General features: G+C 44.3%; 1 protein-coding gene across 2 annotated transcripts; it reads right to left on the bottom strand.

Annotated features, from left to right (window-relative positions):
• Positions 1-666: 666 nt before the first annotated feature.
• On the bottom strand, positions 667-94301 carry LOC133069653 (protein FAM163A). Of its 2 annotated transcripts, none has more exons than XM_061161258.1 (5): positions 94184-94301; positions 11807-11898; positions 5829-5849; positions 4736-4850; positions 667-3933 (listed from the first exon to the last, which is right to left on the bottom strand). In XM_061161258.1, the coding sequence occupies exons 4-5, from the start codon at positions 4826-4828 to the stop codon at positions 3523-3525; spliced, it is 504 nt and encodes a 167-aa protein (XP_061017241.1). In that variant the 5' UTR covers positions 4829-4850; positions 5829-5849; positions 11807-11898; positions 94184-94301; the 3' UTR covers positions 667-3522. The 2 variants fall into 2 exon arrangements, with proteins under 2 accessions (XP_061017241.1, XP_061017242.1); XM_061161259.1 differs by lacking the exon at positions 94184-94301 and adding an exon at positions 93629-93757.
• Positions 94302-121896: the final 27595 nt, after the last annotated feature.

Below are 121896 nucleotides of genomic sequence, written 5' to 3'. Positions count from 1 at the left end.
GTGCTGCGTGACTCGGGCCAGGCTGCCTGCTGCCCCGCGGGCTGTTTGGTCCTGAGACGAGGCATGGGTGTCTCTCTTTTTCTCTCTCACACACACTCACAGGCATATGCACAGATCCAGCTTCACTCTCGTCCTCCCCGACCACCCCCTTTCACCCAGAACCTCCGCCCTGGCTCTCTGGTCCTCACTGCTCGCCTCTCCTGATATCACCATCCCTGCTGAGCTCAGGAGCGGGTCCCCAGACTCTCTGGCCTTCCCCCCTCAGGTTGTCAGGGTCTCCTCAGGCCTCAGAGTTAGGGACTTAAGGCAAACTACAGGGGGGACACCAGGGGCCTGGACAGTGAGGCTTGGGGGGCAGGCTGCTCCCCAGGGAGGCTCCCCACCATTGGCCGAAGCCACCTTCCACCTCACGGGGCAGCAGCAGCCAGGCTTCAATCCCCTTTCCCAACACATGACACATCCCTCCTGGAAGTAAGCTCTGATCGAGGCAAGAAAAGGGATGGGGGTTGGTGGGGGGCATGGCAGAGGGAAGCCAGAAGGGAGAGGAAGCTGGCAGACCTCAGTGCAGAGAAAGGACACTCTGGGCGCTGAGAAGGGGGCATTCACTCTTCAATCTGTGCCCCGCTGCCCCTTCCCCCAGGTAAAGCACGGAGGACCCTGCGGGGGTTTCTATTTCAAATCCCTCCTTTATTTTGGACATTTGCTTGGTTGTGACTCCAAGTTATCAAAGATGCAGGAGAAGAACTCTGTAGCAGGAGCAGTGGAGAGAAACGTCAGCGAGAGCAGGGGGTCCCTGCCTCTCTGCTTCCTCTTTAGGGTGCAGCTTGAAAAGTGTCCGAACAGTGTCCCAGAGCACAGACTCAGCGGCTAAAAAGTACAGTGCGGTGGAGTGGGGTGAGCTTCCTCTTCCACAGGAAAGGTCCTCGCAGCTGCTGGGAGGCTGGCAGGCAACCTCGAGGCTGTGCCCGGAGCAGTGTGGGGCGGTCAGGGCAGGGGGAGCCGTAGCCACCATCTCTCCAATGCCCCAAACTCAGATGTTGACTTGTGGGTTGATTGAGGTTGGGGAAGCTCTGGGAGGAGAGAGGGACTGTACGGAGATGCTTTTCACTCTGGGATCTCAATAGATGAGGGCCAAGAAGCACGTGAGAGTTGACTGGGTCTTGACTTCTCTGAAGGTGGGAGGTACTGGAATTTTGGGGGTAAGGAGGGGCAGCCCCTGACGTGGTTGTGCAGCTGTAGAATCCCAGGGCAGCAAGGCACTGGGGCTGGTCATCAGGAGGCAGCTAGGGTGGCCAGGCCCAGCAGCTCACATCAACGGGTGTGCTTAGCCCAGGAAGGGCTGGCAGTGGGATGGGTGTGGGGATGTGAAAGCCACTGTCCCTAAGCTGGTCCCTCCGGGCTCTCGGAGACAGAGCTGCTTACCCCCACTGAGAGCTGCTTCCTAGTAGCAGAGAACTTGAAGTCACCCAGTAGGAGAGTCAAATATGTTGGCTTTTTTCTGATGTTAAAATTGTTTCACCAGCTAATCCTGCAATGTACTGTGGTCTTGGATCCATCAACATGCATCCGTGCACACAGGATCAGGCAATTGGAAAGTGTATCCAGTCCCTTGCCAGGACTGGGGCGAGAGAGAGAGTGGTCTGGTTGGCAGGACTTTTCAGGGAATCCTGGCTTCCTGGAGCACTAAAGGGCCCTCAGAGTCTATCTGGGCGAGTCCCATTTCCCTGGAGGAAATGGGGTCTCAGAGGAGATAAGGGACCGGTCCTCAGAGGACCCAGAGTAACCCAAGTGTGGCCAGACCCCAGGTCCTCTGGCTCTCAATGCAGTGAGCCTTGATTTCAGATTGAGATGCAAGGTGACAAGTGCCCAGAAGGATGCAAAGGTGTGGCAAATTCTCTTCCCCTTCACCCCTCTCTCAGCTGCACCCTCCCTTTCTCAGATGCAAAAATCAAAATTCAACAAAAACCAGGCAAGGGGCCTGCTCCCTTCTTGTTCCACACACTGCAATGACTCAAGAGAGGCTGGGGGTTACTAATGCCCTTAAAAGGGAGGTGGGCAGCCACCCCTTACGGCAACTGGGACACTCATCAGATGCAGCCACACAAACAGCATAAGGCCACAGCTGAGTTATATCTGGGATCTGGACTCGGGGCCAGAGCGACCCAGCAATAAACAGGCCCTCGTTCAGAGACTAGGGGTTGGGTCAGCAGAGGGATGGTGGCCAGCGTGGAATCTGCTTGCTGAGTCAAATCTGCCCCCATCCTTGGAGCCAGTGCTGCCTTCCCTGGTGGAAAGGCAGGGTGCTGGTCTGTGGCCTCACGGCTGGATGCCCAGGTAGGACACCGGGTCCCTGGAGGGGCTTCCACGCGGCAGCGCCGTTTGACGGAAGACTCCTCAGGTGCTTCCTGTAACCACCAGCTGGCTGCCGTGGCCGCCACCCTGATCACCTGTCACTCCCGCTGTCTGAAGGCAGACTTTTCTTTCTAGTCGGCACATCACTCTTCTGCTCTGCGGTTCCTGAAGGTGGCAGAGCCCTGGTATGCACTGGTGGTGATGGTGTGTGTGCACACACCTGGCGGTAACAGGCGTGTGTGTGTGTGTACACACTTGGTGGTGACAGATGTGTGTGTGAATACACCTGGGAATGCACAGGTCCTTGCAGGGCACCACACTCAGAGTGGCAGACCAGGGCCCCAGACACCATCGGCAGGCTCTCCTTCACTAAGCTACTCAGACTCTAGTAACAAAACTTGGAAAAGTTTCAACAGCTGGGACAGCTGGTTCCCAAGGCAGAGAAAGGATTTGTGGGGAGACAAGGCTAGACGTCCATGTTGGGTGCATTCCCTGCGAATAACTGTATGCTATGGCCTTTAAAGTCCAGTCGCTATGTTCCATGAGGATGGGGGCAAATACAAGCATGTTTGGGAAGTAACATCTGTGTTGGAACAGCTACAGGGACTGCAGTCTCTAGGAAGCTGAAGTACAAAACTAGATGGTGAACTAGCTCTTGGATTCATTGCGGCAAGCAAGTCCTGAAAAAGCCCTTCAATCCTTCCCCACCCTTCTCGAGTTCTGCCAAGGCCTCAGGTCTGGCCTCTCCCCTTGCCCTCGCCCCTCCCACTTTCTCCTTTCATCCCCCAAGGACCCGGGAGACCTCCGGAGCCTTTGCTTAGCTGCCCCTGATGCTCCTGCTCCTCTCCTCAGAGTCTGGCAAAGCCAGGGGACAGAGGGAAGTGCAAGGGCTGTGGCCATGCTGGCCTGGCCAGAGGAAAGTCCCAACAGAGAAACCGACAGGCGGCCAATACGACCTGTCAGGCCCCCTTCCTCTGGGCCATGGGGCCAGCCCCTGCCCTGGTACTCAATGCCCTCAACAGCCTGAATCCGGGTGAGCCTTCCACTGTGGGGCAAGGAGAGCCAGAAAAACAGAAGGTCCTTGCAGGCTGTGGGAGGGGACATCCGCTGTCCCCATTGATGATCCTGGTGGAGGGCAGCAGTGCTGGCGGGGATCGGAGGTGAAAGGGGTTACACGTCTGTACTAATAGCCCTTGGATTGGTGAAGGCCTCGCGCCCAGAGCCTGGCCACGTCACCGGGTAACTCTGGGGCGCTGCCACTTGGAGAGATGCGGGTCCCCCCTCCTTGTAGCAGGTGGGAGCAAAGGAGAGCCTCTCGCCTCCACCCCCATTGGGCACCATGTCAGCCGTCCGTATGTAGAAGGGGGAGCTGTATGGGGAGCAGGCAGTGCAGCGGCCGGCCGCCACCCTGCACGGCTGGCCGCAGGGCTCGCCGGGGACAGGCGCCAGGCTGCCTCGGCCGTCCAGGGCCTGGGAGCTGCAGGCATTGCAGGTGGGGCCTCTGGGGTGTGTGGGCAGGTCGTGCTCCTCCTCCTCTCCCTCATCTGCATCTTCCGCTCCACTCTTCTTGCAGCAGTAATACTGAGGAGAGAGAGAGGAGGGCTGCCTGAGGGCGGGTGCCCGGCTCTGGGTACGCGCAGACACCCGCGCCCCTGCTCCGCCGAGGACCCCGCACGGGGCCCTTGGTCAGCCCTGGAAACACAAGTCAACACCAGGCGCCCACAGTCCATAGCGAAGTCCTCCCGGCCCCGAAAGATCAGTTCTTCTCACTTCCTCCACCTGCTTCCTGTGTATTAACTCCAGGTGGCTGTTGAGAGGCTTCCCAGGTGGTGCTAGGGGTAAAGAAGCCACCTGCCAATGCAGGAGACTTAAGAGGTGCGGGTTCGATAGCTAGGTGGGAAAGATCTCCTGGAGAAGGAAATGGTACCCCACTCCAGTATTCTTGCCTGGAGAATCCCATGGACGGAGAAGCCTGGTGGGCTACAGTCCATGGGGTTGCAAAGAGTCAGACACGACTGAAGTGACTTAGCACGCACGTGGTTGAGAGAAGTGGGGAGGCGGAGAGGGAGGGACATGCAGATTCTACTGAGCCCAGGCTGGGGTGCTGGGAGCTGCTTTCAGTTTCCCCACAGCGGTGTCCTTCCCACTAATCCTGAAATCTCAGACCTGCGGGAGACACCACATAAGGACCTGGTGCTTTCCCAGCTCCCTCTCTCGGCTGCCCAGAGTGTGCAGGCTGTGAGGGAAAGCTCCCTTCTGACCACCCCGCAAGGTCCAGCCCCCTCGACTTAAGCCTCCCACTTTCTGGGCTTGGGGCTTTGTCGCCCCCACGGCGGGGAGGTGGTTTGCTGGCGGCCTGTGGCCCTGGGCCCCGGGCACTGACCTGGAGCCTACAGTAGCACAGGACGGCAATGATGCAGAGGAGGATGACCGTAGCTAGGATTCCGCCAGTGATCACAACCGTTCCCGCTGTCATCCGCCCGACGCCCCATCAAACTCTGCAAAGACGCGTGGGGAGAGGTGAGGGCAGCTGACCTTTCTCAGCTGGAGGCGTGGTGGGGAGGGGGGCACCTGAGACCAGGGAGGGCCCCGGGGACTGGGACGCCAGGAGCTTCCTGCAGACAGAGCCGCCAGGCCAGCCTAACCTGGGGGACTTACAGCTGTGGGAGGGAAGAGAGGCGGCAGAGAGCTGACTGGGGGTGTAATTCTGCTCCCTGTTTCCATCTACTTTCAAAGGTTCTTGCTGTCTTTCTGCTTTAATTCCCCTCTCCCCTCCCCCTACATCACGCTCAACCCCTGACCTTGGTCCTTCCCCCCACCACCCCATGGGACCAAGACACAGAGAATAAATAGCTTCTGTTTCTGAGGACTTAGCCTGGTGAGGCACTGTGCTGAGCACTCCCCTGGTTATCTCAGTGAACCTTCAAAATCACCTTTCGAGATAGTTGTTAATTATCCCTGCTTTACTCACAATGAGCTGAGGCTCCACTTGATCTGGCTGAGATTCCACCCAGCCTGGTTCACCCTCAATGGCCAGGCTCTTAACCATACCCTCTAGGGCACAAACACCCATGGTGCCCGAGCCCTTGACATAGGTGGAAGGCACGGGCTCTGAGCCTCAGAAGTTCCACTTGGTTCTGCCCTGGCTCCAAATAACCCACGTTTGGGTGGCATCTCTACTCTCCTTCCAACTCTTGTGGGAAACAAGGGCAAGGCGAGCTCAGAGGGAGCCGGCAGGCACATTCTGGCTCCTGGAAGGTTGGGGCGAGGCTGGGGAGACGGGTCCTGCTAAGGGGGGCTGGGTGGGGCAGAGGCATGCTCCGGATGTGAAGCTGTCTGAAGGCTGACTCCCCTTTCAGGTCACGAAGATTCTCGACCCCCCCAGGCACACAGGGGCCAAGGCTGGCTGTGCCAATGGAGCAGGAGGGTAGGAGGAGGCTTGGCATCTCGAGGACAGAATGACGGCAAGCACTTACGTTCATAAAGGGAACGGTGGCCTGCAAGACAGCAAAAGAGATGGAGATGATGTTAGAAGAGCGTCATCCTGGAAGAGGCCCCAAGGGGGAGATTAGTCCCTGGGCCCCATCTCACCTCACATGGCTCTCCCATCTTGTGCTCTGTCATCAGCAGGCCCACTGGTCCCAGATCTGAGTCTCCAGCTTGCAGCTTGAACCCAGTTATGACAGTCATTACCCTCTCTTCCAGTGGGCTCCCCTACCTCTGCCGACCTCTGAGTTACTGGTTCTACTGGAGTTGCCACAGAGGGTTTTATAGGTTGTCTCTCTCTCAAAGGGCAAGCAGGGACTGGAACACCAGCTGCTCAGGAAATCATGTGCCCCACTGTGTTCACCTAGGGAAGGGGCACCTTTCCTCACCCAGAGACACCATCTGCTCCTCACCACTGTGCTCCTAGAGCCCGGCAGGCACTCGACACTGCTTCCAACTCACTCAAAGATGCTCACAGTGTGGTCTGTGGACCAGTCCAGGCAGCACCTGGGAGCTGGTTAGATACGCAGCATCTCAGGCCTCTCCACCGGCCAAAGGAGTCAGAACATGTATTTTAACAAGGCCCCGGGTGATTATCTGCACATTGGAGTTTGACAAGGTTGTGGCGTATTCCCCTAGGTGCCCAGAGTTTCTTCTTTTAAAATGTTTATTTGTTGATAAATAAGCATTTATTTTTAATCTTTAAAATAAACGTTAAATGTTTATTTTAATAACAAATAAAAATAAATGTTTATTTTAAGCTGCGCTGGGTCTTCTTTGCTGCGCACGGGCTTTCTCTAGCTGCGGTGAGGGGTGCACAGGCTTCTCGCTGCCACGGCTTCTCTTACTGCAGAGCATGGGCTCCAGGCATGTGAGTTTCAGTTCAGTAGTTGTGGCACACAAGCTTAGCTGCTCCGTGGCATGTGGGATCTTCCTGGACCAGGGATGGAACCTGTGTCCCCTGCGTTGGATTCTTAACCACTGGACTACCAGGGAAGTCCCTGCCTAGACTTTCAAATCCTCCAATTGTGTGGTTTCTTCCAGTCTTCTATTCTTCACACCAGTTATGACTGTGTACCGCATACTTGCACTGGTGCAATGGGTTCCTAAAAGATTTCACTGGTTTTGTCTTCACATCACCTACAGTCAGCCCTTCACCCCTCTTATTCCAGAGCCTTCCTGGCACTGCGTTGCCTTCAGGACACATTTATCTGGGTGCAGACTTAATTTAGACTGAGCTTCAGTGACTTTTCCTTCCCCAACTTCCCTGCATGCTCACCACCAATTTATCTTTCCCTTCTCACTGCCCATTGTCCCCCCTTCCCCCCAGCTCTGCAGGAATCCTCTGCCCATCAGATAGTCCCAATTCTTAAGACACGTATTGCCTAGTGATAGAAAGATACTTGATATACTTTATGAATCAGAGATGCACAGACCAGGGGCTGTGAGAACACAGAGGAGGGGACAGCTACCTACTTGGGGAAAAGTTCCAGAGAACACGTTATGTCCCATGAACAGACTTCCAAATGCTGTGTGGGGGCTTGTCCTGCAGACAAGGTGCAGAGGGCAGAATGCCTAGTTCAGGAGTGTGAAAGAACACAGGGGTAACACACAGTTCTCAGGAACCATAAGGATCCAGGAAGGCTGGGGGTAGGCATGAAGCAGGAGAGGCTGGAAGGCAGGCAAGGACATGGGATTTAAGCCCCATGGAGACAATGGGGGCTCCTGAAGGGTGTCAGTAGGGGAGACCATGATCTCTCACTTTTTCCATCTGTTTCAATTCTGCCCATCCTTCAAGGCTCTGAGAAGCCTTCCCCAACTGCCTCATCGTGATGCAATCTCTCTTTCTGCACTTCTACTGTAATGCCTTTCCAGGTGCCACTTTTCAAATCCTATCTTGGTGCAATGCTTGTCAACTTTCGTGTGGGAACATCGTGACTCCTGCGCTAAATTATGAGTCCTCTGGGGTCAGGAGTTGCAACTTATACTCTATCCTATCCTGCAGCATTATACATAGTGCCTGGCACACAGCAGGCACTTAATAAAAGTAATCACTTCCCCATATGGGCTTTCCTGGTGGCTCAGATGGTAAAGAATGTGCCCGCAATGCAGGAGACCTGGGTTCGATCCCTGGGTTGGGGATGATCCCCTGGAGGAGGGCATGGCAACCCACTCCAGTATTCTTGCCTGGAAAAGTGCATGGACAGAGGAGCCTGGCGGGCTTCAGGCTATAGGATCGCAGAATCCGACACAACTGAGCGACGAACACATACATGTACATCCTTCCCCATATAGCGTTTCTTTTACAGGCCTGGCAGTAATGACCCTGATCGACCACCAGAGGGCAGTGTATCTCTCCACTCAAGTCTCATCTGCAGTCAGAGCATCCTTGTTGGAAACTGGTTTGACTGCTGAAATGTGTGGTGAGCCATGCTTCAGGGTTCACTGGGGCGTTTGTTGGGAGGTGGGGTGCAAAGGTGAACCTTAGCCTTGGGAGGACTTATACACCATCACAACAACATCACTCCTCCTTCTCCTGCTTCACTGGCCTGCTCACCCCTGAGATGGCTCAAGAGACAGAGAGGGAAACAGATCACCAGTCCAGGTTGGATGCATGAGACAAGTGCTCAGGGCTGGTGCACTGGGATGACCCAGAGGGATGGGATGGGGAGGGAGGTGGGAGGGGGGTTCAGGATGGGGAACACATGTAAATCCATGGCTGATTCATGTCAACGTATGGCAAAAACCACTACAATATTGTAAAGTAATTAGCCTCCAACGAATAAAAATAATTGGGAGAAAAAAAAAAAAAAACCAAAAGAGAGAGACAGAGAGGCCTAGCGAGCGACCTGAGGTTGGAGGAGGCAGCAGTGGCCCACTCTCCTGAAAGTCTTGGCCTGGTCCCCCGGGATATGCCCAGGCTGCTTTAGGAAGCAGGGAATTATGAAACCACACAGGAAGAGCGCCCTTCCTTCTCTGGCCTCCACGCCTGGCCTCCGTCTTTCAGCACCGTGAAGGCTGCAAAGCAGAAGTGGCCTGGAAAGGGGAGCCCGGCAGTGCAGGCGGAGCCATGGGGCTGAAGGCCCATTCAAAGCCCAAATGTGCCACTTAGCAGGCACCCCATCTTGGAAGCTGGCCTTCTTTTTCATTTGTAAAAGAGAGATTACGAAAAAATGCAGCTTACAAGTATGACTGTGAATAAAATGATTTACATATACTACGGCCCCTTGTAAACTCTAAGATACCCTTCACACATGGTTCTATGTGCAGAAAACGGAGACCCAGACATTCTGTGACCGCTTAAGTCTGGCCTCACAGTCGTAAACCAAGAAGGGACATGTAAAGTGCATGTAGTCAGCTAGCCAAGTCCCTGCCAGCCTCCTGGATGGTCCAGTCCTGGTGGTGCAGCTTAGTATTTCAATTCCCACCCCCACAGGCTCTTTATGATTTCAGCTGGGCTTATTTTCTCTTTGCAAATAGATGTAAATAATCACAACAACTCTGAACCTAAACAGCTTTCGTTCTACAGTTTACAGTAAGTCTGAAATGGCGACCCACTCCAGTACTCTTGCCTGGAAAATCCCATGGACAGAGGAACCTGGTAGGCTACAGTCCATGGAGTTGCAAAGAGTCAGACATGACTGAGCGACTTCACTTTCTTTCTTATTCTTTTCTCCTACACACGAATGCCTTCTGTTCTGAGAGCACAATCATTAAGTCCAATTTGTTCGTTAAGTCCAACAAAGTTAGCCTAGGTACCCAACTAACACAACTGGCTATACAGTGAGTGAGTGAGTGAAGTCGCTCAGTCGTGTCCGATTCTTTGCGACCCCATGGACCAGGATCCTCCGTCCATGGGATTTTCTAGGCGAGAGTACTGGAGCGGGTTGCCATTTCCTTCTCCAGGGAATCTTCCCAACCCAGGGATCGAACCCAGGTCTCCCCCGTTGTAGACAGACGCTTTACCGCCTGAGCCACAGTGTACTGCAATAGGTTTATAATACTTTTCACACAAACAATATGTAAAACCAACACAAAACATTTTTAATCTTACACTAGAGTACCTTGAAAAGTACAGTAGTACAACAACTGGCATTCAGGGGCTGGCATTCAGGGAACAGGCAAGAAGAGTTACTGACTGGAGAAGGAAGAGGAGATGGGAGACGGTAGAGCTGAAGGACTGTCAACAATAGGAGATGGAGGGCAAGCTACAATTTCACTCATGCCTGATGTTCATCACACAGGTTTTGGTTCCTTGCTGGATTCAATTCTATCTGTTGTTCAGTCACTAAGTTGTGTCTGACTCCTTACGACCCCACGGGCTGCAGCACACCAGGCTTCCCTGTCCTTCACTATCCCTTGGAGTTCACTCAAACTCATGTCCATTGAGTCAGTGAGGCCATCCAACCATCTCATTCTCTGTTGCCTCTTCTCCTCCTGCTCTCCGTCTTTCCCAGCATCAGGGTCTTTTCCAATGAGTTGCCTCTTTGCATCAGGTGGCCAAAGTATTAAAGCTTCAGCATCAGCCCTTTCAACGAGTATTCAGGGTTGATTTCCTTTAGGTTTGACTGGTTTGATCTCCTTGCTGTCCAAGGGACTATCAAGTCTTCTCCAGCATCACAATGTGAAAGCTTCAATTCTTCGGCACTCAGCCTTCTTTATGGTCTAACTCTCACATCTGAACATGACTACTAGAAAAACCATAGCTTTGACTGTATGGACCTTTGTTGGCAAAGTGATGTCTCTGCTTTCTAATATGCTGTCTAGGTTGGTCATAGCTTTTCTTATAAGGAGAGTCTTTTAATTTCATGGCTGCAGTTACTGTCCAAGGTCATTTTGGAACCTAAGAAAATAAAGTCTATCACTGTTCCCATTTTTCCCCTGTCTATTTGCTATGAAGTGATGGGACTGGATGCCATGATCCTTGTTTTTTGAATGTTGAGTTTTAAGCCAGATTTTTCACTCTCCTCTTTCACCTTCATCAAGAGGTTCTTTAGTTCCTCTTTGCTTTCTGCCATTAGGGTGGTGTCCTCTGCATATCTGAGGTTATTGATATTTCTCTTGGCAATCTTGATTCTAGCTTGTTCTTTATCCAACCTGGCATTTCTCATGATGTACTATGTGTATAAATTAAATAAGCAGGGTGACAATATACAGGCTTAATGTATTTCTTGACCAATTTTGGACCAGTCTATTGTTCCTTGTCTGGTTGTAACTGTTGCTTCTTGACCTGCAGACAGGTTTCTCAGGAGGCAGGTAAGGTGGTCTGGTAAGAATTTTCCACAGTTGGTTGTGATCCACACAGTCAAAGGCTTTAGTGTAGTCAATGAAGCAGATGTTTTTCTGGAATTCCCTGTTTTTCCTATGATCCAACAGATGTTGGCAATTTAACCTCCAGTTCCTCTGCCTTTTCTAAATCCAGCTTGTACATCTAGTTCTTAGTTCACATACAGTTGAAGCCTAGCTTGAAGGATTTTGAGCATAACAGTGTGTGAAATAAGCGAAATTGTATGGTAGTTTGAACATTCTTTGGCATTGCCCTTCTTTGGGACTGGAATGAAAACTGATGTTTTCCAGTCCTGTGGCCACTGCTGAGTTTTCCACATTTGCTGGCATATTGAGTGCGGCACTTTAACAGCATCATTATGATTTGCCTAAAGTCATATAATAGCAAATGTCTGAGTCAGGACTGAAGGGCCAGTGCTGTGGAGTTTCTGCCACATCTCTTGCCTGATTAATTTCCTGAGGGTCTGAGAAGAAGGTCCCTGTGTACCCTCGCAGGGCCTGGACAGAACGGATTCAGTGGGGACCAACTCAGGGGCTGAGGGCAGCCAAAGAGAACAAAAGCTGTTGCCAACTGCAGAGCCCCGGGCCCGCCCTCTGTGACCAGGACTTTCTGGAGCTCCCTTTCCACCAGCATCTCTCTCCACCCAGCATCCAGGCACCTTCTCCCGTGCCTCACACTTACGTGAACCAGCTGGACCAGTGACAGCCCAGTCACGCCGGCTGTGCCTGAGCAGACAGCAGCTGGGGGCGCATCATGGCCAAGGGCATCAGTTCCTGCCAGAGAAGGGAGGGGAAGAAGGTCAGTGAGAGCTGGAGGGGAGGCTGAGAGGACAGATGGGTACACGCTGGCACCTAGCTGTGACCCCAGGACTCTGGAGTGGACACCCCCAAGGAGGCTTGTTTCCTGACCTCCATGGCTGCCTGGGTCTGAGGTCTCCCCAGCCTGAGGACCTAGGCTCAGACCTCTACGGCCACATCCTTTCCTTCCTTCGTGTCACTGCCTGGAACCCTCTGCCCGACGCAGCATCAGGACAAGAGCAACCTCCTGCTCTGGGTAGCGAGGCTCAATGCGAGAAGGGAGTCCGGCTCCTCCTTCATGCTCCTGCTGGAGAATGATGCCCTGTCCCCTGGCGGACATGTCCCTTTTGGCTGCATAGCCGATCTCTCTCACTCTGGCCCCATATACTTCTTTCCCATCCCCTTACCCCATTCTTTCCTGGAACTGTCTGTATTCCTAGTGCCCAGAGCTGCTCACACCTTTCTCTTACTCCAATACTCCGACTCATCAGGCCAACATGCCAACCAGACACTTGGATGGATAAGTTCACACTGACATGCTGATGGAGGTGGAGGAGGTGAGACCCACTGAGGAATCCAGTGCAGGCAAATTATTGGGCATCCCTTCAAGCCAAAATTCTTTATCACTCAACCTTATTTAGAGGAGCATCTGGGCCCGACTTAGGGATGGGATGTGGGGGGCGGTGGGGAGAGGAAGGGCGCCCCCGATGGTGATGCTGGGCTGCTGCTCACTGTCCCGAGGAGAACCTGCTGCGCTGGGTGTGTGTTTTTATTAGGGAGGGAACCTAACCACGAATGGGGTGTGCTGAGCCACCTTCCGTGGGGACAGAGCTGACAACCTCCAGGATCTCTGGCTCAGCAGGAAGCTGAGGTCAAAGCACAGACATTTTCATGCCTCAATGACTGGCACCTATCTGAGTTCAGCAGGTCTCAGGAACAGAGCTCCCAGAGAAGTTGAGAAAGCAGCTGGTCACCTGCAGAGGTGCTCCATCCCTGCCTTCACTTCCTTCTAGAGCTAGGCCTTAACAATGTCTTCAGTGCCTGCCTTGGATGTTCTGGACACTCAGGCTTTCTCTTCTAAAAGATGTTTTCACTCATATGAAAATGTATGTTGTGTGTAGCTGGATGTCAGAGTGGGACTCTTCCCACCTAAGTGTTGACTGAGATGCCAATGGGTTGACATCAGAAGACTAAAGTGAGTTTGGAATAGGTCTCTCCTCCCTGGCCATGTGCAGGGAAACACACATGGGGATGCAAATCTGCTTCAGGATTCATGTTGTTGTTCGGTCGCTAAGTCATGCCAGCCTCTTTGTGACCCCATGGACTGCAGCACACCAGGCTTCCCTGTCCTTCACTGTCTCCTGGAGTTTGCTCAGATTCATGTTCATTAAGTCAGGATTCATGAGTGCTTTGTAAAAGAGAGATGGGTCAATAATCTGGTGAAGATTTGGTGAGGAAGATTTCCTTGGCAAGAGCTGTTGCTGAGCCATGAATCTCTCACTCCAACCAGCAAAAGAGACAGGAGGGCCATGGAGCTGGCAGGGCTCATTGTCTTGAGTCCTGCCCAGTAGTGCCACCTGGAGGCGTGAGAAGACCCCAGTTGAGGAGGCCACAGGTGGCCTCCAGATGCCCCAGGGCCTGAGCAAGGAGTTGCCAAGAAGGCCAGGAATAGAGATGGTGTGTTTGCCTGGGTTAAGCGCCCACCAGGGAACCTCAGAAAAGCCTCAGAAAGCATTCACAAAAGCAGGAACCAGTCTAAAGCTACTCTCTGCTGCTGCTGCTGCTGCTGCTAAGTCGCTTCAGTCGTGTCCGACTCTGTGCGACCCCATGGACTGCAGCCCAGCAGGCTCCTCTGTCCATGGGATTTTCCAGGCAAGAGGACTGGAGTGGGGTGCCATTGTCTTCTCCCTCTGCTCTCTAACCAGTAAGAAGTCTCCATTTCACAGCAGCTCTTGAGGATAGTGGGAGGGAGGGTAAGAGCAGGGGGAATGTAGACAGCAAGGGATTTTGCCCAATGCCCCAACTACAGCGGATCCAAACTGGAGGATAGGAGAAGAGTAATGCTGTTGGATGGGGAGTATTTTGATTATCACTCATGACTGACACTGTAATTTCTGAGTTGAAACTGTGTCTATAACTTAGAGTGACTATGAGACTATCACCTAGGAGGGAATGAAAAAGCAATGGGCCTGGCATAAGGGCAGGGGCAGATTTCTCCCACCGAATACATTTTAAACTAAAGGGATACTTGATCATATACCATGATCAAGTGGGATTTATCCCTAGCGTGTAAGGATTCATCAATATACATATATCAATCAGAGTGATACATGACATTAACAAACTGAAGAATAAAAACCATACAATCATCTCAGTATATGTAGAAAATTTTTTTACAAAATTCAACACCCATTTATGATAAAAATTCTCCAGAAAGTGGGCACAGAGGGAACATATCTCAACATAGTAAAAGCTATATACGACAGACCCATAGCTAACATCATTCTCAAGGGTGAAAAACTGAAAGCATTTCCTCTAAGATTAGGAACAAGACAAGGATATCCACTCTCACCACTTTTATTCAACATGGTTTTGAAAGTCCTAGACACAGCAGAGAAGAAAAAGAAATAAAAGAAATTCAAATTGGAAAAGAAGGAGTAAAACTGTCACTGTTTGCAGATGATGTGATATTGATATTATGTGTAGAAAATCCTAAAGATGCTACAAGAAAACTACTAGAGCTCATTTATGAATTCAGTAAAGTTTCAGGTTACAAACTTAATACACAGAAATCTATTGCATTTCTATACACTAAAAACGAAAGATCAGAAAGAGAAATTCAAGAAACAATTCCATTTACCAGGCATCAAAAAGAATAAAATACCTAGGAATAGAGCTACCTAAGGAGACAAAAGACCTGTACTCTGAAAACTATAAGACACTGATGAAAGAAATAAAAGATGACAAAAACAGATGTAGAAATACCATGTTCTGGGATTAGACAGATTAATACTGTGAAAATGACTATACTATACCAAAGCAATCAACAGATTCAATGCAATCCCTATCAAATTACCAATAGTATTTTTCACAGAATTAGAATAAGCAATTTTACAATTTGTATGGAAACAAAATAGAAGATCCTGAATACCCAAAATAATCTTAAGAAAGAAAAATGGAGCTGGAGGAATTGGCCTTCCAGATTTCAGGCTATACTACAAGCTACAGTAATCAACAGTATGATGCTGGCACACAAACAGAAATTAGATCAATGGGACAGAATAGAAAGTCCAGAGATAAACCCATGCACCTATGGTCACCTAATCTATGACAAAGGAATCAAGACTATACAATTGACAGAACAGTCTCTTCAACAAGTGGTCCTGGGAAAACTGGCCAGCTACAAATAAAAGAATGAAATTAGAATACTCTCTAATACCATACACAAAATAAACTCAAAATGTATTAAAGATCTAAATGTACGGCCAGAACTATAAAGCTCTTAGAGGGAAACATAGGCAGAACACTCTTTGACATAAATTGCAGCAAGATCTTTTTTGATCCACTTCCTAGAGTAATGAAAATAAAAGCAAAAATAAATAAATGGGACTAATCAAATTTAAAAGCTTTTGCACAGCAAAGGAAACCATAAACAAAATGAAAAGAATAGGAGAAAATATCTGCAAACGAATTGACCAACAGGGATTAATCTCCAAAATATACAAACAGCTCATGCAACTCAGTATCAAAAAAACAACACAATCAAGAAATGGGCAGCATTTATATATGGTAGAAACCAACACAAATGTTATAAAGCAATTATCCTCCAATTAAAAATAAATGAATTTTTGAAAAATGGGCAGAAGATCTAAACATACATTTCTCTAAAGAAGATATACAAGGAAGCTGAAAATCACATGAAAAGATGTTCAACATCCTAATTATTAGAGAAATGCAAATCAAAACTACAATTAAAACTATCATCTCACATAAATTAGAATGGCCATTAACAAAAAATCTACAAATGATAAATGCTGGAGAGGGTGTGGAAAAATGGGAACCCTCCTACACTGTTGGTAGGAATGTAAATTCATATAGCCATTAGGGAAAACAATATGGAGAGTATTAAAAATCTAAAAACAGAACTACCATATGACCCAGCAATCCCATTCCTGGGCATATACCCAGAGAAGAGACATAATTTAAAAAGATACATGCATTGCTATGTTCACAGCAGCAGTATTCACAAAAGCCAAGACATGGAGACAACCTAAGTGTCCATCAAGAGAGGAATGGATAAAGAAGATGTGGTACATATAGATAATGGAATATTACTCAGTCCTCTGTTGGTGTTATTTAGTCACTAAGTCGTGTCTGACTCTGTGAGACTCTATGGAGTCCACCAGGCTCCTCTGTCCATGGGGTTTCCTAGGCAAGAATACTGGAGTGAGTTGCCATTTCCTTCTCCAGGGGATCTTCCTGATTGAACCCATGTCTTCTGCTCAGCAGGCGGATTCTTTACCACTAAGTCACCTGGGAAGCCCTTACTCAGCCATAGAAAATAACAAAATAATGCCACTTGCAGCAACACAGATAGACCTAAAGATTGTCATAGAGTAGAGTAAGTTAGACACGGAAAGACAAATATCATACCATGTCGTTTATATATATAATTTTTTTTAAATTTAAACATACAAATGAATTTAATTACAAAACAGAATCACAAATGTAGAAAACAAATTTATGGTCACTAGGGGATGTGAGGGGAGGATAAACTGGAAATTGGGATTGGCATATACACACTCCTATATATAAAATAGATAGCTAATAAGAACATGCTATATACCATAGGGAACTCTACATAATACTCTATAATGAACTATATGGGAAAAGAATCTAAAGACCCTTTGCTGGAAAAGACTGAAGGCAAAAGAAGAGGGCGGCAGAAGATGAGATGGTTGGATAGTGTCATCAACTCAATGGACATGTTGCTGTTGTTATCAGTCACAAAATTGTGTCCAACTCTTTGCAAACTGCAGCACACCAGGCTTCCCCGTCCTTCACTATCCTGAGCAAACCCCGGGAGATAGTGGAGGACAGGGGAGTCTGGTAAGCTGCAGTCCAAGGTGTTGCAAAGAGTTGGACATGACTTAGTGACTGAACAATAATAACAACAAATAACCGATTCACTTTACAGTACAGTAGGAACTAACACAACACTGTAAACCAACAATATGCCAACAGAAATTTTTTAAAAAATAAAGTGATAGACCTCCAGTAGATTTTGATCAATGAAAGTGAGACAAAACACAAGTTACAGACTAGGAGAAATGAAAATGGAATATTACCACATATGCTGCAAACATAAGGAAATTAAAGGGTATTAAAAACAACTTTATGCCAATAATCTAAATATATAGATGAAATGAATACATCTATGGAATAATGTAACCTACCAATATTTCCTCAAGGAGAAGTAAACTACTTGAAAGATCTTATAACGTGAAGAAATCAAACCATCAGAAGTTGACTTTCAAAATAAAGAAGAAAAACAAAAACACGCAGGCCCAGAGAGCTTCACCAGAAACACCTACCAAACATTTAATAAAGAAATCATCCTATCTTACACAAAGCATTCCAAGAACAGAAAAAGAAGAAACACTCTAAGTCATCTTACTATCACTTTTCACTAGCAACAAACAGAAAACGTAATTTTAAAGACATCATATAAAATAATGATAAAATTATTAAGTCCTAGATGTATATGATCCCCTGGAGCAGAAAATGGCAACCCATTCCAGTATTCTTAACTGGGAACTTGCACGGACAGAAGAGCCTGGCAGGCTATAGTCCATGAGGGTCTCAAAGAGTCAAACACAACCGAGAACACACACACACATATAATACAAGCTATATAGGAGACGACAGAGGACAAGATGATTGGATGGCATCACTGACTCAATGGACATGACTTTGAGCAAGCTCCAGGAGATGATGAAACTGGTGTACTGCAGTCCACGGGGGTTGCAAAGAGTTGGACACAACTGAGCAACTGAACAACAACAATATAGGGATTTTTTAAAAAGAAATCTTTACAATTTTACTGAAAGACTTAAAGATGCCTAAATAAATGGAGTGGTATACTGAAAAGATAAAAATAAAATAAAAACTAAAGGGATATTTGAAGAAAAAAATCAAAGTTGCTTTTTGGGCCTCAATCATGCAACATGCCTGCTGAACCAGTTACCTTAGAGAAAAATGGTCCGTGGAAATGGAAGAACTCTAGAAGATTTGCCCCAGCATTTTTACTTCTCTAGAAGAAGAAATCAAGATCAGAGAGGACAAGTGACTTACTTAACCACACACAGCAAGATAGAGATGGAGCTGGAGAAGCACTGGGAGCAGAGCCTCCTGGCCCCTGCTGTCTCTCCTCCCAGCACATCTGCCCTTATCTCACCAGGAGCTAAGGTGTCCCTAAAGCTGCATTTCTCACATTGGTTTGATGGTAACAATCTACCTGAGCCACACCTTAAGGCAGAGACTCCAGACCTCCTGAGGCAGCATCTCCAGAGGAAGAACCCAGAATCTGCGTCTTTAACAGGTTTGAATCTTGCCACCTGGCCCTTTCAGGAAAAGATGTAGGAACGAAGGTCTTTGGGAGGATTTCAGGCTGGAGGCAGCAGGGGACCTCCGCAAGGGTGACCTTGCGGAGCCTGTGGCATCATCTGCTGCCCATAACAAGGCTGGATCTGGGTTCTGTGTCCTCCGGGCAAACAGGCCAGGAGGAGGATGAAGGGAGTGCGTGGAGAACCAAAGGTAACACAGTGTCTCTGGGTGGGGAGGAGCCAATAGAGGTCAGGATGGGGAACCTTAAGCCCATTCTTCTAGTGAAAGCTGGGGGAACATAAAAACCACCCTGATCCGATCTCATTTACAAAGCAGAAATAGAGACGCAGACGTAGAGAACTAACATATGGATACCAAGGGGAAAAGGAGGGGTGGGATGAATTGGGAGATTAGGATGGACACATACACACTACCATGTATAAAAAAGATAACTCATGGGAACCTACTGTATACAGCACAGGGAACTCGACTCAGTGCTCTGTGGTGACTTAAGTGGGAAGGAAATCCAAAAAAGAGGGGATATATGTATACATATGGCTGATTCACTTGGCTGAAGAGTAGAAATTAACACAACATTGTAAAGCAACTCTAATTAAAAAAAAAAAAAAAGCCTCCCTGATAGAATGTGTTGGAAATGGGTTCCCCAGTCCCCATAAGGCCAGGGGTCTGTGCTCTCTCTGAAGGACCCCTGCCCTCAGGGACTTCAGCACCCAGAGGCGGGGTCATCTCCCTCACCGCCTGGACCAACAGTGACAGGAAACTCCTGCCGCAGCGGGCACCAGCACATGTAATTAACGATCAGCTGCCCCCTGCACCCGGCTTGGCCCCCTTTGGAGCACAAGTTAATTGAGCAGGGCCTAAGCACCGGCTGATCTCAATTTCTTCTGATGCAATTAAGCCTTCTCCAGTCATTTATTAACTCATGAAATTGACACAGCAGGTTAGCAGCTCCTAAGAAGAACAGTGTTTTTTCCCCTCGTTCCCTGTCTCCTCAGACATCAATGCTCTGGCATGGCTGGCGGAGGGAATCAGACAAAGGGGCCTCCTTTTACTCTGACTGTGCTTATGGCCATTGCCAAGGCCTGACTCCTGGGATGCGGGTGGGAAGACTTGGTCCCTTTGCCCCAGAGGAGGTACCACAGCAGCAGAGAGGTGTGTGTTGTTGAGTAGGTGCCTCTCGGAGAGATACAGGGAAACTCAGCAAATCATCACGGGAAAAGAGAACCTCAATGTAATAATGATAGTAAACAGGCAGTTTATAAAACAGAATCAAAAGGCTAACAAGAAAATGAAGAGATGCCCAAACTCAACATAATCTAGGAAATGCAAATGGAAACTATAGAAAGCTATTCCTCTACACTGGTAGACTAGCAAAAATTGGTGGGGATTTAGGGGCAATGCTGGTGGGGTATAGTTATGACGGCTGTTGAGGGAGAGACTTGCCACTACTTGGTCATATTAAGTTCAGACCCCATGAGACAGCAACTCTGCTCCTGGGTCTATGTCCCCCAGATTCCTCAATATATCCATATGTGGCCATGTGTGAAGATGTTCATCCCTGTGTTTTTTATGGTGGCAGAGAAATGGAAGCAAGATCAGTGATCATCACTGGAAAGTGGAGAGGTAAAGTCAGGTAGACATACACCTCAGAGGATAATGCAACTGCTGAGAGCAATGGACCAAGCGGACCAGAGTAACACAGAGCGACAGGGATAAATGTTAGCAGAAGGCTAGGTTAAAAACAACAACACAGACAGAATTAGATGTATAAGGATGTATAACACTGCTTATATAAATTTAAAATACAAGCACATAGACCAACAATTTACATTTTCAAGAACACATACTGGTACTTCCCAGGTGGTCTAGCAACCGGGTTAAGAATCCTCCTGCCAATGCAGGGGACACAAGTTCAACACCTGGTCCAGGAAGAACCCACATGTCGTGGGGCAACTAAGTCCATCTGCCACAACTACTGAAGCCCTCAGGCCCTAGAGCCTGCACCCCACAAGAGAAGCCACTACAATGAGAAGCCTGCTCACCGAAACTGCAGAGCCGCCCCTGCTCACCACAACTAGAGAAAAGCCTGAGCAGCAGTGAAGGCCCAGCATAGCCAAAAATAAACAAATCAAACAAACAAAAAAAAGATCCCACCATCACCAAACTATGCTTAAAAAAAAAAGAACACATACCAAAACAAAAACAACAACCGCCTCACCCAAGTTCATAGATACAGAGAATAGGTTGGTGGTTGCCAGAGGTAGGGAGTGGAGGTGGGAGAAATGGGTGAAGAGGGGCAAAAGATACAAACTTCTAGTTATAAAATAAATAAATAAGTCATGGAGAAATAATGTACAGAATGGTGACTATAAGGCAAAACCAATACAATGTTGTAAAGTAAAATAAATAATTAATTAAAACAAAACAGCAAATAATAATAATACTCTACATGTGAAAGTTGCCATGAGAGTAGACCTTAAAAGTTCTCATCACAAGAAAAACATTTTTTGGCCACTGGTCACGGGTGATAAGTAGACTTATTGTGGTGATCATTTTGCATTGTATACAAATGTGAAATTACTATATGGTATACCTGAAATCAATACACTGTTATCTGTCAATTTTACCTCAATAAAACAAAATTCAAAATACATACCCCAAAATGTATATGCATTAAACATGTTAGAATGGCTGACTGTGGAAGGAGGAGAATGAAAACAGGAATAAGAATAAAAGAGAAAAAAAATAATAGAGAAGAAGGGCCTTGCCCAGATCAGTGATGAATCATATTGTGGACTATCTGAGAAATAATACTGAGGAGTATAATTAACTTAACCTTCTACATCTGGGGTCCAACCCAAACAAAAAGGAAAGGGCTCTCTCACCACCCCCAGGAGGCCCTCCGTGCTGCACACTTCTATCTGACCTTCCTATCTGTTCTCAGGTAACTGTATTATTGCCACACTGGGGTCAAGTGGGTGTATTTTGTTTTCTTCTTAAATGATGGACCATTTAAGGGCACTGAAATCTTGTGTTTTCATAAGGCTCCACTCCAGTGTTCTGCACATTTTAGACCGTGGGATGGCAGATCTAATGGGGAAGCTGCTTTGCATGCAGCACGTGGACTGTTTTATGCAGATGACACTTGTCTCTGCGGCTCTTGGGGTCAGGATTCCCGATTATTATGGGCCTTTTTTCTCTGCTTCAGAGAGATGACTGTGGAGGTCAGCAAATGGGTTAAAGGCTTGGTTCACCTTGGGTTCAACTCTCCCTTTCTGCCTTTCAAAACAACATTCATTACTTCTGAAAGAGTTTTTGTGTGTGCATCTTGTTTGATGTTCAGACATGGCAGTTTTTTTATTTCTCTTATTTCACAGAAAACATAAAGCTTAGAAAAGAGAAGTGGCTCAGCCAAGGTCACACAGCTATTTTGGGGAGAGCCAGGACACCCTGCCCTCACCATTCTTCCATGCCCAGTGTAGCTCTTGCTCTGCAAGGAACACATGCCCTCTGCCATAGCCCCATCTCGGTGTCCCCCAGCTTTTCTGACTCCACGTTCTATTTCCTGACTCACCACGCGCAGGAGGGACAGGCGCACCATGGCCTGTGTGTTGGGAAGAGGCATTGGTCTATACGGTTCACTTGGATTTCTCTCCATCTGTATTTGATTTCTACTGGCATTTGGGAGGTGTTCCGAGATCCCTAGGCAGCAGGCCTCCAGCCCGCTGACTATGAACAGGCTTGTTAGGAGAGGCAGAAGCATCTGTGGGGTTTGTTTCTCCTTGCTGGAAAGATGTCAGCAGTCTGGAAGAGATCCAGGTGAGAACCCAGGCCATTGAAAGGAAGTAAAGCTTGAGGCCAGATGGCAATAAGGAGGGTCAAGGTGCTAGGCTAACAGGTGGATCAGAAGGAGCTAACCTGTGAGGGACGGATCTCAGGACCATAGAGCCATCTAACTCAGAGCAGCAGGAAGGGGGATGCTTGCTCAAGCTGTCCAAGGGGACGGATGTGAAGTAATGGGATAAAAGGAGACCAAGGAAATTAAGACCAAATTAAGGCAAATCTCACAGGACACAAACAAATGTAACAGTGAGATTTGAAATCTGTTAACCTACATTGCACAGGGAGGCCTGGGGAGCATTACGGAGCTGCTCCCTCTCCTGGCTCAAATCTAGAGACCTGGCCTATTCATGCTGCCAGTTGGGTTCGACTGGGCCAGGGTGAGGGTACAGCAAGGATGGGATGAGGCAGCTTCTGGGTTTGGGGGGCTTAACAATCGCACCAGGATTTATTCAGGATACTTAATCATTTTAATGAGAATATTCTAAAATGGGCAAAAGGGCCCTGAGGAGGACTTCCCTGGTGGCCCAGGTGTTAAGAGTCCACCTGCCAATGCAGGGGATACAGGTTCGATCCCTGGTCTGGGATGATCCCACATGCTGCAGAGCAACCAAAAACCATGTGCCACAGCTACTGATCCCGCGCTCTAGAGCCCCTGAGCCTTTGCTATGGAATCCTGTGTGCCTAGAGCCAGTGCTCCACAGCAGGAGAAGCCACTGCAATGAGAAGCCTGTGCACCGCAACTAAAGAGTAGCCCCTTTTCACTGTAACTATAGGAAGCCCAGACACAGCCACAAAGATCTAAAACAACTGAAAAAAAAGAAACCATATATATATATATATATACATATACATACACACACACACACACACTTATTTAAAGCCCATTTGCAAGTGATAAAGCAATGGAGGCAGCAGGCCTTTTGCTACCTCTGCAGGTGGGGCAACACTTCATGGAAACTATGGGACAGCTCCTGGTAGAATCCTGTGGGCTAAGTGAGCAGAATGTGAAATTAACACCCAAATATGCCTCCTATTCTTAATAGTTCACACACACTCACACACACTCAATATATATGGCTCCTGTTTCATATTCTGGGTTTGCTAATTCCCAAGTAATTCTTCGGGTGTCTTTGTGGAGTTCCGCTAAACGTTTCTAAAAATTGAACTACATGATTTGTCAATATCATCTTGTGCAGAGGGAGCTAAACTAAGGAAACAGTGTTTGTATCTTGATGAGTTGTATTTCTGTGTTACATGCACTGATTTCTCTGGCTGTGGGAGTGGCCTGGGATGGCTCTTCCAGCTGAATCTTTATCACTTTGTACCCTGTAGATGAGGTAGGGAGGCTTCCCCAAGAAACCTTGGGGCTTCCAGCTCCCCACAAGAAATGGAGATGGAGATAGGAGTTCCATTTCATCCACTGGTCCCTGAGGGCTGAAGAGGGTGAAAACTGCTTGTGGCCAGATTACTCATCAGGGAAACCTCCAGAATAGACTGGATACAGCCAAGCCATGCTCTCTCAGAAAACAGGTTACAAGAGAGCAACTTTACACTTCTTTGTGTGTGCAATAGGAAAACATATTGCATAATAGGAAAACATACACTATTTATAGCTTTTCCCCTTCTCTGCTTTCTGCTAACCTGTGTCTACCAGCTCATCTGGACTGGACAGAGTAAAAGGTAAGTCGGGAGACACCATTCTATTTGAATAGATATGACCTGACCTGAATACACTTAGACAATGAAAGGAGAAGAGGAGAAATTCAAGAGCTGGCATGGAAGGTACTTGAAAAGCATTCTGGAGAGACTGCAAAGAGGAGGAGACTGGAGGTGGCTGCCATGTGCATGAGACACTGGGAGAGGTGGAAATGGGAAAGAGGTTGTTGTTCAGTTACTCAGTTGTGTCCGACTCTTTGCGACCCCATGGACTGCAGCACGCCAGGCCTCCCCGTCCATCACCATTTTTTGGAGCTTGCTCAAACTCACGTCCATTGAGTCAGTAATGCCATCCAACCATCTTGTCCTCTGCATCCCGCTTCTCCTCCTGCCTTCAATCTTTCCCAGTATAAGGGCCTTTTCTAATGAGTCAGTTCTTCGCATCAGGTGGACAAAGTATTGGAGCTTCAGCTTCTCCATCAGTCCTTCCAATGAATACTCAGGATTGATTTCCTTTAGGATTGACTGCTTTGATCTCCTTCAAGTCCAAGGGACTCTCAAGGTAAAGAGGATTTTTGAGTATTTTATATATTATGAATGAAATTTATTCCCTTGAGATTTCCCAAAATCTTCAGTAAAGGTTTACATTGTTTTCCACATAGGTTTTGCATATTGGATTGAGTTTAAATAAGACACCTTGAGAAGACTGAGCCCACAGGGCAACTTTTACTTTTCTTTCACAGGTTGTCATCATAAAGGGGGATGACTTGTCCAAAGAAAGATAATTGGTGGAGAAGACTTTTGAGAGTCTCTTGGACTGCAAGGAGATCCAACCAGTCCTTCCTAAAGATCAGTCCTGAGTGTTTATTGGAAGGACTGATGTTGAAGCTGAAACTCCAATACTTTGGCCACCTGATGAGAAGAACTGACTCATTTGAAAAGACCCTGATGCTGGGAAAGATTGAAGGCAGGAGGAGAAGGGGACGACAGAGGATGAGATGGTTGGATGGCATCAGTGACTCAATGGACACGGGTTTGGGTAGGCTCCGGGAGTTGGTGATGGACAGGGAGGTCTGGCATGCTGTAGTCCATGGGGTCACAAAGAGTTGGACACGACTGAGCAACTGAACTGAACTGAACCAGTAACTCTTGGGCTTCCCTTGTGATTCAACTGATAAAGACTCTGCCTACAATGTGGGAGACCTGAGTTTGATCCCTGGGTTGGGAAGATTCTCTGCAGAAGGGAAAGCCTACCCACTCCAGTATTCTGGCCTGGAGAATTCCATGGACTGTAGTCCATGAGGTCACATACAGTCGGACATGACTGAGTGACTTTCACTTTCACCAGTAACTCTCAGAGATGGGAGGATGCCAGTTTAGGTTAAGTTGGAAAGACATATAGAGATTAATGTTTATGAACTTCCTAAATAGAAAGACAGAGAAGATAGGGAATTGGTAGGAAATACAAATGATAAACAATTCCTCAAAATGTTCCTAGTAAGAAGTCGCTCTGGGACCAGCCAACATCAGCTCCAGCCTATGGCCAAGCCTGCATCTGGGTCTCTGACCCAGGGCGGCCATGGTGATGTTTTTGAAAAAGATCTCCTCTTGTTTGAATGACCACTCCTTAATTTTATACACTGTTCGTACTTGCTACTTTGTGCTTTTCTTATCAATCTCTTTGAATATTACCAGTTAGGCATATTAACACTTGTGGTGTCAAAACTACTGTAAATATTTTACCCAGTATGAATTCCTTTACAGTGTAAAACTTTTAAACTTTTAGGGAGCTAAATCTTTCATCACTTTTTCTTCCCTACTTGACTTAGGAAGTTTTGCACACAGGGTTATATAAGAAATGTTTCACTTTAAAAATTTAATTATTCATCTTGCAGGGATCTGTTTTTGTGCTCTTCAGTTCAGTTCAGTTCAGTTCAGTCGCTCAGTCGTGTCCGACTCTTTGCAACCCCATGAATCACAGCACGCCAGGCCTCCCTGTCCATCACAAACTCCCAGAATTTACTCAAACCCATGCCCATCGAGTCAGTGATGCCATCCAGCCATCTCATCCTCTGTCGTCCCCTTCTCCTCCTGCCCCCAATCCCTCCCAGCATCAGGGTCTTTCCAATGAGTCAACTCTTCGCATCAGGTGGCCAAAGTATTGGAGTTTCAGCTTCAGCGTCAGTTCTTCCAATGAACACCCGGGACTGATCTCCTTTAGGATGGACTGGTTGGATCTCCTTGCAGTCCAAGGGACTCTCAAGAGTCTTCTCCAACACCACAGTTCAAAAGCATCAATTCTTTGGTGCTCAGCTTTCTCCACAGTCCAACTCTCACATCCATACATGACCACTGGAAAAACCATAGTCTTGACCAGACAGATCTTTGTTGGCAAAGTAATGTCTCTGCTTTTTAATATGTTGTCTAGGTTGGTCATAACTTTCTTTCCAAGGAGTAAGCGTCTTTTAATTTCATTGCTGCAGTCACCATCTGCAGTGATTTTGGAGCCCCCCCAAAATAAAGTCTGACACTGTTTCCACTGTCTCCCCATCTATTTCCCATGAGGTGATGGGACCAGATGCCATGATCTTAGTTTTCTGAATGTTAAGCTTTAAGCCAACTTTTTCACTCTCCTCTTTCACTTTCTTTTTTTTTTTTTTTTTAATTTTTATTATTATTATTTTTTTTTCCAGTGGGTTTTGTCATACATTGATATGAATCAGCCATGGATTTACATGTATTCCCAATCCCGATCCCCCCTCCCACCTCCCTCTCCACCCACTTTCATCAAGAGGCTTTTTAGTTCCTCTTCACTTTCTGCCATAAGGGTGGTGTCATCTGCATATCTGAGGTTATTGATATTTCTCCTAGCAATCTTGATTCCAGCTTGTGCTTCTTCCAGCCCAGTGTTTCTCATGATGTACTCTGCATATAAGTTAAATAAACAGGGTGACAATATACAGCCTTGATGTACTCCTTTTCCTATTTGGAACCAGTCTGTTGTTCCATGTCCAGTTCTGACTGTTGCTTCCTGACCTGTATACAGGTTTCTCAAGAGGCAGGTCAGGTGGTCTGGTATTCCCATCTCTTTCAGAATTTTCCACAGTTTATTGTGATCCACACAATTGAAGGCTTTGGCGTAGTCAATAAAGCAGAAATAGATGTTTTTCTGGAACTCTCTTGCTTTTTCAATGATCCAGTGGATATTGGCAATTTGATCTCTGGTTCCTCTGCCTTTTCTAAAATCAGCTTGAACATCTGGAAGTTCTCGGTTCACATATTGCTGAAGCCTGGCTTGGAGAATTTTGAGCATTACTTTACTAGTGTGTGAGATGAGTGCAATTGTGCAGTGGTTTGAGCATTCTTTGGGATTGCCTTTCTTAGGGATTGGAATGAAAATGGACCTTTTCCAGTCCTGTGGCCACTGCTGAGTTTTCCAAATTTGCTGGCATATTGAGTGCAGCACTTTCACAGCATCATCTTTCAGGATTTGAAATAGCTCAACTGGAATTCCATCACATCCACTAGGTTTGTTTGTACTGACGCTTTCTAAGGCCCACATGACTTCACATTCCAGGATGTCTGGCTCTAGGTGAGTGATCACACCATTGTGATTATCTGGCTCGTGAAGATCTTTTTTGCACAGTTCTTCTGTGTATTCTTGCCACCTCTTCTTAATATCTTCTGCTTCTGTTAGGTCCATACCATTTCTGTCCTTTATTGAGCCCATTTTTGCATGAAATGTTCCCTTGGCTCTTAGGGTTTCAGTTTTAGTTTTTTTTTTTTTTTCTTAGATAGAAAGCCAGTTCTGCCAGGTGAGCTGAATTGTCTTAGACTAAATTATCATCTTTAGTACATATTAATTTCAGATCTATTTATGTGCAGATCTATTTCTAAATTCCCTATTCAATTCTATTTACCTACAATTATTCTTATGCCCCCCTGTTTTAATTAACTTGATTTATCATAAATTTTTAATGACTTGCAAGATTATATATACTCTTATTGAAGTATAGTTGATGTGCAATATTATATGTTTCAGGTGTACAATAGTGATTCACGATTTTTAACAGTTATATTCCAATCACAGTTACTATAAAATATTGGCTATATTCCCTGTGTTGTATTATATATTCTTGTAGTTTATTTATTTTATACACAGTAGTTTGTACTTCTTAATCCCCTACCCCTATCTTGCCCCTCCCCTCTGCCCTCTTCCCACTGGTAATCATTAGTTTGCTCTCTATATTTGTGAATCTCTTTTTTTTGTTAAAATCACTAGTTCGTCTTATTTTTTAGATTCTACATATAAGTGACATCATGCAGTATTTTTCTTTCTCCGACTTATTTCACTTAGCATAATACCCTCCAAATCCATCCATGTTGTTACAAATGGCAAACTTTATTTTTTTCAGCTGAGTAGTATTCCAACACACACACACACATGTGTGTATAGATATATATATGTATATGTATATACATCTTTATCTCTTCATCTGTAGATGTACACTTAGCTCGCTTCCATATGGTAAGACTACATTTTAACTTATTGCTGTGCAACAAATAGTGAAACTGTTAGTTGCTCAGTCTTGTCTTACTCTTTGCAACCCCATGGGTACCCACTAGGCTTCTCTGTCCATGGAATTCTCTAGACAAGAATACTGGAGTGAGCAGCCATTCCTTCTCCAGCGGATCTTTCTGACCCAGAGATCGAACCCAGGTCTCCTGCATTGCAGGCAGATTCTTTACCATCTGAGTCACTAAGGAAGTCTATATAACATATAGAAAAGGCACAAATCAAATTTTCTCACTGCGAACACATCCATGTAACTTGCCCCCTAGAAGTCTCCCTTAGGGTTCTGGCTTATGGGTCTGTTTTTAACTCCTGGGCAGAGCTCTGTTGATTGACACGTGAGTGTGGACTTTCTCATGACCACTAGCCCCTTTGCTGCTGGCTCTTGGGCCATAGTTTCTTACAGAGTGGCTCGGGGCCTTATAACCATAAGCCAAGGTGGAGAAGATTGCTGTGGCTGGACTATGATGAGGAGAGAGATGTGCACTTCTGCCCCAGAGCCTTCCCACCTGGAAAGGGCACTGAACCATGTCATCCGTCAACGAGCAAAACGGCAAAGCACCTGAAGCCTGAAGTCTCTGCTGCTTCTCACCAACAGCAGGAAGAGCTGGGCCATTCGCTTTCCAAACTCCACTGTCCAGGTGGTGGGGCCGGGAGGATCTGGGACACAGGCCCCTTGAGAGGGTGGGTGCAGGGGCTGCTACTCCTTTCTCTGTGCAGAGAACCCTCAGGGGAGGACATCCCACCCCAAGTCAAGGCCGCCCTGCGTAATACTGTCTAGTGAGTTCTCTTCTGTGGACAGGGAAACTTTTATGGGTGATGCTCTGTTAGGGAAAACTTTTCCTTAATTTGGATTCAGACTAAACTGTCTCAGAATTATTTGGCCTTGGGAGACATGTGGTATGAATGTGCGTGTGTGCACACACATGCTCGAACCAACACCCACCCTCTGGAGAACCACAGTAGGCAAACCCACACAGCACACTCCCTGCGAGAGACAGAGAGAGACAGACCGGGAGGGTCAAAGCCCAAACTGGACTGACCTGCGATGGTGAAGACTCTCCCTCCCCCTAAATGCCCCTAGGTAACTCTAGATCGGGCAGCTCAGACGCTGGGAAATGGACTGCTAGCATACCGTGTCCCCTGCATTGCCATGGAGAGACAAGGCCGGCAGATCCTAAGGAACAAAGCCTGTGGGTCATGGACCCAAGAATGGTCCCCTCTGAGAAAGCAAGGAAGAAAAAGAGGAAAAGGGAGATAACTCACTTGCTATCTTGCTTGATGCTATAGGACTGGCCAGGCTCAATATCCAGTTTAGAGTTTTCCTCCTGGCAGAATACACCCCTCTAATTATTCCTGACCTGCCAATCAAACCTGTTCCATGCACAAGTCTTGGCAGGGATGGGAGATTGGAGAACTGGGCCACTAAAGGCAAACGTGATTTCTCTATCCCACTGCTCATTGGAAGCTAATACAGAAAGGTCAGCACTCAACTAGAAGGTCAGGGACTCCCAGATGAAAAACAACCAAAGCGTTGCTGAGGGTGGCAGGGAGGGGAAGAGAAGGAGCATACTGTGTAGACACGCTGATCCCTGCAGCTGATTTATGATCAGATATGGCCTGCTTCCTTGCTTTGTTAAATTTTCTGGAGAAGGAGTGAGGGGTAACGGGGGAGAGGTAGAAAGATGACACTTGGGTAATAAATAATAAAGGAAGAGATGAGCGGAAAGCTGCCTCTGTGTAACTCTCACCTGTTTGAGCTGGTTTGCCTTCAAGGATCATTTATGATGGATCCCTCTCTCTGAAAGACAGTCTTCTCAACATCTCAAGACAGACAGCATGCCATATATCAATGCTCAGTTAGCTGCCGTAAAAGAGAAGTCCCCAAACCTGGGGCCTGGGTATTGGGCAGGGAGCCTTGCATGTGGGGGACCCAGGACCCTCCCATGTTGGGCCTCTTTGCCTCCAGCCATTAGGATGCATGGAGGATCATGGCAGGAAGGGTTTTGTGGGTCAGACCTGCAGGAGTGCTCATCACTTCTACTCCCACACCATTGGCCAGGCTCAGGCCACACCTAAGTGCAAGGGAGGCTGGGAGGCGTAAAGAGCTGAGTGCCCGGTAAGAAGGAGGACCAGGTTCTATAGAGCAGAGTCATCTCTGCCACAGCCCCGACCTTCTAGTCCAGCTTTAGTCCTTGGCATTCTCCCTTTGCACTTGTGCTCCAGTAATACTGAAATGCATGTCTTTCCCTAGTTAAGCCATCCTCTCTTACATCTCTTCATCCTTATATATACTGTTCCTTCATCCTAGGCCACCTTCTTTCCACCTGTATCTATTTGGCAAATTTTTATTACTCCTTTAGGAATCAGCTTGAGAAGACCTCCTGCCCCTTTAGGCATTCCATCACTCCTCTAGGCAGGCTTCACACTTCCTCACTCTGTACCTTATGGATCCCTCCTTTGTAGCACTTGCATAATTTATAATCCATAATTTATCATTGTTTTGCAATGAGCCTGTCTCCGTTGATAAACTGCAAGCCCAGTTCTGGCAGGAATGGCACCTGCTTAGCAGAATGCCTGGGACAAAAAGCACTCAGTAAACATTTACTGATTGAATGAACAGAAGACAGAGCATCTGCCCTGGTTTTCTTTTTTCCAAGCTAAATGTTCTCATTTCCTTTTACCTTTCCCCAAGTTGCATGGTTTTGAATCTCTTTATTATCCTTGTCCCTGCCTTCAGAATGAGCTCCAATTTATCGAATCTATCAAACTGGGAGCCCCACATCTGAATAGGGCTCTCTGGGTTTGAACTGACAGGTGCTGGCTTCACTGGGCTGGCTTTGCCCCCTTATTCAGTGACAAAATTCATGGCTGGCATGGGACAGGGCCTCAGCTATGGTCATAGTCGCTTCTTTCCTTTTGGAATACTTCCCTCCTCCCCAAGCCATGCACATCTAATATTCCATTCAAGAATCATCCCTTCTGATAGGACATTTTAAAGATCTAAGGGGAAGGGCATTAAGTTTAGATGTGTAAGTATTGCTGGGTTATGTGGGGTTTTCAAATTTATCCCAGATGTTTCTATGTCTTTAGATAGGGACAGTCACTGTTCCACAGACTTTCTTTCCTAGCAGGGGAATCACTTGTGTAGCCTCTTTTTGTCATGTAGTTATAAACAACTGGTATGGTGGGTTGGAGTGCAATATCTAATCCTTCCTCCTTTTGCCTGTCTTACTGCATTGCAGAGGCTCGAACTCTAAAAGTGACATTTTCCAGATTCCCTTTGCAGCCAGGGTTCTGGTCATGATTTAAGTGGGGCCAATCAGATGCATTGCTTCCCATGTGGCTCAGTGGTAAAGAATCTCCTGCCAATGTGGGACACGCAAGTTCACCTGGGTCTAGAAGATCCCCTGGAGGAGAGAAAGGCAGCCCACTCCAGTATTCTTGCCTGGGAAATCCCAAGGACAGAGGAGCCTGACCGACTAAGTCCATGGGGCTGCAAAAGAGTAGGACATGACTTAGTGACTAAACAAATCAGATGCATGAGATTCAGAATGTAGAAGAAAGGCAGAAGCTGCTTTTATGCTGGCAAATAGGGTTACTGAGATGTTGAACTTTCTGTAGTAGGGTTAGCAGAAGTCTCAGTGACTGTCAAGAGGCAGGGCTAGTGACATCTTTGTGTGTGTGTGTGTGTATGTGTGTGTGGTAGTGGATCTAGCAGGATCTGTGTGGCTCTGAGCCAGTCATTATGGTGGCAGCTTCCTGACCTCTAGATTACAGCTGAGGCCGTGTGTTCCTACGGCCAGTAGCCACAGTCTTAGCTTTGTGATCCCTCAGCTTCCTGATACAGTGCTGTTGTTTCAGGGGTCATTTGTAGGGGCTCAGCCTTGAGCCTACCCCTTAGATCTTCCAAAGGCTTGTAAGCGCCTAATCCCCTGTGTCAAATATACTTATTCTTAACATAGCTGAGAAGAAATAGAGCAAAAATAAAAACAACTAGAAAAAAATAATTTAAAAGATAGGTAGAGTAACTTTTAGTATCTGCAACCTGACCAACGAGAGCAGGCACCCACTGACCTCCAGCAAAGGTGATTCAAAGCTTTTGTGGCTTGATGAAAACTGTATTTCTCTTCTTGAGACCATTTGGTATGCAAAGAGCTGAAAAAGTAATGCATGAATTTGTATAAGGATCCCAAGATCCTTCTGAGAGGGCAGAGACCAAGACTTCCACTCCTTCCTAAGATCCCAACTTAGGGAATCCTGGGGAGTGGCCCTGACCAAGATCTGCTGGAAGTAAAGCACTCCAGGGGAGCAGAGGGTACCTGTGAAGGTGATGGCTGGTTCTGGCTTGTCACGTAACTTGAGTCAGAAGCCTCTTCTTTTAATTTCAGCATTATCATTATTATTTTGGAGTATAACTGCTTTACAATGTTCTGTTACTTTCTGTTGTACAGTAAAGTGAATCAGTTATATGTATACATATATCCCCACCCTCTTGCACCTCCCTCCCATCTCACCCATCTAGGTCATCACTGAACTCCAAGCTGAGCTTCCAGAAGTCTCTCTCTCTCTCTCTTTTTAAAAAATTTTTTAATTGGAGGAAAATTGCTTTAAAATATGTTGGTTTCTGCCATACAACAATGCAGATCAGTCATAATTATATATATATGTATATATACACACACATCCCCTTTATCATAAGCCTCCCTCCCCACTTCTATCCTGCCCCTCTAGATCATCACAGAGCACCAGACTGGCATAGCGTCGGGCTTTGGGGAGCAATGGCTGTGTGAGCACCAAGAGATATTTAACCTAGGACCATGGGCTGTTTGGGGACCATGTCAGCAGAGAGGATTTTGCTACAGCAGTGGACAAATGTGACAGGGCCATAGCTAACATTCAGTAGCACACCATGGAGACCAACCAAACACAAACAGACTGACCAGAATTTCTAAGTTTCTTTCTCAGTTTTGTACCTGGAAACAAGAGTAGCTTTCTCTGAGCTGAAGAAGATCCTTAAGGTTTGGAGGAAGAGGGTAAAGAGGTCTCAAGAGGGAGACACTGAACTTTTTGCTAATAGGAACCTCTGAGGAGTTTAAAAATTCATTGGAGAAATAAGAATTATGAACTTATTTATACCCCAAACTGGTGAAGTGGGTCACCCAAGTTATAGGCACAAAAGAAAAACCTAGCTACATTCAAAATTAAAATTCTATGTGTACAAGAACCCAGGACAAAAATTAGTTAAAAGGTAAATAATAGATTGGGGAAGTACCTGCAACAAATAGGAGAACTTACTTAGATGAAAAAGGAATGTATTAAGATCAAATAGGTAAATAAGCAAAAAACAGAAATGGATGATTTACCATTGGTAAATGGATGAATTGGATGAATTAATAAATGGATGAATTAATAAATATATGTAGAATTATCCAGCCACTAATAATCAAAGGAATGGAAACTGAGACATATTTCTTCTTTCTACTAAATTATAGGAAATTATTATATTAATACCTAGTGTTGATCAGGTTGGGGTTTACTACTCTGTTGCTAGGTGAAAATTGGTAAAACTCTTTGGGAAAATATTTGGCAATATTTATTTTAGAAATGTATATAGCAAAGGTTTCTGGTTTTAAATGGCTTATCAAAATCTGTATTTATCTTTCCTACCCCCACAACATCCTGTTGAAATAATAAGAAACAATAAACACAACTACAGCAGCTCTGAAAAATCAGAAAATTGTGCCTCCAACTGAAGCTTCTGTATGAGAAGAAGCTGTTGAGGGCAGATTCATGATGAACACGAAGAACCCATGGCCCCATAACAGACAGCAGAGAAGACATCCACAATGATAAGTTTTCCAACCAGAAATACACATATGCACAGAAACAAGTATTTTCTTAGTAGTATTACTTGTGATTGCAAAGATTGGCTACATATCCATCAACAGAGGAAATGTCAAGTGAATTACATCCACAGCAGTGGATGAATACATCCATTGGACAGTGCCAGAGCTTATATTCAATAGCACACTACGTGAAAATGAAAGTGAATGTCAATCAGTCATGTCTGACTCTTGGCGACCCCATGGACAATACAGTTCATGGAATTCTCCATGCCAGAATAATGGAGTGGGTAGCCAGTCCCTTCTCCAGGGGATCTTCCCAACCCAGGGGTCAAAGCCAGATCTCCCATGTTGCAAGCAGATTCCTTACCAGCTGAGCAAGTAGGGAATACCCAGCACACTATAGCACCAAACAAATGCAAGCAGACTGATCAGAATCTCTAAGTTTCCTTCTCACTGTTGTACCTGGAAACAGTAGTAGCTTCCTCTGGGCTGAATAAGATCCCTAACGTTTGGAGGGAGAGGGTAAAGAGGTCTCAAGAGGGTGATAATGAACTTTTTGCTAATACGAATATTTGAGGGGGGGTTGATTAATTAATTAGAGAAATAAGAGTTATGAACTTGTTTGGACCCCAAGCTGAATTACATGTTACATGAATTACAGTTCTTCCATGGAATACTATGAAGTTGTTAAAGAGAATGAGGTAGAGTAAGATTCCATTTATATTAAAAATTGTGTGTATGAAATTAACATCTGAAAATGTTCATTTGTTTAATGCAACATTCCTATTTCTGGTAATATAGTCAGAAGGAAATGAAACAGAATAAGGAAAAAGCTGGAATCAGAGAAATATTCACCATAGTGTTATTTATAACAGAAAAAATAGAAACAAGTCAATTGCTTATGATACAGGAATCATTACTTTACTCATAGTATAGGCACTCAATGACACATTGGATAACCATGATGGTGTGGTCGCTCACCTAGAGCTGGACATCCTGGAATGTGAAGTAAAGTGGGCCTAAGGAAGCATTACTACAAACAAAGCTAGTGGAGGTGATGGAATTTCAATTGAGCTATTTCAAATCCTAAAAGATGATGCTGTTAAAGTGCTGCACTCCATATACCAGCAAATTTAGAAAACTCAGCAGTGGCCACGGGATTGGGAAAGGTCAGTTTTCTTTCCAATCCCAAAGAAAGGGAATGTCAAAGAATGTTCAAACTACCAACAATTGGGCTCATTTCACATGCTAGCAAGGAAATGCTCAAAAATTCTTCAAGCAAGGCTTCAACAATACATGAACTGAGAACTTCCAGATGTTCAAAAAGGATTTAGAAAAGGCAGAGAAACCAGAGATCAAATTGTCAGCATCTGTTGGATCATAGAAAAAGCAAGAGAATTCCAGAAAAACGTCTACTTCATAGACTACGCTAAAACTTTTGACTATGTGGATCACAACAAATTGTGGAAAATTCATAAAGAGACAGGAATACCAGACCAGTTTACCTGCTTCCTGCAAAACCTGTATGCAGGTCAAGAAGCACCAGTTAGAACTGGACATGGAACAACATACTGGTTCCAAATTGGGAAAGGAGTACGTCAAGGCTGTATGTTGTAACCCTGATTATTTAACTTACATACAGAGTGAGTCATAGTCCCTCAGTAGTGTCTGACTCTTCACGTCCCCATGGACTGTAGCTCACCAGGTTCCTCTGTCCATGGAATTCTCCAGGCAAGAATACTGTAGTGGGTAGCCATTCCCTTCTCCAGGGGATCTTCCCAACCCAGGGATCAAACCCGTGTCTCTTGCATTGCAGGCAGATTCTTTACCATCTGAGCCACCACAAAAGCCCATATGCAGAGCACATCATGTGAAATTTCAGGCTGGATGAAGCTCAAGTTGGAATCAAGATTGCCAGGAGAAATATCAACAATCTCAGATATGCAGATGACACCACCCTAATGGCAGAAAGCGAAAAGAAACTAAAGAGCCTCTTGATGAGAGTGAAAGAGGAGAGTGAAAAAGCTGGCTTGAAATTCAACATTCAAAAAACTAAGATCATGGCATCCAGTTCCATCTTCAGGGCAAACAGATAGGGGAAACAGTGGAAACAGTGACAGACTTTATTTTCTTGGGCTCCAAAATCACTGCAAATGGTGACTGCAACCATGAAATTAAAAGACGCTTGCTCCTTGAAAGAAAAGCTATGACCAACCTATACAGCGTATTAAAAAGCAGAGACATCACTTTGCTGACAAAGGTCCATCTAGTCAAAGCTATAGTTTTTCTAGTAGTCAGGTACAGATGTGAGAGTTGGACCATAAAGAAGGCTGAGCCTATGGCTGATTCATGTTAATGTTTGACAGAAAACAACCAAATTCTCTAAAGCAATTATCCTTCAACTAAAAATAAATTAACTAAAAGATTTAAAAAAGGCTGAGCACTGAAGAATTGATGCTTTGGAACTGTGGTGCTAGAAAAAACTCTTGAGAGTCTTTTGGACAGCAAGGAGATCAAATTAGTCACTCCTAAAGGAAATCAATCTTGAATATTCATTGGAAGGACTGATGCTGAAGCTAGAGCTTCAATACTTTGGTCACCTGATGCAAAGAGCCAACTCATTGGAAAAGACCCTGATGCTGGGAAAGACTGAGGGCAGGAGGAGAACAGGTGACAGAGAATGAGATGGTTGGATGGCATCAACTCAATGGACATGAGTTTGAGCAAGCTCCAGGAGATGGTGAAGGACAGGGAAGCCTGGAGTGCTGCAGTCCATGGGGGTCAAAAAAGCTCAGACACAACTGAGTGAGTGAACAACAATGACACATTGTAAAATTACTGTTATAATTATGAAGACTTTATCTTATTATGGAAAAACATTTAAGTGGACAAACTTGGACATCAATTCATGTAAAATATGATAACAACCCGGCAAAAAATTGAATGTGCAAGAACAAAGAAATGGACTATACACAGTTCTGGACTGGGAGTGGAAGTGGTATTGAGGATTATAGATAATCTTCCCCTTTACTTTTATAACTTTCTGTAATTCTGTTTTATAGTACATTTTTAAATAAACTCCCCTTTGTTCTTTATCACAATAAACTGTGGAAAATTCTGAAAGAGATGGGAATACCAGACCACCTGACCTGCCTCTTGAGAAATCTGTATGCAGGTCAGGAAGCAACAGTTAGAACTGGACATGGGAAAAAAAAAAAAAAAAAGAACTGGACATGGAACAACAGACTGGTTCCAAATAGGAAAAGGAGTACGTCAAGGCTATATATTGTCACTATGCTTATTTAACTTATATGTGAAATACCAGGCCAGATGAAGCACAAGCTGGAAACAAAATTGCTGGAAGAAATATCAATAACCTCAGATATGCAGATGACACCACCCTTATGGCAGAAAGTGAAGAAGAAATAAAGAACTTCTTGATGAAAGTGAAAGAGGAGAATGAAAAAGTTGGCTTAAAGCTCAACATTCAGAAAACAAAGGTCATGGCATCTGGTCCCATCACTTCATGGCAAATAGATGGAGAAACAGTGGAAATAGTGGCAGACTTTATTTTCTTGGGCTCCAAAATTACAGCAGATGGTGACTGCAGCCGTGAAATTAAAAGACACTTACTCCTTGGAAGAAAAGCTATGACCAACCTAGACAGCATATTAAAAAGCAGAGACATTATTTTGCCAACAAAGGTCTGTCTAGTTAAGGCTATGGTTTTTCTAGTAGCCATGTATGGATGTGAGAGTTGGACTATAAAGAAAGCTGAGTGCTGAAGAATTGATGCTTTTGAACTGTGGTGTTGGAGAAGACTCTTGACAATCCCTTGGGCTGCGAGGAGATCCAACCAGTCCGTCCTAAAGGAAATCAGTCCTGAATGTTCATTGGAAGGACTGATGTTGAAGCTGAAACTCCAATACTTTGGCCACCTGATGTGAAGAGCTGACTCATTGGAAAAGACCCTGATGCTGGGAAAGATTGAGGACAGGAGGAGAAGGGGACGACAGAGGATGAGATGGTTGGATGCCATCACCAACTCAATGGACATGAGTTTCAGTAAACTCCAAGAGTTGGTGATGGACAGGGAGGCCCGGCGTGCTGCAGTCCATGGGGTCACAAAGAGTTGGACACAACTGAGAGACTGAACTGAACTGAACCGATTGTTCTATAAATCCTCTTTAGATTAATTCTTAGGTTTTTCAGTAATTCTAGTCACTCTGATAATCCTCTCCCATGACCCCTTCTTGCCACCTCACCAATTGTTTATCATGTGCAAGTTTCTTTTTGGGCTTGCAGGACGGTGTCCATGGTTACATGGGGACCATGTGGGGAAGGAGCCTAGGCCTGAGCTTGAGGGCCCAGGTGAGATTTCTGGTTTAATGAAACTTTAGATAAGTCACTTAGCCTCTTTGAAATTCCCATTTCCTTACAGTAAAGCCCTTCCTACTTTCACTGTTATGTAAATATTTCTCTTCAACATTTCCTTGTTACTTGGAGTTCACTTTATGTAATATCTGTCTGAATTTCTTTTCAAACTTAAATTCTTTTGATGGCTGTCCAAATAAATAAGGGAACCATCTTATTTATCTTGTATTTCCCACAGCATCTAGAAAGGTCTGTGTACATTGTGGGTACTCATATTTGTTAAATCAAAGTCACACATATAAAAGCACCATGCAAGCCTTTCATAAAAGCAAAGGATTACTGTTTATTTGCTTTTCAATTGTTTGTAGAATTTTAAGTTATAAATTATTCAATTTATTTAAATGAAAAAACAGAACAAAAGTTTACTCATTTCTCCCTGCCCCCAACCTCTGGCAACCACCAATTTGAGCTTGGTTTTGTTTGTTTGGGGCTTCCCTTGTGGCTCAGCTGGTAAAGAATCCACCTGCAATGTGGGAGACCTGGGATCAATCCCTGGGTTGGGAAGATCCCCTGGAGATGGAAATGGCAACCCACTCCAGTATTCTTGCTTGGAGAACCCCATGGACAGAGGAACCTGGCGGGCTACAGTCCATGGGGTCGCAGAGAGTCAGACACGACTGATGTGGCTTAGCACAGCACACAGCACAAAGTCCTTAAGGCTCATCCATGTTGTGGCAAATGGCAAGATTTCATTCTTTTTTATGGATGAATAATCTCTCTATCCATCTCTAAATCTACTTATCAGTCATAATTTATTTGTCCATTCGTCCATTGATGGACATGTTTCCCTGTCTTGGCTATTGAAAAAATGCTGTAATGAACATAGGCGTGCATATAGCTTTTCAAGTAGGTGTTTTTCTTTTGGGGATAAATACACAGAAATTAGAATTGCTGGATCATGCAGTAGTCCTATTTTAATATTTTGAAGAATCACCCTACTATATATTTTTCATAGTGGCTGCACCAATTTACATTCCCACCAACAGGTTACAAGGGATCCCTTTCTCTACATCCTCACCAGCATTTGTTATTTCTTGTCTTTTGATAATAGCCATTCTAACAGGTGTGAGGTGATATCTTCTTGTGGTTTCGATTTGCATTTCCCTGATGATTAATGATGCTGAGCATACTTCCATGTATTTGTTGGCCATCTGTAAGTTTTCTTGTAATAATGTCTATTCAGATCTTCTGTCCATCTTTTAATTGGATTGTTGTTGTTTTGCTACTGAGTTGTACAATTCTTTCTATATTTTGGATATCAGCTCCTTTTCTGATAAACGATTTCATAATATTTTCTCTCACTCAGATAGTTGTCTTTTCATTTGGTTAGTGATTTCCTTTGCTGTGCAGAAGTTTTTTAGTCTGAATTCATCCCTCGTGTTTATTTTTTGGTCTGATTTCATCCCACGTGTCTTTTTGGTCTGATTTCGTCCCACAGGTCTATTTTTTGGTCTGATTTCATCCAACTTTCTATTTTTTGGTCTGATTTCATCCCATGTGTTTATTTTTGGTTTTGTTGCCTTTGCTTTTAGGTGTCAGATTCCAAAAATCATCTCCGAGACTGTGTCAAGGAGCTTACTGCCTATTTTCTTTTAGGAGTTTTTGTGGCTTCAGGTCTTACATTTAAGTCTTTAATTCATTTTGAATTAACTTTTGCCTATGGTGTAAGATAGTGGTCCAGTTTCTTTTCTCTTTTTTGCATGTGTTCGTCCAGTTTTCCCAACCCTGGTGGAAATGAGGCATCTTGCCTTCTTTAATTCCCTAGTGGGCCACAATAAGGACAAGACCCTGAAGTGACAGGCTGAGCAGGTGGCTACACTACTTCCACTGTGCTAGGCAGAAGCAGAAGACAACTGAGAGTCTGAGAGCTAGGACAGCTGGTGTCCTAGGTGGGTCTTGACCCACAGTGCTCTCCTGCCACCTTAATAGCTGCTGGCTGTGGCCACCGTGAATGAAACTGCCAGTGTCCCCCTCCAGCTACCCTTCAAGGACCAGGCTCTTTTCACGCAGAGATGGGGCTTTAAAGGGGACTTCATTCATCCAAATAATGCCCCATATCCAAGAGTGAGAATGAACAGCAGTCAGCAGCCTGGGGCCAACAACAGCCACCTAGTGTGTGGTGAGGCTCTGCAGTCTTCCCGATGCCCAGTGTGGTATTTAAGCAGCAGCACCTCCAACTCCTGTGGCTGGGCTGTCGTTTCCTTCCAGGGGAGCTTTGCTTCTGTTCATTTCACTTTTGCTTTTAATTTACAATCACAGGAAAGCACTCGGTTCCATCAAAGTCAGTTCTGAGAACTTTGAGCCTAAGAGAGTTAAAAAATGATACCTGACCTAGTCTCTGACCTACCCACCAGGATCCCTTGAGATTTAATAAGACACCATTTAGAGTTGAGGTTTTCACTGTCTCCTAATAACATTAAACCAGCAGTGCACAGAATCTCTGCATGAGCATGAACATGTTCCTATGCCTTATACTCCCTTCACAGACATACTTTTTCCATGTCCATGATACAAGCCCATACATCACTACGTGAATGGATGATGAGACTTCATAAGTGTAGCTTACAGACTCCTGGAATTTTAGAAAGTATAAATGGCTTTAAAATAAGGTATTGATCATGCTACAGTTAATAAATTGGTTATAGAGATTATGTGACATATGTAGACTTGTAAGCCTAAATGGACCATGTACACAGCCAACCAAGTGAACAATGGTTGAAGACACTGGGCTTGTTGAGTTTGCCTAGGAGAAGATGTTGGAGAAAGGATGTGAGGACAAGCTATGGTAATTTTTTATCAAAATCTGAAGACCTGTCTTTTAAAGACCTGTTTTTGTGGTGTGTTTGTTCCATTAAATGACGTGATTCCACACTTTCTTTTTCATAATATTCCCCTCCCTACTGCCTTCATCTCTTTCAAGTGCCACTTCCGCCATGAAACCTTGCTGAGATAGAGCCAGTTGCCTCCTCCATCAGACTGCCAGAACTTATCACACTATATTGTTTTTTAAAAAATTATTATTATCTCTTTGTCTTGTTCACTAGAATGTGGGGTCCTTGAGGGCAGGAGTCGGGTCATACTTTCCTACTTCAGTACCTATTATACAGTAGATCATTCATGAATGGTCACAGAATGAATAAGTGAAAAATAATTTTTTGGTAGGAGTTTTTTTAATATAAGAGCTCTGTGAAATGACGGGGCCATCATCAACTCCATTTCATTGCTGAGGTAACCGAGGCTCAGAGAGAAGAGGTTACTCACCTAAGGCCACACCACTAGTAAGTGGTGTTACAGACAACGTCTCTGGTCTTCTAGGTTGAATGCCACCTTCTTACCTATGAGAAAAAGTATAATAATAACAAGCAAGCTGCGATTTATTGGCACTAATTATGTCCCTCCTCACTGGGACTGGGCCTTCGGTTAAGATAGTAAGACTGAATAATGTCCTGGTAGAAACTGAACAGATTGGTGGTTGCCAGAGGCATGCGTTGCAGAGTGGGAGAAAAGGCGGAAGGTGGTTAAAAGGCACAAACTTCCAGTTACAAAGTAAATAAGCTGTGGAGATGAATGTGTAGCACAGGTGACTATGGTTAATACTGTGTTGCAAAAGAGAACCCTCAGAATGGGAGAAAATAATAGCAAGTAAAACAATTGACAAAAGATTAATTTCCAAAATATACAAGCAGCTCATACAACTCAATACCAGAAAAACAAACAACCCAATCAAAACGTGGGAAAAAGACCTAAACAGACATTTTTCTAAAGAACACATACATATCAGATGGCTAATAAATACATGAAAAGATGCTCAACATCGCTCATTATTTGAGAAATGCAAATCAAAACCACAATGAGATATCACCTCACACTGGTCAGATGGCCATCATCAAAAAATCTACAAACAATAAATGATGGAGAGGGTGTGGAGAAAAGGGAACCCTCTTGCACTGTTCGTGGGAATGTAAATTGATACAGCCACTGTGGAAGACAGTATGGAAAATACTTAAAAACCTAGGAATAAAACCACCATATGACCCAGCAATCCCACTACTAGGCATATACCCTGAGAAAACAATAATTGAAAAAGACACATATACCCCATTGCATTGGGGTTCATTGCAGCACCATTTATGAAAGCTAAGACATGGAAGCAACCTAGATATCCATTGACAGATGAATGGAAAAAGAAACTGTGGTATATATATACAATGGAATATTACTCAGCCATAACAACAAATGCATTTGAGTCAGTTCTAGTGAAGTGGATGAACCCAGAACCCATTATACAGAGTGAAGTCAGAAAGAGAAAAACGAATATTGTATATTAACGCATATATATGGAATTTGAAAGTGGTACCAATGAACCTATTTGCAGGGCAGCGGTGGAGACACATGGGGCTTCACTGGTGGCTCAGACAGTAAAGAATCCATCTGCAATGCAGGAGACCTGGTTTCCATCCCTAGGTTGGGAAGATCCCCTGGAGAAGGGCATGGCAACCCACTCCAGTATTCCTGTCTGGAGAATCCCCACAGAGAGAGGAGCCTGGCGGGCTACAGTTCATGGGGTCTCAAAGAGTCGGACACGACTGAGCGACCCAGCAAAATGGAGACACAGACATAGAGAAAAGACTTATGGACACAGGGTCGGGGGGGGGGGGGGCGGAGAGGAGAGGGTGGGATGTACGGAGAGAAGCATGGAAGCATATACATTATCATATATAAAATAGACAGCCAGTGGGAATTTGCTGTGCGGCTCAGGGAACTCAAAGTGGGGCTCTGGAACAACCTAGAGGGGTGGGATGGGGAGGTGGGAGGGAGCCTAGAGCGGGAGGGGACATATGTATACCTACGGCTGGTTCATGCTGATGTTTGGCAGAAATGAACACGATATTGTAGAGCAATTATCCTTCAATTAAAAATAATTTAATTTTTAATTTAATTGTAGAAAAATAATACTGTGTATTCCAAAGTTGCTAAGAGAGAGTGGATCTTAAAAGGTCGCATCACAAGAAAAAAAACCATAACCGTGTGTAGTATCAGACGTGAACTACACTTCTTGTGTGATCATTTCACAATCTGTACAAACATGGAATCATCATGTTGTACCCCTGAAGCTAATATATCAGTTTTGACTTTGAAAAAAGGAATGGATAATGCTGATCATAGATATTCATTACCCATGACAATCCTTTGAAGTGGGAATTATTATTTCCATCTTACAAATAAGGAAACTGAAGGTTAGGGAGACTAACAAACTTGCCCAAAGCCACACATTTCCTAACGGGCAGAATTAGGGTTTGGACCCTGGTCTATATGGCCCCAAAGCTCATTAACCTCAGCACATAACTGCTTTGCAGAGTAAGCCTTTATTTAGGACAACTAAATGTTATTTCTGGAACAGGAAGATGGACTTTTGATGGAATTTTCACCCAGGGGCACTATTTGGAAGTGAGAAGCTGCTGAAACAGAGAGGTCTAGTGACTCAGGAGGCAGTGAGACCAATATTAGTCATGACTGGAGGTGTTTAAGCATTTGACGGGAACCCAAGCTTGGTGGCTGAAATAGATGACGTTTATGGTTTTTATCTTAGTTCCTCCTCCTAACATTTGTGGGGCCCAGGGCAAGATGACAAATGGAGGTCACAGACTATATGTCTAAATACCTCAAAGCTAAAAATCAGACTAGCACCTGTGAAATAAAGTTTCTATCCTCCTGTCTTGATAAATATACTTTGTAACACCTGGACATCCAGGCTCAAGTGGAGACTGCCAAGACCACTTGGACCGAGAAGGCAATGGCAACCCACTCCAGTCCTCTTGCCTGGAAAATCCCATGGACGGAGGAACCTGGTAGGCTGCAGTCCGTGGGGCCGCGAAGGAGTCAGACAGGACTGAGCGACTTCACTTTCACTTTTCACTTTCATGCACTGGAGAAGGAAATGGCAACCCACTCCAGTGTTCTTGCCTGGAGAATCCCAGGGACGGCGGAGCCTGGTGGGCTGCCGTCTATGGGGTCGCACAGAGTCGGACACGACTGAAGCGACTTAGCAGCAGCAGCAAGACTACTTGGAACTTCACACTGAAATGAGGCAGCCTGCAGAGAGCTGGCCCAGTAGCCAGTCTGCAGCCCAGTCCCCTCCTCTTTCTGCTGCAGACCTGCTCTGTACCCATGCGGGGCCTCATGTACATGGAGTGTGGACTCTCCAGACTGAAAGTCCAGGCTCCATTCACTGTCCCTGAAGAACTGCCTCTTGGTCACCTGCACAGAAGGATGCACACCTGTGGAAGAACAGACAAGGGAAAAGAGGCCTGAACAGGTCCCAGAAGCACCTCAGGGCTGTTTAGAAAGGGCAAAGGAATGGTTTAAAAGAGAAGGCACAGACCCGTCCGCTCATCAGAGATGGCATGGCCGAGGAAACCCAGCACCGGGGCCTCTCTTGCCTGGTCTAAGGGCTTCTTCCAACATGAGAGTTCCATGATGTTAAGTTCCTCAGGTCTTTCCTTTCTTTTGGATGTTTATATTATCTGAGTTTAAGACCAAATCCTCTGTCTGGGACAAAGATATCGAGGATGGATAACTCTGAGCTGGGGATTAGGGAAGCTTTGCTAATGCTGTTAGACTTTGAATGCAACAGCCTAAAAAGAAATATTGCTAGAGAAACCCAGACAAAATAACTGGTGGAAATAAATTCATGTCCTTTTGTTTTTGCTCTTTTCTCCCTGCCTGGCTGCCCATACAAAGTCCTTTACTTATCAGAATGTTTTGGGCTTTTGAATATTTTCCTCCTCTATCCTACAAGTTTCTCCCACTGATCTCTCTCCTTATTCTTTTTTTTTTTTCCAATTGAAATATAGTTGATTTATAACGTGTGCCCAGGTCTGCTGTACAGTGAAGTGACTCAGTTATACACATAAATAAATTCTCTTTTTATATTATTTTCCATTATGGTTTACCACAGGATGTTAAATATAGTTTCCTGTGCTATACAGTAAGTAAGACCTGGTTGTTTATCCATTCTAAATGTGATAGTTTGCATCTACCAACCCCAAACTCCCAGTCCATTCCTCTCCCTCCCCTCACCCCTTGGCAACCACAAATTTGTTCTCTAAGTCTATGAGTTCTGTTTTGTAGTTGGTGTCATATTTTAAATTCCACATATAAATTATATCATATGGTGATATGATATCATTCTTTCTCTTTCTGACTTATCTCACTTAGTATGATCATCTTGTTGTTGCATCCTTTCCTTATTCCGTAATGTTCCAAAGGCCACCACCTCCCCAGGTCTGTCCAGGATCTGAACTAGAGTTGCCTTCTCTACCTCCCACCCACCCTGCCTAGACCTTTACTATAATAATCATCTTAAACAGAAAACCCAATCTCCTTGAGGGATGACGGTCTGATCAGCAGAAGGGTAAACCTGCTCTCTTCATGGTGACAGCAGATAGAGTGGCCAGGTATGCCTGCTCACCTAACCAACTGTCCTTGTATCCCAATTTATATCTGCAGGTGGGTTGAAAGTGCTGTTCAATGCTGGGTTAGGAATGTGGATTCTAGAGACTGTGAGCTAAACTTGGGTTGAAATATTGGTCCATAGCTTATTAGCTTTGTAATCTTGGGCAAATCACACAATCACTTTGGGCTTCAGTTTTTCCATCTCTAAAATGGGGATGATAATTTAAACTATGTTACAGGGCCAGTAGGAGGACTTAATGAAAAAATTCACAAAAAAACAAACAAAAAAAATTTTTTTCAGTGGCTAGTAGATTCCAGCTTCTCAAAAAAAAAGTAAGCTGTTATTAATAATACTTCCTACTTTATTTTTATCATTTTATTTTTATCATTTATATTTATCATTATTCACAGTACTTGTTCTACCCCAAAGCTTGGAGCCTTGGTATTATTTCTGATATCCTTTAACTGTCTCTTGTATTTAATCTGTCTCTTTCTTTCTATGTCAACTACCACAATCTGAGTTCAGAGTCACATTTCAAATAGTTTGTCCCCATTTGCAGCAACATGGATAGACCTAGAGATTATCACAGTAAGTGAAGTCAAGTCAGAAAGAGAAAGACAAATACCATATGATATCACTTACATGTGGAATCTAAAATATGACACAAATTAATATATCTACAAAGCATAAACAGACTCACAGACTTAGAGAACAGACTTGTGGTAGCCAATGGGGAGGGAGGATAGGAAGAAGGATTAGCAGTTAGGGACTAGCAAATGCAAACTCATATGTAGGATGGATAAACAACAATAGTAGTTCCCTGCTGGATATACTGTACAGGGAACCGTATTCAATATCCTGTGATAAACCATAATGAAAAAAGAATATACATATATATCAATGTATAACTGAGTCATTTTTCTGTGCAGCAGAAACTAACATATTATAAATCAACTATGTGTATGTGTGTTAGTCGCTTAGTCGTGTCCGACTCTGCAACCCCATGGGACTGTAGCCCTACAGGCTCCTCTGTGTGTGGAACTCTCTGGGCAAGAATACTGGAGTGGGTAGCCATTCCCTTCTCCAGCGGATCTTCCCGACCCAGGAATTGAACCCAGGTCTCCCCCATTGCAGGTAGATTCTTTACTGTCCACCAGGAAAGCCCAAATCAACTATACTTCAAATTTTTTTTTTTTAAGAAAGAAATCAAATAGCTCGTCCCTTTCCTACCAATCTCTTCTTTCCATCAATTTTTGTGTGCTGCTACATTCACTTTCCTAAAGCATTCTTTGGTCATGTCTCTTCTCTCCTCTAAAGAATTCTGAGACTCACCATTGCCTGCTACATAAACACAACCTGCCTGTCCGGCCCTCTAGAATATAGTTCTAGTCCTCCTTTTCACCACTATTTCCCATCATCTAAAATATGAGTCTTCAGTTCAAGCCACATTGGTCTACTTGTGAATTCTGCTGGCAGATACCTTGGGTTTAAATCCGGTATGTGCCACTTATCAGTTGTGTGACCCTGGACAGGGCTCTTAATTGTTTTCAAGCCCAAGTTGTCATCTTGCAGAATGAGGGTAGTGATACATTTTTGTTACTGAATGACTTTACCTTCCTCCTAGGGCAGCTGTGTGGACCAACTACGATAATGTGACAGCACTTTGTAAATTTAAATCACTCTGCAAATATTAAATTTTTAGTCCATGCAGGTCTCGTCCAGGATACTCGTTGTCCTTCTTTTGTAAAGGACAACTCAAGGCAAACTTCCTCCCGGCTGCCTGGTCAAATTCAAGACTTAATAATGTTTTAAAATGAGAAAAAGGAGGAGGGAAAAAAAAAAAGAGGGTGGTAGAAGAAGAGGAGAGAGAAGAATCTGATCTCCTCTCCCAGGAATGCATTGGAAGATTTTTGAGATGAAGTAATGGGAAGTTTTCACATATTTTAAATTGATCTGATGACTGACCAGAGCCATCTTTTGGCTCATAGAGGGGGTTTTGGTGACATAAGAGTCCACAAGGAGGCCATGCTGTCAGGCTGAAGTGTCGGGCCTTGCTGGGAAAGCACTGGCAGAGCCAGACTGCTTTGTCTGCAGACTTGTTGAGCCTTTTCACTTATTGTGACATCTCTCTTCCCAAAAGCTGCAACTCTAATTCCGTATTCCTGCATATGACATGCATCACTTTATTCCATTCTCATATGATCCCTGGGATACAGGTCTTATTTCCCCCATTCTAGAGATGGTGGAATTGAGGTTCAGAAGTTTAAATTTACCCATTCAAATACATGCCAGTGGTAAGAGAAAGGACCTCATATACCACACCAAGTTTATCTGGACTCAGCCCATTAGAGAGCTTGTGAGCTTTGGCAAGTACAAGATAGTAATAGAGTCAGTGGAAGAGCAGGTCTTGGCCAGAGCAGGCTTTCCCTGTAAGGCTTAGGTCAAGGAAGTCCCTGGGGAGGAGGTAAATGGACTCTGAATGGTTAACAAGAGCAGTCTGAGAGTACAATAATAGTCTTGTTTAAAAGAGGAATATCATTTGAATTTCCCAAATACACGAACAGGTGAGTTGGTGGTGGGAAAGAGAGAGGATTATTCACTGTCAAAGTGCTTCCCTTTTTGTATCTCTTGGTTGAAGAAGAATTCTTTTTTTGCCTGGACTATTAGAGGCTGGAGGACCAGAAAAACAGATGCAGTGCCAGAGACTGAAAATCAAGCCTGCCCCTGATTATACACTAAGAGAAGTGAAATGGTGGTATTCGGTAAAATTACTTTTACACAGAAAATCCTGAGCAATGTATTGCTCATGTTTGCATGGCATTTTACAGCTTACAAAGCCTGCATGTTAACTTGTCTCCTGGAATCTCTGAGCTGGAGGACACATAGGCCAGTAGTTCCCAAGGTGGCACTAGCGTCACCTGGAGAGTTTTGGTCCCACCCAGGTCCCCAGATTCCATCCAGACCAAAGGACTCAGAACGCCTCAGGTGCATGGTTAAATGCAGCTACAAAGACTTTCCACGGGGAGGTGGGTTTGGGCGCTGCTGATCTCAGCCTAGCCACTGCTGCCCATGTCTCTCACCTGGGCCCGGCATTGCTGGGCTCCTGTCCCCAGTTCTTCTCCTCCCAGTCCCCTTTCCACTCTACCACCAGACTGAGTTCCCTAAAACCCATCTGATCAGGTCCCTCCCCTGCTTCCATTTCCAGCTCCCTCAGGCTACAGCCTGGCACTTTGGGGGAGCTACAGAGTGGGCATGTAGCCCCACTCTCACCCTCACCCCACTCTGCGTGCAAAGCTCCTCTGTGAAGTGTTTCCTGAGTTCCAGGCTTGCAGCAGGTGCTGTGCATCTTCTATTAGCCCTGCTCTCGGGGTTATGGAGTTATTTGATTACAGATACATTTAACTGCACAAGAATGTGGGGGAGGGAGCCTTTGGTACAAGGGCTGTGCCTGATCATTTCTGAATCCCTCATGCCTGGTTAGGGACTGGCACATGGCAAGGGCTCAATAAACACCAACTGAATGAATGAATAAACGTATAGATGCATGCAGATACCTTGAGCTGTCATTTATATTCATCTTAGATCAAGCAAGTTTCAAGAATAGATATGTTTATGAGTTCTCCTGGCTCAAAGACCTAATCACACAGCTAAATAGCTTACTGCATTTACTACAAATTAAGAGGAGCCTTGGGCTAAAGTGATTGCTTAGGAACTGGAAGACTCTGCTTTGGGTTTGATACCACTTGTTCCATGAGTACTTAATGTTTCTAAGATAATCTCATTTCAAACATTATTAATAATATTGCTTTGTAAGTCAAAGGATGTCAAGGTTCGCCTAATGGACTTTATCTAATTCATCCTCTCACAGCCCCGATGGTTACGGAGGCCTCTCTCTCTTTTCCTGGCAGCAGGCCTGACGTGGCTGGGGTGCAAGTTGAGCTGGTACGGGAGGGGGTTGCCAGTAACAGCTCAGGCACCCTGCTTTCCCAGCCAGACCTTCGAGAAAGAGTTCCTGGGTACTGAAATACAAACACATAAGAATAAGGGCAGTGATGCTGAGCTGAGAAATGTCAGGGGCCAGATATGTTATAGGTCACACTGGAAATGTTTAGTACTTTAAAGTCTAAATTTAAATCCTAGATCTCCTTTTGACCCCAGAAAAATTGCTCAATCTTTCTGAACCTTAATATTTTCTTTTTTTTTAAAAAAAGAGAACTATGTAATTATTTTCGGCTGCATTGGGTCTTAGCTGCAGCACGTGGGCTTAGTTGCTCCATGGCATGTGGGATCTTAGTTCCCTGACCAGAGATTGAACCTGAGTGCCCTGCATCGGAAGGTAGATTCTGGACCACCAGGGACGTCCCTGAACCTTGATGTTTTCATTTGTAAATGGGATAATTTTTGTATCTTCCTTCATGGGTTGTCTTGAGGATTAAATGACACAGTTATCAATATGTCAAAGGGCTTAGCAGATGGTTATATGCTGCACACACATGTGGCTGATGAGACTGAGCCCCAAGACCCATCTTGGCTGCCGAGCTGAAGGCTCTGCTGGGAAACAAAGGAGCCGACCATGGGCCTGAGCCCACAGCCTCGTACGTTCCCATTCAGATCTGTGCTTCACTGTGTCTGTGACTCTCAGGCCTGCAGCGCAGGTGGATGGCTGGCGCTGGAGCATCGTTTTTCTTTGAGATGATCAGGACTGGGACTCTTCAGCCATCCTGCTCGGGATCTGCCCAGGGGGAATCTGGGACCCGGGTGCTGTCACTGCCACCCTCCTGAGGGTGAGGACCTCTGAAGGCCTCCCCAAAGTGGCGGGGGAAGAAGCATCCACTCCAGGCTAAGTTCCTGGTGGTTCTGGGAGCATCTGTGAGGTGTTAGTAGGTGCTAATTGGCTTTTAGATTAAAACCACATGACATCTTTTTTCAACCATACAAAGTGGTCAAGATTTAAAAAGATATCTATCAATAGTCAGGATAAGGGGCAAGGGTATGGGGAAGTGGGCACAAGCATATGTGGGTGAAGTGGAAACAGGTTCAGTCTTTTTCCAGAAGGCAAATTGGTAACATGTACCAGTCTTAAAAATTACAGGTCAAGTAATTTCACTTTCCATATTTACCTAAAAGAAGTCATTAAGGCTCTATGCAAACTTTAAGTCAATGATGTTACCAGCAGCATTATATATGAGGGGTGATCTAGAAGCAATCTAAATGCTTAACAGCAGAAGAAAGTTAAATACATTCTGGTACAGAGAATACCAGGGCTTCCCAGGTGGTGCAGTGGTAAAGAATCCACCTGACAATTCAAGAGACACAAGAGACATGGGTTCTAGCCCTGGGTCAGGAAGATCCCCTGGAGTAGGAAATGGCAACCCACTCCAGTATTCTTGCCTTGGAAATTCCAAGGACAGGACAGAGGAGCCTGGCAGGCTACAGTCCATGGAGACTCAAAGAGTCAGACATAACTGAGCACATGCGCGCGCGCACACACACACACGCATACACACACACACACACACACACAGAATAGTAGCTTAGCAGGAAAGAATCCATCTGCAATGCAGGAAATGCAGGTTCAATCCCTGGGTTGGGAAGATCCTCTGGAGGAGGGCATGGCAACCTGGAGGATCCCATGGACTGAGGCGCCTGGAGGGTTATAGTCCATAGGGTCAGAAAGAGTGGGACACGACTGAATCGACTGAGCACACTCGCATGGAAAAATACCATTAACATAAATATTGCTGAGCATGCAGGCTCCAAAACAGTATCATTAAATGACACTCTTTAAACACATTTTTGTGAGGAAAAACAAATATGGAGATACATACACATATATCTCCTTATTTGTTATATATGTATAGTCAAGGGGGAAAAAGCATGGCATAATATATCCTAAAATGTTAGATTTGTTTTAAGGGGTGAAACCATGGGTTCTTATCTCCCCATTGTGCTTTTCAGTATTTTCCAAGTTTCTACCTTGAACTTATATACGTTTTATGCACTGTGAAGAAATGATTGTTATGAAGAAAAACAAAACTGGGAGTCTGGCTAAGGTGCCTGAGACCTACAGTCCCTCCAGAGCTCAGGTTCGTTCTAGCCGGCAAGCTGCAGAATGAAAACCCCAGGGGTGCCTTTCTGATCCTGGACATGCTCTCGGTTCATCAGAGGCAAGCTTCAGCTGGAAGACGTGGGTGTGGAGGAGAGAATGGGCTTCGGACTGGCTTGCACTCACAGGTTAGAAACGCCTGTATTTATAGCCTGTGCAGTGACCTTCCGAGTCAACCACAATTTATGGCTTCTTAATTGGTTTTCTTGAAACAAGCTGTAGTAACTTATATCCCAAGGCAAGGGAGGAGCGAATCTCATCCGAGGCAGGGGTGAGGGCTGAGGGGGTGGGGGGGAGGGGATGTGGCTGGGGGTGGGGGGAGGCAGGAGGGGTTGGATCTATTCTCTTCCCAGCCTCCCTGACATACCAAATTATGGCATCTTGAATTGATCTGGTGAATCACGGCAGGGCAATGTTGAAGGAACAGGGCTCTAAATGAATAACCCCTTCATGTTCTATATTTATTTGTCCTCCTGCAGTGACGTCCGTGGCCAATTTCTAAGGTTGGGCAGCTTTTTATTTCCCCACATTTGGGACCACCTGCCTGGTAGCCAAGCAACAGAAGAGTCCAGTTTGCTGGGCAGAATTGAAGGGACAGGGATGGGAGGATTCAAGTCACTTACGTCAATGAAATAAAATAATCACAAGGAAAGGAGACCAGAAGGGATGCCCTAAAGCCCCAGCATTGAGTCCCTATACCCCGTGAGTGTCTCAATTCTGGGCTATCTTCTACATCAAAGCACTGCAGTATCTTTTTTCTTTCTCTGCACATAACAAGAATTGTCTGCATATAACCTATTTTTCTTTCTAATTTTGTGTTTCATATGTGGAGGGTTTTTTTGCCTTCACAAGATGATAAGTCCTTCAAGAGACGATGCCACATCATGTTTTCTCGGGTTTGGGTATGCAGGTATTTGGGGCAATGCTGGACACAGACTATGCAGACGGTTACAGCAGAGGGATGGCTTTGATGTGCCGGGCACTGCGGTAACTGCAGATTTAGTTCATCCTCACAACAAATCCTGTGATGCACATTTGTCTTTATTTCCACACAAGCATTTCAGAAGGATTAAAGTAACTTTTCGCCCAGATCACTCCACTGGGAAGAGAGCTGGGATGTGAACTTGGCAGTGAGGCTTGGATCTCACACGTACTCCTCCACCACTGCTCTCAAAGAGGAGGCATGACCCGAGGGGAGGACAGGGACATGTAAGTGTAGCTGTGGCCAGGTCACTTTTGGAGAGAACAGGAGGTTCTGGAAGGCCCAGGGTTCTGGTGGGTATAGAGCGGTGCTGTGTGCTGTGCCGTCGCTTCAGTGGTGTCCACCCTTTCAGACCTATGACCTGTAGCCCACCAGGCTCCTCTGTGCATGGGACTCTCCGGGCAAGAATACTGCAGTGGATTGCTGTGCCCTCCTCCAGGGGATCTTCCCGACCCAGGAATCAAACCCATATCTCTGGCATCTCCTGCATTACAGGCAGGTTCACTGAGCCACCTGGGAAGCCTGGGAAATCTGCCCAGCCTTCCAGGAATCCTGCAACCTGGTCACTCCAGACCAGAGCCAACCTCTGGCTCCTCCATAGACGGACAGGCCTTAGTGAGCCCAGAGGAGGTGGGAAGCTCACTTGCACATCTCTCTTTAGGGACTTTCATTCTAAACGTGGCCTTGAGGGTAAAAATGGCCAATGTCTGAGCAAATTGCAGAGTCAGGAAATATAATCAGGGAGATGTTCTTTGCAGCCACCAAGCCTAGCCCATCAGAAAGCACAATTAGGTTTCTTCATATGCTTATTGTAGAAAATTTGGAAAGTACATAGCAGTCCCTCACCGTGGTTGAAGGTTCATATGGATTTAGGATCAGACTCTAGATTTGCTACTTAATATTAATACTTAATATCTATGTGAACTTGGGAAAATTTTAAAACCTTTCTGTGCCCTGTTTTTCTCATCTATAAAATAGGATAGATATCTTGGAGCAAAGTCAGGTGGGCCTTAGGAAGCATCACTATGAACAAAACTAGTAGAGGTGATGGAATTCCAACTGAACTTTTTCAAATCCTAGAAGATGACGCTGTTAAAGTGCTGCAGTCCATATGCCAGCAAATTTAGAAACTTCAGCAGTAGCGACAGAACTGGAAAAGGTCAGTTTTCTTTCCAATCCCAAAGAAAAGCAATGCCAAAGAATGTTCAAACTACTGACAACTGGGCTCATTTCACATGCTAGCAAAGTAATGCTCAAAATTCTCCAAGCAAGCCTTCAATAGTATGTGAACCAAAAACTTCCAGATGTTCAAGCTGGATTTAGAAAAGGCAGAGGAACCAGAGATCAAATTGCCAAAATCCACTGGGTCATAGAAAAAGCAAGAGAATTCCAGAAAAACATCTCCTTCTGCTTCACTGACTATGCCAGAGCCTTTGACTGTGTGTATCACAACAAACTGTGGAAAATTCATAAAGAGATGGGAATACCAGACCACCTTATCTGCCTCCTGAGAAATCTGTATGCAGGTCAGAAGCAACAGCACCAAACATGGCACAATGGACTGATTCCAAATTGGGAAAGGAGTATGTCAAGGCTGTACATTGTCACCCTGCTTATTCAACTTATATGCAGAGTACATCATGTGAAATGCCAGGCTGGATGAAGCACAAGCTGGAATCAAGATTTCAGGGAGAAATATCAATAACCTCAGATACGCAGATGACACCACTCTTATGGCAAAAAGTGAAGAGGAACTAAGGAGCCTCTTGATGAAGGTGAGAGAGGAGAGTGAAAACGCTGGCTTAAAACTCAACATTCAAAACACAAAGATCATCGCATCTGGTCCCATCACTTCAAAGCAAATAGATGGGGAAACAATGGAAACAATGACAGACTTTATTTTCTTGGGCTCCAAAATCACTGCAGATGGTGATGGTGACTGCAGCCATGAAATTAAAAGACGTTTGCTCCTTGGAAGAAAAGCTATGACCAACCTAGACAGCATATTAAAAAGCAGAGACATTACTTTGCCAACAAAGTTCTGTCTAGTCAAAGCTATGGTTTTTTCAGTAATCATGTATGGATGTGAGAGTTGGACCATAAAGAAGTCTGAGAGCTGAAGAATTGATGTTTTTGAACTGTGGTGTTCAAACTGATGTTCGAACTGTGGAGAAGACTCTTGAGAGTCCTTGGACTTCAAGGAGATCAAACCAGTCAATCCTGATGGAAATCAATCCTGGATATTAATTGGAAGGACTGATGCTGAAGCTGAAGCTCCAATACTTTGGCCACCAAAGTGAAGAACCAAATCATTAGAAAAGACCCTGATGCTGGGAAAGATTGAAGGCTGGAGTAGAAGGGGATGACAGAGGGCGAGATGATTGGGTGGCATCACGGACTCAATGGACATGAGTTTGAGCAAGCTCCTGGAGATGGTGAAGTACAGGGAAGCCTGGTGTGCTGCAGTCCACGGGGTCACAAAGAGTCAGACAAGACTGAGCGACTAAAAAACAAATAAATTATGATTATCTCTTCCCTTTTCTTCTATTATTTCAATGGAACGTTGGGGAATAGGAAAGATAGAAATAGGGAGGCCTGGACTACAACCCTTCACTGCCTCTATGAACTACATGGTCTCTCAGGCGACTTCCTAAACTTCTCTAGGAAACAATTTCCTCCTCTGTAAAAGGAGCATGTGCACCCCCACCCCAGGCAGCCCTATCTGTACCAGAGGTGGCTCTGTGCCCCACCCGCACGGCTGTTTGCACAGCTTTCTCGCCAAACGAGGACACATTGAAAGGCAGCCCCTTGACCGCATGGCCAGGCCTCACTGTGGGTCCCTGCCGACCTCCCCACTTCCGGCCCCCATCGCCCCTTCTCCATCCTTGCTCCAGCATCACTCACATCAGCGCCCTTTTCATCCCCCCTCCACTGGCTAATTCAATGAGTGCGGGTCTGTTCAATTAAGCCCACTGCTGCCCCTGCCAGAATCCTCTAACAGCCCTAATTGGAAAAACGCCTGGCCTCTGACCATCAAAGCTGATTATATCTGCGAGCAGAGGGGCCTGGTCCTTGTCCGCGATGTTCGCTCCACCCAGGCCCCTGAGCTCATCCCGCCAAGTTCCCTGGGGCTGTCTGCGGCTGGCAGGACTCAACCCAGGACAGGCGCCTTCTCCATGTCAAGGCGGCGCAGCAGCTGGCCTCCCAAGCCCTGTCTCTGACGGCATAAACAGATTTGTGCTCCCCACAGGGAACCGGAAACAACTTGGCTCTCAAAGCAATGTCATTTTTCTTTAACTTTTGTTCACTCCCCCCACCCCACCCCCACCCTCCCATGATAGCAGTGGAATCTCTGGAACTAGAGGTGAGGATTTACTCCAAGAAAGGGTACACTTGCCTCGGGGACCACAGCCCAACCACATTAATCCCCTGGTGCCTGCTCACCTGAACCCCTCTCTTAGAGGTCAGAGCAGTCAGTCAACTAACAGAGAGTTCTTTGAACATCTACTACGAGCCCCGCCTCAAACTGCAGCTGGATGTGGGAGAAGGGAAAATAAAAAAGAAGGATCCTTACTTCTCCACTCACACCACCAGTTTTTAAAACATATTTGGAAATAAAATTCACGTAACAAAATTCAAATTTTAACCATTTAAAAGTATATAATTCAGTGGTGTTTTAGCAAGGTCACAATATTATGCCATCATTAGAATTACTATCTAATTCTAGAATATTTTCATCACCCTCCAAAAGAAACCTCCTACCATCCTTTTCTCCAGGCCCTGGAAAATCACTAATCTATCAACACTTTCTGTTTCCATTAAATCACTGGCTTTAAGAGCCATCCTGCACACACCCTCCCCATCTCTACATTTTTCTTCATAACTGGATACCAAGAGACCTTTGCATGAGGCATATCGGTGCTTTTACTTCTGAGGTCTCAAGGCACTCACATGCTGCAGGGGCCTGGCCGCACACTGCAATTGACAAGTGCCCTCTGTCTTCACACCACGGCCCTCCTAGGTCTTTGGTGTAAGTCTGGGAATAAAGTTCTAGTCTAGGTGATATCCTTAGTGGTAGAAGTTTAACCATTGTGGAAAACCTCAGTTATTTTGACGTGAAGAATAAGGCATTTTAAGGAAACACAAGAAACCACAAAGATAATTAATGCCAACTGTTTGGGGGCTGGTACCTGTACAGGAATCACACAAACCTTAGCCAACATCAGAGTCCCCTGGAGAGCTTGTTACAATGCATGGCTGCCCCCAGCCCCCGAGTTTCTGATTCAGCGGGACTGGGGCGGGGCTTGAGATAGTGCATTTCTAATTAGTTCTCAAAGGGCTGCCCAGGTGGGTGAGCAGTAAAGAATCCACCTGCCAAGCAGGAGAGGCAGATTCGATTCCTGGGTCAGGAAGATTTCCCGGAGAAGGATATGGCAACCCATTTCAGTATTCTTGCCTGGGAAATCCCATGGACAGAGGAGCCTGGCAGGCTACAGGCCCTGGGGTTGCCGCAAAGAGTCGGACACGACTTAGGGACTAAACAACAAAAACAAAATGAGTTCCCAGTGATGCTGGGACATCTTGACCAGGACACACTTGGAGAACAGTTGACACAGTATGTGCACGGTTACCACCTCTATATCAAGTAACGGCCATAGCAAAGAAGAATCACCCATCTCATGCATTTGGCTTTGTTTATATGTCACTCCTTCAAGCTAATTAAGCTGACATCTTGTCTTGAATATAGCCATTGGTGAGTAACATTGTTCACATTTTCATAAGTATGTTTTATGGTCAGAGTTTTCCATTTCACACTAGGGAGCCAAGATTAGCCATTCCTTAATATGCTTGCAAAGGGCATAATCAAATAGCAAATAATTTCCTTTCTGAATAGAAGCATGACTGTGAATTTATAGATTATACTCTCCTACTACTTACCGTCACCTTTGAGATGTTTACCCATAACATAAATATATATTCGCATAATCCTGGCGGGCCCCTTTTGGCCTATTATCTCCAGGGCTCTCCTTTGAACATGTATGTCACGGCCTGTTTCATAACAGCCACGTGAACCTGCTCAGCCTCAGCCCCTCAGGTGTTTTACTTCAGAGATGGAGCCAATATGAGACTTTAGGTCATGACTAGGCACGTTTAGGGGCGTGTACTCTTTGTAAAAACAACTATATTCGGAGAAGAAACAGTAATATTCATAACAGTAACTACACACACATACACACAAATACATGCTTATATATGGCTCTTTATGCAGTATTTTCACATCATCTACTGTAAAGCTCAAGGGCTTCCCTGGTGGCTTAGCAGTAAAGAATCCGCCTGCAATGCAGGAGACGTGGGTTCAATTCCTGGGTCAGGAAGATCTCATGGAGTAGAAAATGGCAACCCACTCCAGTATTCTTGCCAGAAAAATCCCATGGACAGAGGAGCCTGGCAGGCTACAGTCCATGGCGTCACAAAGAGTCAGACACGACTGAGCAACTGAACACACACACTATAAAGCTCAAGCAACCTTCCAACATAAGGAATGACATTATTATTCTATTTAACACAAAAATAAACTGAAACTCCATCCCCCAGCCAGTGGTGAAGCCAGGGCTCTACACAAGGTCATGGCCACATATCATTGCTTTATCATTCATGTGGACTCCTAGAGTTAAAACTCCACCTGTCATTAAGAAGGCCTTGGGGTCTCCACTTGAAAACAATAAAATCTGTTTATCTACAGGAGGAGAGCAAAAACCAGTGGGGGCAGAGAAGCAGGAAATGCGAATGCATATTAGTACATGATTTTTAGTCTCAGATGCCCGGAATGCATGAGTATGTTCCCTGGAACATCTCAGTCTATTCATTTAGCTGAGACATCATCTCATCACTGCCCAGGCTTCTTCTCTGAGACCCAGTAACCAAGTCCCACTGGGGCTTTTAAGGCCTTTGGGAGGAAGCGGCTCTCTGGGCCAGCTAAGAGGCACCACAATCCCCAACCCCAGTAATTCTCATTAAAGTCCCGGGGAAGCAGAGACACCGGAGGGCCAGGGGGGCACCTGGACTCTCCAGGGGCTGCTTTTTCACAAAGGAAAGGCTGATCCTGTCTGCTCCAGCCCCTGTCCACTCATACTCTTTCTCTCTCTCAGCTAGGCTAACTCCCACTTCAAAAAAGGCTCACATCTACCTACTATTTTCTACTTCTGCTACCAGTGTCCTGGTGTTCAGAGCCTTGTGACCCCTCACAGATTATCATCCATAAAAATATTTTAGGGACTTCCCTGATGATCCAGTGGTTACCACTTCACCTTCCAGTGTAGGGGTGTGGGTTCAGTCCCTGGTTGTAGAACTAAGATCCCACATGCCTCAGAGCCAAAAAAAAAAAAAACAAAAAACCATAAAGCAGAAACAAATATTGTAACAAATGCAATAAAGACTTTAAATTTAAACGGTCCACATTAAAAAAATCTTAAAAATAAAATTTCTCTAAAAAAAAGTTTAAATGCTTAATTTTGCTATAACTTTTACTTACTCCTTTTCTAATAATATAAACATAAGATAAAAAAGTGTAAGGAAAATAAAAACACCCAGATTCTTAATATCTGGGATAATAATTGCTGCTAATATTCTTATATCATTTTCAACACATGAATGTATATTAAGAACATTGTTTTGTTACTTTCTAAAATACAACTATATTGCCCTCCTGCCTAAATCTTTTGAAGGCTCCTCCTGCTTCTAAGATAAAACCTAAACATCCCCTGCCTTCCTGGGTCCATCTTATCTCTCCTTATGAATCTCCTGCCTAAGCCCTGTGACCCTAGCCTGGAGCCTGAAACACACAGCCATCAGACGTGTGTCTTGCTGGTTGTTATGCCCCACAGTGTTTGAAAGGACAGTGTTATTAGGTGGAGTGGGTGGTACCTGGCTCTACTACAAGCCCCTCTGCACTTCCTACCACACACACACACACACACACACACACACACCCCTTATACATGCATGTTAACTGTACGTCCCTGCAGGCCTTTGAGTTTAGTCTGTGTGTCTAGTTACACTGATCTACATAGCTTCTCCCACATCTGCCTATAAGCCTCTGCTCAAGTATTCCCGCTGCTTAGAATGCTACTATCCTTCCGACCACCACTTGTCAGAAAACCCAGAACAAATTATCATTCTTTCAGATCCCATAGTCAAAAAACCCTCTTCCTCCCCTTGCTCCTGGGGCATATAATACTCCACTCCACTTCTAACTACTGACCACAGTCATTAATGCCCACTCTGTCTTGCCCTCTAGAATTCCTAGTGGCCTGAGATCATCCTTATGTTGTCTTTTATTCCATAAAGTGCTGCTCACAAGCAGCTGCCCAGGGGTGGCTGAACAGAAACTGATCATGTACAAGGCCTTGGGCCCACCTACCTTCACCTGATCTGTCCTGGGGTGGCTTCTCCTCCTTGGAGTCAGGGCCAGTGAGGTGCAAGGGAGCTGTTGTGACCTCCTCATGATCTAACCTTGTGATCTAATTGGGGTTCTAATGAGAGAAGGACATGTATACTCCTGACTACCAAGATGAAAAAATGAATATGTCCTAACCTCAACCCCCAAATGATTTTAAGTGCTTCAGAAATGCATACCATCCAGTAGAATAAATATTAAATAAAGACAGCACGAAGGGTTAGCATAACAATGCCTGACCAATCATAAAATTGATACACGGAATTGTTGGATGTGGACTGCAAATTTACCTCTGAGCTTCTTAGCAACCAAAAAAAAAAAAAAAAGGGAAACAGAGAGAGTTAAAACAAATCTCAGCTTATGTTTCCACTAAGCCTTGAGAGGAGTTTCTTCCAAGGACCCTCTTAAAGGGGAGGCTGAGATCTAGAGTGGAAAGCTGTTATTACCTCATTCTATGTATTATTTAAAAAGCAGCTTCTTGGGACTTCCATGGTGGTCCAGTGGTTAAGTCTCAGTGATCCCAATGCAGGGGGCCTAGGTTTGATTCCTGATCAGGGAATTAGATCCCACATGCCACAACTAAAGATCTTGTGTGCTGCGAGGAAGACCTGGCGCAGCCAAATAAATTTTTAAAATTTTTTGAAAAAGCAGCTTCTTACCGTATCTCCTAACACCCAGGGACAACTCTCTGAAAGAGAACATACCTGAAGGTGTTAGTCACTCAGTTGTGTCTGACTTTTTGTCGTTCTATGGACTGTAGGCCTCCAGGCTCCTCTCTCCATGGAATTCTCCAGGCAAGAATACTGGAGTAGGTTGCCATTCCCTTCTCCAGGGGATCCACCTGACCCAGGGATCGAACCCGGGTCTCCTGCATTACAGGCAGACTCTTTACCATCTGAGCCATCAGGGAAGCCTACAGATGGCAGTGTTTAAATCTGCAGCTCTCTGAAGGGAGAGCTTGATCTGGAGCCTCGAGCCTCTGGAGCCACAGTACTGACGGCTGCTGTCCAGAGCCTAGGAGGTCCGGGGAGCCTCTTTGGGTCTCGGGTGGTGGGTGAGGCGCTGTACTGTAGGAAGGCTGATCTCACAGAGCCTCTGGTCTCACCTGGCTCACGCAGAGCATCTCTGCTTTTCTGTTTTATTAGTGTTTGGGGTCAGCTCTTTGACAAAAGGATTTCCCATCAAAAAACTGAAGCTTAAAAACCTGTCACGAGTGATATTTCTCTTCACTGAGCTTTTGATAAGCATTTGCCGGCAGATTTTAAATTCATGTTTAACTTTGGGGGCAAAAACTTAGAACAGGGGTCCCCAACCTCTGGGCCGCAGACGGATACCTCCTGTCGGGTCAGTGGCAACATAAGATCAGAAAAAAAGTGTACAATAAATGTGATGCCCTTGAGTCATCCTGAAACCACGCCCCTCCCCACCCTGGGTCCATGGAAAAATTGTCTTCCACAAAATCCATCCCTGGTGCCAAAAAGGTTGGGACTGCTGACTTAGAGGGCTTCCACTACTAGGTATACACCCAGAAGAAATGAAAACAGGTACTCAGATACGACTGCACGTGTGTTCATAGCGGCACTATTCATAACAGCCAAAAAGTGGAAACAGTCCAAATATTCACCAAGAGATGAATGGATAAAAATTGTTCTGTATACAGAATATGAAATATTATTCAGCCATAAAAACTAGACATGCTGACACACGCTACAATATGAGCAAACCTCAAAAACACTGTCAAGTGAATGAATGAAGCCAGACACAAAAGTTTATGTATTGCATGATTCCATTTATATGAAATTCAGAACAGGCAAACCCATAGATGCAGATTGGGGAGAAATTGCTTAGTGGGTACTGGGTTTTCTTTGGGATTGATGGAAATGTGGAATTAGATAGAACTGTGATGTATACTCTTAGTACACTGTGAATGTACTAAGTGCCACTGAAGTTTACATTTTAAAATGGTTCTGTGAATTTCACTTCATGAAATTAAATTGAAAAACTTGAAGAGTAGAGCACCAGCATTGCTAGTTAAAGGCCATTTGACAACTTGCCAATTGACTGAGCAGAAGGCAGGGCTGATAGCCTCAAACAAATGAGAGGGCTTCACCAGGGCCAGGATTCACTCCCGTCTTGTAGGGCAGAGCTGAGAGGCAGTGAATGCGAGGGTGGTAAAGTTGGAAATTCTTTCCCTTCCAGTAGCTCCTGCTTTGGGTTTATACTGCTTGTATCTCTTCAGCACCAGCCCACAGTGAGTACTCCTAAAATGCGGACTGCTTAACTAGACCACAAATAAGTCTGCTTTTGTTTCGAATCCATGGCTCAGCTATTTCACTCACCCTCAGATGTAACTATTTCCCTACTGTTTCCCCATTCCATCAATTTATTCAGCCTCTTCTGCTTTTGAATGTATAACATGCAAAGAATTAATGAGAAGAAATCTTCCTGCCGAGGACCCCACAGGATATATCTTGTAGGTGGAATCAGGCCTCACCTCAATGGAGTTCTTCACAAAGTCAGACTCATCTTTCTCCTATTCTTTCCTGCTGGGTTAAAGGTCAGCCTCCGCTGTTTTTCTGAGCTAGGGGCCTCAAACTATTCCTTGGGCGTCATATCCTCCCCTGTAAGGCAACAGACTCTTACATTTTTATCCATCCATCCAATTAATATTTCTTGAAGATCGAGTGTCTGTTATATGCCAGGTACTGGGCCAGGCTACTGCTGGGGCTACAACTGTGGAAAAGAGGAGGGCTCCCTGAAGAGGGAATGACAGACCCAGGCACAGTGACCAGTGCTGGGGCTTTGACAGGCAGGTACAGGTGGGTTAGGGAAGGTCTTTCAGTGGAACAGACAGGTCTGGGCTCTCAAGGAAGGTCTCCCTGAGCCTGAGGGTTTCACTCTGCTGAGATGAATGATTTGATCAGGAGGAGTCAGCCTGGAGAAGGGCTGCCCCAGAGCCTGCAGGTGGAAGCAGGCTGTCCTGCGTCCTGGCTGTGATTTCTGCCTGGACAGAGAGCAGGTCAGGACGTGTGTCCCCGCAGGGAACTGGGAGGATGAGTGCTGCCTGTACCGACTGCCTACAAGCCACAGCTTAGTACTTCTTTTTTTCAGCTTTTTATTTTGTATTAGGGTATAACCGATTAACAGTGTCACGATAGCTTCAGGTGGACAGCAAAGGGACTCAGCCGTACATACGCACGTATCCATTCTCTCCCGAGGCCCCTCCCACCAGCTGGGACTTTCTCACAGGCTTTTCTACTCTGGCTCCTTCCCTGTTCCACCTGGCCCTTACCCACAACTTCCTTCCCACTCCTTCCTCCGAAGCTCCCTTTCTTTATTATTTATTTTATTTTTTTTTTTTTACTAGTTGGAGGCTAATTACTTCACAACACTGCAGTGGGTTTTGTCATACATTGATATGAATCAGCCATAGATTTACACGTATTCCCCATCCCGATCCCCCCCTCCCACCTCCCTCTCCACCCGATTCCTCTGGGTCTTCCCAGTGCACCAGGCCCGAGCACTTGTCTCATGCATCCCACCTGGGCTGGTGATCTGTTTCACCATAGATAGTATACATGCTGTTCTCTCGAAACATCCCACCCTCGCCTTCTCCCACAGAGTTCAAAAGTCTGTTCTGTATTTCTGTGTCTCTTTTTCTGTTTTGCATGTAGGGTTGTCGTTACCATCTTTCTAAATTCCATATATATGTGTTAGTATGCTGTAATGTTCTTTATCTTTCTGGCTTACTTCACTCTGTATAATCGAAGCTCCCTTTCTTTATATCACTGGTCACATTCTCGGGTCTGAGGGGCATATGGCTTTTTTTTTTGAGAGTCTGATGTAAGCCATGGACACTCTTTCTAAAGAAAAAAGCATATACTCACACAGAATCATGCCTACCAGCTCAGGGAATTCATGGAACACCCAAAGCCCATCGCCGGACCCTCCTGAGAGCCCGCGGCTCAGGGTCGGGATGCCCTGCCCTGTAGCCCAGGAGGCTTCTCCGGAGCAGGCGGTCTCTGCCTCGTACCGTGCCTGTCCCTCAGGGCTGAGGACAGCTCTGCTAGGCAGGCCTCCAGGTTCTCTTTGCAGGCCCCTAATGTTTCCTCTGCCTGACTCCATCCCTCCTCCTCACGCTCCAGGCCTGTGCCTGCTTCCCTTTATTCTTCCTTGAGGTGCCGGTCCCTCTTTCTCCTCAGCATCTTTCTGCCACTGAGGCAGCCTTTTCCCCCAGGGTGGATCCACTCCAGGCCCTGTGCCCTCCTCCTTCACTCCCTCCTCAGCACCTTGCTTTGCCCCTTTTGACGCAGCCCAGAAAGCTGTTGGGAAAAGCCTCTGGGCAGGATTCTGGTTGAGCAGAAGCTCCTGACAAGCAGCTTAATTCCTTCCCATGGGGGCACGGTCAAGTTCAGCAAAGCTGCCCAAGGGTGAGAAAGCAGCTGGTGCTGGGTAATGCCTTCAGGAAAGAGCACCAGAACATGGAGAAAGATGACAGGATGGAATTCTTTAGAAGTCATTTTAAAATATGTTCAGTACTTCCTGCTCTCACTATAGTCACTACAGCAACATATGGATCTAAAAAAAGTCCTTCTTTGCTGCTCACTGCCCCTTTAGATCGGACAACAACCATTTTCATTCTGTCAGGTTGGCAACACACCTAAGAATTTTGGTGCTTTCTCAGAATGGAGGCTCCCCAAGGGGAGAAAAATATCTGCTTCAATGGCTCTAATCAGGATCAGGTAAGTGAAGAGATAAATGCTTCATAAATACCCCTGGGGTCTGCTTTCTATTATGTGTTAACACAAACAACATAAACCTAGTGAAGGAGTTCATGACATGCCACTCTAAAATACGTCACACTGCAAAACTACAGTCATCAAAATGGTATGGTACTGACACAAAAACAGACTCATAAATCAATGGAACAGAATAGAGAGCCTAGAAATAAACCTCCACACCTATGGTCAATTAATCTATGACAAAGGAGGCCAAACTGTACAACAGAGAAAAGACAATCTCTTCAACAAGTGTGCCAGGAAAACAACAGCTACATGTAAAAGAATGAAATTAGAATATTCTCTCCCACCATATACAAAATTAAACTTAAAATGGATTAAAGACCTAAACACAAGAACAGAAACCATAAAAATCCTTAAAAAAAAAAATCAGCAGAACACTCTTTGACATAAATTGTAGCAATGTTTTTTTGACTCAGTCTCTCCAAGCAAAGAAAACAAAAGCAAAAATAAACAAATGGATCTAGTTAAACTTAAAAGCTTTTGCACAACAAAAGAAACTATCAACAAAATGAGAAGATAACCTACTGAATAGGACAAAATGGTCACAAATGATATGTCCAATGCAACTTTAATATCCAAAATATATAAACAGCTAATACAATTATATATATATATATCTTTTTAAAAAGCCAAACAACCTGACTATATTATGGGTAGAAGACCTGAATAATTTTCCAAAGAAGCCATACAGATGGCCAATAGACACATGAAAAGATGCTCAACATCACTAATCATGAGGGAAAAGAAATCAAAACCACAATGAGATATCACCTTACACCTATCCTGTCAGAACTACTGTCAAAGAGACCACAAATGACAAATGTTGACAAAGATGTGGAGAAAATGGAACCCTGGTACACTGTTGGTTGGACTATAAACTGGTACAGCCACTATGGAAAACATTAAGTTCCTTAATAAACTAAAAATAGAGTTACCATATGATCCAGCAGTTCCACTCCTGGGTATATAACTGAAGAAAACTAAAACACTAATTTGAAAAGATACATGTGCCCCAATGTTCATAGCAGCACTATTTACAGTAGCTAAGATGTGGAAGTAATCTAAGTGTCCATCAACAGATAAATCAACAGAGATGTGGTACACACACACACACACACACAATGAAATATTACTCAGCTATAAAAAAGAATGAAATTTTGCAACAACATGGATGGATCTGGAGGGTATTATTCTTACTGAAATAAGACAGAGAAGGACAAATACTGTAAGTTCTCACTTATATCTCCTGCATTGGCAGGCAGATTCCCACTGAGCCACCTGGGAAGCCATTCTCTGTTTTCCATTTCTATATTTCTGACATTTTGAGAGTATTATATAAATTGAATCATACAGTATGTAACTTTTTGAGAGAACCTCAATTTTTAGCTCGGCATTTTACCACCCAGAACAAAAATTGTATTTCCTAGCTTCCTTTGTATCTAATATGTGGAAAACAAACTGTGGAAAATTCTTAAAGAGTTGGGAATACCAGACCACCTTACCTGCCTCCTGAGAAACCTGTATTCAGGAAAAGAAGCAACAGTTAGAATCAGACATGAAACAATGGGCTGTTTCAAAATTGGGAAAGGAGTACATCAAGGCTGTGTATTGTCACCCTGCTTATTTAACTTGTTTGCAGAGTACATCATGAGAAATGCCAGCCTGGATGAATCACAAGCTGGAATCAAGATTGCTGACAGAAACATCAATAACCTCAGATATGCATATGACACCACTCTAAGGACAGAAAGCAAAGATTCCTGAAGAGCCTCTTGATGGAGGTGAAAGAGAAGAGTGAAAAAGTTGACTTAAAACTCAACATTCAAAAAACTAAGGTCATGGTATCCAGTTCTCTCACTTCATGTCAAATAGAAGAGGAAAAAGTGGAAACAGTGAAAGATTTTATTTTCTTAGGCTCCAAAATCATGCGGATAGTGACTGCAGCCATGAAATTGAAAGATGTTTGCTCCTTGGAAGGAAAGCTATGACAAATCTAGACAGCATATTAAATAGCAGAGACATCACTTTGCTGACAAAGGTCCGTCTAGTCAAAGCTATAGTTTTTCCAGTAGTCATGCACGGATGTGAGACTTGGACTGTAAAGAATGCTGAGTGCCGAAGAATTGATGCTTTTGAACACTGGTGTTGGACAGTCCCTTGGACTGCAAGGAGATCACACCAGTTAATCCTAAAGGAAATCAGTCCTGAATATTCATTGGAAGGACTGATGCTGAAGCTCCGATACTTTGGCCACCTGATGCAGAGAGACGACTCATTAGAAAAGACTGATGCTAGGAAAGATCAAAGGCAAAAGGAGAAGGGGGCATCAGGATGAAATGGTTAGATAGCATCACCGACTCCATGGACATGAGTTTGAGCAAACTCCGGCAGATAGTGAAGGACAGGGAAGCTTGGTGTGCTGCAGTCCATGGGGTTGCACAGAGTCGGACATGACTTAACCACTGAATAACAGCAGTCTCTGGATAGACAGTGTCAGGATTGGGTTGAATTGCAGGACACTCAGCTGGTGTCTGAAAACTGCTTGATGTAGAAAAATAAATACCCAACACTTTGTAATTGGAGCAAAAGCAACAGATGTGACAGCTAGAGCTCTAGCAGCCATCCTAGACCACAAGAGCCATGTTCCAGGAGTTGAAACAGAAAGCTGGGACCTTGGATTCCTGATGATACCATGGAGCTGCTATATCCCTGCACTATTCATGGCCAGGGGCTTCCCAGGTGGCTCAGTGGTAAAGAATCCACTGTCCAATGCAGGAAATGTGGGTTTGATCCCTGGGTCCAGAAGATCCCCTGAAGAAGGAAACGGCAACCCACTCCAGTATTCTTGTGAAATACTGGAAATCCTGGGAAATTTCATGGACAGAGCAGCCTGGCAGGTTACAGCCCATGGGGTCACAAAAGAGTCACACACAACTTAGGGACTAAACAGCAACAACAATCCAGGGCCAGACTTCTTTTAAGTGAGAGAGATGTAAATTTCTATCTTGTTTAAGCCACTTTTTAAAGTAATATCTGGCTAAATCCTAACTAAACAAAATGCTTAGGTTTTTCAGCAGAGGAGAAACTTGCTTAGTGCTATGTTTTTGGTCAGTGGTTCTTTCACATATAACTTTCAGATATATAAGAATAGCCCCATACTGTTGCTGGGCCCCACCCAGACCATTTCTGAACCAGGAGAAACTGGATCAGAGCCCAAGAGTATGTGATGTAGAAGCTGCTGTTCCGGGGATTGCACCTTGAGAACGACTTCTTCAAATGCATGGACTTGGCAGCGGAGTATACATTGGACTGGAGGCATAAAGACTGGAATAAAAGGATCTAGGGGAGTAGGAAGGGCGACGGTTTCTGCCAGTGGCAGACAGACCTCAACTAAGGTGAGGTAGGAAAAACTCAAAGGAAATGGATGTGAGAACCTTGGGGACAGCATGAATGACAGACCTAGAGGCTGACTGGATATGAGCAGAGGACGGTACCAAAGGTGGCTGTGGTTTTGAGTCTAAGGGATCAGAGAATGACAGTACTGCTGACAGAGAAAGTCCAGAAGAGTTGCCCATTTAGAGGAGAGAAGTTTGAGTTTCGCCTTGTTCAGCAAAGTTGAAATGCAAACCAAGAGCAGGAGAGATGTTTAGTCTGGAGACCACTTCGAGGGGTCTTTCAGAGCAGCTGGGTAGCTGGTGTAGGCAGAGGAGAGAATCTCAACAAAACTTACGTTCTAAGTTTGGGAAGATGGGAGCATGCCAGCAGATGAGTCAGAAAGTGTGGCCAAAGACAGAAGCCAAGGCAGGCCAAGACCATGCCAGGCAGCCGGAAGACAGCGCCCTAGAGAAGAGGCTGTCATTGACATCCAAAGCAGCAGTGAGGTCAAGGTGACCATTTAGGACTTGGGGCTAGATGGGCACAGGAATGGCTTTGGTGACGGTGGTGGGACCAGAGTGGCTGAGGAGTGATTAGAGACCTGTGATGACAGAAGTGGTGAGAAGACCCTGGTGAGGAGAGGCAGCAGAGAGCCAGGATGTTAACTTATGGGGGTCCGAAGGGGGGGGCAGTTTATGTGAGATGGAAGTCCAAGCATAGGAGTAGACAGGAGGAAAGAACATAGGGGAGAGGGTGGCAGACCAAAGATACTGGGAAAAGGAGGGCAATGATGGGATCAGGTCCTGAAGGAGGAAGGAGAGGATGGGCTGGGGGGCACAGGTCAGAGGGATACTTCAGAGTGAAGATGAGAGAAGGAGGGAAACTGCAAAGGAGAGAAGAACAGTGATAGCAGCTCCTGCAGAAGCAGTGCAATGAGACCCAGAGGTCAGAAAGTGAAGGCTGACGGAATCTGAGCATCTCAGGGGCAGGAAAGGACCCCACTGTTGGGTGAGGCTCCGTGGCTGCAGTGGCGGGGCTACAAACACAGGAGATGTGTCCAGGCAGGAATCTCCACTAGGGCTGAGGCTCTGGGGCCACTGGGCAGGCCAGCTAGGAATGTCCAGCTCCCCTGGTGAACGGTGGGGTGGCTGGAGGGTGTCGGGCTGGTCTTGCATGGTGGTGGCCTAGAAGTGAGGAGGGCAACAGGCTCTGCGGAATGAATATCTGAAGAGGGTGAGGTCCCACAAGCAGGTCCCGACAGCAGAGAGCGGCACTATGGACTAAGAGGCAACTGGAAAACTTTCAGTGACTGGGGGTATTTGTGGGAATATCAGATCAAGGAATATTTGTGGGTTGATTGAGAGATCACAGAGTGTCTGGGGTTACTATAACCTGCTGATTGTAATATACTATTGTTGTTGTTCAGTCACTAAGTTGTATCTGACTCTTTGTGACCTCATGGACTGTAGCACTTCAGGTTTCCCTGTCCTTCACTATCTCCTAGAGTTTGCTCACACTCATACCATTGAGTTGGTGATGCTCTCCAACATCAACATGGTTGTAATACATGTTTTTATATTTTTCTTTTCTTTCAAATCAAATTTGTTCTGTCAGTTCAAAAAATACTTATAGAATACCTCCAAGTGGAGCTAAGTGCTATGATGAGAGAACTACAGGATGAGCTCAGAGCAGGAGTACCAAATGACTGGGTCAAGGAACATCTCTAGGAGGCAGTGAGGATTAGATGATACCTGAAGGATGAGGAAGAGTTACCCAGAGGAGGGCGTGGGCAGGAAGAGTATCCCAGGAAGAAAGACCAACATGTGCAAAGGCCTGGAAATGAGAACGTGCATGCTGTTTTAAGGAACTGAAAGAATTTCAGGGGGGCTGGGGCACTGGGAAAGAGAGAATGGGGATGAAAAATGAGACTGGAGAGGCAATTAGAGTCAGGCCCCAATGTCTCTGTAAGGCATCACTGGGGTTTGTGCTTCATTGCACTGGGAGGACTTTCTGGGTTTTTTTTTCGGGGGGGGGGGGCGGTTAATTAGGCAGGATGAATGAAAAAATCTGAAGAACACATGGAAAGGAAATGAACAGGGTAAGAGTGGTGATAAGGAAAGCAATTAAGAGGTGTTAGAATAACCCAGCTAAGGATGACAGTGGGGTAGATGAGGGGCATGGCCATGGCTATGGGTTAAAGTGGGCAGATGGGAGATACTTAGAAGGCAAACTCAAACACAGATAGTATTGCTTGGATGTGGGTGGTTAGAAAAGGGGATGAATTGGAGATGGGCAGATGAATGGATGTGTAAACAACTGAACAACAAACTAACATATCTGCTTCATACCATGACCAAATATTCAAAAGTTGGGAAGCTGGGGACTGCTGACAGAAGGATCTGGTGGAAAAGCTCCTAGGGTCCAAGATGAAAGAGCAAAGCCTAGAGCCTGTGATGCTCTGGTGGTGAAATCTGAGCCCCTCATGCCACTGACCCTCAGCCATAGGGCTATTTGCTGGTGTCATCTCCACATCCTGCAGGGCTTGTATGTTCATTTTTACATTATTTGTCCAATGGTGACAGTATTTTATTCTCTGCAATATACCATTGAAAATTGTCAAAAGTGCTATTTCAGTAAGAATCTAAGTTACAGGAAAGTGGGCATATATCACCCTATCCAAATGTAAGATGAAAAAATGTTTTTTAAAGAATAAAACTTTAAACTTTATATATATAAATATATATAAACTATGGCTATACATAGTTTCTATATGGTTATACAGAAAGCAAAAGTAGAGAGAATGGTATAATGAGCCCCCAGCCTGTCCCATCCATACCTTCTCCTGATTATTTTGTAGCACAACCTAAATCACCATGCATTTAATTTATAAACATTTTGGTATGCATTTCTAAAAGTGGTTCTTGTTAAAACATATAACACAATAACATTAGCACCCCAAAACAAATGAATAATAATTGCCTAATATCATAAAAATCCAGAGTCCATATACATAGGGCATTTGACCACACCAAACTCAAAGCCAAACATTCTCATAGGTTCACAGTCATTGGCCTGGATGCCATTACCTGCCTTGACAGTCTGTAAAAATCCTAGAAGGTCTATCCCAGTAATGCCAGGTTGGACCAGACCTCCCCAAATGCAGATTCCAAAATCCAGAAGACAACAATAAAATCCTGACCAAACAGACATCTGATTGGTGGCAGGTCGTGGGCAAGTCATTTAGTTTATGTAGGTGACCAGTTGCAAAATAAAGAGTTGAAAACCCAAGAAAGAAATCCAATTGTCTATCAACAGATGAAAGGATTTAAAAAAAAAATGTAGTAGATATACTCAATGGAATACTATGCAGCCTTTAATAGGGAAGTCACTCACAAATCACAATACGGATGAACCTCAAGGACATTATGCTGAGAGAAATAAGCCAGTTGCAAAAGTGAAAATACTGCGTGATCCCACTTTTATGAAGCATCCAAAGTAGTCAAAATCATAGAAACAGAAAGTAGAAAGGTGGTTGTCAAGGGCTGGGGGTAAGGAGAAGGGGAATTAGTGTTTAGTGGGTATAGAATTTGAGTCTTGCAAGATGAAGAAGTTCTATAGAGATGTATTCCACAACAATGTGAATACACTCAACGCTGCCAAACTGTACACTTAAAAATGGCTAAGACAGGGACTTCCCTGGGAGTCCGGTGGTTAAGACTCTGTGCTTCCAGTGCAAGGGTGCCGGTTCCATCCTTGGTCAGGGAACTAATATCTCAAATGTTGTGGGGCCAAGAAAAAAATTACTGTAATGGCTAAGACCTTAAACTTTGTTACGTTTTTCCACCACAATTAAAAACAACAACTTCTGGGGGTCCTTTCTGGTTGCAAGAAATGGAGGCACATAATACAATTGCTGTTACTTTGATCTGTGTTGGGAGGTGCCTCAGAACACCATTGCTCTCTTCCAGGGAGCCACTCAGGGAAACGGGGTGGGAGGGGAACTCTCAGAAAACTTAACGAACTTCTGTGGGATCCCTCAGAAAGCATGTGGCTGCATCCCACCAGGCTGAGGGTAGGGGGCGCCAGGGGCTGGGTCCTGTAAGGTTGGCGTTGGGGGCTGGGGTTCACCAAAGAGAAACAAAGAAAGTGGAAGCCGTTATCACCGGCTGGGCTGTCCTCGGGGAACATTCTGGGAAGAAAGGAGAAAGCCCCGCTGGCTGGGAGCAGCCATGCGGGGGGATCTGAAGTGACAGATACAAATGTGTAGTACACTCGGCAGACGTGTGGGAGATTAAAAGCGCGGGATGCTGAGAGTGGCGGTGGAGGGGAAGGTGCTGAGAAGACTGAATCCCCCAGTCTCTTCCCAGGGCACCGGGGTCTGTGGAGTGCTTTTAAGCCTCATTATCATAAGGCCATTTTTCAAGTTAGCACAAGTCTGGCCTCGGGGAAGCCAGGCAGCAGCCGGCAGATTTGGTATTCTGGCGCCTTTTCTCTGACCTCTCCAGGGAAGGTTCCTCCCGCATCTATAGAGGCGGGGAGCAAAGAACGAATTCACTGCACTAGATCCTGTCTTGGTGCCTGATACAGTCTCAGAGGGAAGACGGAGGGCAACGGGACTCCTGCTCAAGGCTTTGGAGAAGGAATAAAGTTTCCTCAAACGTGAGGGGTATGCTGTTTATGCTTATTTTGGTACTCAGATCCATCTATTTGGATCTCTATCCAAAGTGGAGGTGGGAGATCTGGACTCATGTTCCGAGAAGTGGCTGAGGAAGTTTTAGACCCCTCCCAGGCAAGGTGACTGAGGGGGTATTGGGTGGGACACCAGAGTCCCAGATTTAGGGGCTCCTGTCTCTTTAGGCCAGTAGTTCTGAACCTTTCTGCAGCCCCATGTCACTCACCATGTGTGATTCCTGGGCAGTGGTGGGGTACTCTACCATTTAAGAGAGGAAAGCCATAGATACAGTGAGGAGATCAAATTAAAGCAATAGTCTTGAACCAACTCTGATGCTGAAAATAAGCAAAAAATTCCCATCCCAGCCCTCAGGCCTGCATGCTTAGTTGCTAAGTTTTGTCCAATTCTTTGTGACCCCATGGACTGTGGCCCATCAGGCTCCTCTGTCATGGGATTTCTTAGACAAGAATACTGGAGTGGGTTGCCACTTCCTTCTCCAAGGGATCTTCCCGACCACAGGACTAATTCTCTAATCTCAGGAATTTGTTGGGCATGAATTTCATAGGCTTGGTTAATTGAAGTGTAATTGATTTACAATGTTGCACCAATTTCTGTCTGCTGTATAGCAAAGTGACTCAGTTATACACACACAGACGTTCTTATATATAGATATATTTATATATGTGAAATCTAAACTATGGCACAAATGAACCTATCTACAGAACACAGCATACAGAGAACAGACTGGTAGTTACCAAGCAGGAGGAAAGTAGGGGAGGGAAGGACTGGGAGTATGGGATTAGCAGATGTAAACTACTATGTCAATATATAGGCTGGACAAACAACAAGGTCCTATGGTATAGCACGGGGAAATATATTCCTAGGCTTTTGCTCAGACTCATGCAGGCTGACATACGCTGTGGGCTTGCTCTCACAGTGTGGACCTTGGATCAGCAGTATCACCTGGGAGCTTGTTAGAAATACAAAATCTTGGGCCTCACCTGGACCGGCTGAATCAGAGTCCACATTTAACAAGGTTTAACAAGATCCCTAGGTGCTTTGTGTGCACATTCACAATCGAGAGTTACCACACTTAGCCATCACACCCCACACCCCTGCCACCAGGTAAAGCGGCGTGGCATCCACTCAGAGGCTGAACCAACCAACCTCCGCCAGCAGCAGCTGTCACCACCATGGGGAGACACAGAAAAGGGGCACGGACTGGGGTGGCCACAATGTGTGAATCACATTTAAATTTGGGGGTCACTTAGATGAACTCTTGGGCTTCCCAGCTAGCGCTAGTGGTAAAGAACCTGCCTACCAATGCAGGAGACGTAAGAGATGCGGATTTGATCCCTGAGTCAGGAAGATCTCCTGGAGGAGGGCATAGCAACCCACTCTAGTACTCTTGCCTAGAGAATCCCATGGACAGAGGAGCCTGGCAGGCTATGGTCCTTAGGTTTGCAAAGAGTTTGACGCAACTGAAGCGACGGCATGTACACACGAGGCGAAATCTAGGAGGGCTTCCCATCAATTCTGAGTTCCTGTGATCTTTGACATTTGTTAACAAAATAACTGCAACTAACAGGTACTGTTTTAAATAAAAGTGCTTTACATGTGTTGCTTTATATAATTTCACATAGCAATGTTTTAAGGTACGGATTACCATTATACCCATTTCTTGGGTGAGGCAACCGAGGCAGAGAGATCCAGTGACTTGCCCCAGGCCTGGCATGGATGCGAGTCAGAGCCAGGATGTGCACCCTGACCATGTGCCCAGAGCCCACCCTTTAACTACCACATGAGACCACCTCCAGAAGAAACCTGGAGAAACACTCTCCCTCCACATGAGTTTCTTTTAAAGAAGTGATATACCTTTAGGGTGACCAACCATCTGGGTTTCCCTGGGACCAAAAGAGTTCCTTGGAGGTGAGACTTTCGGTGCTACAACTGGAAGGCCTGGGCAAGTTGGTTGCCCTACCAATGCCTGATAACCTCACCACCCACAGAAGAGTAAAAGATGAGAAACAGAAGGAAAGACAAGTAAATGTAACAGGAAAATTTTGAGATTATAGAATTTGAACTGTTGGAATACAATCAGAGTGTAGGTAGCCTGTTTCAAGTTTAGGAACCCCAAAGCCTGTCCATAGGAATTTTTTTAATATTTATTTTTCTTTATTTGTTTATCTGGCTGCACAGCATCTTAGCTCAGCACCTGGGATCTTTGATCTTCATTGCAGCATGTGGGGTCTTTAGTTGTGGGATGCGAACTGTTAGTGTGGCTTGCAAACTCATGTGCGGCATGTGGGATCTAATTCCCTGACCAGGGATCGAACCCAGGTTCCCTGCTTTGGGAGCTTGGAGTCTTAGCCACTGGACCACCAGGGAAATCCCTGTTTGTAGGAATTTCAGCAGGGCTTGTTCTCCATCTATGGCTCACAGGGGTACCCTCTCATCTGCCTTGCCGTCTTCCCCATCTCATCTGCCCAGGTGTTATGAGAATAAGCAGGAGCCTGTTGCTGGTGCATCCAACAGCATCAGTGTCCCGAGAGAAAGAAGGCAGATCAAACCACCGGCTAGTATTTCCCTTGTCAAGGTCACCCCACACCCATGTGGGGGTCTCCATCAGCTCTATTTTCTGCAGTGCTGCCAGCCAGTTCTGTGAATCTTGTTTCTTTGGAGCCCCTGGGGAACTTATTTGATTGGTTCAGGTTTCTATTCAGCCCGAGAGTCATTTATGATGTCCCGAATAAAACACAAAGAGCTCACTTGGTGTGTATGTGTATGTGTGTGATCTTTTAGAGATAATATTAAAAAGCTGTTCCCCAATCCAAATTGGGGCTCGATGAGGCTGGCGAGGAAGCACCAGGGAAGATCAAGGAGAGGAATTCGGATTCTCCCATACCCCTGGGGGAGGCCTCCGGAAAAGGGCCTCTTGTCCAAGAAGGGAAGGCACCTGTCCTACAGCCACTGAGCAGGTCCAAGCATTAGGATTCCCCTGCCATTCTAGGAGGACGCGGGGGAAGTCTAGCCCTCAGTTTCCACATCTGGAAAGTGGTACTTGCCACAGCCTACCACCAGAGACTGTGCATCTCCTCTCAGGCTCAGATATAGTTCTCTAAGTGTTCTATGAGAAAGTGCCCTTTCTCAGAAGTCAGTGCCTTCAGGTCTTCCCAGATAAACCTCATCAGGTTTGTGATTAAAGAAGTTCACATTCTTAGAGCAAAAAAAGAATAGGAAAAAGCAGAGTCCATCCCAACTGCCTTCATTTTTTCACAAGAGGAAACTAACCCGTCGAGGGTTCTGCAGCCCCTTCACTCAGAGGCTTTTCATCATTACTCCGATGCCATTGCTCTGTGATCTAAAGTTGGTGGACACTCTCTTTCTAAGGAAGCTCTGAGCTCCTTAGAAGACAAAGACCTTCGTGTTGCCCAAAGTATTCCTTTTCTAGGCTCCCACAGTGGTCTGGATACTAGGGCCTTCGTTCCTGCTGCTAGCTGACAAAGGCAGAGCTGGAAAAAGGAAGGTGTGAGCCTCTTCCACGCAGAGCAAGGAAGATGACTCAGGAGATAAGACCTGTGAACCGACGCTTCCTTCATTTTCTACTTGCTGACCCAATAACTGATGTCGAGCATTCCTAAAGCTGACAGCACACACATGGAGAAAAACAGCTCTTCACTTGAGCCAAGAGAAAGCTGTCAGTTTAGTACCACCTTGACAAAATAAAATAAAGCTCTGCTTCTTATGAAGCAGTGCTGTTTGGGTCTCCTTACTGCTCTGTGTCCTGAGATCACGAGAATAGAGTAAGGCAGGAAAACTGCTAGAACACAGTAGGACCATAGTGACCAGTCTGCAAAGGAGAACAGCAGACATCTAAGCTTTTACTCACGAACTCGACCAAGCCAGCACCTCTTCTCCCCAAGCTGTGACAGGACTGACTGACCCACATACCCAGCAGGGTCCCATTTCTCTCCAGCATTCAAAAAATGTCTCTCCTGATGTTTACTCCCATTACAGGCATACACTTGTAAGTCTCTGGTAGAGAACAGACAGACCTATGGTATCCTGGTCACGTCCATTTGTGGAAACTGTGAGATAGGTTTCTAACGTGATCATTTCTCTCTGCCTTTGTGTGATTTTTAAAAACCATTCTTTCTTTGTCCATCCGTCCATCCACCCACACCTTCATCCATCCATTCAACAAGAGCATTTGGCATCTACCTGATGCTGAGTAACTTCTAAGCCAAAATCAATAGAAAATTTTCTAAGCTTTAAAATCCCCTGCCATTAAGCCACATCCATTAAGTAGGGCAGGTTGCGGGGGAATGGCTGTTTCATTGAAGAAATAGCTGTGTTAAAAATTAAGTTCTTCATCCTCTCTGAGTCTCAGTTTCAGCAGCTCTAAAATGGGAATAATTCCTTATAAAACTGCTGCAAAGGTGACAGAAGCACGCTCAACGCCTGCATAATAAAGTCATTATTCGATAATTGTTAACTTAAAGAAAGCGACCCACGGATCCAGTTTGCTCCTCAGCACACTATTCTCCTAACCCCTCACCAGCCCTTGTCAGTATCTTTCAAGCTCATTTTGCTTCCGAGGACAACATTCTTATAGTTTTAACCCTCGGGTGAGACAGCCTTGCCTTTCTTCTGACAGATGGGCTGTACCATTTTGAAAATGTGATCTGTATCAAAGTCAGCTGTGAGGCTCCTGGAACTGGTGGGAGGATGGATACATAAAGTCCTGTTAATAAATAAACACACAGACATCAAGGCTACTGGCTGTCTTAGTAACGAGACTTTATGCTCTCCTGGTTTCTGTCATCTTCAGGACTGAAAGCACTTAATGAATTAGTCTCGCTTGCAGTCCTCCTGGAGAAAAATACTGCTGTGTCTACAACCAGCAGTCAGGGTAACCAGCCGGAGGTCAGTCACCCCTGGGAACATTGCCAGCCACGTCCCTAGAGCAGCTTTGTTTGTTGTTTCTTATCGTAAAAGTAATAACTGTGTATTAGAAATTTTTAAAATATGATACATAAGTCAAAGGACAAAAGTTAACATCTCCTGTAACTCTGTTCGCTTGGAGATAAGACCTGTTGACTTTTTCTTGTACTCTCATATTGACATATACCCACATGCTTACTAGGATTATACTGTGTACATGCCACTTTATAATTTAGCTACAGATCATATGTAATTTTTCATGTGAACTATGTTTCTACATGATATTTTAAAAAATTTTGGCCAAAAAAAATTTTTTTTTAATTAAAAAATTAAAAAAAATTTTGGCCATACCCCGAGGCATGTGGGACCTTAGTTCCTCGACCAGGTATCGAGCCAGCAGCCCTTGCATTGGAAGGTGGAGTCTTAACCACTGGACTACAAGGGAAGTCCCTACGTCATTTTAAGTGGCTGCTAGTTTACCGAGAAAATTTGATTAGTAAACATTTCTATCATATTAGTTATCTTACCTGTGATGATAATCTTGTGCTCTCTTTTTAGGATTCTTTCTATTGTTGTTTAGGATTTAGGGAGCAGCGTGAATGAGGGCACATGGCGTGGAAGAGAGTGGGTTTGGTGAAAGTCACTTGGTGTGGCAGAAGCTGAGTAGGGTGAGCACCCCTGGGAGCCAATGCAGGGACCTCTGTGGGACACAGAACATGAGAGGAACTTTGAGAGGTCTTAAGCCGATCTAGACTGTAGAGAGAAGGCTCTGGTAGCAAGCGGGGGATGCACTGGGGGAGACTACATTGGGAGCTGGAGAGCGCACGCCTCCCATCTGCTCCTGTTCTCACCTCGAGACCCAGAGGTTAATCCATGGCAGGCTCTTGCCAACCCTGCAGCCTCCTCTCCTGCCCCTGCCCTGGTTTTTATGCTTCTGCCCTTCCGTGCATACTTTGCATCCTCTGGGTTTCTGCTGGGTCGTGCTAGGCCTGGCATGCCTGTTCCCCACCCCACCACTTCACTTGGTTAACTTATTTTTTTGTAAATTAATTTAGTTGTCCCCTCCTCCCAGTCCTCCCCTGACTCTCCTCCTCCCCCTAGACTGGCTTACCTCTCCCTCCACAAACTTCCATGCTTCTAGAGTCATGGCACCTCCACACTCTGGGATCATATTGTGTGTCTCTTTCCCTACTAGACTTTGGGCTGCCTGGATGAGTGTCTTACTCTTTGGGTGTGCAGCGGGCACTCAACAAATACTACTGAATAAAGGCAAGGTGGCCCCTGCACCAGTACTGCCAACCCTTGGATATGACCAGAATATGTGAGGCACCAGGAACAAGCAAGGCAGATCCCAAATCCATCCACACCTCTCCATGGCCCTGATCCAGGCCACCCCCAATCTCTTGCCTGGGACCACTGGCATCATTTCCCAACTGGCTGCCGCTCAGTAGACAGATAATCTTCAGATATCAACCTGTGCATATCTCTTGCCTGCTTAAAACACTGCACAAATATTTGGGGTACTCTTAGAACACCATGGTTTATAAGGCTCTCGTAATCTAGCTCCTGCCTACCTCTCCTCTCTCATCTTATCACTTTTCCCTTTGGTCCCTAGGCCCCAGTCAACAAGTCTTTTTTTTTTTCTTTCTGTTCTTCAAACAGCAAAAGCCTTTTGTTCAGCCCCTCATTCCTCATGTGACTGGCTCCTTCTCATCCCCCTTCAGTTCAGTTCAGTTCAGTAGCTCAGTTGTGTCCAACTCCTTGTGACCCCATGGACTGCAGCACGCCGGGCCTCCCTGTCCATCACCAACTCCCGGAGTTTACTCAAGCTCATGTCATTTGAGTCAGTGATGCCATCCAACCATCTCATCCTCTGTCCTCCCCTTCTCCTCCTGCCTTCAATCTTTCCTGGCATCAGGGTCTTTTCTAATGAGTCAGTTCTTCGCATCAGGTAACCAAAGAATTGGAGTTTCAGCTTCAACATAAGTCCTTCCAATGAATATTCAGGACTGATTTCCTGTAGGATGGACTGGTGGAATTTCCCTGCAGTCCAAGGGACTCTCAAGAGTCTTCGCCAGCACCACAGTTCAAAAGCATCAATCCTTCAGCACTCATCTTTCTTTGTGACCCAACTCTCACATCCATACATGACTACTGGAAAAACCATAGCTTTGACTAGACAGACTTTTGTTGGCAAAGTAATGTCTCTGCTTTTTAATATGCTGTCTACAGTTACTATTTGTCTGTCAGGAGGGAAATATTTGGGAAGATGACCTGGATTAGGGAAAGCTCTGACATCCAGATAAGTGTTCTTTCTCAAGGCTCTGATCCAGGCTTTGTTAATAGAGATAGAAAGAAATACTACAAAAAGCATTCTCAACCAACCTATCTTTTCCCATATGCCCTTTCAATTAACAAAGCATGAAGAGTCCAGTAACAATACCAGCATCTGTGAACCCATATCATTTGGTGCTCAGAGACTCTCTTGCAGCATGACAATATGACCTTAAAGCTATATATCTGGGCTGAATGCTCCTTGAGTTTCAGACTCACACCACCAAGTGGCTCCTAGACTCTGTATGCTTAGCTATTCCACAGGAATCTCTGATTCGAATGCTCCAAAACATACAGGGCTTATCATTTTACCTGCTCTTCTCTGCAAAGTGTTTTCCTCTTGCATTTCTCTTCCTAATGACTGGTACCACCATCTAACTGGGCCTCCTGGTGGCTCAGATGGTAAAGAATCTGCCTGCAATGCAGGAGATCTGGGTTCAACCCCTGGGGTGGGGAAGATCCCCTGGAGGAGGGCAAGGCAACCCACTCCAGTATTCTTGCCTGGAGAATCCCATGAACAGAGGAGCCTGGTGGGCTATGACTAAGGGGACACAACTGAGCGATTAAGTACACATGCACCATCTACCCAGTCCCCATGCCCAGTAACTTGTAAGTCATCCCAATCTCTTCCCTCACATCTGATCAATCACAAAATCTTATCCATTTTTCTCTTAACTGTTTCTAAAGTATGTGACTTCTTCATCTTTTTATTACCATTGTCTTCATTTGGCTTCTCTTGTTTTTTCTTTTTTCTTGAAGGATAATTGTATTACAGAATTTTGCTGTTTTCAGTCAAACCTCAACATGAATCAGCCGTAGGTTTTACATATATCCCCTCCCTTTTTGGCTCCTCATGTTTTTAGGCTGTCCTGTGTGGCTTGCGGGATCTCAGTTCCCTAAACAAGGATTGAACCTGGGCCACAGTAGTGAAAGCATGGAATCTGAACCATGAGGCTACCAGGGAACTCACAAAACATCTATTCTTGATGCCTGCTCAGAACTTGCCATTTTATCAACATAGACAAATGACACCCACATCTGTCTCCACCTAAATAAGCCTACAAACTCTCCATTTCCAAATCAGAGGTCTTCATCTCCCCTCCAAGGATTTCTGCTATTGAATCTCCTATCTTTGTGAATGGCACCACCACTTTTCTCAAGCCTCTTCCCTCATCCAAAAATTGGAAGATTTTTTTCCAGATTCCTTGTTTTTGTTTGAAGTGAAGTCGCTCAGTCATGTCCAACTCTTTGCTTCCCCATGGACTGTAGCCCGCCAGGCTCCTCTGTCCCTGGGATTTCCCAGGCAAGAAGACTGGAGTGGGGTCTCATTTCCTTCTCCAGTGGATCTTCCTGACCCAGGGACTGAACCCAGGTCTCTGACATTGTAGGCAGATGTTTTACCATCTGAGCCACTAACCCTTGACCAGATAGCTCAGTACCCGTACCTCCTTTCCTGACTGTCTGGACACAGCCTCTTACTACTGCTCTTACTACTCCGGTTGTACCAGTCTAACTTTTCTAATTAGAGTGATTCTTGAGGGTATGGACCATGTCTGGTAGTTTTCTGAATCCGCCAATGTGCCCAGCACAGCCTAGGTACAGAGTGGATGCCTAGTAAAGAAGTAAGTCGGCAATGAAACCCATCTGCCAAGAGAAGACAGGCATTGAAGAGCCAGCACCTTGAGATGAGGGAGGCAGTTTGCCCAACTCCTTTGCCCCAGTGGGAGGACAAGACCTCAGCAAAGAGACTGGAAATGTTCTTTGAGGGGGCTGGGAAAGGGACTCCACCAAGGATAATATCTTGGCTTGTGGAGTCATCATGAGCACTCAGCTGATTTCTGAGATCTTGAATCTGTGGGTGCCCATCTGTAGTGTTGCATGGTGTCCTCAAGCAGTGGACTGGCACCTTGTAAATATGTCCTGTTTTATAACGGCTGTCTCACCTTGGACACAAGCAACAGTTAAAATCTTCCATGAGTCTATTCTGCTTTCCAGAAGTAGAGTCTAGAGTGTTTGATTTCCATTATCTTGCAAAAAACCCTTATTCCTTTGAGATCTCTATGCTATTTGATTATTCTTCACTCTATTCCCTGTCCCATCACTGATACTCCCTCACTCACTGAGGACTTTAGCAATTGTCTCATCATCTAAGCTTCTGCCATCATCCCAGAAAGTTTCAACTTGTACGAAGATGACCTCTCTAACATCCTAGCCTCAAATTTCCGTGACTTCCTTAATGCCAATGGCTTTTAATTTCTTTTTACTCATCCACTAAGGTGACCATACCTTGGACCCATGTCACTGAAACTCGTTCTCTGGTCAGACCTCACCTAGACTACCACTACTGTCTCCTGACCAATCACTGCCTCTATCAAAAATCGACAGTGTCTCCACATCTCCTACTGGTGCAAGTCAAGGTCCTTAGCCCAGGAGGCAGCATGCCAGGCTCCATTCAGTCTCTCAACTCATCTTCATAATCTAACATTTCCTTTTCTGACATTACTGGATTATATGCAGTTTCCAGTTCCTCCTGCTATCTCTTGAGACTCCCAGGCCTCCCTCTGCCTGCAAGGCCTCCCTCCTTGTCTGCAAAGATGTTCCCTTCTTGTCTGCAAAGACACTCATCTTCACGTTCTAGCTCAAACACTACCTGTTCGGAAAGGCTTCCCTGCCTTGTCTGGGCACAGCTATTGGCTCTTTCTCCTGTGCTCCCAACATGATGCCTTCTCCATAAACATTTTTCTGATCAGATTAATAGGAGGAGAGCAGAAACCATTCCTATTCATCTCTGTATCTCAGTTCCGGATGCAGGCCTGATGAGAAGTTGGCTTCAATAGACATTCTGAAAGGAATGAAGGAATGAGTTCTGCAGATGCTCTGTCCTCTGGATATGAATGAGGTCGGAGGAGATTGGGCTCTTGAATTAATTGAACCTCTTCTCTTTTCACCCTGGCCCCATGCCCTGCCCATATGATTAAATCCCCTAATAGAATCTGCCCTGGCTAAGCACCATGTACAAATCCCTCAGCATTAAGCAAGTAGAAAAGCTTCCAAGTGCTTGGAGAAGAAAGAGATGGGTGCCTCAGAGATGGGATGTGAGACAAGCAGGAGATGGAGAGGTGGCCATCTACTTCTGAGCTACTAACTACCTGGGAGTATTGATGACTATTTCATACTAAAACCAATTACTGTGCTAGCCACTGACGATAAGGATAAAAGTTAAAAGAGTAGCTTGCATTTATTGATCACTTTCTATGTGCCAGGCACAACTTTATGGAGAAGGCATCATGGTTATTATCCTCATCTTACAGGTAAGAAAACAGGCTCAAGGGCACACAGCTAATAAGTCCTTCAATACTATCCTCTTTCTTTACTGTCATCACCCTTTCTCTCTTCACTGTCCTCATCACGTCTATTCTAAAAGAACGCCCCGTCTCCCCTCTATCCACTCTTTCTTCTCATTATCAATGGCAACATCCCCATCTCGCCACCAGCACTTTCAAGCATTCTAACACCCACTCTTATCCTAGCCTCCCCCTCTCCAGTTACCTCCAAGAGTGGTCCCGCTCCATCCTAAGGCTGGTCCCTCCACCTGCACATTCAGCGCTGTCCTCTCATCTTCTTAGGAACCTCACATTATGAATCATCCTTCCTGTAACCTCTAACTTCTCCATTCAACTGAACCCTTTCCATTGGCATTTAAATGTGCTCAACTGCCTCCTCCTAAAACAATGAAACTACCCTCTCTCTCCATCACAGCCAAACATCTGGAAAGACATTTATATAAGCTGTGTCCATTTCCTCACTTTCCACTTTTTCCTCCATCAACTACAATCTGACTTTTGTTTATCACACACTGAAGTTCTTGCTTAAAATCACTTATGAACTCCATGTTTCTAAAGCCAATGGACCTTTATTGGTGCTCGTGTTAACTCACTTCCCAGCAGCACCTCTGCTTTCTCTTTACTTCAGGAAACACTCTGCTTTTGGCTTTCATGAAGTTTTCACCTCCTGGTTTTTATCCTATCTCTCTGGATCACCCTTCTCTGTTTACTTTTCAGGATCATCCTACTCTACTCAAAGTTAGTCCCAGGCCTTCTCTTCTGAGCCCATCTTCAGTCCCTAGGCAGCCTCATCCGTGCCATGGTTTCTATGAACCCCAGATATTGATGACTTAACAAGAGGCGTATTGCCTGCCCAGACTTCTCAAACCTCCTGCTTCATATGATTCAAAGGCTTCTCAAGTACAGCATGGTTGAGGTTGAACTCGTGATGTTTGCCCTGAAGTCTTGTCCTCCCCCACTACATCCTGTCTCAGGGAATGGTACCACCGTCCACCACACAAAACTGGGAGCCTAGGACTTACCCACAATACTTTCCTCTCAACTCTCACATCCAAACCACCACTTCCCGTTCCTTTTACCCTCTAGACCTCTCAAGTCTGCCTACTTCTTTCCACGTCTACTACATACTTCCCAGTCTGTCATCTGTCATCTTTCACCTGGACTACTTCATGAGTCTCCTGATTGATCTCACTGGATATACTCTTGACCACTTCAAACAGATGATCCACATTATGCAACCAGTGAGATCTCTTTGAAATGGAAAATCTGACTATGTCGCCCTCCTGCTTCAGTGACTACCCACTGCTTTAGAAACAACATCAAATCCTTACCTGTGGCCAATCAGACTCTGCACGTTCTAACCCCTTTCTACCTCCCCTGATCATCTGATGTGCTTGTCCCTCCCTCTCTCTCTCTCTCTCTCTGCACCCCAGCCCACTGGCCTCTGGCATCTTAACATACCAGGTTCCCGGTAGCCACAGCCTTTCTCCATTTCTAGAATACTCTCTCCCAGTTCCTAAAATCCCCTCACATCCTTAACTCCTGCTCACTCTTCAGGTTTCAGCTCAATCAGCATTCCCTCAGGATGACTTCCCAGGTTCTCCTTGAGTGGCCTCAGACCATCCATGAATCCCTCTTATAATGTACCATGTGTCTCTAGTGGTGGTGGTTTAGTCACTAAGTTGTGTCTGACTCTTGAGACCCATGGACTATAGCCTGTCAGGCTCCTCAGCCCATGGGATTTCCCAGGCAAGAATACTGGAGTGGGTTGCTATTTCCTCCTCCAGGGGATCTTTCCAAACCAGAGATTGAACTCAGGTCTCTTGCATTGCAGGTGGATTCTTTACTGATTGAGCCACTAGGGAACCTTACCATGTGCCTCTACTTTATAGCTTTTATCACCGTGTCACTTTATATTGCCCTTGTGACAAATCTGTTTCCTCCCAATGACTTCAAGCTCCATGGGGGATGGGGCTTTGACTGTTTTGGTTTTTGTCCCTGCTCAACATGGCATCTGGTCCCATCACTTCATGGGAAATAGATGGGGAAACAGTGGACAGTGACAGACCTTTTTGGGAGGGGTGGGGCTCCAAAATCACTGCAGATGGTGACTGCAGCCATGAAATTAAAAGATGCTTGCTCCTTGGAAGAAAAGTTATGACCAACCTAGACAGCATATTAAAAAGCAGAAACATTACTTTGCCAACAAAGGTCCATCTAGTCAAAGCTATGGTTTTTCCAGTAGTCATGTATGGATGTGAGAGGTGGACTCTAAAGGAATCTGAGCACTGAAGAACTGATGTTTTTGAACTGTGGTGTTGGAGAAGACTCTTAAGAGTCCCTTGGACTGTGCAAGGAAATCCAACCAGTCAATCCTAAGGAAATAAGTCCTGAATATTCGTTGGAAGGACTGATGTTGGAGCTGAAACTCCAATACTGGCTACCTGATGTGAAGAACTGACTCATTAGAAGAGACCCTGATGCTGGGAAAGATTGAAGGCAGGAGGAGAAGGGGACAACAGAGGATGAGATGGTTGGATGGCATCACTGACATGATGGACATGAGTTTGAGCAAACTCTGAGAGTTGGTGATGGACAGGGAGGCCTGGCATCCTGCAGCCCATAGGATCGCAGAGAGTTGGACATGACTGAGTGACTAAACTGAACATGGTATCCCCTGTGACATTCAATAAATATTTGTTAATATCTCGAAAATGCAATCCTCACTTTCCAGTTCAACTCTAACTAGCCTCGTCACTGCTCTGAAATTGCCCTTGTTAAAGTCATCCACAACCTTCGAACTGCCAAGACCACGCTCCCGTGGAGGCCTGATGTTCTACCAGCTGGACTGAGGGTTCCTGCACTAAAATAGAAACCTGGCAGTCATTCCTCAATTCTCAGGGAGGAAAAGCGAGCTGACAGAATATTCTCAATTTAAAGTTTTTGTTTCAGAAAGCTTTCTTAAAATGTGACACCTACGATTCTATGCCTGTGATAGAATCTGGCATAGGATGTTCTCGGATCTAGTTCAAAATTATACATTCAGCCATTATTTTACTATGTAAATATTGCATGGGGTTCTTTAAAGAGCACCATGATTCCCATGGGTTTTACTACATGAACAAGTATTTGAGACCCACTGAAAGTTTTTAGCTTTCTGATTTGTTCTCTTGGAGATATCTCATACAATTTATCAGGTTGGTTATTCATTTTAGCAAATAGCCTCTCCCATTGCCCTTTGTCCCTATTTTTATATTTATCACCTCTTCCTATGATCTCCTCCATGTACTGCAAGTTCCTGGAGGGTACAGGGACCATGGCTTTTCTTTTTCTTTCCCCCTTTCTCTTTCTCTCTGGCTCCCTCCTTACCTTCCCCTCCTTCTCTCTCTCCCCCATTCCGACCCCTCCCCAGTGATCCCAGCATGTGGCCCAGGCACATGGATCATGTTTGTTGAATGAAGGAATAAATGGATGACTGAATAAATGAATAAACAAAATAGTGAGACAGAACCTACATCCTTGGTCCCAGTACTCTTCCTGCTATGCTACGCTGCCTCCCAACTGAACAACTCAGTGACCCAGCGGTGTGATACAACAGAAACATAAATTTCACATATGGAAAATACCAGCCACTGTATTTTCTTTAAAGTACATTGAATCTGATACAAACCTATTATAGCTTTACAAGTCTTGTCCTTGTGAGCGTCACTTCTAATATCTAATCTATCATCGAGCCCTGTTGATTTTACCACCAAAAAAGAACAACAACAAAAAAATCATAGTGGCCACCTATTTAATGGGGATATAGAGTTTTATTCTCTAAGTATCTGCAAAAGCTATGTGCCTGAGGCAGAAGCTGGGTAAATCATGACGTTTTACTGATATGAGTGTGTCTCTAAACATTCCACATTCTATCATAATCCTGTGCCTTTGCACAAGCTGTTCTCTTAGCCACTTCTGCCCTTTCTCCTGAGCTTATCTGTCAAAATCATACTTCACCTTGAAGGCTCGGTTCAAAACTCACCTCCTCCAAAAAGACCTTCATAATCTATCAGAATTACCGTGGCAGCCTGACTCACCCTAGCCCCTGCATGTGACAGCATGTTGCCTGTTCCTCTGCTTGGCGTTGACTTCTTTGGTCTGCAAAGTCCTGCTGCTGACATGAATGTTTCTCTCCCAGATTGCCTTGCAGGCAACTCAGATCTGGGGACAAGGCTGTGCTCACACTTCTGTCTCCCCAGTGCCTTGAACAATAGGCATCTTCTGAATTGAAGTGTGTTAGGCTGATCATCCACTGCTAGTAAGTATGTAAATAGCATCTTTGTGTTTGTCATAAGGTGACTTTTTGAAAATATCCATAGATGGGGCATCTGACTTTCCTGCCTTCTGGCTGGGTCCTGACAGCCTTAGCTGAGACTCCCATCCAGCTTCTTGCTCTCACCCCTATAGGCAACCGCAGCATAGAGAAGGAGCCTGTGTGCTCAAGAATTTATTTGGAGAAAAGTTCAAACTGCTTCTTTTTGAAGTGAAATGGGAGTCAGAGGTGAGCCCTAGCCAGTGAGCTGCGTGGGAGAAGAAAGGTTTGCAGTGAGCAAGGCTCTCAGCGCTCAGGCTGTTTTGTTTTGTTTTTTTTCCCCAAACAGCAGAGAGACTTCCAGCACAGATCTAGGGCTCAGGGGCCACTCTGCTCATCTCCCTCCTTGACTGCAGACCTCCGGCCTCCCAAGCACATCCTCACAGCCCTCCACACCACTGGTATCTGGACTAAAGCAGAGACAACCCCTCCTCCTCCTTCCATCCCCAGGGAACATCACACTTGCAGTCCACTCAGCCCAGCCCTAATGCACACACAGATACAGAAACAAGAAAGATGAAAATCCAAACCAAGAGCACTGACTGCTTTGTCCCTGAACCCTGCTTTATACAAACCTATCCAGCCTGCACAGATTCCAGCTCGTCCATCAAAGCGTGGAATGCTCAGCCACATGCTGTTATAACCCAAACTGAGTCTGCAAGCGCCTCTGTGATGCCGCCAGGCCTGTGTTGCAGGTTACCGTGCAGAGATCGGAAAAGCCATTGAAAGGAGAGCATAAAGTTGTTGTTGCTTGATGGCAAAGGGTTTTCACGTGTACCTGATCAAGAGGTTAAATGAGATAATGTAGGCAGAGCGCTCAGCAGAGTAACTGAACAGAGAGAGCTCCCAATGAAATCTTCCCACCTAACAGTGCAGGAGGGCCTCTTCTCATGTGATTAGAAGCAAGCCTTTCTTCCACTGCTTCTGCTATTCAACAGCCTGTCCTACCAGAAGGAGGGAAGTCAGTGCCTAATACCTGCCCCCAACCACCTTCGTGCATCTAATGGCTTCCAGGCTGCATGGGGGGGAAACCTGAAATGCACATCTCTGCAGATGGGGAGCACCCAAAGGGGTTTGATTGATGCACGGACAACTGCATCAATATCTTTCCTTCCTCCTCTGGGTCAATAATATATTCCTAGACCCCAGAACAATTTTCAAAACTTTTCTTTCAAGCGTATCTCCCTTCCTCTCCTTTCTGAGGTCCAAATGCAACACCAGAAACAGACGTCTTCTGCCCTTTCTGAAGTCCAACCACAGTATTCCTCCCCTCCCTTGTTTAATGCGATCCAGGTGCTGATGCTTTATCCTGTATAGAGGAGCAATAGGGCAATACCATCCTGAGAGCTCTCCCAGGTGGCTCAGTGGTAAATAATCCACCTGCCAATGCAGGAGATGTGGGTTCGATCCCTGGATCAGGAAGATCCCCTAGAGGAGGAAATGGCAACTCACTCCAGTATTTTTGCCGGGAAAATCCCATGGACAGAAGAGGCTGGTGGGCTAGAGTCTATGGAGTCCCAAAGAGCTGGACACAACTTAGCGACTAAACAACAACAAATACGGCAGTAAAAAGGATAGTTGGTATTTTTTCATCTTGTTTTCAAGGCTGGAGGTATCATATCTCCCCTACCCAGTTTACAGAGGCTAAAACACCTCTCATCCCAACTTTCCAAGCAAAACCTGCATGAAGTCAAAGGAATTTTAGATGGCCCAGAGCCTATGAGCCCTGTGTGGTCTCACAGCACTTTTGCTTTTATCCCAAAGGGAAGCAAGCAACCCAGGGGGAATATTGCCCCACACTGTCAGCTGGAGAAGAGCTTGAGGGACTATGTCAGACACAGGGCAAGGAAAGAGGTTTTTATTAAGAATAGTTCATGCATTCACATGATTCAAGAGTAAAAATGTATAAAGAGTTTACAGGGCCACTCTCCCTGTAGGCAACAGATATTATTAGCTTTTGTGTATATGGTTATGCAAATACAAGCAAATATCTTGAATTGCTTCTTCTTCCTTCTCTTTTATAGCGTGAACAGTAGCATATGATACACACCCTATAATGTTTTCCACTTAGCCCCTATCTTGAAAACTGTCCTCTATCAGTTATATAATAATAGTAAGCTTCCTAAATCTTTCTTTCTTCTTCTTTTTTTTTTTTTTTTGTGGATGAACAGAACAGTATTCTATTATCTGGAAGTACCACAAGTCCCCCTTTGATGAGCATGTAGGTTGTTCTTTCACTGTTCAAACAATACTATAATGGACACATGTCTTTATGGCCACATGGAAGAACAAGGGCAAATCAGATTCCTAAAGTTGGAATCACTGAGTCAGATGGCATGGGCATTACTAATATAGATAAATGCATCTAAAATGCTCTCCAAAGGAGTACTACCAGTTTACTCTTCCATCAGCAATGTATGAAACTGCCTGTTTTCTCAGAACCTCATCGGCAGTTTATCCATCTTTTTGATGTTTGCTAACTGAACGGTAAATAAATGTCATCTCAATTTACACTTTACATACTAAAGAAATTAATCTGTTTTGTATGAGTTAAATTCCTGAGCCCTAGAGGGAGAAAAGAGCATCCAGTTTTACCAGGACAGCACGTCCTCTGAAGTCTAACGGGGTCACAAACATCCCTTGGACCTACAAATAACAGTCTTTATTCAAAACATTCTGTATTTTCAGCTCCCACATGTGTGTCTGTTCTTAGGGGGGAGGAGAGTTGCCCTGTGGAAGGAGCAGAGACAGAATCAGACAGACCTGGGTTCCAGGCACAGCTTTGCCACTGACGAGCTTTACGATCTTAGCAAATTGCTTAACCTTTCCTAAATATGAAATTTCATATTTCCATGAAATATGGGGATCATAATACTGATCTTTTGCAAAGCCTTATCTCTGGTACACAGACGGTAGTTAGCAAACAGTAGCAGCTTTCTTTAGTGTTAATAACCATCAGGCCAGATTCTAAACCTCAGGGCGCTTTTCACAATTGACAGGACCTGAACTGCCCAGCTGGGGCAAAAGGCTCTTTTGTTAAATGGCCACCCAGAGGATTCCCAACTCCTTCTGCAAGTCACCCCAGGCTCCTTCCAAAGTTAGCAGGAGAGCTCACTAAAATCCCCTTCAGGGCTTCTGGGTGAGGGGTGGGCTGTTTCTGTGCCAGGCTCCTCTGCTGCCAGATGACGTTTGTATTCAGGCTGAGGGCTCTCTGGTCTAGGCAGAGCTCATTTCCAATTACAGATGGGCAAGTCAGAGACAAAACAGAGATCCTTGAGCAAAACATGAAGGACTTGCTCTCATCAGCAGCAGAGCCCCATCTTAGCTTCCCCAAGCACTATTTTTGATGAGGTCAACTACAAGCAGATTTCTAGCTTTGGCAGGAATCTCAGAGATGTTCACAGCTGGGCTTCTATCTATGCATATAATACCCCTTCCTCCCAAAGAATTTGAGACTTTCCCCATTCACACAAGGTCCTGTTTCGTTTCATTGCCCCCCACCCCCAGGATGGCAGGAATTATGACAGTGAGAGAGCTGTGAGGAGGACCCTGCTGCTGATGTCTAATGCCCTGGCTGAACCTCAGGAAACCACACGAGTGCAGATCTGACCCTGCATGTCTGTATTCCGTTGGCTTAGATCTCCTGCATGGGACCTGGACCCTCCTGGGAGACGTTTGAGAAATTACAGTTGCTTTCAGAGAATGTTCCTTTGCTCTTTCCTCCCCCTAGGTTCCACCTCTGTCAGTCTTGAAGGAAAGGGGCAAGATTCAAATATAATTTCAAGTACTTCATTAGCACAGAAATAAAGCGGCCTTCCAGCACCCGCCACCCCCCGCCTGATTCCAGATCCCAGCCGATCGCAGGCAAAGTGAACTTGCTGGATATGGAGTCCAACATCGTTTGTCTCTCACACGGTATAAAACGTGGGTCTGGCGGGGGAGACCTGGCAGGGCACAGAGATCAGACTGTGTAGACAGCGACCCGTGTCAGTTACTCTGCAGCCTCCTTAGGATCGCAGCGGAGTCCTGCTAGTGGAAACGACCCTCCCCGCAGCCCAGGTCCCCCACAGTCCGCAGCTGAGCGGACTGGAAAGGAAGAGAGTGCCTCACCGATTGCGGGGGGCCCCAGCCTGCGCGCTGGACAGCGGCCCCCCGACCCGCATCTCCGCCACATTAAAGTAGTTGAAGCAAACTTGCAGGGCCCCAGAGAAAAGCAATGCCCATATGAGGCAGAAAAGCATGGGTGGTGTAAATAGCCCAAAGACACCGACAGAGAAGACAGCTCTCCACCCCTGCCCTCCTTCGCCGCCTTGGGAGGCGCAGAGCAGCCAGGAAGCCCTCCACCCCCGCGCTGAGGGTCTCCCAGGCGCCGCGCTGGGCGCTCTACTCGCCCATCCCAGCCGGACTTCCGAGTTACGGGAGCGCGAGCAGCAGGATGGGGGGAATCACCCCGAAACTGCTTTCCGCTCACCTCCGGATCTCTCTACCCGAGCCAAACCCTCCTCCCGGCCGCTGAGCGGAGCTCCGATGTGGCCGGCGCCTCCAGCCAGACCCGCCGCGCCCTCCTGCCCGCGCGCTGCCCGAGGGATGCGGGGCCGGACGCCCGCCCTGGGGCCCAGGACGAGGCGGACAGCCGGCCCGGGTGACAGTCCGATTTCTCTGTTCCCAAGGCAGGCAGGCAGCCCCCGGCGATCCTGGACCGGCGAGGCCGAACAGGGTTCGCGAACGCACCTGCGCCCGACTTATTTTTAAAAACTTCAGGAAAACCATCAGCACATCGAGCCCAAATTGCAAGGCTGGACCGGGGGCGCCCGCGCGCTGGACCCAGCCGGCCGCGCGAACGGACCGTTCCTACCCACCCCGGGTCCTCAGTCCCCGCCCCGAGCCCCGCTCACTCACGCGCGCCGGGCGAGACCTCGGGGCCGGCCGTGTGGCGGGCCGGGGCAGCCGCATGGTCCCCGGAAGCTCGCGGGCGCCAAGGCGCAGCAGTCACGTCCGTGTGGGGGTCCCTCCGGGCGGAAAGCGCCGCGGAGCAGGTCGGCGAGGCCGAGCCGAGGCGGGCAGCGGACGTGCGGCCGCGGGCAGGGACCCGGCAAGGCCCGCCCCGGGGCGGGGACCGCGGGACCCGGGGGCCTGGCCACGAGGTCGGAGACATTCCCCCCACCTCCCACCCCCACCTCCTCGGAGAGAGCTGCTCTGGCTCCGAGAGGGAGAGGCGAGCGGGTGCCCAGAGCCAGCCGGGCATGGCCACCGCCAAGGCCAAGATAGGGATGGGCAGAGGGCGGCGATCCCCGGGCGCGCTTACCCGGCATCGGAGGCGCCCTCGAAAGTACGCGCTGGCCGCGCGCATCCCGGTGCAAAGCCGGGCGCCCCGCGTGGTCCTCCGCCCGCCGCGCGCCCTCCCTTCTGCCTCCTTTGGGAAACCTCGGCTTGGATTAGCGCCTTATTCTTTACCTCTTCTGAGCGGCTCCGTTCCAGCGGCGGCTCCGGGGTTGGGCTCCCACGGGGTCTGCGCGCGTCCTTCTGGGCGCCCGGGCTGGGGAGGCCCACGTGAGGCTCCTCCGCCCTCCCCGGCGCTCGGAGGACTGGCCCTGCCCGGAGCCGACAACCTCATCTCCCCTCCAGGTGCGGGCCCTGGGGGCAGGTGCCGAGCGTCCTGATTGGCGCTGGCCCGCACCCTGGGAGAATCTCCTGCTAGAGAGGCTGCCTGTTCCAAGGCGAAGGGAAGAGATGGAACAGCGCAGGTGGTTGCCTTCCGAAGAGGCTTCCCTGCCTTTTTGCCTAAAAAAAAAAAAAAAAAAGGGAAACTCGGAGTCGGGCGCCTTAAGAAGGCTGGCTCAGGGGACTTGGTACGCTATGTACAAATTGGGTCCAGCGCGGAAAACCATGGGAGAATGACAGTTGTAAGGACCGGGGCGCTGTCCACTGGACTTGGCCTCGAGAGCCGACTGAACGGCTCACTGTTTTCCTAATTCCGGCCCGCACTGGTCCCCGAAGGCCTAGTGACACCTGATGTCCCCGCCGTTGAGGGGTACCCGGTCCTCGGGGGTGGGCAGGGAGGGAGTCAGTGTGTGATCAGAGTTGGGCTGGCAAGATTTGGCAGGAAAAGGCAGGGAAGAAGCAACAGAGCTGTTTCCCACAACACAAGGAGAAAACGTAAAGGGTGCTCGAGACTCTCGTTAAATCATCCTCTTATAAAGTTTTTGTAGGAGCTTCCCTGGTGGCTCAGAGTTGAGATGACGGGCTTCCCTGGTGGCTCAGACCGTAAAGAATCCGCCTGCAATGCGAGAACCTGGGTTTGATCCCTTGGTTGGGAAGATTCCCTGGAGGAGGGCATGGCAACCCACCCCAGTATTCTTGCCAGGAGAATCCGCATGGACAGAGGACCTGGCAGGCTACAGTCCTTGGGGTCGCATAGAGTCGGACAGGACTGAGCGACTCAACACAGCACATAAATCTTTTAAAGTTGCTTCTGTGCTGTACTTCCAGACAGTGAATTCTGACATCAATAGTTCAGGAGATGGGCCTGGAGAACCTGAGGGAATGAGACAGAAGGAAAGTGTCCCTTTCCAGGACTTCCATATTTGGGGAACTTTTACCTGTTTTGGTCTGTTTATCTTTCTCCCGACCCTCTTCCCCAGTCTTGCTTAAACTGAGGACTGGGGAGGAGAGAGGGATGGGGTCACCCGGCTTCATGCTCAAGGAGGGAGCCTTTCTGCTCCACATCAAATTCATCTTCTTGCCCTGGATAGTCTGGTGGATTCAAAGCCAAGGTGAACCAAATATCAGTTTGGGGGGAAAAAAAAAACACTATAGTCCCTCAGCTCAAGTCCAGCTTGTAACAGAGGGGAGTAAGAAATTTAGCACTTAGAGCAAACTTTATTATTCCTAAGCATTGAGGAAAAAAAACCAAACAAACCATAGGCAATCTACCCACTTCATCATCCTAGCAGGTTTGCCATTTCCTCAACACTCCATTTCCCCCCTCTCTCTTCACAGGTTCTAAATTTTGACCTCAGACTCTCCTGTGCCACCTTTTCTCACAGTCAAACTTCACACCTACATTCCTCCGTCCTCATTTCTTCTCAAAGTCAAGACAGTGAAATATGAAGAGATGCATTATTTTCTCATAAACAATCACACACAGAGAAAAATACACTAAACCTTGTAATAACCACCAGGACATTGCCATCAACTCAGATCCCATTGTTTTTCATAAGTCCTTCCCCCTAAAGCAACAACTGTCCTAACTGTGTGGTAATTACTTCCTGATATATTTTCATAGTTTTATCAGCTTGTTACTCATCTCTAAACACTGTAGTTTAGTTTTTGAACTTTCTGTCAATGGAGTAATATAGCATGAATATTTTGTTGTGTGTCTGGCCTCTTCTTTCACTGGGTTATGTTTATGAGGTCATCTGTTTTTGTTGCATGCAGTTGTAGTTGGGGTTATTACAAATAATGCTGCTAATAATGTTCTTGCATATATCTATATATTTCCTGGTATGCAAGGGCAAAATTTTCTTTAGTGTATATATCTTGGAGTAGAATTGCTAAGCTATAGGGTATACTTATATTTAAGTCTTTCAGATAATACTAGGTTGTTCTCCAAAGTGGTCATAAAGTTTACACTCCTAGCAGAGATGGATGATTGTTCTAATTGCTCTACATCCTTGCCAAAACATAATATTGTCAGACTTCTTCATTTTTGTCAATCTGGTGGATGTGTAATGGTATCAAAATTGTGATCTTCATTTCATGTACCTGATTATTTGGGTTGGCCAAAAAGTTTGTTTGGGTTTTTCCATCCGATGTTACAGAAAAATCCAAATGAACTTTTTGGCCAACCCAATACTAATGAGGTTGTGCACTTTTACATGTGTTTATAGACTAATCAAATTTTCTCTCTTGTTAAATGCCTTTTCAAATCTTTACTCACCACTAGAATCCTTCAGGTTTCCCGGTAAAACCACACCTGCTTTTGCCTGGCACCCCTTCCTATCCCTCCTGGAAACCATGTGTCTGTTTATCATTTCTATAAATTGTGTAATTTCAAGAATGATATACAAATAAAACTGTCCAGTACATAACCTTTTGGATTTTTTTTCCTCACTGACCATAGCTCTTTGGAAATTCATGCAGGTTTATTTATTGGATGGTATGAATGTACCATGGTTTGTTTAACCATTCACTCAGCTATTGAGAGACATCTTCCCCCGCCCCCCAGTTTTTTGAGCTATGATAAATAAAGTTGCTGTAAACATTTGCGCACAGGTTTTTTGGTCCAAATAGTTTTCATATTACTGAGATAGATACCCAGGAGAGCAATCAATTGTGTGGTAGTTGCATGCTTGGTTTTTTTAAACTGCCAACCTGTTTTGCAGAACGTTGCTGTTCACTCAGTCATGTCTGACTCGTTGGACCCCATGGACTGCAGCACACCAGGCTTCCTGTCCTTCAGCATCTCCCGGAGTTTGCTCAAACTCGTGTCCATTGAGTCGGCGATGCCATCCAGAGTAGCTTATCATTTTTCCACTCCACAGCAATGTATGACTGACCCCATTTCTCCACGTTCTTGCCAACATTTGGTGTTAATATTGTTTTTGAGATTTTAGCCGTTTTGATAGATCTGCAGTGATAGCTCATGGTGATTTTAATTTACTTTCCCCTACTGGCTAATGATGTTGAACATCTTTCACATGCTTATATTTCCATCTGTATGTTCTCTTTGGTGAAATGTCTGGGGCATTATATCTTTGGGGCACTTTCTAAATGGATTGTTTGTTTTCTTACTGTTGAGTTTTGAGAGTTCTTCATATACTCTAGTTCCTAGTCCTTTTGTGTATGTGTGGTTTGAAAATATTTTCTCCAGTCTGTAACTTGTCTTTTCATCCTCTTTACATGGCTACTTTTTTTTTTCCCTTTGCAGAGGAAGTGTTAAATTTTAATAAGGTCGATTTTTCAGTTTTTCCTATTGTGAGTCTTGATTACTGTAGCTGTATAAGGAACCTTGAAATTGGGCAGACTGATTCTACCCATATTTATTCTTGCTATTGAAAGCTGTTTTAAATCTTCTAGTTCCTTTGCATTTCCACTTAAACTTTAGAATAATCTTCTCTATATCTACAAAGAACCTTGCTGATATTTTGATAAGAATTAGGGAGAGGACACTCAATCTTTTCATCATTAAGTATAAATTAGCTGTAGTTATCAACTTGGCAAATTTGCCTTCCATTCCTATTTTTGTGAAAGTTTTTGTCACAAAAGGGGGTTGAATTTGGTCAATCGTTCTTATACTGTTTATATAACCATGTGATTTTTTTTTTCTTTTTAGCCTGTTAATATGGTGAATTACATTGATTGATGTTTGTAAATTGAGCCAGCCTTGCATCTCTGAAATGATGCCTACTTGGTCATAGTATATAATATAATTCTCTTTATACGTTGCTAAATTCTATTTGCTCATATTTTCTTAAGCACATTTGTGTCTATATTCATTAGATGCATTGGTCTAAAGTTTTCTTTGTATGGTCTTGATCTAATTTTCACATTACAATAATACTGGCTTCATAAAATGAATGGGGAAGTGTTTTCTCCTTTTCCGTTTTCTGGAAGAGATGATGTAGATTTGATGTCAAATCTTCTTTAAATGCTTGTAGAATTCTCTAGTGAAACTATCTGGGCCTTGAGGTTTCTTTTTTGGAAGTTTTAAAATTACAGATTTAATTTCCTTAATAGTTACAGGTTGGTAAATTTGTCTACTTCAGGTTGGGTGAGATGTGGTACTTTGTATTTTTCAAAGAATTGGCATTTCACATAAGTTGTCAAATTTATGTGTGTTCACCATGTTCCCTTGGTATCTTTTTGAAGTCTGCAGGGTCTATAGTATATTTCCTGTTTCATTCTTGAAACGTTGGTGATCTATGTCATCTCTTTTTTTTCCTTTGTCAGTCCTGCTAATTTTATCAGTTCCTTCAAAGAAACAACTCTTTGTTTTCTTGAATTTCTCTATTGTTTTTGTTTTCAGTTTCATTTACTTCTAATCTTGTCTTCCTTCTTAATACTTTAGGTTTATTTTGCTCTTTTTCCTAGGTTCTTGAGGCAAAAGCTTAAATCATTGGTTCAAGACTTTCTTCTTTTCTATTTACATGCACTTAGTTAAATAAATTTTTCTCTCAGTCCTGCTTCCTTAGAATCCCATAAATTTTGATATGTTGTATTTGAACTTTTATTTTATTCAATATGTTTTTTTTTTTAACTTCCCTTAAGTCTTTCTTTTTTGATGAAATGATAATTTAGAAGTATGTTGTTTGGTTTACAAGTGTTTGGAGATTTCCTATTATCTTTCTGTTATTGATTTCTACTTTGATTTATTGTGGTCAGCCTTCTTCGCTCCACACTTCCTGTCCTGGCTAGAACCTCTAGTGAAATATTGAACAGCAGTGGGAAGAGCCGACTTCCTTGTCTTGTTCTTGATCTTAGCGGGGAAGCATTCAGTCTTTCACCATGAAATATGTTAGCTGTGGGTTTTTGCCTAGATGTCCTTTATCAGGTTGAAGAAGATACCTTTTATTCCTAGTTTGTTGAATGTTTCTTGTTTTAAAAAAGAATGTTGGATCTTACCAAATGCTTTCTACAGCTATTGATGTGATCAAATTGTTTTGGCTTTTATTCTGTTCAAATAGTGTATTATAGTTGTTGATTTTTGGATGTTAAAATAATCTTGCACTCCTAGGCTAAATCTCACTTGGTCCTGCTGAATAATCCATTTTATATGTTGCCGGATTTGATTTGCTAATATTTTGTTGAGACATTTTGCATCTATACCCATCAGGTATATTTGTAGTTTTCTTTTCTTGTAATGTCTTTATCTGATTTTGGTATTGGGGTAATTCAGAAGAGTTCCCTCCTCTTCCATTATTTTGGAAGAGTTTGTGAAGGAGGAATTCAACTTTCAACAATATAAAATTTTTTAGTGAGGCTATCTGGGGCTAGGCTTTTCTTTGTGAGTAGTTTCCTAATTACTAATTAAATCACTTTATTTGTTATAGGTATATTCAAATTGTTCTATTTCTTCTGGAGTCAGTTTCAGTAGTTCACATCTTTTAAGGAATTTGTCCATTTTCTCTAGGTTATCTAATTTTTTGGTATACAATTATTCATAGCACTCCTTTATAATCCTTTTTATTTCTGTAACGTCAGTAGTTGATTAGCTTTTATTCTTGAGGATAGTAGCTTGCCATAGGGCTGCAAAGAGTTGGAAATGACTGAGCAAATAGACAACAACAAATAGTAACTTAAGTCTCCTTTCTTTTTTTCTTGAGCAGTCTAGCTAAAGTTTGGTCAATTTTGTTGATTTTTTTCAAGACACAGTTTTTGTCTTCGTTGATTCTGTATTGTTTTTCTATTTTATATCACACTTATTTTTACCCTGATTTTTATTATTTCCTTCTTCTTGCTTTGAATTTAGTTTGCTCTTTTGTCTAGTTTCCTAAGGTAGAAGTTTAAGTAATTGATTTGAGATCTTTCTTCTTTGTTAATATATTGATGGCTGTTTATAGGTATGCATCTCTCCTTAAGCACTGCTTTCGCTGTATTCCATAAGCTTTGGTGTGTTGTGTTTTCATTTTCATTCATCTCAAATTTTTAATTTTCCATTTGATTTCATCCTTGACCTATTAGTTATCTTGAAGTATGTTGTTTATTTCATATTTGTGAATTTCCCAAATTTATTTGTTAGTATTATCTAATTTTATTCCATTCTGGTTAGAGAACATGTTTTCTTTGATGTCACACCTTTAAAATGTATTGAGACATATTTTATGACCTAATGTATGGGCTGTTCTAGAGAAGGTCATGGAGCATCCTATAGGTGTATGTTATACCTAGCTGTTTTATAGTTTGTTCAAGTCTTCCATATCCTTGTTGATCTTCAGTTTAGAGAACATGCTGCTTAGGGAAATGTCAGACAGAGAAAGACAAATACTACATGATATTACTTATATATGGAATCTAAAGATAATGTAAGTGAATGTATATACAAAACAGAAGTAGAGTTGCAGATACAGAACAAACTTGTGGCTACTGAAAGGGAGAGGAAAGAGAGGAGAGACAAATTACAGGCATGGGATTAACAAACTACTAAATAGAAAATAGATAAGCAAGAAGAATATACTGTACAACACATAGAATTATGCCCATTCTCTTACAATAACCTATGTAATCTACAAAAATACTGAATTATTATGCTGTACTCCTGAAACTAATACAATATTGTAAACCAACTACTTGTTTGGTAAATTTAAAAAAATTTTTAAAAAGAAACCCAGGGGACTTCCTTGGTGGTTCAGTGATTAAGATTTAAGACTCCATATGTCCACTGCAGGGGGCATGGGTTCAGTCGCTGGTCACGGAACTAAGATTCCCACATGCCATGCACCTCCCATCCCCCAAAAAAGAAAGAAACAGGAATGAAAGCTCATGTAGAGAAAGAGCGTCACCTTTGCTATAAAGTATTCATGAGAAATGAGGCACTAAATCCAGCCCACACCCAAGTACAAGTGCACTTCCATTCACCCTACCCTAGAGTGTAACTCCTTTAAAACACTCCAAACCAAAGCCCAGGGTGGTTTAGGAGCATTCATACCTTTGGTGAACAGTGCATGCCAACTTTTTTTTTTTTTTTCAATTATTTTTATTAGTTGGAGGCTAATTACTTCACAACATTGCAGTGGGTTTTGTCATACATTGACATGAATCAGCCATGGAGTTACATGTATTCCCCATCCCGATCCCCCCTCCCACCTCCCTCTCCACCCGATTCCTCTGGGTCTTCCCAGTGCACCAGGCCCGAGCACTTGTCTCATGCATCCCACCTGGGCCGGTGGTCTGTTTCACCATAGATAATATACATGCTGTTCTCTCGAAACATCCCACCCTCGCCTTCTCCCACAGAGTCCAAAAGTCTGTTCTGTATTTCTGTGTCTCTTTTTCTGTTTTGCATATAGGGTTGTCATTACCATCTTTCTAAATTCCATATATATGTGTTAGTATGCTGTAATGATCTTTATCTTTCTGGCTTACTTCACTCTGTATAATGGGCTCCAGTTTCATCCATCTCATTAGAACTGATTCAAATGAATTCTTTTTAATGGCTGAGTAATATTCCATGGTGTATATGTACCACAGCTTCCTTATCCATTCGTCTTCTGATGGGCATCTAGGTTGCTTCCATGTCCTGGCTATTATAAACAGTGCTGTGATGAACATTGGGGTGCACATGTATCTTTCAGCTCTGGTTTCCTCAGTGTGTATGCCCAGGAGTGGTATTGCTGGGTCATATGGCAGTTCTATGTCCAGTTTTTTAAGAAATCTCCACACTGTTTTCCATAGTGGCTGTACTAGTTTGCATTCCCACCAACAGTGTAAGAGGGTTCCCTTTTCTCCACACTCTCTCCAGCATTTATTGTTTGTAGATTTTTGGATAGCAGCCATCCTGACTGGCGTGTAATGGTACCTCATTATAGTTTTGATTTGCATTTCTCTGATAATGAGTGATGTTGAGCATCTTTTCATGTGTTTGTTAGCCATCTGTATGCCTTCTTTGGAGAAATGTCTGTTTAGTTCTTTGGCCCATTTTTTGATTGGGTCATTTATTTTTCTGGAATTGAGCTGCATGCCAACTTTTGACTTCTAACCAGGATCATCAAAATACCCCCAGTGTCCCAAATGTAAGGTTCCATCTCTTTGGATTTCTATCTTCAGGTTGGGTTTAATGCTAGTAATTCCTTATTGTTAGCTCTTTAATGCTTTTAAGATTTTAATCATGTTTTATCCAACCTTTTACTCACCTTCAGCTAACCCTTCAAGAGGGTAAGTCTGCCACTATCAGAAGCAGAAGCGTGAAGGTGTTGCTTTTGTTTTAATCTGGAAGGGCTTATTTTGGGTAAAAATTCTGTCTTTTGGCTAAAGATCTATAGGACTACCTCAAGGAAAAATAGAAAATTACCCATATCCCTTGCTCTCTTCAATGCATTCTGGTAAAGTAAGTTGTAAAGTGAATATTTTTCTATTGACTTTCATTGTAAAATGAAAGGACCTGAGACTTCATTAAGATTCTGCACTTCCAATGCAGGGGGCATGGGTTTAATCCCTGGTTGAGGAACTAAGATCCCACAAATTAAAAATAACAAAAATTAAAAAAATAAATGAAAGGACCCTTTAGACAAGGACTACATCACCTCAGCCTAGTCTCTTTGGCCAGTGGAAACATCCCATCCTTTATCTGAGGAGGCTGTTTCTTCCCAAAGCAATCTTGGTGGTGTCATTATAATTGGGGAAATAAAAATTCTTTTTATCTAAAGACAGGTTTTGCTGGGGAAAGTTTCAAAAAGGAGTGTTAGTTTCACTTCTTCCATATGACCAACTCTGCCATCAGGCACTCAAGCTACATATTAAATCAAAGCTAGGTGTTAGAAAGTGTTCTAGTTTCATTCTTTTACAAGTGGTTGACCAGTTTTCCCAGCACCACTTGTTAAAGAGGTTGTCTTTTTTCCATTGTATATCCTTGCCTCCTTTGTCAAAGATAAGGTGTCCATAGGTTCGTGGATTTATCTCTGGGCTTTCTATTCTGTTCCATTGATCTATATTTCTGTCTTTGTGCCAGTACCATACTGTCTTGATGACTGTGGCTTTGTAGTAGAGTCTGAAGTCAGGCAGGTTGATTCCTCCAGTTCCATTCTTCTTTCTCAAGATTACTTTGGCTATTCGAGGTTTTTTGTATTTCCATACAAATTGTGAAATTCTTTGGTCTAGTTCTGTGAAAAATACCGTTGGTAGCTTGATAGGGATTGCATTGAATCTATAGACTGCTTTGGGTAGAATAGCCATTTTGACAATATTAATTCTTCCAATCCATGAACACGGTATGTTTCTCCATCTGTTTGTGTCCTCTTTGATTTCTTTCATCAGTGTTTTATAGTTTTCTATGTATAGGTCCTTTGTTTCTTTAGGTAGATATACTCTAAACTCAAAATGGATTAAAGATCTAAATGTAAGACCAGAAACTATAAAACTCCTAGAGGAGAACATAGGCAAAACACTCTCCGACATAAACCAAAGCAAGATCCTCTATGACCCACCTCCCAGAATATTGGAAATAAAAGCAAAAATAAACAAATGGGACCTAATGAAACTTAAAAGCTTTTGCACTACAAAGGAAACTATAAGTAAGGTGAAAAGACAGCCCTCAGATTGGGAGAAAATAATAGCAAATGAAGAAACAGACAAAGGATTAATCTCAAAAATATACAAGCAACTCCTGCAGCTCAATTCCAGAAAAATAAATGACCCAATCAAAAAATGGGCCAAAGAACTAAACAGACATTTCTCCAAAGAAGACATACAGATGGCTAACAAACACATGAAAAGATGCTCAACATCACTCATTATCAGAGAAATGCAAATCAAAACCACAATGAGGTACCATTACACGCCAGCCAGGATGGCTGCTATCCAAAAGTCTACAAGCAATCAATGCTGGAGAGGGTGTGGAGAAAAGGGAACCCTCTTACACTGTTGGTGGGAATGCAAACTAGTACAGCCGCTATGGAAAACAGTGTGGAGATTCCTTAAAAAACTGGACATAGAACTGCCATATGACCCAGCAATCCCACTTCTGGGCATACACACTGAGGAAACCAGATCTGAAAGAGACACGTGCACCCCAATGTTCATCGCAGCACTGTTTATAATAGCCAGGACATGGAAGCAACCTAGATGCCCATCAGCAGATGAATGGATAAGGAAGCTGTGGTACATATACACCATGGAATATTACTCAGCCATTAAAAAGAATTCATTTGAACCAGTCCTAATGAGATGGATGAAGCTGGAGCCCATTATACAGAGTGAAGTAAGCCAGAAAGATAAAGAACATTACAGCATACTGACACATGTATATGGAATTTAGAAAGGTGATAACGATAACCCTATATGCAGAACAGAAAAAGAGACACAGAAATACAGAACAGACTTTTGAACTTTGTGGGAGAATGTGAGGGTGGGATATTTCAAAAGAACAGCATGTATACTATCTATGGTGAAACAGATCACCAGCCCAGGAGGGATGCACGAGACAAGTGCTCCGGCCTGGTGCACTGGGAAGACCCGGAGGAATCGGGTGGAGAGGGAGGTGGGAGGGGGGATCGGGATTGGGAATACATGTAAATCCATGGCTGATTCATATCAATGTATGACAAAACCCACTGGAAAAAAAAATAATAATAATAAAAAAATAAATAAATAAATAAATAAATAAATCAAAGCTAGGATTTAAGTTTTTCTTTTTAAAGATGTCCAGTACTGTTTAATCAGAGATTAAGGCCACAGATGTCTCCAGAGAAGGGCTAGATTATAAAACCTAGCTCACTGAAACTTCAACTAAAAAATCTTAATTTAGCTACTTAAAAAAATAATAGTTAAGTGGAACTATATGTAACTTTGTTCTGTATCGTCCAAGTCTCCTGTAAATGTGTTATCATACTTTTACAATTTAAAAAATAAAGAAAAAGAAAACCTAGCTCAGTGGTTTTCTTACACAGTTCTACAATCCCTTATCCACAATTTGAAATTCAAAAATCTATGAACCTCAGTTTAGAAATGATTTCATTTGAGAAAAAAATCTGAGCTGATTTGATTTGGTAGCAAATCTCAGGCAATAGTGAGCTTATTTAAAATCTTTATTTATCTCACTCGGTGCCAGTATTTATTCATTCTGCTGCAAAAACATCGATGTATTTGAATGCCACCCCAGTCTCTATTAGGTGTGTGTTATGCTAATACACAGGATATGCACCGAATTTCCTTTCTAAATTTAGGGGGAAAATTGATTTTCAAAAAACTGTCCTCCCTGAGGCAAAGAGAAGACTTTGTTGCTCCTGGGGTGTAAAAAACAAGGAAGATGAGAGGAGGATAGTGGACACAGACATATGTCACCTTTCCTGTGAATGTTTTCCCCCAGATCTTCAGCAAAGTTTCTAAACCAACAATATGCCTTTCTGTGTATGAATTTGTGGGTGTATAAGAACAGGTAAAGAGGGCTGGCTTTGTGCCCGCTGCAATGTGGGTCAGAAAGGAGGCAGCACGTGTGAATATACAAGCCCAGAGAAAGAGAGAAATGTGAGAAAATAAGTTTGGGAAACTCCCAGAAATAATGGGGGACGGGTCTTCTCTCACAAAGCCTGGGAATTAAGATTCAGATAAGGTGTAATCAATTATCCAACAAAAAGGAGTGTGCTGCCTCTGTAAAGGTGTGAATTTTATCTTGCATTTAACTGTATTCAACTTTGCATTTTCTTCTGTCTCCCTTTTTTGGTCTTCCCAGTACAGATGAAGCGTCTATCCTCTCTTGGGGCTCCCCAGGGGGTGCAGTTGGTAAAGAATCTGCCTGCCAGTGCAGGAGACACAGAGATGTGGGTTCACTCCCTGGGTCGGGAAGGTATCCTGGAAAAGGAAATGGCAACCCGTTCCAGTATTCTTGCCTGGAAAATTCCATGGACAGAGAAGTCTGGTGGGCTGCAGTCCATAGGGTCCAAAGAGTTGGACATGACTGACCACGCATGTACAATCTTCTCTTGAGAGTGTTTTATAGTTGCTTTTTGGAAATCAGGAATTCTTGGCTTGCATTTTAAATCATGCTGCAAAAAAAATTATACAGTCAATAGTCAAACAAACTGAGTTTGGGTGTTTTCACAACCAGAATAATCTTGGGAAAGTTACTTAATCTTTCTTAATCTTAGTTCCTCAGCTACAGAATAAGAGATAAATATTCTCTGTACTTTTTTCTTTTTATTAAAAAAAAAAGTTTATTTATTTATTTGACTACAACAGGTCTTCATTGTGGATGCAGCTTCTTTAGTTGTGGCATGCACCTTCTTGGTTGCAGCATGTGGAGTCTAGTTCCCTGACCAGGGATTGAACTCTGGCTTCCTGCATTGAGGGCATGGAGTCTTAGCCACTGGACCACCAGGGAAGTCCTAACTCTCTACCTCTGCAGTGTGCCCACACAAAGATCACCTAGCCCAGTGGCTATGCAGAGTTAGTATGCAATAAAGACAACTTTAAAAAATAGACAGTTGCGGGCTTCCTTGGTGGTCTGTTGGTTAAGAATCTGCCTGCTAATGCACGAGACACAGGTTTGATCCCTGGTAAGGGACAATCCCTAGACAGCATATTAAAAAGCAGAAACTTGACTTCACCGACAAAGATGTGTATAGTCAAAGCTATGGTTTTTCTAGTAGTCATGTATGGATGTGAGAGTTGGACCATAAAGAAAGCTGAGTGCTGAAGAATTGATGCTTTTGAACTGTGGTGTTGGAGAAGATTCTTGAGAGTCCCTTGGACTACAAGGAAATCCAACCAGTCCATCCAGAATACTCATTGGAAGGACTGATGCTGAAGCTAAAGCTCCAATACTTCGGCCACCTGATTCAAAGAACTGACTCATTGGAAAAGACCCTGATGTTGAGAAAGACTGAAGGTAGGAGGAAAAGGGGACGACAGAGGATGAGATGGTTGGATGGAATCACTGACTTGATTGACATGAGTTTGAGCAGGCTCCGGGAGTTGGTAATGGACAGGGAGGCCTGGTGTGCTGCAGTCCTTGGGGTTGCAAAGAGTCAGACATGACCGAGCAACTGAACTGAACTGAATTCAGGGGAAGATTCCCACATGCCACAGAACGTCTAAGCCTGCATGGCACAACTACTGGGCCCACGTGCGGCAACTACTAAAGGCCATGTGCCTGGAGCCCATGCTCTGCAACAAGAGAAGCCACTGCAATGAGAAGCCTGTGCACCACAACTAGAGAGTTGGCCCCACTCACTGCAACTAATGAAAGCCTGTGCACAGCAATGAAAGCCCAGTGCAGCCAAAAATATAAATAAATAAATCTTAAAAAACAAAAAAATAGCTGCCACTGACTCCTCTCTGTGCACTTTGTACTCACATTACTATTGAGCATCCCTTTTTTCTTTCACACTCTGGTAGGCTTTCTGAGCAGGCCTCGGTCCCCATCCTCTCCTCTGGCCCCTCATCTGCCCTGGTAGTCAAAACTGGCCCATGCATGAGACACAGCAGCCACTTCACAGCCAGTGAACCTGCTGTCCTGTCTCAGCCTCGATTGAAAGCAGTCAGTCTCAGTCTCTATTCGTGGGAGGCGGGGGTACAAATATTACTCATTAAGACAATGTTCTGAAATGTATTATAATCACAGGAAAGTACTCTTTCACTACCACAGCGACAAAGAGTGAGTGCAGCCAAAAATAAACAAAGAATGGTGTTCTCTTCATTGGAAAGCTGTGTGAAGACATGGGATTCATGATGAAGCCATTCTAACACCGCAGTTGGGGCAATGCTGAGTCTGGGCGGAGTGGCCTGAGTCCAGAGCATTGTTTACTCAGCCCAAGGTGGGCACCACAAGTCAAAATTTTCTTCTTATACTAGAGGTTATTAATAAAAAGCAACCATATAAGTTGTTTTCTCATGTGTCATGTCTTGCAGAGCAAACTGTCCTATTTCCTCTGGAAATTTCCTTGAGAATACTCTGCTACTGTTATCATTGCTGTCTAAAGAAGAGCTCTCATTCTGTGTACTTAGCTTAGTGTTGTTCTCCCAGGCTCTCACATCAGAAGCGATTTGCTCATTGTCATCTGGACATTTGCTGCTACTTCAGTCTCTCCTTTGCTGCTTCACAGCCAAACTCACATTTATAGCTTTTTATGGTGTATCATCTCATAAACTTATATTCCTTCTTTTTTCTGAGGCCAATCTGTCTGAACTTATCTCAGCCCTCTAATACTAAATATATTTGTTTCACAGATTGTAGTCAAAAAGTTTTTGCTTCAACCTAACGAAGGACAAATAATCATTTCAAAAATGAGTATGTTAGACTTATATCAATGAAACTAATTATGGGCATTAATATGTGACTTTTTTGCAAATTCAAATTTTGCAATTTTTAATTCCTAATGAATAAATTAAATTAACATTCCAAAGTAAATACCTGGCTCAACAAATACATTTCTGTGTAAATGTTTGAGTTTTCCTTTAAAAAGAAGCACTTATTTTAATAAATAGCTGTGGTAACAAGATAGGGATAATGACTCATAACCTTTCTATTTTCCCTACAATGATTTTGAGCTTTGCATTTCATCCAGTTTTCATATATTTACTGAGTTTAAATGAGTGCTTTTTTGTACTAAGGGTTCACAAAAAATATACAGATTCTGGTTTGAGATCCAGCATAATAACTTGCATAGATAGGCTCTTAACATTTTCTGCTGATGACAATAAAGGTGTTCATTTCAGCTTGAGAAACAGTGATCCCATGAATTCTTTCTAAGGTACTGGTTCCTACTTTATATCAAATGCAAAGAAAGAGAAATCAGGTGGCCTTTTCCATCCCAGAAACTTGCTGCCAGTGCTCTGAGGCAAGAGTCCAAGTGCCTCTTTGACCCACTGAAGTCACCTCAGAGGCCAGATGTGAAGGCTGTTGGTTGTAACATCTGTCACCCCATGATTATCAAGACTGTTTTGCCTACTTTGGAGGAGAAGGGGGCCCTGCTCCTTCAGCACTGTTCAATGTTCTCAGAAAGAAGAAATCCATTCCTTTTCAGAGGTATGTGAGAGTTACAGAAGCTTAGCCTTGATTCTCTACTACTGTGTTAAAATGATTTTATGGATGCCAACACATGGCATCCTGATGGCTTCCCTAATGGCAGTCAGTGCTTGCAAATGGGAGGATAAATGCCCCCAAGTGATATGAAAGGTGACTGGGTGGTAAGCATGGTGAGTAAGGGCTCTTTGCAAATACCCAACCTGTCTTTCTTCTTGATTACCAGTCTCAAACACCGTCCTCATTTCAGCCAGAGCTGATGGGAGGCCAGTCCCCAAAGGTAGGAGGCTGATGCTCAAGCCTCCTAATGGAGCTTGACAGCAGCAGAATTAAAAGCACAAGCACAGCGCCCAGAAAGCAGCGCAGGAACGCACACGCATCCTCTCTGTGCCCATTCCCCAGCCATCGGCTCTTTCTTTTAGAGAGCTGAACCGTAAGATAAATCTTTTCATAGAAACAGAAGATAAAAAAAAAAAAAAAAGAATAGTGATGAAAGGGCTTTGAAATTGGGAAAAGAGGACAGGGGTAAAGTTTGCTGGGAGATTTCTAGGGGCCAGGATGTGGGCTTGTCTGTAGAACAAATCCCTTTTGGGAAGCAGAGAGATCGGTATACAAAAGACCAAACGAGTTGCAGTAATACTAGTAGGCTAGCTGGATTCATTTATAAAACCAACTATCGACCTATTGTCTCAGGGCAACTAAGAGCCTTCTCAGACTGGCTCAGCCTTGTGACTTTTTCTCCCCTGGCATCCTTGCCACTGTGCCTCCTGGGTCTACGTTCCACTTTGGCATTGAGTTGTTGTCTTGCCTTGTTATTGAGCTATTTCACCTGAGTATCCCTTCCCTCCCCAGTGAAATGTTAAGATCCTTGAGGGTAAGGAAATGCGTTAGAGCTAATTCAAAATTATTTACAGAGTGTTTGTTCTATATACTCAGCCAAAGAGAATTCAAAGAAATTTAAGGGTCTCACAATTAGAGTTGGAAAGATAAGACATACAAAATAACTAATATGTTAATGCAAGGCAGTGACCAAAACCACAAATACATGGGGTTATATAATGAACGTACACTAAATTGCTTTCAAAAAGGAGACAGTGCTGAAGAGACATCATGGGAGTTTGGAGGTGGGGGTGGAGGGAGCTTTAAGAAGCCACAGCTCTAAGAGGAGAAGCTCCAGGATGCAGTCTTTCAGCTGGTAGGAAGAGAAACAGAACAGTGCCTTCCAACTCTAGCACCTGGAAGATGAGAGGACTGTTCTTGTCTTCCCAGGACAATAGCTACCCAGCCGGGTACCAACAGATGAATATACTGGGAATTTGGGGTTAGCTGATTCTTTAACAGGATTGACATTCTGCACATATACCCAGGTTTTGAAACAAATATGGAACTACTGTTTGGGACACGAGCAGGTGCCTTGAGGAACAGGACTAGAGTGACTTAGGGTGGATACCACTAGCCCTCTTTCCCTCCTGCTAGGGTAGTTTACCTCAGTTGTAGGTGGTCCAGGTTGCTTTGTCTTTCTATCCTTATGACCATTCGTGCGTGTGTGCTAAATTGCTTCAGTCATGTCCCACTCTTTGTGACCCTACGACCATTTAAGTGATTGTAAATAGTGACAACTGGGAAATGTGTCTATATGGCTGACATTTCTCAAACAAAAGACCTAAAGCAGACAAACCACAAACCCACCACCACCACTGCCCCCAAGCCAAGAAAATAGGAAATGCCAGAAAACCTGTCTAGAGACACAGAAAACCTGTCTAGAGAATTCCCTGGGTGCCCTCACATCTGTTTTGGGATTGAACTGAAGGTGGGACCCAGCAGGAGAAAGAAAAAAAGAGAAAGATCACTTACTGCCTGAAATCTGGTACTTGGCAGCACCCTTCAAAGCACTCTTTCAGGCAGAAATGAGTTCTCATCTGACCTCACCCCGTCAGCACCAAATGCATTCTGACAAACCGCTTAAAACACAAAGCCCTTCCTTTTACAGTTCCTAGAACGGTAACTCTTATCCACAGTCGCTAGAGATATAACCATTCATAATTGTGGATGCTTCTCTGAGTCACTGTACATTCGCAGGACTCAAATAAGACAAGCATAGATTGAAAATACCTTTCAGGGAAAATAATGAGCTTTGAATAGACATAGGGAGAACTAGGCATAGGAAATATAAACGGAGAATAGCCCTGTGCTCCCTCGGCGCCAGGCGTTGGTCTCAGCACTTTATATGCATTGATTCATTTCATCTGCACAACAACATTCCAGCCAGGGTCCCATGTCTCTGCCCACTCACAGCAACCTCTGGAGCGAGTTAGTACTGTTGCCACTGTCTCACTCACACATTCTTCCATCCGTCTCACTTACACATTCCTCCATCCATCGTAATCAAGCTTCTCTCCCTACCCTCCAGTGTCAAGGTGACCAACCAACTTCATGCTGGGAAATCTGGTAGACACATCACTACATGTAGCTCCATACTCAGCATTTCGGCAACATTTGGTAGAGCTGACCAAAGCTCTCCTTGAGAGACTCAAAGGCTAGTCCTTCTTAGGCTATTTTATTTTTCTCACAGGACTTACCAGGACCCTATTTTGTGTCTCTCCACACTACAATGTAAGCTCATTGAGGACAGGGACTTTGTTAGGTTTGCTGCTCTGTCCCCAGAACCTAAAACACTGCCTAGCACCATCCACGCCCACCTCCATCACCCTCATCCTGGGATAAGACACTGGAGGATTAAGTGAAATGAATTGGAGGGAGACTTTTTCTGTAGATCTTTTAAAATCTTTTAAGTTTTGTACAATGTGTATATTACTAGCTGTAAAAATGATAATTTCACAAAACCCCCCAACATAGGATTGTACAGTATGGGAAGCTAAAGTGAATGACTCTTTAAAAAAGTCATTCATCCCTCTTCCCTCTCTTTTTCGAGGCCATATCAAAGTGCCCTACATATTGTTTCAGAAGAAGAGGAATGGAGACAGATGGGAAGTGAGTTTTTGTAGGTCACCTTGATAGTTTTGTTTTCCTGATATCTCACTCAAACCCAGATGTATTAGCAGTTGTTTTATTACACATCATCAGTAGCTATTCAGGAAGCTGAGAAAATAATATACTTGGGAAGACTGGCATTTTTCATCAACCCTATAGTCCTCGGCAAGTGTGCAGTGGAATTCTTCAATGTTGACTGTCCTTGGGAACTGGGAGCCATTTCAGGTTTTATTAAACCTGGCCCTGGTATCTGGCCACAGATGCAAACTTCTCCTCTATAATTAAGCAACTAATAACTTTGCAGGGAAGAAAGGTGATTTGTGAGCCCAAGATAGATTCAAGATGGTACATGCCCCTCTCTCTGCCAAAATGCAAGACGTAGTCTCTATAGGTTTGGACCAAATGGTAGGAGTCACCATTGGGGTAAGGGGATCATAAATCATGGAAACAGATTGAAGCACTCCACAGGGTTCTTGTCATGAGTCATACTTCTTTTTCTGGGACCCACTGTGTTTGGGACAGCCCTAGAGAGTTCGTGTCCTAATACTTGCCAAGACTGAGGTTGTGAGCAACAGACTTACATATGGAATGCCATTCAGTGATGAAGGAGATTTCTAATCTTCCCCAGAACTCATATTTCCTTTTAGATGAACCAATATTAATCCTTATCTAAATTCTTTTTATTCTTTCAATACTTCAAGTATTATTACCAAAGCTACTATTCCAAATTCCAAGGCTACTCTTTGAGAAAGCTATTCATTCCTAAAGCTGTAGGGGCTCAGATAAAAGTAGATATAAAGAAGGGAAAATACCCTAACAACATTGAGTACCTCTTACATAACTAACACAGTTGAGATACTAGCATGAATTTGGGAAAAGAAATGTAAGTGACCGATATGCTTTATAAATATCTTCATGAGACATAAGGAGTAGACAGCAACCACTCTTAGAATAGAGGAGAGAAATCTTGCTCTAGAACCAAAATGACTTAGAATTGCGATGAATCTGGATTTTCCAACTCTTAATTTCTCCTGCTGTCCTCTAATAACTGGGCAGTCCTCAATATCTAAATCAGGAATATATAAAATCAGAGGTTTGGTCCTATCCATGACCCCACTAAAGCAGAAAATGTAAAAGTGGGCCTATTGTTTGCATGGTCTAAAAGCTCCATAAATGATTCTGATCCATGTCTGTGATTAAGATCCTGTTCAGCACTATGTCCTGAGACTCCTTTTGAGTCTGTGAGGTCAAAAGCACCCTGTTTGATCAGATATAGGCTTTTGCTCCTATCAAAAGACTTTTTTTAATTAACTTTTTTTTTTACCGGGACATAATTCACATGCCATAAAATTCACCCCTTAAAATGCACAATTCAGTGCATTATTCATAAAATTAGGAAGCCATTGTCATATTTCAGAATATTTTCATCACTCCAAACAGAAACTCCATATCCATTAACAGTTACTCCTTGTTCTCTCCTCTCTACTAGCCATTGGTAACCACTAATCTTTTTCTCCCTATGGATTTGCCTATTCTAGAAATTTCATATAAATGGAATCATACATTTGGCCTTTTGTGTCTGGCTTCTTTCACTTACCATAGTGTTTTTAAGGTTCATGTATGTTGTAGCATGAATCATTACTTCATTCCTTTTAGGGCTGAATAATATTCCATCATATGGATATACCCCATTTTGTTCATCATTCATTCAGTTGTCATGAGTCATTGGGTTGTTTCCACATCTTTCTCTATTATGAATAAAGCTTCTATGAACATTCATGTCCAAGTTTTTTATAAAGACATAACTTGTCATTACTCTTGGGTAAACAGCCAAGAGTAAAATTGTCAGGTCATATGGTAATTCTGTATTTAGCCAGACTGCTTGTTAAAACACCTGCATCATTTTATATTCTCACCAGAAACATATGAGAGTTTCAATTTATCCACATCCTCGTAACAGTTGTTACTATCTTTTTTTCTTATAGCTACAGTAGTGTGTGAAGTATTACTTTGTGGTTTGGCTTTGCATTTCCCTATTTGCTAATGTTTAGTACCTTTTAATGTGTTTATTGGCCATTGGTTTATCTTCTTTGGAGAAATGTCAATTAATATCCTTTGCCCATTTTAATTGAGCTAGTTGCCTTTTTATTACTGACTTGTAAGATTTCTTCATATATTCTAGATACAAGTCCCTTATCAAATATATTTATGAAAATTCTCTCCCATTTTTGGGCTATATTTTCATTTTCCTGATGTATCCTTTGAAGGACAAGATTATTTTGATGATATCCAGTTTATGTTTTTTCTTTTTTTGCCAGTATTCTCAGTGTCATATCCAGAAAGTATGTGTTAATTGCTCAGTCTTGTCTGACTCTGTGACCCCATGGACTATACAGTTCATGGAATTCTCCAGGCAAGAATACTGGAGTGGGTAGCCATTCCCTTCTCCAGGGGATCTTCCCAACCCAGGGAACCAACTCAGGTTTCCCGCATTGCAGGCAGACCCTTTACCATTTGAGCCACCAGGGAAGCCCATATCTAGGAAATCATTGCTAAATCCAAGGCCACCAAGGTTTATGCCTATATTTTCTCTTAAAAGTTTTATAGTTACAGCTTTTAAATTAGGTCTTTGATATATTTTTAGTTAATTTTGTATATACGTTCTTCCCAGAGCATATGCACAGCCTTGAAGATATACATGGCTTTCTAGATACCCAGGAATACGCATACCAGAGCTCTCCAACAGTCTATAGGTTGGTGCAAGAATAATTGCAGTTTTGGACCCTGAATTTTAAATCATTATAACTAGGCTCAAACAATCTTTATTAATCAAAATAGGAACCATTACAATCGACACATTTTTGCCTATGAGAAATGTTTGTTTATTCCTGTAGCATAAAAATCTGTACCTCGAGATTTCGACAAACTCTTGGAAAGCATTTTCTGCCTCCTGCTGGTGTGGAAGCCTTTTCCCTGCAAAAAGCTGTTGAAATGCTTGAAGAAGCGGTAGTCAGTTGGTGAGAGGTTAGGTTAGTATGGCAGATGAGGCAAAACTTTGTAGCCCAATTCATTCAACTTTTAAAGCATTCGTTGTATGGTCGGGCCTTGTCCTGGAGAACTGGGCCTTTTCTGTTGAACAACGCTGGCTGCAGATCTTGCAGTTTTCAGTGCAGTGCAGCTCACTGATTTGCTGAGCTTACTTCTCAGATGTAATGGGTTTGCTGGGATTCAGAAAGCTGTAATGGATCAGACCGGCAGCAGGCCACCAAACAGTGATCATGACATTTTTTGGTGAAAGTTTGAGTTTGGGAAGTGCTTTGGAGCGTCTTCTCAGTCCAACCACTGAGCTGGTCATATACAGTCTGGTTGTCAAATACAATCCACTTTTCATCGCATGTCACAATCTGATCGAGAAGCAGTTCACTGCTGTTGTGCAGAATAAGATGACACTTCAAAACAACGATTTTTTTGATTTGCAGCTCATGAGGCACTCACTTATCAAACTTTCTCACCTTTCCAGTTTGCTTCAAATGCCAAATGACTGTAGAATGGTTGATGTTGAGTTCTTAGGCAACTATTTATGTAAGTTGTAAGAGGATCAGCTTCGATGATTGCTCTCAGTTGGTCGTTGTCAACTTCCTACAGCCAGCCACTACACTCCTCACCTTCAAGGCTCTTATCTCCTTTGCAAAACTTCCTGAACCACCACTGCACTGTACATTTGTTAGCAGTGCCTGGGCATTGTTGATGCTGCGAGTTGTCTCCACTGCTTTATAAGCCATTTTGAACTTGAATAAGAAAATTACTCAAATTTGCTTTTTGTCTAACATCATTTCCATAGTCTAAAATACATATAAAATAAACAGCAAGTAACAAGTCATTAGCAAAAAATAAAGCAAGAAACACACATTAAAATGATGTATAACATAACCACATTTATTTAAGAATGTATTCCAATATCAAATGGTAAATTTCAACAGTGCAAAACCCAAATTACTGTTGCACCAACCGTAAAATATGTATATCTCATTCTCCACTTTTAAGATTTTCTGGTTCACCTATTGTCCCAACTGATGCTTTCAAATTGTGGTGCTGGAGAAGCCTCTTAAGAGTTCCTTGGACTGCAAGGAGATCAAACTAATCAATCCTAAAGGAAATCAATCCTGAATACTCACAGGGAGGACTGATGCTGAAGCTGAAGTTCCAATACTTTGGCCACCTGATGTGAAGAACCAGCACATTGGAAAAGACCCTGATGCTGGGAAAGATTTAAGGACAAGGAGAAGTGGGTAGCAGATGATGAGATGGTTAGACAGCATCACTGACTCAACGGACACGAATTTGAGCAAATTTCAGGAGATAGTGAAGGACAGGGAAGCCTGGCATGCTGCAGTCCATGGGGGTCACAAAGAGTCAGACACGACTTAGCAACTGATCTACAACAAATTGTCTCAACTATTATTCACTGCCTCCGGCATTTATGATGTAAAACAATTGCCTCTGATTGTTCTCAACAAATATACCCAGAGAATAGGTTGTTTGCACTGGTCAAACTCTACATCAGGTAAGTGAAGATATATTTGCATATATCTATTCTTTTTCAGATTCTTTCCCATATAAGTTATTACAGAGTATTGAGTAGAGCTCTCTGTGCTGTACTTGTTGATTATTTTATATAAATAGTGTGTATATGTTAATCCCAACCTCCTAAAATATCTCCCCTCCCCCACATTTCCCCTTTGGTAACCAGAAGTTTAAATAGCTATGCATAACTGCATCACTTTGCTATACTCCTGAAACTAAGACACATTGTAAATCAACTATACTACAACATAAAATTTTTTAAAAAGATATACTTGCTAACTGAGTCTTCCAGGGAACTGCCAGACAGTTAAAAAAATAGAAGTTCTCTGGTAATGGGACTTCGAAGAAGTTCCAATTCTATTGTGTTTCTTACAGTAGCTGCCAGACAGCTGATTTTCACAGTGACTGTTGGTTTCAAGACCACTGTGATGCTGGGGAGAGGGAGAATGGAAATAGGTCAAACTAAAATGCCACAAAGCTTGTTCTTCTTACCAAGTTTTTCTTGAACCAACGTTTTCTGGATTGCTGCAAGCCTTTGGTAATTTCCAGGGTTTAGAACAAGTTGATTCTCACAATCTTGTTAGTGTTTTCTTTGCTTTTATGAAGGAGAAAATTTTGGGAGATTTTTACTCCACCAGTTTCCCAGATGGTTTTAGGTTCCAGGCTCTGCAGATGTTTCCTCACCCTTAAATGACCATTTGAGATCCTAGCCCCGTGTAAGAGATCAACATATCTAATTTTCCATTGCATGCCAAAGAAAATACCAACTTCAGCAAAAGAAAATGATGCATTTTTTTAAGAAAGAGAGTTTTGATTAGTTATAAGTGATTCATTGGAATTGTGAAAATGAAAAACTTCTGTTTCTAAAAGACTTGAAGGGAGATAACTGTAGTTCAGTGTTTCTCCCATGTGGTCAATTCCTCTCAGGGTGCTCTTCTGAGGGATGTGGGGCAAGTTTCATAGACTCTGAGTTCTTAAATATATATACAGCAAAAGATATAGCTGGAGAGGCCACGTGTGAAGCAGAATTATTCCTGGAACAGACTCAAGACAGATAGAATTCCTGCTTGGAATGTTACTATTATCTCTTTGCTTTCATTCAAACAGATGTGGATACAAGACATGGGAAAGAATTATACTTTCTGATAAGATCTTTGGACCATTTTCTTTTCAAGGGGAGGTGATCTAATCCTCTCCATTCTCTAGGTCCTCCTTTAGGCCTTCATTACTTCTACATGGATTATGGATTATTGCAATGACCTCTTAACCAGTGACTCTGTTTCCAATCTTGCCTCCTTCAGTCTATAATTCATATTTGCTATCAAAGTGGTCTTCATAAAGTGCACTTGAAATCCTTCAATCACTTGTTACTGCCTTCAGAAGTCTCCATTCCTTTGTATGGCCTGCAAGGCCCATTTTCATTTGGTTTCTGTCTATTCGGGCAGCTTTATGTCTTCATTGATGTCTTCATTACCTTATCTGCTCCTCAGTGATCCAGTCATACTGATACGCTTGGAGTTCCTTAAATACATTCTTCCCTTTATCCCCACATCTCTAGGCCTCTGCACGTGTGGTCTCTTTGCTTGGTGCATATGCACTCACTCTCTACCTTATTTATCTATATGCCTGTCTCTCAATTTTTATGCAATTAATTGAAGAAGAAAAGAACTCCTTTACAAATGTTAACCATGAACTAATTTAAAAATTACTCAAGCTCATGTCAAAAGTTTTGGATCTTGCGATGACCAGGCTCAGAAGAAAGTCACAGGACTGTGCCACTCCAGCAGGATGTAGGCCGGTTTCCTGGCAGGCACACACTTTCTTTACTGCCTGTTGGTTCCGGTGTACTGTTCTACATGGTTCATTGTTCTGTATGGTTCTGGTGTTCTCAAATTAATCCCTGTAAATGGATATGCTTTTTTAAAGCAAAGGGGGAAAAAAACCACACAAATTAACATTTCCATAAGACCCCTAGATGAAACAGTGAAAAAATAGTTCCTATTTGGGCACATAGGTGACAGAACAAGAGTTGAGACTGCAGCCTAGATGAAAGTGCTGAGTTTAGAATATTACTGAATATCCCTATTTTTCTTAAGATGGAAAAACAGAGGCAAACGTAGCTAATGAGGGTTGAGTAACATCCCTATATTCAAAACCTTTAATAAGCACTTTGCATGCAGTATATGTTTTCATAATGAGCTATTTATTTTCTGGTCATACTTACTTATCAAAGTGTAATTCCCAAAATGTTACAAACCTGATTTTTCAACAAAAAATAGCATGCTCATTTTAAAGTTTTATTTACTCTAATAATGAAACCAGCAGGATGGCAAAGCTGTTTTTAAAGGTAGTGTGAAAACTTGGGATTTTTATAATTAGTGGAAAAAAGAATGGTGAAATAAATTTGCTAAGTTAGTATCAAATTGGTTAATGTCCTACAGGACAATAAACTACAAACCTCAGAGTTTTCTTCTTTAAATTGGCAGAAAAGAAAGTCACCTTATAAATTTCACAGACTTGTAAAATGTTTAGGCCATAATCAGTTGTGAAAATGAAATTTGGTAGGCTCTTTAGAAAATGCTGTTAGCTTGACATCAAAGGTCATAAAATCATCTTTTACCTTCTTTAGTTTTGGATATTCTCCCTTATTTTTTAAATCCCCGCCAACCACTGGAATATATCTCCCATGCTTCCTTTCTTGGTGCTTTTGAAATACCCTTTCTGTGGTTTTTAAATACCTTCTGTGCACTAAAACCACAGACAGGTGTATGACCTTCAAAACTGAGCACCAGACGACAACTTCGAAGAAGCCTTCTCTGCGATGTGTACCGCTCGCCAGCCCTAGGCTGGGTCAGGCCTTCTGTGCTGCTGAGGATCCCCAGACATGCTCCAAAGAGCATTTATCAAGCCTGACCCAGGGGTTGAACTCGTGTGTCTTACATCTCCCAAACTGGCAGGCAGGTTCTTTACCACACACCACCTGTGAAACCCAGGTCGCTCAGTTGTGACCGACTCTTCAATCCTATGGACTGTTGCCCACCAGGCTCCCCTGTCCATGGAAGTCTCTAGGCAAGAATCTGGAGTGGGTTGGCATTTACTTTTTCAGGGATCTTCCAGGGATCGAACTCTGGCCTCCTGCATTGCAGGCAGATTCTTTACCATCTGAGCCAGCAGGGAAGCCCATCAAGCCTGCAATGGCTGCTTATCTGCAAGCTCCCGCCACCCTGTCCACCCTCTCACCAAACTGTGAAATCCTTAAAGACAGGATTTTTGTAGCATTTAGCACAATGACTGGCATATGGTAGGTTCCTGGCAAATACGTGTTGACTGAATGAATAAGCTGAGCTTCAGCCATTCAGGAGCAGCGGTCTAGACACTTTCACACTTGGCTTCAGTGTCTCCTCTTGCAGCCAATTCCTCAGTTTAAAATGGGTCCTTTGAGTTGGGAGAGCTGGAGACTTACTTGTCTTGGAAGAAATCCTTAACAGCCATCTTTCATTTTGCACGTGACTGAATCACACATTTTTAGACAAAGTGATAAAGAAATTTAACATCTTTTCATAGTTAAAATAGTATGACTTCATGTTGCCTTATGTGAGGAATTAGAAACAACTGAACTGGCATTTGGAAGAGGCAACAGTTGATAGGAATGGAGATGCAGATGTAGAGAATGGACTTGTTGACACAACATGCGAAGAAAAGGGTAGGGTGAATTGAGAAAGTAGCATTGACATATATACACTATCATGTATAAAATAGATATCTAGCAGGAATCTGCTATATAACCCAGGGAGCACAGTCTGGTGCTCTGTGATGACCTAGAGGGGTGGGATGGGCAGGGGGAGGGAGGGGATAAATATGTATAGGTATATATATATAATTATGACTGATTTGCATTGCTGCATGGCAAAAAACATAATATTACAAAGCAATTATTCTTCAGTTAAAAAAAAAATAACTAGAAGTTGTCTCAGTTATGAGGAGGGTCAATGGAATGTTGTCTTCCAATGATGTAGTCTCAGAATTATAGTTAATTCTCTTAGTACTTTGAGGCATAGCATCTAAGAAGGGCCTATTTGGTCCTGGACATATAGATCCTCGTTTTCTTCATTCATACATTGCTCCTCCAAAAGGCAAGTACTCCAAGAAAGGTCATCTAAACTCTGATAGTTTTAGCTTAACCTTTTGACTTGATTTCACCACATCCCCCTGTTAGATGGCTAAGTTCTCTGGGAAGAAGACTGAGGTTGGGATAAAGTTGACAGTGGATCCTATCAGATCCTAGTTTTTGTAGCAGTGGAAATTTTATTAACCTTTAAAATGAAAGTAATGACAAAACAAACAAACAAACAAAAAATAACAGTGCTGAACCTCCAGCCTGAATGTTCCCAATGGTTGTGGACAGCCTGCCAGGCCTACCCCTGAGCATTTTGTTCTCAGGACATGATCTACTAAAATGATTGAAAATAGTGCTCTAACTTTGGTGCTCAAGGTGTAATTTGTCCAGTAAAGTTATTTTAAACAGTTATTTTTGCAATTTGAATTTTATTGGTCCCCAGATTCCCACTTAATCAACATGACAGGAAGGATAGATGCCCAGTGCCAAAACAAGTTTAAGATAATCCTTGTAGGACGTCATTACCAAAAACCAGAGAAACGTTTAAGTCAAAGATAAAGGACTGATGGGAAAATCTTCATGCTCTTGAAGCAAATATGCAGAGCACAGAGTCTCTTCTCTCTACATGTGCAATTGTTAAAAAAAAGAGAGAGAGAGAGAAGATTTAGCCAGGGGACTAGATTTCACTATGACTAGAAACTAATAGTTTCTAAGAGTGATGGGTAAAGTTTTAAATTACATAGCTAGGGACTTCCCTGGTGGTCCAGTGGCTAAGACTCCTTGCTCCCAATGCAGGGGACT

This window comes from Dama dama, chromosome 14 (genome assembly GCF_033118175.1).
Source record: "Dama dama isolate Ldn47 chromosome 14, ASM3311817v1, whole genome shotgun sequence".
Taxonomy (NCBI): Eukaryota; Metazoa; Chordata; class Mammalia; order Artiodactyla; family Cervidae; genus Dama; species Dama dama.
Note: the sequence above shows the minus strand (reverse complement) of the source record. Positions and strands in the feature narration are given on the sequence as shown.

Bases quoted from the DNA above. Each gene is read 5' to 3' on its own strand.
- LOC133069653 (XM_061161258.1), bottom strand. From the start codon at position 4,828: ATGACAGCGGGAACGGTTGTGATCACTGGCGGAATCCTAGCTACGGTC. The intron at 3,934-4,735 runs GTCAGTGCCCGG...CTCTCTCCTCAG, and splicing joins TGTGCTACTGTAGGCTCCAG to TATTACTGCTGCAAGAAGAG.